General features: G+C 38.2%; 8 protein-coding genes, 1 long non-coding RNA gene and 3 pseudogenes across 14 annotated transcripts; 6 read left to right on the top strand and 6 right to left on the bottom strand.

Annotated features, from left to right (window-relative positions):
• The first annotated feature begins 5,330 nt into the window (after positions 1 to 5,330).
• LOC131769805 (uncharacterized) lies at positions 5,331 to 6,684 on the top strand (annotated as a pseudogene).
• Positions 6,685 to 14,962: 8,278 nt separating this feature from the next.
• LOC131788815 (uncharacterized) lies at positions 14,963 to 16,404 on the bottom strand. The gene has a single exon (XM_059105910.2). It carries the CDS (start codon positions 16,328 to 16,330, stop codon positions 14,963 to 14,965), a length of 1,368 nt encoding a protein of 455 aa, XP_058961893.2. The 5' UTR covers positions 16,331 to 16,404.
• Positions 16,405 to 20,168: 3,764 nt separating this feature from the next.
• LOC131783766 (uncharacterized) lies at positions 20,169 to 21,508 on the bottom strand (annotated as a pseudogene).
• Positions 21,509 to 33,226: 11,718 nt separating this feature from the next.
• LOC136277385 (uncharacterized) lies at positions 33,227 to 35,648 on the bottom strand. Its single transcript, XM_066159427.1, has 2 exons — positions 35,593 to 35,648; positions 33,227 to 33,893 (listed from the first exon to the last, which is right to left on the bottom strand). The coding sequence occupies exons 1-2, from the start codon at positions 35,646 to 35,648 to the stop codon at positions 33,227 to 33,229; spliced, it is 723 nt and encodes a 240-aa protein (XP_066015524.1).
• Positions 35,649 to 37,656: 2,008 nt separating this feature from the next.
• On the bottom strand, positions 37,657 to 39,012 carry LOC131783767 (uncharacterized; annotated as a pseudogene).
• A 5,319-nt stretch (positions 39,013 to 44,331) lies between these two features.
• LOC131788810 (uncharacterized) lies at positions 44,332 to 45,817 on the bottom strand. Its single transcript, XM_059105907.2, has one exon. The coding sequence runs from the start codon at positions 45,815 to 45,817 to the stop codon at positions 44,333 to 44,335; it is 1,485 nt and encodes a 494-aa protein (XP_058961890.2). The 3' UTR covers position 44,332.
• A 5,202-nt stretch (positions 45,818 to 51,019) lies between these two features.
• LOC131788721 (melatonin receptor type 1C-like) lies at positions 51,020 to 60,454 on the top strand. 3 transcript variants are annotated; one of them, XR_009340544.2, is made up of 3 exons: positions 51,020 to 51,113; positions 51,312 to 51,369; positions 54,778 to 54,879. XR_009340544.2 is itself a non-coding variant. In XM_066173101.1 (3 exons), exon 3 carries the CDS (start codon positions 59,362 to 59,364, stop codon positions 60,385 to 60,387), a length of 1,026 nt encoding a protein of 341 aa, XP_066029198.1. In that variant the 5' UTR covers positions 51,020 to 51,113; positions 51,312 to 51,369; positions 59,321 to 59,361; the 3' UTR covers positions 60,388 to 60,454. The 3 variants fall into 3 exon arrangements, 2 of the variants coding, with proteins under 2 accessions (XP_066029198.1, XP_058961889.1); XM_066173101.1 differs by lacking the exon at positions 54,778 to 54,879 and adding an exon at positions 59,321 to 60,454; XM_059105906.2 differs by lacking the exons at positions 51,020 to 51,113; positions 51,312 to 51,369; positions 54,778 to 54,879 and adding exons at positions 54,982 to 55,008; positions 59,321 to 60,454.
• A 1,812-nt stretch (positions 60,455 to 62,266) lies between these two features.
• LOC131788739 (vesicular glutamate transporter 2) lies at positions 62,267 to 68,977 on the top strand. The gene is made up of 11 exons (XM_059105824.2): positions 62,267 to 62,539; positions 63,674 to 63,899; positions 64,013 to 64,046; positions 64,364 to 64,563; positions 64,997 to 65,084; positions 65,639 to 65,734; positions 66,038 to 66,168; positions 66,466 to 66,615; positions 66,811 to 66,940; positions 67,073 to 67,311; positions 67,727 to 68,977. The coding sequence occupies exons 2-11, from the start codon at positions 63,684 to 63,686 to the stop codon at positions 68,000 to 68,002; spliced, it is 1,560 nt and encodes a 519-aa protein (XP_058961807.1). The 5' UTR covers positions 62,267 to 62,539; positions 63,674 to 63,683; the 3' UTR covers positions 68,003 to 68,977.
• Positions 68,978 to 70,686: 1,709 nt separating this feature from the next.
• Positions 70,687 to 76,610, top strand: LOC131788784 (vesicular glutamate transporter 1). Of its 3 annotated transcripts, none has more exons than XM_066170417.1 (10): positions 70,687 to 71,138; positions 71,906 to 71,939; positions 72,257 to 72,456; positions 72,885 to 72,972; positions 73,220 to 73,315; positions 73,735 to 73,856; positions 74,412 to 74,564; positions 74,816 to 74,945; positions 75,403 to 75,641; positions 76,335 to 76,610. In XM_066170417.1, exons 1-10 carry the CDS (start codon positions 70,779 to 70,781, stop codon positions 76,401 to 76,403), a joined length of 1,491 nt encoding a protein of 496 aa, XP_066026514.1. In that variant the 5' UTR covers positions 70,687 to 70,778; the 3' UTR covers positions 76,404 to 76,610. The 3 variants fall into 3 exon arrangements, with proteins under 3 accessions (XP_066026514.1, XP_058961861.1, XP_058961862.1); XM_059105878.2 differs by having other exon boundaries at positions 76,050 to 76,610; XM_059105879.2 differs by lacking the exon at positions 76,335 to 76,610 and adding an exon at positions 76,054 to 76,217.
• A 1,734-nt stretch (positions 76,611 to 78,344) lies between these two features.
• LOC131788808 (thrombospondin-2-like) lies at positions 78,345 to 81,064 on the bottom strand. Its single transcript, XM_059105905.2, has 3 exons — positions 80,972 to 81,064; positions 80,206 to 80,358; positions 78,345 to 78,598 (listed from the first exon to the last, which is right to left on the bottom strand). The coding sequence occupies exons 1-3, from the start codon at positions 81,045 to 81,047 to the stop codon at positions 78,345 to 78,347; spliced, it is 483 nt and encodes a 160-aa protein (XP_058961888.2). The 5' UTR covers positions 81,048 to 81,064.
• A 4,656-nt stretch (positions 81,065 to 85,720) lies between these two features.
• LOC131788869 (uncharacterized) lies at positions 85,721 to 90,378 on the top strand. 2 transcript variants are annotated; one of them, XM_066173460.1, is made up of 4 exons: positions 85,721 to 85,971; positions 88,089 to 88,256; positions 88,623 to 88,871; positions 89,587 to 90,378. In XM_066173460.1, the coding sequence occupies exons 1-4, from the start codon at positions 85,869 to 85,871 to the stop codon at positions 90,111 to 90,113; spliced, it is 1,047 nt and encodes a 348-aa protein (XP_066029557.1). In that variant the 5' UTR covers positions 85,721 to 85,868; the 3' UTR covers positions 90,114 to 90,378. The 2 variants fall into 2 exon arrangements, with proteins under 2 accessions (XP_066029557.1, XP_066029561.1); XM_066173464.1 differs by lacking the exon at positions 88,089 to 88,256.
• Positions 90,379 to 91,639: 1,261 nt separating this feature from the next.
• Positions 91,640 to 97,076, top strand: LOC131788710 (uncharacterized). The gene is made up of 3 exons (XR_009340541.2): positions 91,640 to 91,833; positions 95,770 to 95,963; positions 96,210 to 97,076. It is a non-coding gene; the product is annotated as an uncharacterized lncRNA (long non-coding RNA).
• The last annotated feature ends 7,484 nt before the right edge of the window (positions 97,077 to 104,560 follow it).

The raw sequence follows: 104,560 nt of genomic DNA, 5'->3' as shown, positions 1-104,560 counted from the left end.
TAGTTCTTAGTGCACCTGATAAGATTATTTTTATTCCAAGCATCGTCAATCAATGTCAGCCTAGACAAGTATAGATATTACATGCTCGTAAGTTAGTATATCAAAGCCTTTTTGTTTCTGCAAACCCAACTGTGCAAACAACACATCAGTATTGCGTAGACATTGACACGCGGTGCTTTTTATTAATTCGATTTCTTATGTGGAAAAGCGTTTTGGTGACCACTGATCCGGCCTATGTGTAGCCGTAACCTCCCCTTTCCCCTTCCCCCCCCCCCCCCAAAGTGAAACGGAGGCGTGATAAAGTCTAAGCAAACTTGACACTAATCGTGTTCTGTGATGTCACTCTTGCAAGAAAATGTATAATGACTTTTCATTGGTTAATCTCTCTTTGCATATTTTTTCGTCAATTCTGATTTGTTAGAGTAGGTAATTTATTTTCAAAGTAACGAACCGGACGGTGAACAGAAGTCTTTGAGGGTCAACTTTTCAGACAACAGCGATGTACGACTAGGTTTTAAGGCAAGTTTGCACGACTTTTGGGATAGAGACATCTCAAGAAGAACAGCAGAAAGTCATAAATATGTTTTTGGAAGGTAACGATGTCTCCATTTCGTTTGTCCACCTTTAACCTTCGGTCTCTTTGCGAACGGTGTTGCGAAGCTATTAAGAACGTGTCAGGCTGCCGGACGTTGAGTCACTTAATTAATTTAAAGATAGTTGTTTCTTGCAGCGATTCTTTCGACTGAGAAAAAAAAAACTCTTTATTCACGCTTGTAGTGTGACTTTCTCTTATAGAAATCCTAAAAAACCTTGAGACTGCGGCAAATGATCCAACTTTTTTCGTCGACCGTGGCACTGTTTACAAATGCAAGCAGAAACCGCGTGGATTTCATAAGTGCGATGCTAATCGAACATCGTCCTCTTCTTACTCTATACCAAAAATCGCTCATAATCTTTCCCTATATCCTTAAAGCAAAATATTTATTTGAAATCGGACGCTGAATTGCAAATTTACCTGAAAAGTGGAAAATGAATTCACTTCAGTGTTGTTGTTTATCTCGATAACCTGCACGCTAACACGTGCCACTTCGCAAAAATGGCATTATTTTGCATAAGTTGGAATGAAGTCACTGAACACGAAAAGTGTCAGGTTTGCGTAAACGTTCCGTCGCCTCCGTTTCACCTGGGAGGTGGGGGAGGGTGGGGCTACACGTAGGCTACTGATAAAACTTCTTCTGGACACATCCAAGAGACTGGACAAAGAGTCATAAAAACTTCCTTGGGCTCCGTCTGAACGGCCGAATTTTCAACTTTTCATGGGTAGTACACTGTATGTTGCTTTAAACACGATTAATTGGTTTATTTTAATACTGCCAATATTTAACCAGACTGACCCAGTTTAGGAGCAAAACTGGTTCAAATATGGGCCTTGCGCAAACAAAGTTTAGCCGAAGGGGTCATTGGGCCAAATAAGAAGATACTATTTCATTTTTTCGGCCGATTCTCGATGTTTCAAATCAATGCTCATAGGTGCTAAATTCTTGCTGGATAAACTTTTTTCAATTCATTGTAATGAGATTTTTAAAGATAAAAGTTAAGCTCCACTCAGGTCGTCACGATGCCACCCCCGATAGGGAGGAAGATCCGCCTCGGGATGTTTGGCAGGGATTATCCACTCAGACCCTATTTCAGATATAAGAAGTGCTATTTCTATATTTAGTTTTGTACCTGGCCTCTAATATCTACACCAGACAAATTTTGTTTGGTTTGAGAATCCTTTACGCTATGTTGTAGAAGAATTTGAAAAGGCTTGTATCAGTGCCGAAGTTAAGAAGTTACAAAAATCACCCAAAAATATATTTTTCATACTTGTGTTTCACTTTGATTCATGTTGAAAACTGATAAGTTACGTTTATACACTTGTGTGGTTTTCTTGAAAACTATACCTAATTTTAAACCAAAATGGTAAAAATGTACACCGACCTGTCTTTGTACCAGAACGGCTTAAAAACCACATATCTGGGGGCACCATATACCTCTATAACTTATTTATTACCAGTACTCCTTCTCACCTATCACGCAGATTAAGTGTTAACGTCGTAAACTCAAACCATCGTTGATAATGACAAATAATTTTTTCCACAAGTTGGCAAAATTCCGAAACGGTCACAATTAGCTTCCAACAATTAGCCTACATTAACTAGTAATTTAGTGTTATCAGCTGACTTGATAGCGCAAATTGGCCTCTGTAGAGAGTTTGAACGCTTTTGAACTGAACTCTTTAAGGTGGTTAATTGACGTTATCAACTGAATTGATAACACTAAATCACCCTGTCATACTCTCCCACCGACGCAGCACCACAGTTTCTTTAGAAACTTACCACCTTTATGCATTAACTTAGGATACAGTAAATCGATTAATAAACAAGTTAACTGCATCTAATGTCCACAAGTATAGAATGCGACCATCTTATCAACTACTTTGTTTCACTATTTCCAAAACATTTAAATCTAACATCCAAATAACTTTTGTTCAAAGGTCCATAAGGCTAATGTCACGAAAATCAATCGAGAGGGACATGTCGGTTATAAAGCCTTAAAACTGAGAGACAACAACGCTTTTAAACTGACATAAGAAAGAAGGGTCGGGAAACGTTGTACGCACGCAAAGCACATAATAATTTAACTTGTGGCGCGTAAATGGTAGCTACACCTTCACCCTTTTCTCCCCCCCCCAATGGTGGCAGTATGTTTCTTTAAGTTCCCAGGACATTCTAAAGCACATTCAAGGCATGCAGCTCGTGGATATTGCAACAAACTAATTCCCTGTGACTTTCACTGATTTAGGTCAATGTAATCTTGTAAGGCTAAATTTTCTTAATTTTGTTTGACCCTTTACCTCCCATGAGTAGCCAATAGAAAAATGTTTCCTTACAATAACAAATAGCCTGCGTTGCCGGCGGTCTGCGGTTTTTTTCTCCGCCCACAAGACCGCAAACCACCAGCAACGCAGGCTAAATAACAAGACCATATCAGGCCTAGAAGTGATGGGAAAAAACAAAAATATCAATTAGGGGATTATTAGTTGTTCCATTACCACATTCTCCAAATAGACATCATAAAAATTGTAAAGCAGAAAGTAAGGAGAATAACTAATGAGATCTTGGAGTTCAAGGGTTACAGATTTTCAGTTGAAGAATTCTGCAACCAAGCTACAGCCATCCGTCCGTTCTGCCGTCCTTAAGCCAGTCTATCCCTTCGCCTCTCCATCAGTCCATCCGTCTTTATTTCGCGTGTCTGTCTGTCTGTTTGTCTGTCTGTCTCTCTGATTGATCTCTCCTTCCCTTCAGTAGCTTGAGATCTTCCGTGGGCTGGCTGACCGATTTGTTTTTTGGTGGTCACTAACCGACTACCTCATTCTCCCTAAAGGCGTAGAAAACCTTATCCTCATGTAAACCTATAGTTTCCTTCGAAACAAATATTGGTGATTGTTAATCACGTTCGGGTACGTTCAGCTTAGTTTTCTAATCTTGTCGAATGCGCAAGAAAGACAAGGAATGGGCTGAGCAACGAAAATACCCACCAAATAAGAAGGAGTTCAGGAGTTCAAAAACTGGCACCTCTTTTAGGATTACAGCTAATTGTTTGAATACACTCTTGCAGTGCTATATTTCTACATATCAGAAATCAACAAAGTGGTAATGTGCACACCGAGGATTAATGCATTGAGAATGAATGCCTTTAAAATCCTAATTACTCTTGGCCTAGTATTCAAACGGTTGGATTAGCACACAATTGACAATTGTGTTACTAAAAGTGGACCAAATAGTTTCGCTCGAGGCTAGAATTTGTTCTCTCGGTGAGTTGTTGTGTTGTGTGGAATGTGATTTTTTAAATAAGAAAAGTTGAAAGCAAAAAATGTAAGCCCCTAACATTCTTGCAGTGCTTTATTTCTACATATCAGAAACCAACTAAGTGGTAATGTGCACATCGAGGATAAGGTTTACTACTATTGCACTTTCGGTAAAGCATGATAATATCTTGCACTCCATATGTGAGTTCAGAAACTTTTGGTGAGTAATTATTATTAAAAATCCCATCACAAATGCTAAAATAAGCTAAAATAAGTGATTAAATGCTTCGGTTTGAAAATACACCATCAATTATTAGACATGCTCGTGGCACGAAAAGATGTGCTGGAACCACTTCCAAACTTCGATGGCTAAAACCTCGAACAAAATTTCCCGTTGAGGACTCTAAGCAAGGACAAGCCCAAACACGACTAGCGACGACAATTATCGTACAACAAGCCTATTACATCGGTCGAGGACCAACTACTAAAAAGATAAAAATAAATGTGTAGTCTTGCAGCACATAACAAACCAAGGCTCACGAGACTCGCATAAGGATTCCAAAATAATCTAACAGGCCTAAACAATTCACAAACACTAAGCTAGAACATTTCTAATTTTACTAGTTGCCAAATACTTCTAAATTTTCGGTATGCAGACCTGGCGTTTGACCTCTCGTATCGAACTCAATATTAACTCTAGGGCGAAATATCAGTAGATGGGTGGAACCACCATAGTGAAACATGCCGAGCTGGTCACCTTTCTTCACTTTATCCTTTTCTTCAATCGTGATCGTGATCTTCTTTGGAGGACACCTCTGACATACCGAGCGATACGAAGCACATCAAGCCAATGTCGGGATTATCAGTTTGAATGTAGATAATTCCTCTGGCAGCTACTTGGGCTAGGTATCCTTGTGACATGCATATGTTAGGCGATGCGGGTTTATCCTGAATGTGGTATGTTGCAGAATAATAAGAACCATCCACGAGTTCTATCTTGTAAATGGTGCCCGACACAGGACTGTGCCATCGGTGATAACTGGTGGCACTTTTTTTAATTAGGTACGCTTGGTAGACGGTTCCACCATGAAATTGAGGGTGTGAATGGGGTTAACCGACTAGCGACAAAATAAATTCTAACCGACAACCGACATAATCAGACGTGATAGGGATGTTTGTATTCATAAAGAACAGCATTTTGATGATTTCTAGCTCAGAAAATCCTTCTTCACCCGACGTAACCACATTAATTCCAAATTTAGCCGAATTATAGAATTTCTTGTCTTCAAATTACTTTAAATCCACGGGATCCTTCTTTTCGGTGAGCAGCGTGGGCTCATTTCTAGAACAGCGGCTCGTAATCGGGCTGACAAGACGCCCTGCTGTCTCATTTCAAGAACAGCGGATCATAATCGAGCCGACGAGACGCCCTGCTGTTGTCTTTTTATTGCTCGTTGTTTGTTCATGCGGTCGGGTCATGACTGGGATTGCTGAAGTCATCGTGAGTTTTTTTCGAAAAGGTGAAGAAGTCGCCATCGAACGTCATCGAAGCAGGGTCCCAGTAGACAAAGAAGCTCATAGAGGAGTATCTGAACTAAAAAAACATCTTACGGAGTTTTTAGGACTAAAGGAGCAGGCACATCAATATGGAATTGGCGGATTTTCGTTAAAGTTATTTCGCCTGGCGAAATCGCCTGCGGGCAAATGCGAAAATTTTGCAATTGTGACGGATGGGCAATGGCAGCTTGAACTTCCAAATTTAATATCGGATGAAAGTAGCAGTGAGCTCAACGGTAAGTGTGGAACGCGTGCAGCGGAGTTTGATGAATCACTTTAGTTCTGTAGTTAAATATTAAGCTCAAATATTAACGTGGTTAAACTCTGGTTCCACCGTTTTTTTTGTTGTTGTTTTGTGGAGCGGAATGTTTTTTTTTTCTTTTTCACCGTCCATTTGAATGCGAAAATTGAGAAGAAAAATCTCTACAAAGAAGTAGCGAGTAAATCAGTTTATAAGCTTCTTTCTGATTAATTGGTGAATGAACAACAGTGTAGCTTAACATATTAAAGACCCCGTTTATTTATACACGCCCTTAAATTTATTCGTTTCTGAAAACCAGACGTTCAAATAATATTCAATTCTCTCCTCGAGGGAAGCTACGCACGAGAGATTTCGCTCGATGTGCACGTTTTATACATCTTGACGAGCATTTGCTGATAATAACTGTGTAAGTTTCTCAAAAGCCTACTAAAGAGAAAACTTAAAACACACGGTATTTAATATTTTAGTACACATTATCGAAGAGGTCACAAACTGACCGGAAAGCCAGTAGTGTTGCTGAAGGCGCCGGCTACACCTGATAAAAGCAAGCAGAAGTCAATGAACGACACTGAGAAGAAAGGTGACGAGTCAAAAGTGAGAAGGAAACGGAATTCACGAGAAGAAGCAAAAGAAGATGAAAATCTGGCAAAGAGGATCATGACTGAAGGAGGTGACATCGAGAGAAACGAAAGGCAACAAGGAGACCTTCAAAAGTTTCAGGATGGTAGGGCTGAATTAGCACTTGTAGTTCGTTTACCTGATTTTCAAAAGTCATAAATTTCGCTACTTTGGAAATTCTGCGGTATTCCTTGTTTATAAACACTGCCTTGTTTATACAACGAAAAACGCTCACTTGGTGCGTTCGCTATGTAAAGATAGTTTCTTTTAAATTCCGGCTAAAAACTGTATTATTATCACTTTGATGGGCATTGTGGCGCATTTTGCGTGCTAAAATAAAGAATTTGCCGGGCTAAAATGTATTTTTAAAAATAAACCAAGACAACCAATGTTCGCGCCGTCTTCTTGTAGCGTTGGTAAAAGAAACCGTGGCCAAAGCCCAAATCATGGCTGAAAACACAGAAAACAACAAAAAATTTGTAAATTCTGAATCTTCTCAGGTAGGGAAGAAGATCTTAAAAAGTTAGATGCTGATTCCATGGCTGATAGCGAAGTGCATGTAAGTTTTGCGGATTCAAGAAAAACGAACTCTGTTTAACCAAAACTAGTGACGAACCTCTCAGAAACTGTATCTTTTCTGGGGATTCTTGGCTCCCTTTACGATACCTTTGGAATTCATTCTAAGGGTATGAAACCAGACGGAGTGTCCTTGAAACAAGCAAAAGAGAACGTGACAAAGATTGACAGCTATGTAAAAGACACTGTGAGTAAGGTGAAAGAACGCTACCAGTTGAGCGAGACGTCTGCAACCAATGGTCCACAGGGAACTGTATCACAGAAGACGCAAGTATCTGTGTCTTTACTTAAAAAGGGCATAGAAAGGCTATACAAGAACGTGATGGACATTAGCCCCCAATTTGTAGATGATCTGCTGCTCGAAACGTTGCTCACAACAGTAGTGGAAAATTTGCGCGCTGTTTCGCACCTTAAACGCGAGACATTTACGGTACTTACATATGCCCAGGATTTTGGAACAATTTGCAAGGAATCTCTGAAGCGCACATCTAGATGGGCAGCAAAGTACTACACGCATGACAAATCCTACTATCCGGTAACTCAATCCGCCAGGCCCCTTTCTGCTATAGCTACGATGACACCTTTGCCAAGTGAGGACATAACACCAGGGATGGAAGGACAGATAAAAGAGCGGCTAGAGAGTTACAGACCAGTACGCCAACGGACGGTTAGGAGTGAGACCACAAAAGATAAGGCTGGGGCCTTGCCGCCAGCTGTCTACGCCGTTCACCACACCGACGAGTCTGAAGAGAGGCTTCGATATCCTGAAGAAAACACTGTATCGTCAGCAAATGCACAACGCGTTGTCAGCATACAATTTGTGGACGAAGGGGATGTTACTGAGGTGTTTGAGGATCACAGAGAAGTACAAATCGATGAGTATGAGACAGATTCGGATGACGAGGAATCAGATTTTGAAGAACATCCAGAGGTTGTCAACAGAGCGTGTGTTACCCGATCCGGCAGGGCTGTTCGTGCATTTGTGCGTCTCGACATGTAAGAGGTACTAACAGTTAAAAAACCCATTTAACGGTGCAGATTGATACGTATGACAACCAAATTTTTGGCCAAAAAAAAGAGAAAAAAAAGAAACCTCGCAGAAAAGCCACGAGAGCCGTTGAATAATAAGTGTAGTGAGTTTTTGTGGACGTCTCGGAAAAAAGACTTCCGTAGCTTACAAATTAAAATTAGGTATCCCAGGGGCTAGAGTGGGTGTTTCATTCTTTGTAGAATTTACCTCTCTTGATTTACTTCGATGCCCCGTAGTCGACAGGAAAAAAATTCACATCTTTAATAAAAGCTTTGGTGAATTTTATCGGTATACTAGATTTGCAAACAAAAGTGGGGTAGATGAGCACGTTGCTAAATTAAAAAACAGCGTTAACGAGGTTTAAGTGAAAACAAATAATGAATTATTACAAGTATTACACTTCGTCTAGAGTTTAAAGTCTTAAAACTGGGCAAATTGCATAATAAATGTGAATAATTAACGTGTATTTTTAATTATTAACTGAGATTTACCGACAACCGACAAAGGTCAAAAAATCTTAACCGACAACCGACAAAGTAATGAAATTTTAACCGACAACCGACATTTTGACCCTCCCATTCAGACCCTCTGACTGCGCTTTCTAAGAAAGGTACTGAGGTGCTCATCATAGCTTTTAGAAGTTAAAAAGGGCGGGTTTAGTACCTCTTGGGCTGTTCAGCCTCAAAAGGTTTTAAGGCAAGTTTACGCGACTTTTGGGATAAAGACATCTCAAAAAGAACAGCAGAAAGCCATAGATATGTTTTTGGAAGGTACCGATGTCTCCATTTCGTTATCAACTGGCTATGGAAAATCTTTAATATATCAAGTAGCGCCAGTGATCGATCGCCTCTCTTCTCTCTAAGAAACCGGTCACTATATCTATTGTACCGCTCGTTAAAGCTCTCGCTGAAGACCAGGTGCACTATCTTAATGTACTTGGGCCAAGAGGACTGCCCACCTTCAACCTTCGGTCTTTTTGGGAACGGTGCTGCGAATTTATTAAGACCGTGTCTAGCTGTTACAAAAGTTACTCCCCCAATTCAAACTAATCGATTTTAACTCTTCGCAAACATATTCCAGATTATACTGAATTAGTCAATCTAAGAAATTGTAACAGGGTTCAGGGTACGAAACACTTTTAGTGCGTTAGTTCCACTAGAGTATTCATAACTTGCAACGCTTTCGTGGTCAGTTGTGTATTGTTTTCTCGTCTTTGTCTCTTAATCGTCAAAGGTTAAGTTACCGGCCTATAACATGTTTTGAGCGCAGCTAAGCGTCTTTGAAATTCGCGCTCAGTTGACACCATTGTTTTCTTGTTGTCATGCTAATGGAGTAAATGGTTATAGAGACGCGTGCACTCGACAACGATCATTTCGCTATTATCACTTGACAACAATCATTTCGCTCGTGTCATCAAAAGAGATCGTCGAAAATGTTTTCCAAGTTTAAGATAGAGAAGGCGCCAAGCGCCCTCTACAGACGCGAACCGAGCCATTTTGAGGTAGAGCAGTCTGCCATCTCTTTGCCACTCCTTGAGGCGTACGACCAGCGTAATTACCATCTGCGCGCTGAGAATGAGCAGCTACGAGCTGAAAAAGTGGAACATGTTAAGATCATTAATGGCCAGGCGACGGAATTGGCAGAGAGAAGAGCTGAAGTTTTCCAGCTTCGCCAGGAACTTCAGCTTCTAAGACACGAAGTTTCCCAAAAAAAGAACACCGTCAAATTTAACGTCAGCCGCAAAAGCTATTGGGACGTGAACAGGGCTGCGCGGTCTTTGAAGAGGAAAAAAAACGGAGACTACCTCCGAAATGCTGCAAAGATTTTACCAGCAGAATTTAAACTAATCGAGGTAAGTATCATTGCAAAATTTCCTTGATAATTACTCAGTATTATATTCACCTGTCGCTGTTTATTCCTTTCAAGCTATCAGCAAAGAATCTTTAAGAGAGCGTCTGAAATAAAATTTTTATGCAGGCGATATAAGGTGAAGACAAAACAGTTTGGTTACTATTATTTTGCCAGAGTTTAGTGCAATTATCGACTTCTGATTTAAAAAAAAAACACTGTCAATTTAAACCTCAAATAAATTTTTCTTTGCTTTCGATTCGCTTTGCCGCTAATAGTTTTCATGAAGAAGCTGATATGTGCCATCGCTGTACAAGCTGAAAGGGTGACGTATGAAGTGTGCCCACGGTATATCGATAACTTTCAGCGGGCTTTCAGATGAAACAGTAGAGAAAAATGGCTGAAAATGGGAAAACATTGCACGTAGTCGCAGTTGTGCTGTTTTGCACATGTTACTAACATTTAAACCCCATCGCCGCATCTCTTTTCTTTTGGCCGACCTCAGAGAATCATTTATTTTGCGATTCTTTTGTTGATTAACGTAGTTTACCTGATTTTACTCGTGCAGATGTCTCTTATTTTCTAGCGTAATTATTTAGATGCTCTTTGTTTCTTTTTTTCACACAGGTTAAATTTGATGTAAGCGGCCGTGAATTAGCGATCCCACTATCTGACTACCAATATGACGGCGATGACGATTAGGGCTACGCTCACGAGGTCGTACAAAGGATGTTGGCAGCTAAGGATGAAGGACTTGTCAGTGACAAAGCATACCACGAACTGAGGATGGCGCTCCTTGAGAAAGTTGGAAGTCACGTCCCGCCACTTTCCGCTATCAAGCAGGAAAGGAGTTCCCAAAATAAGGAAATCAAAGTAATTCAAATCCCGGAGGTAAATTAAGTTTTAGAGAACACGACTATTCATATCCCATCTATTGGCATTTGCTTAGCAAACCTTATCACCAAAAGTTGAGGTGAGGGTGGGGATGGTGATGAAAAGCATCCAAAAGCTTAGCAGTGTTTTTGACAGTTTCCCACCCACGCTTGTTGGCAAAATCATGGCCACATATTCCACCTAGGATGATTTCCGGGTATCATAAGTGACACTGTGCACCAGTACTATTTAAATTTATTTTGATTTGTAGTGTTCAATTTGTAATGTGACTGTGGCAAGCATAATAATTTACAGAATAATTAATTTTTTTGGGTTTTAAATAAATGCAGGCCAAACAAGCTGATGGTGCCCGGAGGAGCGTTCTTGGTGTTTTACAGTATTTAATCGCAATACCAGAAGTTAAGGATGCCATAAAAAAAGATGGATCAAAAATTAAGCTTAGATTTGCAGCTGATGGGAGGAGGACAAGTAAAAGGATTGGCACAGTAATGGCTGTTTTCAACATTCTGTGTGAGAATAAGGCGACATACGAATACCAGTATACTCTGGCATTGTACAATGGTAAGTGCAGAGATTCTAATATCTTAACATCTAAATTCCTGTCAAATAAGAGCAACGATACTAATGATAAACTGTTAGATGCCAAGCTAAGAGACATTTTATTAATTAAAAATAAATCTTATTAATTTTGTATTGGTGCTCAAAATATGTTACAGTCAGTGGATCATGTCTAATATCATTCCATAGATAAAGAAGACTATGAAGAATTGAAAGCTTGCCTTGGACACACCTTGAAGAAATTGATGAGTTAAAAGCAGAAGGAGTATCAATTGATGGGGAACACTTTGATGTTGAGTGGTAAACAAAATTCTCAGATGCTAACAACTAATGACCTTAAAGGTGTTTACTAGTTAATTCATGTTTAATAATTTGTTTATTAACAAAAATCGTGTATAATCTTTACTGATATCCTTACAGCAAACTATATACTTGAAATCGGACGCTGAATCGCAAATTTACCCGAAAAATGGAAAACGAATTCACTTCAGTGTTGTTGTTTATCTCGATAACCCTTACGCTAACACGTGCCACTTCGCAAAAATGGCATTATTTTGCAAAAATTAGAATGAAGTCACTGAACACGAAAAGTGTCAGGTTTGCGTAAACGTTCCGTCGCCTCCGTTTCACCTTGGGGGTTGGGGGAGGGTACGGCTACACGTAGGCTACTGATCAAACTTCTTCTGGACACATCCAAGAGACTGGATGAAGAGTCATAAATACTTCCTTGGACTCCGTCTGAAAAGCCGAATTTTCAATTTTTTATGGGTAAGCTGTATGTTGCTTTACCCACGATGTCCAGAACTTTGTGGGTTTAATTAATTAATTAGTTTATTTTAATTCTGCCAATATTTAAACAGGCTGGCCCAGTTCAGGAACAAAAGGGTTCAAATATGGGCCTTGTCCAAACAAAGTTACCAGAAGGGGTCGCTTTTCTATAACAAATCGATCAATAAACAAGTTAACTGCATCCAATATCCACAAGTATAGAATGCGACCATCTTATCAACAGCGCGGTTGCCTCACTATCTCCAGATATTTAAATCTAACGTCCAAATAACTTTTGTTCAAAGTTCCACAAGGCTTATGTGACGAAAACCAATCGAAAGCGACAGAATTCAAATGTCGGTTATAAAGCCTTAAAACTGAGAGACAACAACGCTTTTAAACTCATATGAGAGAGAAGGGGCGGGAAAAGTAATACGCTCGCAAAGCACATAATAATTCAACTTGTGGTGCGTAAATGGTGGCTACACTTTCACCCTCCCCTCCGCCCCTAGATGGGGATAGTATGTTTCTTAAGCCTGTCTATCCCTTTGCTTCTCTATCAGTCCATCTGTCTATATTTCGCGTGTCTGTCTGTCTTTCCGGTTGATCTTTCCTTCCCTTCAGATTTGACTGATTTGATTTTTGGTGGTGACTTAGCGACTACTTCAGTCTCCTCACAGGCGTAGAAAAACCTTATCCTCATGCAAGGTTATAGGTTCCTTCGAAACAAATATGTCGGAGCAAATATTGATGCACTATTGTTAATCACGTTTATGTACGTTCAGTTTACTTTTCTCATCATGTCGAATGCATAGGAAAGACAAGGATTGGGCTAAGCAACGACAATACTGGAAACTGGCACCTCTTTTAGATGTACAGCTGACTGTAATGCAAGCTCTTTTAAATACAGTTCTGTAGGTTCCTTATTGAGGTAGACATATAACGGTGAACGAGGGTTTTTGTGCCATGCCGAGGAAAACGAGGAAATAGCAAGTAAGGCTTCCGTCCGGTGCCGGCTTGGAAGCAGAAAGTTCAGGCTTGACCTTCCAAGTATCAGCAAAGAAATATTTACAGCCATGGCTATACATATTGGCTAAAGTAAGAAACACAATAGCTCTAGCGAGAAACGTGGTGCCCTGAGCTGGGATATTTATCAGATTCAATGATAACCACGTTAGGTCACAACATGGCGACTATCGAGGAAATCGAAGATTTTCGTACCCAACTCGAAATGTTCGCTGTTTATTCGTTGTTACTTGTCGTATGTTCTAATAGGTCTATTAGAAATCAGTGAATAGATATTGATCTTCGCGTTTACTCAAGATGGTTCATTTAAATTCACTACAAACTCAATCCTTCCCTTGCATCCGACGCCAAGCCGCAGTTTGCTTCAAAAATTTCCAGTTCATAGGTTTCTAACAGCCCACGTACATGTCAACCTTGACACACGACCGTTAAAAATCAGCTTGGTAACCCTGCCTCCTTTTCAAACTGAGCCCCACCGGGGACCACACCGTAACTTGGCACCCGTGGTGCTACGACAATTTCTTCATACCAAGAAACTGTGGCTTAGCGTCCGATGCGCGGGGAAGATTGAGTTTGTATCGAATTGAAATGAAACTAAAGTATATGTGCTTGGATTCTGCGTTGTATTTGTGGCCGCCCGGTCATTTTGCGTTGGGATTTTTCGCTTCTCGGATCGGGCGTTCGAAAGTGGAGTGTTCAGCCTTTGGCTTTTCTTATGTACGTTGAAAACCTCGAAATGGACAACTCGCTAAAATGGATTCTTTTCATCAAAGAAAGCTGTCAGATCACAAGTGATACGCTGTGGAAGTAAGGTGAGGTATTTTTATTGAGAATTTGACGGATTGTTGTATTCCATAGAGCGGTCGTAAATATTCTCATACAAGCTCATATAATTCCGCCATGACTGTTATTGTGCAAGATGATCATCTCACAGCTGGAGCTTCGGCTGCCTGTGGTTAGGCTTGACTTACTACAGCGCAATGTTTAGGCCATCTTGAAAATCTAAAACTAAAGCTTAAATTCCTGGCTTTGGCCCATAGAAGGTTTCTATGTAATGTAGAAATATATATGTATATATCAGAGATAACCTTTAAAATCGTACAGCACTTATTCGAGCAAATCTCATTAATTTTGGCCTAATGTTTAAACGGTTGGGTTAGCACACAATTGACAATTGTGTTACTAAAAATGGACCAAACAGGTTCGCTCGAGGTTAAAATTTGTTCTCCAGCTGAGGTGTTGTGTGGAATGTGATGGTTTTGATAAGAACAATTTAAAGCAAAAGAAAGCCCTTAATTAACACTCTTGCATTACTTTATTTCTACATATCGGAAATCAACGAAGTCGTAATGTGCACATCGAGAATTAAGTTTACTATTATCGCACTTTCGGTAAACCATGGGAATATCTTTCACTCCAAATGTGAGTTAAGAAACGTCTAGTAGTTATTACTAAAACTCCTATCGCAAATGCTAAAATAAATAATTAAAGACTTCGGTTTGAAACTACACCATCAATTCTTAGACATGCTCGTGGCACAAAAAGATTGCTTGAAAAACTTCCAAACTTGAACAAAATTTCCCGTTGAGGACTCTAGGCAAGGACTAGCAAAAACACCGCTAGCGATGACAATTATCGTTTAACAGGCTTTGACAACGGTCGAGGACCAACTACTAAAAAGGTAAAAATAAATGTGTGGTCTTGCAGCACATAACAAACCAAGGCTCACGAGACTCGCATAAGGGTTCCAAAATAATCTTACAGGCCTAAATAATTCACAAACTTTAAGCCAGAACATTTCTACATTTAGTTGTTGCCAAACACTTCAAAATTTAGTTGTTCATAACAATTGACGATGTGAAAATAAAAAAAAACTAAATTTCCCTATTGTTAAAAGACATCTAAGAGGAAAGAAAGAAAATTATCACGTTCACACCGAAAACTGACAAAATCACGATGTTTATCAAAATCCTTACTTAAATTTCCTAGATTGCGGATGTACGGTCGCAATTTTTGATTTCACCGGGATGTTATCGGTATGCAGACCTGGCGTTTGACCTCTCGTATCGAACTCGATTTTAACTTCAGGGCGAAATATCAGTAGATGGGTGGACCCACCATAGTGAAACATGCCGAGCTGGTCACCTTTCTTCACTTTATCCTTTTCTTTAACGGTGATTTCGTTGGAGGACACATCTGCCATACCGATTGACACAAAGCACATCAAGCCAATGTCGGGATTATCAGCTTGAATGTAGATAATACCTCTGGCAGCTACTTGGGCTAGGTATCCTTGTGATATGCATGGGCTCATCAATGCAAGGTCATCCTGGTTGTTATGGGCTACAGAAAAATAAGAACCATCCACGAGTTCTGTCTTGTAAATGGTGCCCGACACAGGACTGTGCCATCGGTGGTAACTGGTGAGACTTAGGAACCCTTGGTAGACGGTTCCACCATAAAATTGCTTTGCAAGGTCACTCATGTTCAGGATGAAGTCCAATGAGTACCGTTGGTGCTTTATCCAGAAGAAGTCCCTGTTTTTCACGGCTGTAGAGATCTGATATGGCGCCGACTCACAGGCATTTGCAACAATGGATTCGTCGCCCGGAGATTCTACTGGACGAATGCCATCACGAAACTCTCTGGTGAAGAAATCATCCCATGATGTAAAACCATGATGTTTTTCTCTGGGCTTGCATTTGAACTCTAGGTCGAAGTTTGGCATTGCTTTCATTGCGTCTTTACCAAACCAACCATGGTGGGGATCTTCATTCAACACGTAACAAGAAGCAGAACTGGAAAGAAACTTTCCCCAATAATTGAGAATATTTTTGAACAACGTGTTGACTTTGTCGTTGAGAAAAGCAGCAAATCCAGAAGTGGTAATCATCGGCCAGTTTAGTATAACAGCGATGGGGGCGCCAACCAAAAAACCTTCCTTGTACTCTGGAGCTGTAGTCATGATGTGATCAATTAAAATAATCATCAGTTGCCAGCGAGGGATCCTTGTCCCTCTCGAACTATCTGGATTCTCGAACTGTTGCCAGAACATCTGATGGAAAAAGATGTTGATCTCGGGGTCGGAGATGATAGCTTTCAATAATTCTTGAACGGGTGGATGGAGACCGAGGTCTTCCTCTGTACCGTGAGCAACTACCGGCGGAGTTTCACCACTAGCTGTTTCTTCGTCTTCAGCTGGTGGATGAAGAGCCATCAATAACGCTAACTTATCTTTGTATTTAGTTTGGACTTCTATGATCAAGTTGGCTAACCATTTGTCGGGAAATTTGAGGTCAGACGGAATCCATTGACCAACACGGTGAGGTTTGGAGCTCATGATTATGTTGCATGTAGTTCGCGACTCGTTTTGCTCGTAAATGATATACTTCTGTTGAATGTGTCTGCTTTTAACAAGCAAGGGCAATTGACGCTGGAATGCATGTGCGTGCAACCATGCTTGAGAAGCCTTTGTCTGGAAATTTTTCCTGCCTGATACAGGATAAAAGCTTTTTGTCTAGATGACAGGAATTAATCGTATCTTCCTGACTGATAAAGGATAATAGCGCATTGTACAGGAGACAGGCCTCTTTCAAACTGTGAACATCAACAGGTTATTGAGGCTTGGTCTATGTCGGCAATATCCTGGAGTGTGAAAGACATATTCTATGTTCCATGTGAACTAAACAAAGTAAAACATTTTGGAGACGTCTACATGCAGGTCATCTTATCGGAGTATACAAGAATAAGGAAATAAGCGCCTTTCACTCACTTTCTGAGGGGTCATTTTTTTCTTGAACGTTAGTACAATTAACTGAAGTGGTTCACCGAAATAGACACTCTTTGTTGTCTGTTTGAATATCAGAGATGTGTGTCTTTGTTTGAATCATTGTGGGATTGGCCTAAGTAAAATTATTCCGAGCAAGAACATTTTGGCTTTCAATAGTCTTCCAGTACGTAGTCCGTGGATCATAACATAAATGTCAACCTGATTTTGAGATCACATTCAAAATATGTTGAGAGAGTAAGATACAATTAATTCGTAGCCAAACGCAATTTTAATGAGAGTTCTATCAAATCTTTTAATGAGTAGACTTATTCCAATTCTTTAAACTGTAACGTTTATGACGCTTGTTAAACTGACTCCTGTTTTACCACATTAACTTTGATTGAGAGTCAGAGCGGTGAAATATCGAAATATTCTTTTCATACATTCCTGCTAACAACATCACGATCAAAACAACACTTTCACACGAAAAAAAAGCTTAGTTCTTAGTGTACCCGTTCAAACAACACGTCAATATTGCGTAGACATTGACAGGCAGTGCTATTTTTAAATTCGATTGCCTATTTGGAAAAGCGCTTTGGTGACCACTGACCTAGCCTACTTGGGATTCTTTCGACTGAGAAAAAAAATCACTCTTTCTTCACGCTTGCAGTGTGACTTTCTCTTAAAGAAATCTGTAAAATCCTTGAGACTGCAGCAAGTGGTCCAACTTTTTTCGTCGACCGTGGCACTGTTTACAAATGCAAGCAGAAACCGCCTGGATTTCATTAGCGCGATGCTGATCGAACATCGTCCTTTTCTTACTCTATACCAAACATCGCTCATAATCTTTTCCTATATCCTTAAAGCAAAATATTTATTTGAAATCGGACACTGAATTACAAGTTTACCTGAAAAATGGAAAATGAATTCACTTCAGTGTTGTTGTTTACCTCGATAACCTTCACGCTAACACGTGCCACTTCGCCAAAAATTTTGCATAAATTATATCAAAGTCTCCAAACCAACATTGTGAGAATCGTTCAGCAGAAATTAAGGATAATTACCAATGAGATTTTGGGGTTTAAAGGGTTAAACTCACATGAGAAAGAAGGGGCGGGAAAAGTAATACGCACGCAAAGCACATAATAATTCAAATTGTGGCGCGTAAATGGTAGCTACACCTTCACCCTCCCCTCCCCCCCTGGATGGTGATAGTAAGTTTCTTTAAGTTCCAAGCTCATTTTAAAACACATTAAAGTCATGCGTTATCTTCAGCTCGTGGATATTGCAACAAACTAATCTCCTGTGAATTTCATTGATTTAGGTCAATGTAATCTTGTAAGGCTGATTTTCCTTAATTTTGTTTGACCCTTTACCTCCCATGAGTGACCAATAGAAATATTTTTCCCTCACGATATTTAGACAATATCAAGCCTAGAAGCGATTGGAAAAACGAAAAATATTAATTAGGGGACTGTTAGTTGTTCCATTACCAAATTTTCCAAATTGACGTCATAAAAATTGTATGGCAGAAAGTAAGGGGAATAACCAATGAAGAGTTCTGTGACCGAGCTACAGCCAGCTAAGTACTCAATTTTAATACTATATTTTAGGGTTTGTTTACCTGCAAAAAAGTCCATGTATCGCCAATCGCAATTTTCTGCTTTCGACGACGCTTTTAATCTTTTTTAAATTATGTAAAGTCTCTCGAAATATATCTTATTTCAGTTGGTTACACATATTTGGATTGAGCGCCGTCTTGTCTAAGAATGCCATCCCTTCAAAAATGAGGCAAATTTTCTCTGTACGTAGAGCTGAAATTTCTTCTTCATTGAAGGCTGCATATTGCTTAAGTCAGTCTTAAAATATTTGTTAAATATCGTATCCCCAAAGGACTATGCTTGATGCAAAATCAGATTACTAAAACTGGTCGAATTGAATGCGGTTCTCTTTAAAGATACTAAGCCTATGATGATAACTCATTAATTTAATTCGGCAGAATTTTTGTTTGCAATGTTTAGGTCATCTTGAAAATCTCTTAGAAAACTAAAGCTTAAATTCCCGGCTCGGGCCTAAAAAAGGTTTCTATGTAATATAGAAATATATATATATATATATATATATATATATATATATATATATATATATATGTATGTATGTATGTATTTCCAAAGGGTCTTGATATTAGCAGGCAAGTCAAGAATTTAAAGAAAGCGACAAAACTTTTAAGTCTGTAATACATGTTTCGACAGAAACTTCTGTCATCTTCAGTTAATTAATGTACAAAGCGTTGGAAGCGTTGTCGCGCGACAATGTGCCTTGTGTTCAGCAGATAACTTCCATGTTTTGGATCACGCAGGCCTCAACCGGTTTCCAACTCAAGATAAATGAGGCTATTCATATTCAAAAAGAACAACCATCCTTGAATCAACAATTACACCATGTAAATCTAAAACTATCCTTTATATTCTCACACTTTCATGCTTTACCTATTTTCTTGTTGTCACCATTTATCATAATTAGCATTGTTCTACTTACTATATAAATTCAACTTCCAATTTTAGTAACACAATTGACAATTGTGTTACTAAAAATAGACCAAACAGGTTCGCTCGAGGCTAGAATTTTTCTGCAGGTGAGGTGTTGTGTGTAATGTCATGTTTTTGACAACAACCCTGAGCAAAACATCAAAGCACTAAACACTCTTGCAGTGCTTTATTTCTACATATCAGAAATCAACCAAGTGGTGATGTGCACATCGAGGATTAAGTTTACTATCATCGCACTTTCGGTAAACCATGGGAATATCTTTCACTCCAAATGTGAGTTAAGAAACGTTTGGTCAGTAATCATCATTAAAAATCCCTCACAAATGCTAAAATAAGTGATTAAATGCTTCGGTTTAAAAATAAACCATCAATTATTAGTCATGCTCGTGGCACGAAAAGATGTGCTTGAAAAACTTCCAAACCTCCATGGCTAATTTCTTGAACAAAATTTCCCGTTGAGGACTCTAAGCAAGGATTAGCAAAAACACGGCCAGCGATGACAATTATCGTACAACAAGCCTATTACATCGATGGAGGACCAACTACTCAAAAGGTAAAAATAAACGTGTGGTCTTGCAGCACACAACAAACCAAGGCTCACAAGACTCGCATAAGGATTGCAAAATAATCTAACAGGCCTAAACAAATCACAGACACTAAGCCAGAACATTCCTAATTTTAGTAGTTGCCAAATACTTCTAAATTTAGTGGTTCATAACAATTGACGAAATGAAAATGAAAAAAACTCAATTTCCTTATTGTCAAAAGACACCTTCTAAGAGGAAAGAAAGAAAATTATCATGTCGACACTGAATACAAGCAAAATCAAGCTGTTTTTTAACAGCCTTGTTTATATTTGCTTAAATTGATGGATGTACGGTCGCAATTTTCGACTTAACTAGAATATTTTTGGTATCCAGACCTGGCGTTTGACCTCTCGTATCGAACTTGATATTTACTCCAGGGCGAAATATCAGTAAATGCGTGGACCCACCATAGTGAAACATGTCGAACTGGTCACCTTTCTTCACTTTATCCTTTTCTTCAACGGTGATTTCGTTAGAGGACACCTCTGACATGCCAATTGATGCGAAGCACATCAAGCCAAAGCGGGGATTGTCAGTTTGAATGTAGATAATACCTCTGGCAGCTACTTGGGCTAGGTATCCTTGTGATATGTTGGGCAATGCAGGATCATCCTGGATGTCGTGGGTTGCAGAATAATAAGAACCATCCACGAGTTCTGTCTTGTAAATAGTGCCCGACACAGGAATGTGCCAACGGTGATAACTGGTGGCACTTACGAACGCTTGGTAGACGGTTCCACCATGAAATTGCTTGGCAAGGTCACTCATGTTCAGGATGAAGTCCAGTGAGTACCGTTGGTGCTTTAACCCGAAGAAGTCCCTCTTCTTAACGGCGGTAGAGATATAATGTGGCGCCGACTCACAAGCATTCGTAACTATGGAATCGTCGTCCGAAGATTCTACTGGACGAATGCCATCACGAAACTCTCTAGTGAAGAAATCATCCCATGATGTAAAACAGTGATGTTTTTCTCTGGGCTTGCATTTGAACTCATAGTCGAAGTTTGGCATTGCTTGCATTGCGTCCTTACCAAACCAACCATGACGTGGATCATCATTCAACACGTAATAAGAAGCAGAACTGGAAAGAAACTTTCTTCAGTGGTTGGGAATACTTTTGAGCAACGTGATGACTTTGTCTTTGAGAAAAGCAGCAAATCCAGCAGTCGTAGCCATCGGCCAGTTCAGGATTACATTAATGGGGAAGCCAACCAAACTGGTTTCGTACTCTGGAGCTTTTGTCGTGTTGTAGTCGATTAAAATAATCATCAGTTGCCAGCAAGGGATCCTTGTTCCTATCGAACTATCTCGAATCTTGTACAGAACATCTGATGGAAGAACATGTCGATTACGGGGTCGGAGATGATAGTTTTCAATAATTCTTGAACGAGTGGATGGAGACGGAAGTCTTCCTCTGTACCATGAGCAACTATCGGCGGAGTTTCACCACTAGCTGTTTCTTCATCTTCAGTTGGTGGATGAAGAGCCATCAATAACGCTTACTTATCTTTGCATTTAGTTTGGACTTCTATGATCAAGTTGGCTAACCATTTGTCTGGAAATTTGTGGTCAGAGGGAATCCATTGACCAACACGGTGAGGTTTGGAGCTCATGATTATGTTGCATGTAGTTCGCGGCTTGTTTTGCTCGTAAATGATATACTCCTTTTGAATGGTCTGCTTTTAACAGGAATATCGATTTCATCGCGCAAGCGCAAATGACGCTAAAATGCATGTGCCTGGTAAAGGATAAAAGCGTTTTTTCAGGATGACAGAGGTTAACTGTATCTTCCTGCTTGATAAAAGTGCTTTGTCCAGATGACTCGTAAACTTCTTTCTCACCAGCGGTTTTGGAGTTTTAGAAATGATTTAGCAAAACTTAATGAGATGGTTAAAAACAAAACTTGGAATGGGTATGTGTGGAACTGCGCTTGAGAAGCCTTTGTCTGGAAATTTTTCCTGCCTCATAAAGGATAAAAGCGCTTTGTCCAGATGACAGGCCTCTTTCAAACTATCGGCATCAATAAGTTGATTAGGATTGGCCTTCCTTGGCAATATGCTGGAGTGTGAAAGGCATTATCCTATGTCCAGCGTGAACTAAACAAAGTAAAACATTTTGGAGATGTCTACATGCAGATTATCTTATCGGAGTACACAGGAATAAGGGAGTAACCACGTTTTACTTACTTTCCAAACGAGGGGTCATTTCATCTCGAGCTTTAGATTACAATGAACTGAAATGGTTCACTGAAATAGACGCTCTTTGTTGTCTGTTTGAATATCATTGTGGGATTTGGCTTAAGACAAATTATCCCGAGGAAGAACATTTTGGCTTTCAATAGTCCTCCAGTAGTCCGTGGATCATAACATAAATGTCAACCTGATTTAAATATCACATTCGAAATATGTTGAGGTACTAAGATACAATTAATTCGTATCCAAACGCAGTTTAAATGAGATTTCTATCAAAATAATAGAATGAGTAAACTTATTCCAATTCTTTAAACTGTAACGTTTATAACCCTTGTTTAACTGACTCCTGTTTTACCACATTAGCTTGGACTGAGAATCAGAGCGGTGAAATATCGAAATATTCTTTTCAAACATTCCTGCTAACAAAATCACATTCCAAACAACCCTTCACACGAAGAAAAAAAGTTTAGTTCTCAGTACACCTGATAAGGTTATTTTCATTCCAAGCATCGTCAATCAATATCAGTTTAAGCAAGTAGAAGATATTGCATGCGCGTACGTTAGTATACCAAAGCCTTTTTGTTCCTGCAAACCCAACAGTTCAAATAACACGTATATATTGCATAAAAATCGACATGCAGCGCTTTTTCTTAATAAGATTGCTTATGTGAAAAAGCGTTTTGGTGGCCACTGATCTAGCCTACGCGTGTAGCTGTACACTCCCCTCCCCTTCCCCCCCGCCAAGGTGAAACGGAGGCGAGGTAACGCCTACCCAAACCTGACACTAATTGTGTTCCGTGACGTCACTCTTTTGCAAGAAAATGTATAATGACTCTTTATTGGTTAACCCCTTCTGTCGAATTTCGTCAATCCTGATTGGCTAGAGTTGGTAATTTATTTTCAAACTAACAAACCAGACGGTGAACAAAAGTCTTTCATGGTCAATTTTTTAGACAACAGCGATCAACGACAAGGTTTTAAGGCAAGTTTGCGCGACTTTTGGGATAGAGACATCTCAAGAAGACCGCAGAAAGCCATAGATATGTTTTTGGAAGGTACCGATGTCTGCATCTCGTTACCATCTGGCTATGGAAAATCTTTAATATATCAAGCAGCGCCAGTAAAGGATCGCCTCTCTTTTCTAGAAGAAACCGGTCACTATATCTATTGTATCGCCCGTTAAAGCTCTCGCAGAAGACCAGGTGCACCATCTTAATGTACTTAGGCGAAGAGGACTGTCCGCCTTCAACCTTCGGTCTTTCTGTTAACGGTGCTTCGAATTTATTAAGGCCGTGTCCGGCTGCCGGACGTTTAGTCACTTAAATTAACCCTAAGCAAGGAGCGATCCTTTCGACTGAGAAAAGAGTCGCTCTTTCCTCACACTTGCAGCATAACTATCTATTAAAGAAATCTGTAAGAACCTTGAGACTGCGGCAAATGATCCAACTTTTTTCGTCGACCGTGGCACTGTTTACAAATGCAAGCAGAAACCGCGCGGATTTCGTAGGTGCGATGCTAATCCTCTTCTTACTCTATATCAAAAATCGCCCATAATCTTTTCCTATATCCTTAAAGCAAAATATTTATTTGAAATCGGACGCTGAATTGCAAATTCACCCGAAAAATGGAAAATGAATTCACTTCAGTGTTGTTGTTTATCTCGATAACCTTCACGCTAACACGTGCCACTTCGCAAAAAAAATATTATCAAATGGCATTATTTTGCATAAATTAGAATGAAGTCACGGAAGACGATAAGTGTCAGGTTTGCGTAGACATTCCCCCGCCTCCGTTTCACCTTGGGGGTGGGGGAGGGTACGGCCACACGTAGGCTACTGATCAAACTTCTTCAGGAAACATCCAAGAGACTGGACAAAGAATCATCAAAACTTCCCAGGGCTCCGTCTGAATGGCCGAATTTTCAACTTTTTATGGATGTGACACTGTATGTTGCTTTAAATACGATGTCCAGAACTTTGTGGGATTCATTAATTAATTAGTTTATTTTTATACTGCCAATATTTAACCAAGCTGGCCCAGTTTAGGAGCAAAAGGGTTCAAATATGAGCCCTGTGCTAACAAAGTTTACCAGAAGGGGTCGCTTTTCTACAACAAATCAATCAACAAACAAGTTAACAAGTTAATTAGTTTATTTTAATACTGCCAATATTTAACCAGGCTGGCCCAGTTCAGGAAGAAAATATGGGCCTTGTGCAAACAAAGTTTACCAGAAGGGGTCATTGGGCCAAATGAGAAGATACCCGTTATTTCATTTTTTCATTTTTAAATTCTTGCTGGATAAACTTTTTTCAATTCGTCGTAATGAGATTTTTAAAGATAAAAGTTAAGCTCCACTCAGGTTGTCACGATGCCACCCCGGATAGGGAGGGGGGATCCGCCTCGGGATGTTTGGCAGAGATTATCCACCCAGACCCTATTTTCAGATAAAAAAAAGTGCTATTTCTATATTTAGTTTGGTACCTGGCCTCTAATATCCACACCAGACAAATTTGTTTGGTTTGAGAATCCTTTACGCTATGTTGTAGAAGAATTTGAAAAGGCTTGTATCAGTGCCGAAGTTAAGAAGTTACAAAAATCACCCAAAAAGAAAAACAGTAGAAAAACATGTTTTTCATACTTGTCCTTCACTTTGATTCATGTTGAAGAATCAGTTACGTTTAGACCCTTGCGTGGTTTTCTTGAAAAACATACCTAATTCTAAACCAAAATGGTAAAAATGTACACCGACCTGCCTTTGCACCAGAACGGCTTAAAAACCTCATATTTGGGGGCACCATATACCTCTATAACTTATTTATTACCAGCACTCCTTCTTAACTATTACGCAGATCAAGCGTTAACGTCGTAAACTCAAACCATCGTTGATAATGACAAATCATTTTTTCCACAAGTTGGCAAAATTCCGAAACGGTCACAATTAGCTTCCATTAGCTTGCATTATCGCACATGTATGTTTTTTTAATTCCCTCAGTGCATTCCCTCAGATTTGCAAGTTGGCTACGAAAAGTCAATATTGACCATAACTGAAACCTTTTCTATCACTATTTGTTTCAAAGAACTCCTATTATTTATAACTGTATTTCTTAAGACAATGTGTTTTTATTTGCTATTTATTTCCATTAGAACATGAAACTAGGTCCTGATAAGTTTTTTTGTTTCGTGACCCCCAAAAACTGTGTTTGCAACAACATCAATTGAGAAATGAAAAGCAATTACGCCCGAGAAATTCGCTTTTAGCCTTCTACGCGCAGAAGGCAAATCCATGCAATGATGCTTTCTAAGACCTCTGTAAACTAGAGACATTACGTGATGTTGAGGGGTCAAATATTTACCCTAAATCTGTGACCCTCAAACGGATCACGTACTCGTGCATGTAACGTCCGAAAATGTCACGCATACATAACACCGTAGGCGCACCTGGCGAATTCTATCCACTGGCTTCAATAGAAAAAGAGGCAATTTATTTACTAGTTGTATATGAGCAAGCTTATTTACCCTACTTGTAAAACTGCTCGATGAAGTCTACTATTGTCAGACGAAACGAGTGGGAGATAAATACAAGTTTTTACTTTCTCAGTTCGTGCAGTGATGCTCAATAGTTTGTTTCGTCAAAAACGCTTTTAATGTGAAATCACGTCGACCTCGACAGCAAAATTAAGCTCACTGTCATAATCAATGGTTTGATACCGTAAGCACCAATTTAGGTACATCATTGGGCTTTGATCACAATAATGAAAAAAAATGTGCGTTTCCTCACGCTCGCCACATTTATTCTTTGGAAAATTATTTTGCTGGAGGGTGATGTCGCTTAGCTTGGCGCGTCTTGACTCTGGCCGACAAAAATTATCGAGGTAAAGCCCATGAAATTCTTGTCAAATGTTTTAAAAACTTTGTCTACCCTTGATTTGCACGAAAAAAAAGGCAAATTCCGAACGGTATTTCAAAATATTTTATTCATTGGTCAATTTATGAACTGTTTAATAACAGCCCGAGGAAAAAGCAAAATTGAAACAGCGGGCGTATCGGTCAAATGAATTCCTTTTTTTTTCAACAAGGAGTTTGTGGGTTCATTTTTCCCATTAAATTTAAGAGGGAGTCAATTTTTTGTGACAGCCGAAGATAAACATCTCTGAAACGTCTCTGAAACTCTTAAAGAATTTACACTTCCGGTAACATTTTCCTCTTTCTTGTTCATTTGCAACTAATTGTCGAATAAAATGTTATTTTTCTCGCGCTGGCCAGGGACGGCAACAGTTCATACCTCTAAATTCGTGGGTTTACAGCATAAAAAAAACATTTGAGAGACGTCAATGTCTCCCAAACATGCGTTTCGTTCGTGAATAAGCTTATTCTAGCGCGTTTTGGCTTATTTGGAGATTACGAAGGCCGCGATTTCAAGATATGCCTCAAATATCGTGCACAACTTGGTGTGAGATTCAGACCTTCGGTTCGTAAATGCCAGTATCCTCCATATAAAAATCGGAGACGTAAAGTTGAGAGAGAGGTGAATCTGAAGATGGCAGAAGAAATCAAAGCTGGTGGCGAGTCTTCCTAGTGGCAAGGTGACCGTAAACCTAATAGAACACGTACTGTAACTGCTATCTTAGAGTCGGCAATGAATAAGGAAGAAGGGCAAGAAGAGCGCTTATCTGAACATCAGTTTTCCTAACTGGTGATATGTGACTGTGATGAACTTTATATCATATGATTGCTAGGGATACGCAGGTACTGTAGAGGCGCTCACATAACTAGAGGTAGGCAATCCTCCCTCTGACTTTAGAACTGCGACAAGTTTATAGTGCACACCAACTAGCACAGTTTGGAGCACCTCACGGTCTCACTAGGCTCATCACATTAAAAACCTTCAGCAAACTAATCGTAGACGCGGGTGGTTATCTGCAACGTGCACAGATCTCTGAACGCGGGTCATCGCGAGAACTATACCCAGTCCGTCACAGACAGAACAAGAAAGCGAGATACTCTTGCTAAGAGGAAGGATGTATCATTGACTGCCATCCAAAAGCACCCTAACAAAGGCAAACACAAAAAACAGCCACCTTTTCTCAGAAAGCAAAGAATTATCACCTAGACGTGAGCTGGACAGGGGAGGAAACTAGTAAAGCAACCGCCTTAATATCGAGTTTAAGAGACGACACTTCCCTGTTGTCTGAGACTGACTGGTTGATAGAGCAGTAAATCGCTCGATACTTCAGCCGGTTATCTACCGTAACAAAAATTGGTTTATTGACGAGGTCCCCCTCTGTAGATATGAATGAGGACGAAGAGGCCGATCCGATGCCGATGATCTAGCTTCAGTCGAAACTGACCGAACAAGGCAGAAGATAGGAAGGGACCTTGCAAAATTTAGACGAAGACTGCAGGAGAGGAAGCCTACTGGTCTAAATACTACTGGCTCGTTCTTAATAAATTTTATAAGTCACGCAATCGAACGCCGGCAACACTCGATCTAGAGAGATGTAGATTTATATGTAGTAATAGAATGCTTGAAAAAAAATGCAGATATTTTACGATCGAAGCAAGCAAATAATCATAGAGATCTGCAGATTATTCTGAAATTGTTATCTAGCAGACAGCATGAATAACGGGCTTGAATAATTCCTACGGACAGTCTTCGGGTCACGCAACAGATGTTAGCTTAGCAGAGTTCTGCTTGGAAATGTTCGATGGCGGTAAGTGACAACGACAACCCTATTTTGATTTTATTTTCGGGATAGAAGCACAGTTTTTAGTTTGATAGAACTATTGATATTTACTTTCAAGCGAGAGCGCAGAATTTCTCGTCTGTAAAAGCCGAAGTTGTAGCACACTGGAACTTGTAATAATGTCAACCAACACGCAGCGTGTGACTGTAAAATCTCCTAAAATGAGCAATGATGATGATTAACAGTCAAATGATAGACTAATGAATGTTTTTTCCGTACAAAAGCCATATTTGCTAATTTTAGCAAATCTCCAAAGTAATAAAAAACAGAAGAAAGAAACACTACGATTTTCTCATCGATTTTTCGCCTACATGCAACTCTCTAAACGTGAAATTTTTCATTCCCAAAAAAAGTCTCGAAAGTTTTTCCGATTTTTTACCTTTCTTGATCAATCATCTTGTAGAAAGAGCTAAAAAAATGTAGGTTCATTTGGTGAAGTGACTGTCTAGAGCAAGAATTGCGTGACAGGTGTAGTTGAGAGAAAGTTATCACAGTCGCAGATTTTGAAAGGCATCCAAGACAAAAATACGGTAGCGCCCAAATACTTTTTTGATGATTTTCAGAGATGAAATGATGGGTTATAAAGGGAAATCAAGATTAGTGTTGTAGCTTTCTGGCAAGGGGAGATATTTGACCTCAAAGTTGTCAAATATTTGGATGAATCGAAAAGTCTAAAAACACAGTCGTTTATTTGCCTCTGTTGATTGATAAAGGATAAAAACGCTTTGTCTAGATGATAGGAATTAATTGTACCTTCCTGCCTGATAAAGGACAAAGGTGCTTTGTACAGGAGACAGGCCTCTTTCAAACTGTCGACATCAACAGGTTATTGAGACTTGGCCTCTGTCGGCAATATTCTGGAGTGTGAAAGACATATCCCATGTTCCGCGTGAACTAAACAAAGTGAAACATTTTGAAGACGTCTACATGCAGATTATCTAAACGGAGTATACAGGAATAAGGGAATTACCGCGTTTCACTCACTTTCTGAGGGGTCATTTTTTCTTGAACTTTAGAATACAATGGAATGAAGTGGTTCACCGAAATAGACGCTCTACGTCGTTAGACAAACAGGAACTTGATGACTCATCAATTCTCGTAAACTTCTTTCTCACAAGTCGTAACAAGGTTAGTTGGAAGAAGATTTGAAACGGATAAGAAGCGTTTTTTTTAGTTTTAGACATGATTTAGCAAAACTTATTGAGATGGTTAAAAACAAAACTTGGAATGCGTGTGTGTGGAACTGCGCTTGAGAAGCCTTTGTTTCGAAATTTTTCCTGCCTGATAAAGGATAAAATCCCTTTGTATAGATGACAGGCCTCTTTAATACCGTGACCATCGACAGGTTGTTGAGGGTTGGCCTCCGTTGGTAATATCCCGGAGTGTGCCACTGATCCGGCCTATGTGTAGCCGTAACCTCCCCTTTCCCCTTCCCCCCCCCCCCCCAAGTGAAACGGAGGCGTGATAAAGTCTAAGCAAACTTGACACTAATCGTGTTCTGTGATGTCACTCTTGCAAGAAAATGTATAATGACTTTTCATTGGTTAATCTCTCTTTGCATATTTTTTCGTCAATTCTGATTTGTTAGAGTAGGTAATTTATTTTCAAAGTAACGAACCGGACGGTGAACAGAAGTCTTTGAGGGTCAACTTTTCAGACAACAGCGATGTACGACTAGGTTTTAAGGCAAGTTTGCACGACTTTTGGGATAGAGACATCTCAAGAAGAACAGCAGAAAGTCATAAATATGTTTTTGGAAGGTAACGATGTCTCCATTTCGTTACCAATTGGCTATGAAAAATCTTTAATATATCAAGCAGCGCCAGTGATCGATCACCTCTCTTCTTTAGAAGAAACCGGTCACTATGTCTATTGTGCCGCCCGTTTATATTTATTTGAAATCGGACGCTGAATTGCAAATTTACCTGAAAAATGGAAAATGAATTCACTTCAGTGTTGTTGTTTATCTCGATAACCTTCACGCTAACACGTGCCACTTCGCAAAAATGGCATCATTTTGCATAAATTGGAATGAAGTCACTGAACACGAAAAGTGTCAGGTTTGCGTAAACGTTCCGTCGCCTCCGTTTCACCTGGGAGGTGGGGGAGGGTGGGGCTACACGTAGGCTACTGATAAAACTTCTTCTGGACACATCCAAGAGACTGGACAAAGAGTCATAAAAACTTCCTTGGGCTCCGTCTGAACGGCCGAATTTTCAACTTTTCATGGGTAGTACACTGTATGTTGCTTTAAACACGATTAATTGGTTTATTTTAATACTGCCAATATTTAACCAGACTGACCCAGTTTAGGAGCAAAATGGTTCAAATATGGGCCTTGCGCAAACAAAGTTTAGCCGAAGGGGTCATTGGGCCAAATGAGAAGATACTATTTCATTTTTTCGGCCGATTCTCGATGTTTCAAATCAATGCTCATAGGTGCTAAATTCTTGCTGGATAAACTTTTTTCAATTCATTGTAATGAGATTTTTAAAGATAAAAGTTAAGCTCCACTCAGGTCGTCACGATGCCACCCCCGATAGGGAGGAAGATCCGCCTCGGGATGTTTGGCAGGGATTATCCACCCAGACCCTATTTCAGATATAAGAAGTACTATTTCTATATTTAGTTTTGTACCTGGCCTCTAATATCTACATCAGACAAATTTTGTTTGGTTTGAGAATCCTTTACGCTATGTTGTAGAAGAATTTGAAAAGGCTTGTATCAGTGCCGAAGTTAAGAAGTTACAAAAATCACCCAAAAATATATTTTTCATACTTGTGTTTCACTTTGATTCATGTTGAAAACTGATAAGTTTATACACTTGTGTGGTTTTCTTGAAAACTATACCTAATTTTAAACCAAAATGGTAAAAATGTACACCGACCTGTCTTTGTACCAGAACGGCTTAAAAACCACATATCTGGGGGCACCATATACCTCTATAACTTATTTATTACCAGTACTCCTTCTCACCTATCACGCAGATTAAGTGTTAACGTCGTAAACTCAAACCATCGTTGATAATGACAAATAATTTTTTCCACAAGTTGGCAAAATTCAGAAACGGTCACAATTAGCTTCCAACAATTAGCCTACATTAACTAGTAATTTAGTGTTATCAGCTGACCTGATAGCGCAAATTGGCCACTGTAGAGAGTTTGAACGCTTTTGAACTGAACTCTTTAAGGTGGTTAATTGACGTTATCAACTGAATTGATAACACTAAATCACCCTGTCATACTCTCCCACCGACGCAGCACCACAGTTTCTTTAGAAACTTACCTCCTTTATGCATTAACTTAGGATACAGTAAATCGATTAATAAACAAGTTAACTGCATCTAATGTCCACAAGTATAGAATGCGACCATCTTATCAACTACTTTGTTTCACTATTTCCAAAACATTTACATCTAACATCCAAATAACTTTTGTTCAAAGGTCCTTAAGGCTAATGTCACGAAAATCAATCGAGAGGGACATGTCGGTTATAAAGCCTTAAAATTGAGAGACAACAACGCTTTTAAACTGACATAAGAAAGAAGGGTCGGGAAACGTTGTACGCACGCAAAGCACATCATAATTTAACTTGTGGCGCGTAAATGGTAGCTACACCTTCACCCTTTTCACTGATTTAGGTCAATGTAATCTTGTAAGGCTAAATTTTCTTAATTTTGTTTGACCCTTTACCTCCCGATAGAAAAATTTTTCCTCACAATAACAAATAGCCTGCGTTGCCGGCGGTCTGCGGTTTTTTTCTCCGCCCACAAGACCGCAAACCACCTGCAACGCAGGCTAAATAACAAGACCATATCAGGCCTAGAAGTGATGGGAAAAAACAAAAATATCAATTAGGGGATTATTAGTTGTTCCATTACCACATTCTCCAAATAGACATCATAAAAATTGTAAAGCAGAAAGTAAGGAGAATAACTAATGAGATCTTGGAGTTCAAGGGTTACAGATTTTCAGTTGAAGAATTCTGCAACCAAGCTACAGCCATCCGTCCGTTCTGCCGTCCTTAAGCCAGTCTATCCCTTCGCCTCTCCATCAGTCCATCCGTCTTTATTTCGCGTGTCTGTCTGTCTGTTTGTCTGTCTGTCTCTCTGATTGATCTCTCCTTCCCTTCAGTAGCTTGAGATCTTCCGTGGGCTGGCTGACCGATTTGTTTTTTGGTGGTCACTAACCGACTACCTCATTCTCCCTAAAGGCGTAGAAAACCTTATCCTCATGTAAACCTATAGTTTCCTTCGAAACATTATTTCAGAGCAAATATTGGTGATTGTTAATCACGTTCGGGTACGTTCAGCTTAGTTTTCTAATCTTGTCGAATGCGCAAGAAAGACAAGGAATGGGCTGAGCAACGAAAATACCCACCAAATAAGAAGGAGTTCAGGAATTCAAAAACTGGCACCTCTTTTAGGATTGCAGCTGATTGTTTGAATACACTCTTGCAGTGCTTTATTTCTACATATCAGAAATCAACAAAGTGGTAATGTGCACACCGAGGATTAATGCATTGAGAATGAATGCCTTTAAAATCCTAATTACTCTTGGCCTAGTATTCAAACGGTTGGATTAGCACACAATTGACAATTGTGTTACTAAAAGTGGACCAAATAGTTTCGCTCGAGGCTAGAATTTGTTCTCTCGGTGAATTGTTGTGTTGTGTGGAATGTGATTTTTTAAATAAGAAAAGTTGAAAGCAAAACATCTAAGCCCCTAACATTCTTGCAGTGCTTTATTTCTACATATCAGAAACCAACTAAGTGGTAATGTGTACATCGAGGATAAGGTTTACTACTATTGCACTTTCGGTAAAGCATGATAATATCTATTATTAAAAATCCCATCACAAATGCTAACATAAGCTAAAATAAGTGATTAAATGCTTTGGTTTGAAAATACACCATCAATTATTAGACATGCTCGTGGCACGAAAAGATGTGCTAGAACCACTTCCAAACTTCGATGGCTAAAACCTCCAACAAAATTTCCCGTTGAGGACTCTAAGCAAGGACAAGCCCAAACACGACTAGCGACGACAATTATCGTACAACAAGCCTATTACATCGGTCAAGGACCAACTACTAAAAAGATAAAAATAAATGTGTAGTCTTGCAGCACATAACAAACCAAGGCTCACGAGACTCGCATAAGGATTCCAAAATAATCTAACAGGCCTAAACAATTCACAAACACTAAGCTGGAACATTTCTAATTTTACTAGTTGCCAAATACTTCTAAATTTTCGTAGTTCATAATAATTGACGAAGTGAAAATGGAAAAAACTCAATTTCCTTATTGTCAAAAGACATCTAAGAGGAAAGAAAGAAAATTATCATGTTCACGCCGAACTCTGTCAAAATCAAGCTGTTTATCAAAATCCATATTTATATTTGCCTAGGTTGATGAATTTTCGATTTAACAGGAATATTTTCGGTATGCAGACCTGGCGTTTGACCTCTCGTATCGAACTCAATATTAACTCCAGGGCGAAATATCAGTAGATGGGTGGACCCACCATAGTGAAACATGCCGAGCTGGTCACATTTCTTCACTTTATCCTTTTCTTCAATCGTGATTTCTTTGGAGGACACCTCTGACATACCGAGCGATACGAAGCACATCAAGCCAATGTCGGGATTATCAGCTTGAATGTAGATAATTCCTCTGGCAGCTACTTGGGCTAGGTAGCCTTGTGACATGCATATGTTAGGCGATGCGGGGTTATCCTGAATGTGGTATGTTGCAGAATAATAAGAACGATCCACGAGTTCTATCTTGTAAATGGTGCCCGACACAGGACTGTGCCATCGGTGATAACTGGTGGCACTTAGGTACGCTTGGTAGACGGTTCCACCATGAAATTGCTTGGCAAGGTCACTCATGTTCAGGATGAAGCCCAATGAGTACCGTTGGTGCTTTGCCCAGAAGAAGTCCTTCTTTTTCACGGCTGTAGAGATCTGGTATGGCGCCGACTCACAGGCATTCGCAACAATGGAATCGTCGTCCGGAGATGCTACTGGACGAATGCCATCACAATTCCAATTCTTGAACCTGTAACGTTTATGACGCTTGTTTAACTGACTCCTGTTTTACCACATTAACTTTGATTGAGAATCAGAGCGGTGAAATATCGAAATATTCTTTTTAAGCATTCCTGCTAACAACATCATATTCCAAACAACGCCTTCACACGAAGAAAAAAAGCTTAGTTCTTAGCGCACTTGATAAAGTTGTTTTCATTCCAAGCATCGTCAATCAATGTCAGTTTAGACAAGCATAAGGTATAACATGCGCGTACGTTAGTATATCAAAGCCTATTTGTTTCTGCAATCCCAGTGGTTCAAATAATACGTCAATATTGCGTAGACATTGACATGCAGCGCTTTTTCTTGATAAGATTGCTTATGTGGAAAAGCGTTTTGGTGACAACTGATCTAGCCTTCGTAAAGCTGTACCCTCCCCTCCTCCCCCCAAGGTAAAACGGAGGCGAGGTAACGTCTACCCAAACCTGACATTAATCGTGTTCCGTGACGTCACTCTTTTTCAAGAAAATGTATAATGACTTTTTATTGGCTAACCTCTCTTGCCAATTCTTTCGTCAATTTTGGTTGGCTAGAGTTGGTAATTTAACTAACGAAGCAGAGGTTGAACAAAACTCTTTCATGGTCAACTTTTCAGACGACAGCGATGTACGACAAGGTTTTAAGGCAAGTTTGCGCGACTTTTGGGATAGAGACATTTCAAGAAGAACAGCAGAAAGCCATAGATATGTTTTTGGAAGGTAACGATGTCTCCATTTCGTTACAAACTGGCTATGGAAAATCTTTAATATATTAAGGAGCGCCAGTGATCAATCACCTCTCTTCTCTTGAAGGAACCGGTCACTATATCTACCGTGCCGCCCGTTAAAGCTCTCACAGAAGACCAGGTGCACTATCTTAATGTACTTGAACCAAGTGGATTGTCCGCTTTCAACCTTCGGTCTTTTTGCGAATGGTGCTGTGAATTTATTAAGACCGTGTCCAGCTGCCGGACGTTCAGTCACTTAATTTAAAGCTAGTTGTTTCTTGCAGCGATTCTTTCGACTGAAAAAAGAGTAGCCCTTTCTTCACACTTGCAGCGTCGATTTCAAATAAATACTTTGCTTTAAGGATATAGGAAAAGATTGTGAGCCATTTTTGGAATAGATTAAGAAGAGGACGATGTTCAATTGGCATCGTACTTATGAAATCCACGCGGTTTCTGCTTGCAGTTGTAAACAGTGCCACGGTCGACGAAAAAAGTATAATTTGCCGCAGTCTCAAGTTCACTGATTTAGGTCAATGTAATCTTGTAAGGCTCAATTTTCTTAATTTTGTTTGACCCTTTACCTCCCATGAGTGACCAATAGAAAAATTTTCCTCACAATATTTAGACAATATCAAGCCTAGAAGCGATTGGAATAACGAAAAATATCAATTAGGGGATTTTTAGTTGTTCCATTACCAAATTCTCCAATTGACATCATAAAAATTGTATGGCAGAAAGTAAGGGGGAAAAACTAATGAGATCTTGGAGTTGAAGGGTTATAGACTTTCATTTGAAGATTCTGCGACCAAGCTACAGCCAGCTAAGTGCTCAATTGCAGTACTATATTTTAGGGTTCGTTTACCTGCCCAAAAGTCCATGTATTGCCAACCGCCATTTTGTGCTTTCGACGACGCTTTTAATCTTTTTTATATTATGTAAAGTCTCTCGAAATATATCTTACTTCAGTTGGTTGCACATATTTGGATTGAGCGCCTTCTTGTCTAAGAATAATGCCATCCCTTCAAAAATGAGTCAAATTAACTCTGTATAAAGAATTGAAGTTTCTTCTTCATCGAAGGCTGCATAGCACTAAAGTCAGTCTTAAAATATTTGTTTAATATCGAATCCCCTAGGGATTATGCTCGATGCAAAATCAGATTATTAAAACTTTTCAAATTGAATGCGGTTCTCTTTAAAGATACTAAGCCTATGATGATGACTTATTTAATTCGTCAGAATTTGTTCGGCTTGACTAACAACAGCGCAATGTTTAGGTCATCTTGAAAATCTCTTAGAAAACTAAAGCTTAAACTCCCGGCTTGGGCCTAAAGAAGGATTCTATTTAATATATAAATATATTTATATAGATATAAAGGGTCTTGATATTAGCAGGCAAGTCAAGAATTTAAAGAAAGCGACAAAACTTTTAAGTCTGTAATACATGTTTTGACAAAAGCGTTGTCGCGCGACAATGTGCCTTGTGTTCAGCAGATAGCTTCCATGTTTTCGATCACGCCTCTACCGGTTTCCAACTCAAGATAAATGAAGCTAATCATATTCAAAAAGAACAAGCATCCTTGAATCAACAATTACACCATGTAAATCTACATCTGTAAAACTAAACTTTCTATTCTCACATTTTCATGCTTTACTTATTTTCTTGATGTCACCATTTATCATAATTAGCATTATGTTACTTACTCTATAAATTGAACTTCCAACGCTTTGCACATTAATTAATTGAAGATGACGGAAGTTTCGGTCGAAACATGTATTACATGTATTGTAAGTTTTGTCGCTTTCTTTAAAATACATATATATATATATATATATGTATATATATATATATGTATATATATATATATATATATATCAAAGAATGCCTTTAAAATCCTAATTACTTTTGGCCTAGTATTCAAACGGTTGGGTTAGCACACAATGGACAATTCTGTTACTAAAAATGGACCAAACAGATTCGCTCGAGGCTAGAATTTGTTCTCCTGGTGAGGTGTTGTGTGGAATGTAATGTTTTTAACAAGAACAATTGAAAGCAAAACAAATCCCTTAATGAAGATTTTAGATATATGAGAATTCACATATTTGCACTGCGGTGGAAGATGAAATTAGAAGATCCTCGCAGCTAAGAACACTACTGAAACTAGTAGTTGTAAGTAGGACCTGAAAAAAATTTTTTTTTTTTTCTTTTTTTTTTTTTTCTTTTTTTCCCGTACGGGCCTGAAAAATTTTTTTCAGGTCCTACTTACAACTACTAGTTTCAGTAGTGTTCTTAGCTGCGAGGATCTTCCAAATCCCTTAATATTCTTGCAGTGCTTTATTTCTACATATCAAAAATCAACTAAGAGGTGATGTGCACATCAAGGATTAAGTTTACTATTATCGCACTTTCGGTAAACTATGGGAATATCTTTCACTCCAAATGTGAGTTAAGAAACTCTTGGTTAGTAATTATTATTACAAATCCCATCGCAAATGCTAGAATAAGTGATTAAATGCTTCGGTTTGAAAATACACCATTAATTATTTGACATGCTCCTGGCACAAATAGATATGCCTGAAAAACTTGCAAACTTCGATGGCTAAAACCTTGAACAAAATCTCCCGTCGAGGGCTCTAAGCAAGGACAAGCACAAACACGGCCAGCGATGACAATTATCGTACAACAAGCCTATTACAACGGTCGAGGACCAACTACTCAAAAGGTAAAAATTAATGTGTGGTCTTGCAGCACATAACAAACCAAGGCTCACATGAGACTCGCATAAGGATTGCAAAATTATCTAACAGGCCTAAACAATTCACAAACACTAAGCCAGAACATTCCTAATTTTAGTAGTTGCCGAACACTTCTAAATTTAGTAGTTCATACGATTGACAAGGTAAAAATGAAAAAAACTAAATTTCCCTATCATCAAAAGACATCTAAGAGGAAAGAAAGAAAATTATCATGTTCACGCCGAACTCTGTCAAAATCAAGCTGTTTATCACAATCCATATTTATATTTGCTTAGGTTGATGGATGTACGGTCGCAATTTTCGATTTAACAGGAATATTTTCGGTATGCAGACCTGGCGTTTGACCTCTCGTATCGAACTCAATATTAACTCCAGGGCGAAATATCAGTAGATGGGTGGACCCACCATAGTGAAACATGCCGAGCTGGTCACCTTTCTTCACTTTATCCTTTTCTTTAATCTTGATTTCGTTGGAGGACACCTCTGACATACCGAGCGATACGAAGCACATCAAGCCAATGTCGGGATTATCAGCTTGAATGTAGATAATACCTCTGGCAGCTACTTGGGCTAGGTATCCTTGTGACATGCATATGTTGGGCGACGAAGGGTTCTCCTGAAAGTCGTGGGTTGCAGAATAATAAGAACCATCCACGAGTTCTATCTTGTAAATGGTGCCCGACACAGGACTGTGCCATCGGTGATAATTGGTGGCACTTAGGAACGCTTGGTAGACGGTTCCACCATGAAATTGCTTGGCAAGGTCACTCATGTTCAGGATGAAGTCCAATGAGTACCGTTGGTGCTTTGCCCAGAAGAAGTCCCTCTTTTTCACGGCCGTTGAGATCTGGTATGGCGCCGACTCACAGGCATTCGCAACAATGGAATCGTCGTCCGGAGATGCTACTGGACGAATGCCATCACGAAACTCTCTGGTGAAGAAGTCATCCCATGAGGTAAAACCATAATGTTTTTCATTAGGCTTGCATTTGAATTCATGGACGAAGTTTGGCATTGCTTGCATTGCGTCTTCACCAAACCAACCATGACGAGGATCATCAGTCAACACGTGACAAGAAGCAGAACTGGAAAGAAACTTTCCCCAATAGTTGAGAATACTTTTGAACAACGTGTTGACTTTGTCGTTGAGGAAAGCAGAAAATCCAGCAGTCGTAACCATCGGCCAGTTCAGGATTACATTGATAGGGAGACCAAAAAAACTGGTTTTGTTGTACTCTGGAGCTGTTGTCATGATGTAGTCGATTAAAATAATCATAAGTTGCCAGCAAGGGATCCTTGTTCTTTTCGAACTTTCTGTATTCTTGTACTGTTGCCAGAACATCTGATGGAAGAACATGTTGATCTCGGGATCGGAGATGATAGCTTTCAATAATTCTTGAACGGGTGGGTGAAGACCGAGGTCTTCCTCTGTACCGTAAGCAACTACCGGTCGAGTTTCACCACAATCTGTCTCTCCATTTACAGCTGGTGGATGAAGAACCATCAATAACTCTAACTTATCTTTTTATTTAGTTTGGACTTCTGTGGTTAAGTTGGCTAACCATTTGTCAATAACTTTCTGGTCAGAAGGAATCCATTGACCAACACGGTAAGGTTTGGAGCTCATGATTATGTTGCATGTAGTTCGCGGCTCGTTTTGCTCTTAAATGATATACTACTGTTGAAAGTGTCTGCTTTTAACTGCAGGCGGACCTGACGCTGGAATGCGTGTGGGCGGAAATTTGCTTGAGAAACCTTTATCTGGAAATGTTTCCTGCCTGATAAAGGATAAAAGCGCTTTGTTCAGATGACAGGCCCCTTCCATACCATGACCATCAAGAGGTTGTTAAGGGTTGGTCTCATTGCGAACAATATGCCGGAGTGTGAAAGGCATAAGCTATGTTCCGAGTGAATTAAATAAAGTAAAACATTTTGGAGACGTCTACATGCAAATGTTCTTATCGGAGTATACAAGAATAAGGGAATAACCGCGTTTCACTCACTTTCTGAGGGGTCATGCTTTCTTGAACTTTAGGTTACAGGGAACTGAAGTGGTTCACCGAAATAGACGCTCTTTGTTGTCTGTTTGAATATCAGAGATGCGCGTCTTTGTTTGGATCATTGTGAGATTTGGCCTAAGACAAATTATCCCGAGCAAGAACATTTTAGCTTTCAATAGTCCTCAGTAGTCCATGGATCATAACATGAATGTCAACCTAATTTAAAGATCACATTCAAAATATGTTGAGAGAGTAAGATACCATTAATTCGTAGCCAAATGCAGTTTAAATGAGAGTATTATCAAATATTAGAATGAGTAGACTTATTCCAATTCTTGAAACTGTAACGTTTATGACGCTTGTTTAACTGACTCCTGTTTTACCACATTAGCTTTGATTGAGAATCAGAGTGGTGAAATATCGAGATATTCTTTTCAAAAATTTCTGCTAACAGCATCACATTCCAAACAATGCCTTCACATGAAGAAAAGTTTATTTTTATTCCAAACATCGTCAATCAATGTCAGTTTAGACAAGTACATGATATTACACGCGCGTACGTTAGTATATCAACGCCTTTTTATTTCTGCAGACCCATCAGTTCAAACAACATGTCAATTTTGCGTTGACTGGACGAACTGATTGAAATTTGGAGGTATCCTCCGAGCAATTAATTAGTCAAAAATATTTCTGAGCCCAAGTTAGGAATCAAACCTACCGCACAATCGGCATCGAGACCTGCACGTATTTAGATGAGAGTAACAAAAAGGGTAGAAGTATAATAGATGACGGTTCGAGACCATTATGTAAAAATGTTCTCAAACACCCTATCTACTATACTACTAACCACAAAATGGTTATTACTTGATGATAGATACATATTAAAACAATACTTGGATATCCACGACAAAAGAACTCTCGGAAACACTTTCCACGGATTTACGTCATTAGACAAACAGGAACTTGGAGACTCATCGATTCTCGTAAACTTCTGTCTCACACGCGTTTTTTGAGTTTAGAAATGATTTAGCAAAACTTAAGGAGATGATTAAAAACAAAACTTGGAATGCGTGTGCGTGGAACTGCGCTTGAGAAGCCTTTGTTTTTTCCTTTTCTCCAATGTTGTAATAGGACAGTTGAAATGAAACGGTGTTTTTTAACTCTGCCCACAGGGTAGTATTGTTTTATCGTTTAATCAGTCGCCAACCGCCATTTTGTACTTTCAACGACGCTTGAAATTTTTTTTTTAAATTATGTAAAGTCTCTCGAAAAATATCTTATTTCAGTTGGTTGCACATATCAGGATTGAGCGCCGTGTTAAAAATTGGCATCTAGCGAGAATTTTCATTATAGGTGTTTTTTGGCTTATCTTGACGTTGAAAATGAATAATATATTATAATAAGCCATTCAGTAAAAATTCTGATAAGACAGTCGATCATTTCTTATTCCTTTTGGCGGTCTTATTTTAACACGTTCGACATCTCTTTTTCTTAGATGTGACTTAAGGTGTAAAGATGTAGTACTTTTCATCCTCCCCACTGAGTTTATAATCAGGAAACTTATACGAATAGCACGTAGCTCTCTTGGAGGCGGTACCTAGGGTACGCCCTTTCTCCTCCGAATTTTCTGTTTATTCTGTCGTTATGTAACAGTCTTCGAGGACTATTTTCTCTTAGGATATCTCCTCGACTATGATTTTGATTCTGTTAGTAAGAAATTTTTGGGCACAGAATTAGCACAGTTGAAATAGGACGGTTGGAATGAAACGGTGTTTTTCAACTCTGCCCTCAGGGTAGTCTTGTTTTATCGTTTAATCAGTCGCCAACCGTCATTTTGTGCTTCCGACGACCCTTTTAATTTTGTTTTGAATTATGTGAAGTCTCTCGGAAAATAACTTATTTCAGTTGGTTGCACATATCAGGATTGAGCGCCGTGTTAATAGACAAAATTGGCATCTAGCAAGAATTTTCATTACAGGTGTTTTTTGGCTTATCTAGACGTTGAAAATGAATAATATATTACCATAAGCCATTCAGTAAAAATTCTGATAAGCCAGTCGATCATTTCTTATTCCTTTTGGCGGTCTTATTTTAACACGTTCGACATCTCTTTTTCTTAGATGTGACTTAAGGTGTAAATATGTAGTACTTTTCATCCTCCCCACTGAGTTTATAATCAGGAAACTTATACGAATAGCACGTAGCTCTCTTGGAGGCGGTACCTAGGATACGCCCTTTCTCCTCCAAATTTTCTGTTTATTCGGTCTTTATATAACAGTCTTCGAGGACTATTTTCTCTTAGGATTTCTTCTCAACTATGATTTTGGTTCTGTTAGTAAGTTTATTGTAATTTTTATATTGTCAATCTTGTTTTTGTTTTGCCCGAACTTGACCGTAAGACTAAAAAAAATTTAAGTTAGAAAATCCTTTTGTAAAGCGTAAACATCTCGAAGGTGCCTACTTAGTATGCAAACTCTGCTCTGCGTGGCTTAACGTGATTCGCTAGTCAAGTGTAAAAGGATAACGAAGGTTGGAGATTGACAGCTCCGTAAGCGTCAGCTTTATAGTCGGTGACCCACACTTTCCATGAAAGATTTGAGCTAGTCCCGAAGTAATAAGTTGAATAAAAGAAAGAGAAGAATAAAGAAACCTTCAACTGTATAAAGCTGGAAACCACAGGATAAGCTGGAAACCACTCTGCTTCGCGTCGTGGTTTCCTACGCTTATCTCGTGTTCTCCCAACCTCCCGCGTGTTTACATCAGGCTATGTAAACACGGAAACCATTTTACATTTCTTCAATGTAATATAGAAATATATATATGTATATATCTAAGATAACCTTTAAAATCCTACAGCACTTATTCAAGCCAATCTCATTCATTTTGGCCTAGTGGTTAGACGGTTGGGTTAGCGCACAATTGACAATTGTGTTACTAAAAATGGACCAAATAGGTTCGCTCGACTTATCAATTTCATTCGGTAGAATTTGTTAGGCTTGATGACAGCGCAATGTTTAGATCATCCAGAAAATCAAAATTCCCGGCTTGGGCCCAGAGAAGCTAGAGTAGGTTTCTATGTGATCGATGTTCTATCTCATATACAAATATATATGGTAAATGTAAATGAATGTGGGTAGAGTCTACCTTGGCGTAAAGTGCTCAATGCTGTGGTAGCAGAGCTAAGTATACATAAGTTAAAGAATTTAAGAGAACGCATCGATTCTCTGTGACTCTGAGTTTTGCGCTTAAGCGCTCGTCAGACAGAACTTTATTCAATGAAAAACATACCTCCTTATATACAAATTAGATAAGTAGCTAATTTATTCACTGGTGTGATGATCTAATCTACGTGTGGAATAAAGATTCTATAGAGCCATAGAGGGCAGTGGTTTTTTTTCCTGCAGTTACAGTTGCTTTCCGTGGAGGGTGTCTCGCTTGTCTCGAGGATTTTTCTGATGTGTTTCTTAATTATGGTTTGTAGGTTTTCTGTATAGCTACAACAAACTTTTATTTTGTTCCTGTTGAAAATCTTGTTGTGCCGGTGATTTTTCGGAAAATGTTTACTGAGGAAGTTAAGAAACTCTCTGCCGATGATGCCGTTTGATTAAACCAAATTATGTTCCTTTGCATGTTTAGCTACTTAGCTAATTTGTACATAAGGAGGTATGTTTTTCATTGAATAAAGTTCTGTCTGACGAGTGCTTAGGTGCGAAACTCAGAGTCACAGAGAATCGATGCGTCCTCTTTAATTCTTTAACTTATGTATATATAGTACATATATATATATAAAATCCTACAGCAATTATTCAATCCAATCTCATCAATTTTGGCCTAGTGTTTAAAGTGTCTTTAAACGGTTGGGTTAGCGGCAAAAAACGTGCTGATGCAGTAACTTCAGTGGCTCTAACGTTACGGTATTTTATGGGTTGTTATAATTGACAGAGATTAACGATGCCAAAATTGACAATTGTGTTACTAAAAATGGACCAAGCAGGTTCCCTTGAGGCTAGAATGTGTCCTCCAGGTGGTGTGTTGTGTGGAATATGATGTTTTTAATAAGAACAGTTGAAAGCAAAACACCTAAGCCCTTCACACACTTTCAGTGCTTTATTTCTACATATCAGAAAATCAACGAAGTGGTAATGTACACATCGAGGATTAAGTTCTCTATAATCACACTTTCGGTAAACCATGGTATGGAATACCTTTCGCTCCAAATGTGAGTTAAGAAACCTTTGGTTCGTAATTATTATTAAAAATGCCATCGCAAATGCTTGATTAAGTGATTAAATGCTTCGGTTTGAAAATACACTATCAATTATTAGATATGCTTGTGGCACAAAAAGATTTGCATAAAAAAGGTTTTTTCCACATATTATTGGACTGTTTTCAAATACAAGAATAATTTCACGAAACATTCGAAAAAACAACTGGTGTTTGAAAAACTTCCAAACCTCGAGAACTAAAACCTTGAACAAAACTTCCCGCTGAGGACGCTTAGCAAGGACAAACCCAAACACGACTATCGATGACGATTATCGTACAAAAATTAAGGCCTATCACAACGGTTGAGGACCAATCACTCAAATGGTGAATATAAATGTGTGGTCTTGCTGCAGCACATGACAAACCAAGGCTCACAAAACTCCATAAGGATTCCAGGATAATCTTGCATGCCTAAATTATTCACAAAATCTAAGCCCGCAGAACATTCCTAATTTAAATAATTGCTAAACACTTCTAAATTTAGCTAAAATGATAACCTTTGATAAAAAAAAAAAAATGATAACCTTTGATAAAAAAAAATGATAACCTTTGATAAAAAAAAAAAAAAAATCAATTTCATTATTACAAAAAGACTTTTCCTAAGAGGAAAGAAAGAGAATTGTTATGTTCATACTGAACATTGATAAAATCAAGCTGTTCATCAAAATCCTTACTAGTTGCTTAGATTGCTGGATGCACGGTTGCAATTTTCGATTTAACCGGAATGTTTTCGGTATCTAGACCTGGCATTTGACCTCTCGTATCGAACTTGATATTTACTTCAGGGCGAAATATCAGTAGATACGTGGACCCACCAAAGTGAAACATACCGAGCTGGTCACCTTTCTTCACTTTATCCTTTTCTTCAACGGTGATTTCGTTGGAAGACACCTCTGACATACCGATTGATACGAAGCACATTAAGCCAATATCAGGATTGTCAGCTTGAATGTAGATAATACCTCTGGCAGCTACTTGGGCTATGTATCCTCGTGACATGTTGGGCGATGCAGGGTCATCCTGAATGTCGTGGGTTGCAGAATAATAAGAACCATCCACGAGTTCTGTCTTGTAAATGGTACCGGACACAGGACTGTGAAATCGGTGATAACTGGTGGCCCTTAGGAACGCTTGGTAGACGGTTCCACCATGAAATTGCTTGGCAAGGTCACTCATGTTCAGGATGAAGTCCAATGAGTACCGTTGGTGCTTTATCCAGAAGAAGTCCCTGTGTTTTACGGCTGTAGAGATCTGATATGGCGCCGACTCACAAGCATTCGCAACAATGGAATCGTCGTCCGGAGATTCTACTGGACGAATGCCATCACGAAACTCTCTGGTGAAGAAATCATCCCATGATGTAAAACCATAATGTTTTTCATTAGGTTTACATTTAAACTCTTGGTCGAAGTTTGGCATTGCTTGCATTGCATCTTCACCAAACCAACCATGACGAGGATTTTCATTCAACACGTAACAAGAAGCAGAACTGGAAAGAAACTTTCCCCAATAGTTGAGAATACTTTTGAACAACGTGTTGACTTTGTCGTCGAGGAAAGCAGCAAATCCAGCAGTCGTAGCCATCGGCCAGTTCAGGATTGCGTTGATGGGGAAACTAACCAAACCAGCTTTGCTGTACTCTGGAGCTGTTGTCATGATGTAGTCAATTAATATAATCATCAATTGCCAGCTAGAAATCTTTGTCCTTTCCGAAATATGTGGGAGCTCAGTGTACTGTTGCTGGAACATCTGATGGAAGAACATGTAGATTTTGGGGTCGGATATGATAGCTTTCAATAATTCTTGAACCGGTGGATGGAGACCGAGGTCTTCTTCTTTACCGTTAGCAGCTACCGGCTGAGTTTCAGCTCTAGCTGTCTCTTCATCTTCAGCTGGTGGATGAAGAACCAGCAATAACTCTAACTTATCTTTGGATTTAATTTTGACTTCTGTTATCAAGTTGGCTAACCATTTGTCAAGAACTTTCTGGTCAGAAGGAATCCATTGACCAACACCATAAGTATTGGTGGTTCGCTGCCCGGAAAGAGTCCGTTGAACATGGCCATAAAGTTTGCTGCCCATGATTGTGTTGCAAGTAGTTTGTGGGTCGTTGTTATGTTGATTAGCTTTAAACCTCACAGGAGTTACGTAACCCAGAACTGTCATGTTCGTTCAAAACCGCATTTTTGTAATTTTCTTGTCAGAGGGGGGCATTGGGGCCTATTAGAAACCACAAAACCGTGGAAAAAATTATCCAAAACTGAAAAACCGATAAAAAATTCGATAAAAACGGAAAAATGCATGCAAAACTGTCAAAACCGATACATTTTCACATCCCAGTAATTAAAACCCTGATCGATCCGAAACAGTGGTGACAAGTGGAACATACAGAGTAAACTACACTAATTTAATTATAGGATTTATGAATGCCATGGACTTGGCATTCGTATCTTCTAATAACTGCTTAAATTAACAGCTTCTCTCTCGAGGACCTCGGGCGTTGTCTCTGCGGACTCAGTAGCTGGTAATGGAGCCCAGTTAGATTAAGGAAATTCGCACAAAAGTCCTTTATAGGATTGCAATTTTGCAGTCGCAAATAGCTATAGCTGTGGAAAGTTTCATCGAAAATCCCTAATCTAACATTTCCGTTTGCGAACTAAGACCTGAAAGTTTGGAGATTCTATTGGAATGTTGAATCAATCAGTCACGTGTGGCCTGTAACTTGGTCATCAACCTCGATGTGGCATTGATAAAGAAACCCTGGCAATGTTCCGCGCTTAGCCGTACCCTTCCCCCCTGGGGATCCCTGCGATATTTAAATTTAATAACATTTGCGTTTAGCTGCTATTCAAGATCAGTGGAGGAGCGTAATTGTCGCTCAGATCGTAGAGAAACCGGAACCCAAATAGGTCAAATAGGAAAAACCGAAAACCGCATCGGATATCAAGTCCGAAAACCCGTTAATATTTTTCGCGAAAACCGACAACCGGATACTAAAAAAACGAAAAATCCGCAAACCGCAATGAACACCAAAACCTAGAAACTGAAGTTTTTTTTGGCACAAAAACCGATCTAAAAAATAGCCAAAACCGCAAAACCGTAAATTCCAATGCCCCTCTCTTGTCAGTTACAGTTTAGTCGTTGTGAATTGGCGATCAGATCTTGGGAGTTAAAGTGTTAATAACTGCTGGGTCCTTCAGTGACATATTTACCTGTTGTGATGTTAGAGGAAAATATTCTATGGAGACATCAACATTTCAGTTAAAGTTTCATGGTGCTTCAGAACAGTTGCTGGCCATGCTGGGTAACCATTTGAGAATCCAAGTTCTGCATCGCTAGCTTGGGATGTATTCATAGAGGGGATGATATCGAAGATTTAAAAAACCTACAAAAATTTGATTTCAAAGTGAATCAGAGGACTGGATCTCAGCTTAATGACATTTCGCCAAATAATGTTGTGGCTATCTGATTTTGGCAGTCTTTGAGGGAGACGCTCAGTGAGCCCTAAAAAAAAGCTTTTCCATACTTAAGATACCACTGGAGAGTTTTACGATAATAAGTCCACTTGGTGTCAATAAATGTCTGAGAAAGGGGTGGCTCCTTACTTAGAATACCTAGAGAAACATATATAACTTTGTATTGGCTTGGATATTTTATGGAACAATTGTAAAACTTAGGGGTTGTTCACGTCACCCTTGGCCCCACACCCAGCCTAGCATATCCATCCCAGCATAATGTTTAGTACATGTGGGTAGCATCCTACAAAATCATCTCCTTTCCAAAATTTCTGGTGTTGTTAGCTGGTGTTTTGGGTCGAGGCATTGTCCCCAACTAACCCTGAAACATTGGTAATATCATGTTCATTTTTTTATAACATGGTTATCTATATCAGACTGGTACTTCCAGAACCGCTCGCTGTTAGGCTTTTTGCAATGACGTAAGCCCTTGGCTTGCTCTCTGTTGGCACCAGGTGTAAATGCCCCCATTTGCCTCTCTTCGCAACCTATGTGGGAGAGTCATCGCTCCGGAGATGAAAATCATACTTGTAGTTTGAAAAGTGCTTGCGTGAAATCAGTTTATCGGCTTCACCTGAGAGAACATTCCAGTCAGAAAGTGTAGTTAGTGAGACAGCCAAGTTTGTTGGAGGGCTACAATCAAGCAAAATATTGAAAATCAGATGTAATGCGACAAGTGTCTTTTGATTAGATAACAAACACGCAACCTATGTGGGAGAGTCATCGCTCCAGAGATGAAAATCATACTTGTAGTTTGAAAAGTGCTTGCGTGAAATCAGTTTATCGGCTTCACCTGAGAGAACATTCCAGTCAGAAAGTGTAGTTAGTGAGACAGCCAAGTTTGTTGGAGGGCTACAATCAAGCAAAATATTGAAAATAAGATGTAATGCGACAGGTGTCCTTTGATTAAATAACAAACATGCATGTTGCATTTATCTAAAACAAGCCATAAAAATTAAGGTTCTTTGATTGTGTTCATTGCGACTATATGCAAAAGTCTCCCCTTGTCGACAATTTCACTGTTCCCTTGCAATTTCTGTTTCGGTTTTGTGGAAGCAGATCTTGTCTCCCTTAGATTGTTGCTGACTTCTTTTTCCTTTTTTTCAATAGATGTCAGAATTTTTGGACACTTTTATAATGACGAGTTTGAAGCCTCAACGTGTCCTTTTTCAATTGGATGTTCCTTTTACAAATACTGAAATTATGAAAAGGTGACATTATTTAAACTAGTTAAATACAACTGATTTCACATGATAGAGTACTGAAAAAAAAGAAACAACAAAGTAAAGATGTCCTACTAATATATTTTAGGTATATCCAGCATGTGGAATTACAATTTGGCGTAAAATTGTTATCACATCTGTAAGGGATTTGTCAGAGGTTCTGAACGGGGTTGACTGACAACTCACAAACACCAGAAATGTTAACAGACAACTGACATTTGAAGTTAGATTTACTGATAACTGACAAAAGGCTTTTGCTATTGTTATCCGTTTGAATTTCACTGAAAATAACTTTTTTGGTTGAAATATTATTACTTTCATCTTTAAGTTTAATATTCACGTTTTTTAGAATTGATTTCAGGCCAAATAAATCGCACTTAGTTTTCCATCATGTGTGTTAGTATTAATCATTAACTATTTTACCTCAATACTATCTGTACCATGATTCTGGGTTTGTAAGGTACATTGGAAGTTTTCATAAACGAGTGAATTGAAATTTTGGCATTAATTTTCATGTAAGAAATTGAAATCGTCATCAGCGCAGTTGATAATACCAAATTACCTTGGATCTACCATAATTGTTGTCCAGAGACGGAAAGAGCGGGCGAAATGGTGAGAAGTGTTTCAAAATCTTTTTCCCTTTGCATTACGTTATTGGATCATATGTATTGATCTATAGTGTGATTATAACTTCCATCGCTGTTTTATTTCTAATATTTACTTATTTTTTAAGCGAAGAAATGCGAAACAGGCGCTTGCGTTCGTGTTCGACCAATCCCCTGATTTCGTTCACCTTCTGGACAAGGACTAGGCAAAGCTCTGCCGATGCTGAAAAAGATGTTTTTTTCGTCTTTTCACGATCTTGAGTCATAGAAAAAAATTTGAATCCCTATGAGGAATCGAACCTTAGACCTTCGGAGTCTGCGTTCTGACACCATATCACTGTGCTACAGAGTCTTTACAGAAAGCTAACTCACTACTGGGTTCATAAATAACGAGCGTCCCGCGATACTGGTAATGTCGTTTACACCTACAATATCGGGAACCAAGGTGTTGCTTGAAGCTATTGATTAATTATTGTTAAAGGTCTTGGCCGGAATTCCACTTCAATACACTTTTTCAGAAAAACCTGAATAGGTCTGAATATGAAGATTTTAGATATATGAAAATTCACATATTTGCACTGCGGTGGAAAGATGAAATTAAGAGATCCTCGCAGCTAAGAAACACTACTGAAACGAGTAGTTGTTAATAGGACCTGAAAAAAAAAATTTTCAGGCCCGTACGGGATTTGAACCCATGACCTCTGCGATACCGGTGCAGCGCTCTACCAATTGAGCTAACAAGCCAACTGGGAGCTGGTCAATGAATTGGGTCCAAATAAACATCCAAGTGAATGAAGATTTTAGATATATGAAAATTCACATATTTGCACTGCGGTGGAAAGATGAAATTAAGAGATCCTCGCAGCTAAGAAACACTACTGAAACGAAAAAAAAGAAAAAAACGTGTATCTTCAGAACCATCCTCTATTGAGGACCTTTTCCATCGGTTTACCGGATTTAAAACCCGCGCAGAATGCTGGGAGATTACGAGAAGAGTTTGTAAATAGCAAGCCAGAGGTGTTTTCCCAATATTACGCCGGTAAACCAATAGCAAGTTCGCTTACAAGGTTGCTTTATACGGTTTACCGCTGCATAAAACGATAGGTTTTTCACCGATTAGGGCGCTCGTATTATCTCAGATATTGTATAAGTAGCGGTGGTCGGTCTGGTTAGAACTCCGCCAGTCAAATTTTTAACGTTCTGTTTTATTCCATCCTTCACGTTCCCATCAATTTTGTATTAATTTTTACATGTAGTTTAAAAATCGACCCAAATATTTTCAAATGTTGTACTATGTGAAAAACAATTGTACATTACAATTTTGACTGGTCTGGTTTTTAATCTTGTTAAATCTTTTTTCTCAAACAGGTGAAATGGTAGATAATTAAATTGGCGTAAAAAAAAGTTTACTTACACTTAATTGAAAAAAATGGTATAAGCTGAATGGGGATTGATTACATTGCGGTCTTCTACCCGATTTTTATGCGAAGCCACTCTTCTGTAATTACCTCTGTAACGTTAATTTTTTTTTATGTTTTTATAATTCGCTTTCTCACTTTAACTCCTTATCACGTACATAGTTTGTTTCGCAAATCGTAATATAGGCCGTTTAGTTTTCTCCACTTAAGTTTCGTCTCCACGTTGTGACGGTAGGCTTAAGGTCTTCTGACTTAAGACGCATTCTGGAAGGCTGAAAAGACAACAATATCTCAATTTGTAGTACAGCGATGATAATGTGTGACGTTCGGCATTAAAAGAACCAACCTTGCTTCTTTCAGTGTCAGTCTTTCAGCGTCGCGTTTAATCTCCTTTCCATTAAACTTTCCTTTATTTTCACATTATTAGGAAAATACGAAAGAAGCCGGAACCTTTTCTAAGCTTGAAAAGCTAAAAGCACAGTGATGGTAGACACAATTTCATTAATTACACGTACGTCAATAATAAGAAAGAAAGCGTGTGCTGTCCATCTAATTCTGTATGAAATAAAACATTAGCTTTCGAGGCAGCCAAGTCACATTTTAGTCTCGCCACTGATCATCGAAGCGAAAGGATTGTCGAGCCATTTGGAAAATAGCGACAGATCAGTCTTCAAACGTCTTCAAGCTTATTTTGGAACGAGGTGGTTGACTAGTTACTACAACCCGGCTTACCGGTTATTCACGCGGCTCTTTGCCAGACAGCTTACCTTTAAAGGCCTTTTTGACATACTGTTTTTTTCCGTTTCTTTTCTCTTAGCTGAACAGACTTCCTGTTCTTTTTTTTTTCCTTTTTATGCGGTTTCATAAAGAACCACTGAAGTTTATGCTTTATTTAACAGATTGCAGCGGCTTGACAGTGCCGAAAAATCCAGCCTAAGTGTTCCGATCCTGTCATTTGTAAGTCTTGTTAATTTTGTTGTCCTCGACCGTCGTTGCTTTTTTGTTTTTCTCTTTTTTTTTTCCTTTTTTTTTTCATTTTTGTCCTCTAAGGAGCTAAAGGTTACTTTGATATCGAGATTTCTCTCCTTTGAAATAATGTGCTTTTAACTGCATGGTGATATCCAAGCGGATATCTTAGTGTTCATTCAGCGGTAATGCTCTAAGGATTTAGGGGTCAAAAGGATTGTTAGGCACAACAATCTTTAGTCGGTGTTCAGTAGCGTCAGGGGTAATTGACTTGAAAAAGAAGGAAACATGTAAGTATAGTTTGCTAGAGTAGAAAAAGACACAACAGAGCTAAAAACGAATCAAAAAGTGATGAAAGTATTTAGGGATTTAGAGGATTAACTTGGATTCAAAATGACAACATTGACAACAAATTTTTTCCCTATTTTTAGCAACGTTCTTAACAACATACAGATTTCTATTTTTTTGCTTCGTTAATGGATTTGTGTAACGTCTTTGCTATCTTTTGTTAATTTATCGATCAGGGAAGAGGTTGCCAAAAAATATATTCGAAAAGACCCTTATTTTGAACGAGTTCGTGCTACATCAAACAACAACCAGCAGGCAAAGAACTAACTCAATATTTCGAAGATTTAAGGTGGCTCTGAACTTAATCTACATTTTTTGTCAAGATCATGCAAAAAGAGGAAAGTTGTCTTAAATCCTCCAGGCATGGGTAACATTTTTAAAAATATACCTGTAAAGGGGCAAAAATACAACTTAGCATGAATTGAATTCGATTTATTAGAAGAAAAATGTATCGATTAATTCGCACATATGTCAGTGATAATCCTTGATTAAATTCAGATTCGTCTGTTTTGCAAGTCGATGTGAACCTATCACAAGATCTCCTTCTGTAGACTCACCTACCTACTGGAAGAGGCAACTTCAGATTGGAACTTAAGAAAATACGTCAGGACATAAGAAGCCAAAAGTGGTAAAACAATCTTATTTGTAGCGCTGTTTGTAATTATATTTTCAAAAGCAAACTTTTCCTCATGATTAAGGAACTAAAACAAAAAGCAAAATATATGCTCGGTCCTAGAATATTCCTTGAGACTGAAGACTTTTGTTATCGCTCGCTATTTAATTATGACGCCAGAGCGCCAGTATAATCACTTTTTCATCAAATAACTTTTTATATTTTTTAGTTGAACTACTTTCGAAGCCATTAAAAGACTGTTTTGCGTGCGAATCTGATATAAAGGAGAGGATAATGACGTGATCTGTTCTCTGTGACGCTGAAATATTTCAAAATGATTATGAACACTAATGCACACTGTTCTTGATGTTTTTTATGCCACAAGAAAGATGACTTCCGGAGAATTATTTTTTTTGTTTGGCTTCTTAAATTTTCATCCGTTTAATGGTCAACGGAAATTATCTTCGCCTACTTCATAAAAAGTTGAACCAAATGATTAAAAAAAACAAAATAAAAAAACCACACCACTTGGCTTTCTGAAACGTTTTTCACAAATATCTTCTTAATTTATGTCTGGCCTCGGGGTAAGAAATTAACTTTCCTACGCAGGCGCCAAGTGGCAACCAGACATTGTTTTTGCCGTCTTCAGAAGAAATATTCCAGTTCGTTAAATTTTTGCAATTTTGCTTGTAACATATTCCTACTCGTGGGTATTGATGAACGATCTTCACTTGGGTGGAAAGAAGCGCACCGAAAAAAGACGAAGAGAGAGAAAAAAGATTTGCCTTCCGTTCCTTGAGCGCTGGTTCACATGAAGAATAAGCTGCGTTAAAAATTTAAATTCTGGTCGCCCACATCCAGTAATTTTTATTCGCGCATTAGCGACTTAGTGGTCGCAAATTCAGACCAACAAGTTTCATTCACTATTTGCAAACGCAGACATTGAATTTCAACACTTCTCTCCTTTCGTTCCTTGAGCGCTGGCTCACCCGAAGAATAAGTTGCATTAAAATTTAAATTCTGGTCGCCCACATGCAGTAACTTTTAGTCGCGCGTTAGCGACTTAGTGGTCGCAAATTCAGACCATCAAGTTTTATTCACTATTTGCAAACAAAAATATGGAAGTTCAACACTTCTCTTCTTTCACCAGCTATATTTTCCTTCTCATTTTTAATTTGCGATGTCCAGAGACTGTGGAAGTGAGTTCTCACAAACGTATGACTCACTGAGGAAAAAGGAAATTAAAGTTTTCGCAAAAATTCATTTTAATATCAAGGTAAATAAGTTGAAATAGAGTTTTAAGTCGCTGAGGAACGACGTCAGGAAAAAATATATTTTGGAAAAAAAATTTCATTGTACGTTATTGTCCAATTTTTAACTTTTTTTAAAATTTCAGTCTATATTCTGCACTGAGGACTGAAACGGTACAAAATATTAATCCACTAATTGTTGGAACACACAAATTTCAGAGAGAATGAAATTTATCAGCCCAGCTGGTTGCCTGAACACATGCATTCAGGCTATTTAAGATGTAGATTTCGTGTGAATGGTGGGATGGTCAAACACAAATTTTAATGCTTTTCTAGAAGGAGACCTTCCTCTGTTTTTCAAAATAACCATTCAGTTTCCTGCAGGGTATTATTGAATAGGCTGTGTCTGTTAATGTATTTGCCAGAAGGCTTTTATGATGAGCACACATAGTTATGGGGTTTCGCCGCCTAACAGGACACGCTACCTCGATCTGTAATAAGACTTGTTCTTACATGAATCTTATGGAACGAGCCCTTACTGAGATTAAAAACTAGATGTTTTCTATCTAAAATTTGAAGAGAGGTTTAATTACTTGCATCCAGTTTGGTTTTAGGTAATCATTACGGACAGATCTACAAAGCGAATGATTTTTTTTATTCCACCACATGGACGATCCATTTGTTTGGATATGAAATGAAACATTACCTTCGTCTGAACGCTGCCAAGTCACACTGCCCCCGCTCGGAACTTACAATTGTATCTGTTAGCGACTGACAGTCACTACCTGCGATGGACTGGTTCTGTTTTACTGATATCATACCTTAAACTTCCTTGTTGTGATTTATGATTTTAAATGTAAACTCTGCGTTCGATTGTAAATCGCAATGAAATATAAAGAAACAACGTATTGGCTTCTCATTCGCAGGAATTGAATATACCTGTAGCTATTTTATTTTCGCGCAATAGCGTTAATCTAATCACTTTTTGAACAATTTAAACTGAGGAATATTCAGAGGCAAACGGATAACTCGCTATCAAGCCACACAAAAAATGTATTGTACTATCCACGGGGTAGAGATTTATCCAGTGGATAGCAATAGCCACCGTTCAAATAACCCGGTCAGGCTTTTAAAAGTTATTTATTTTTTCGAGTGACTATAGGATGTAATTGTGTTCTCGATCCATAGTTCTTTCCTTTACGTGGCAAACAACTCAGTAACCTGGCCGCACAAGTCCCAATAGCGAGAATGACATGTCAAAGGCTCTCAGACAGCCGTTGCCCTGTTTATCGCCAAAACACATGAGACCGAAATTGAGGAGGGGTTAGACTCCATTACGTCGACGATAGGCAGACAGGATGCGAGGAAAGTTTCAACAGAGGGGTGTCCATAGTCTTATTCGAGGACAATTTTCGAAAGGTTAAGTTACTCTTTGTTATTCTCAATAGTGGACAGTGCCATTAATTTTATGTATATTTTTTTTAGTGGCAGGGATAAAAATCACAAGTTTTATAGAGAATTCCTCTCATTCAGAGGATGTTTTTCGTGTCAAATTCAGAAATTTGCGTGTTTTGCGATCCAGAGTTCTTCCACCCCCTTTGTTGGAAATTTTAGTTAGATATCCACATTTCATAATAGATTTCACGCAAATTTTGACGGTAATTGGAATGTTGTTTATCAATTTCCTATATGAAGAACAGTTTCAGAAACATCAGGGGGGAATAATTGTGCCGTTAAAATCTTCAATTTGTCATTGTTTTAATTGTAAATTGTACACGCTCACTTCATTAGGAGAAAGATCGGAAGAACAATTCAAATTTCAAGACTTTTCTAAAAGTTGTTCGTGAACATTTCATCAAGCAACTTTGCCAGTGTTCAATTTGCAGAAGCAAATATAGATGCAGTTTTAAGTGCAGCATTTTTTTCCTCCACTGAGTGTATTTTCGTTCTCTTTCTGTGCAAATTAAGGTATTAATGTAGTAATGAAAAACTTGTAAAAATGAAACCTATTTTCACGAATCTCGTCTTGCATGCGTCGAAAATAATTGGTTTGGCAAACAAATCCATATTCAATGATCAATTTGATCAGGGTATTAATGTAGTAATGAAAAACTTGTAAAAATGAAACTTATTTTCACGAATCTCATCTTGCACGCGTCGAAAATAATTGGTTTGGCAAACAAATCCATATTCAATGATCAATTTGATCAGGGTATTAATGTAGTAATGAAAAACTTGTAAAAATGAAACTTATTTTCACGAATCTCATCTTGCACGCGTCGAAAATAATTGGTTTGGCAAACAAATCCATATTTAATGATCGATTTGATCAGGGTATTAATGAAGTAATGAAAAACATGTAGAAATGAAACCTATTTTCACGAATCTCGTCTTGCATGCGTCGAAAATAATTGGTTTGGCAAACAAATCCATATTTAATGATCGATTTGAATTTAAGTTTATGGATTAGGATTAATAACAACGGATGATCGAATCAGAAACGATTTTTGGGGGAAGTTTTCTTGGATTTCGTAGATATGTTGAATTTTAAATGCACCGATATGTCTGATTTTATGACCTTTTGACCGAAGACTTTAACTTACACGAGTTCGGTTCACTTATTGTCATAATAATGAAAAAAAAAAGTTTCACTTATTGTCATAATAATGAAGACAAAGGTGGATTTCACACATGTGAAGATCATGTTCCATGTAGCTGACTATGTCACTGTCAATAATTTAGATGAAAAATTCATGGGAATGAAAGGGGTTTGCCATTAAAATTTTCAGTAAAATTAACCGAAATCTGAAATAATGGAAGATAAAGAAAATTTCTTTAATTGGATGTTTCATTCAGAATAAACAGATAACCGGTCTGAGTTTTAAATCCGCAGGCTGATTTCCAATCTATTGCTTTCCCTTCGATATCTGAAATCATAAATACAAGTGATAATTTAATTACTTTCATTTTTTGCCGATGATCAGGATGCTTTATTTTCCAGCACTTCAACAGATTTTTACGTTAAAAGGGAAAGGATGGAACTAGGAGAAGCTTGTTTTTAAAAAAGCTGAACTCATAACATAAGAAACAGCTTTTTCCAAGGCCAGTTTTGCCACATATCCTATTTGTCATTAGCTCGTTAGTTTGCCGCTTGAAATTAAGATCGGAAGAAATGATCTGGGGAAGTTTATGAATGCAACACAAATTACCCCTGAGGGAAAGTGACCAAAACTAAACTCAAGCAACGATTCCGCACACACAAGAAAAAGTTCAAGTGGCTAAGTGAAACGTGCATTTTCCACGATTGAAACTGGCCAAAGACGAAGAAATCATTGATAATCAAAATCTGGAAAGGGCTGGCAGATATAATATGTGCATGAATCCAATGTAGCTACCGTAAGCTTTTGATTCAAACTAATGAAAGTTTGTAAAAATAAGCTGTCATTTTTTGAAATTGCTCGTCGAAAATCTGTTATCGAGATAAAGATTGTTTACTGTTTTGACTAATCAGTGTGTAGTTCTCGGAATCTGATTGGTCATTGACTGTGTTGTCACACGCTCAATGGTTGACAGACTACATTAATTTATATTTTTCTTTCCGTTATGAAATTAAGATTTATCGCAACTCTCGGTAAATTGAGAAACACCGTAAGAAGAGCAGTCATCAAAATGGACTTCTTGGTCTCTATGTCGCTGCTACTATTCTTTTTGTGTCACTGAGTGTATTTTTTCTTGTTTGCCCAAATCACTTAGGTAAGTTAGTTTGATTCTCGTATTTCCCAAACCATACCCCAGCTGTCGCTCTCCTATCATCTCCCTCGATGGAGCCGAAATAAAACGGCGCTAAAAGTGATTTAAATCAGAAAACATTAGCTAGAGTGAATGTTATTCAGAGTTTGTAGGCGTGTGTGTCCCTCTAGGGTATGGTTTTGATCCCCTTAAATGATAAGGTTTTGTACTCTTTCTGAATTGGGTATACATATAGGTTTAAAAAGAGACATAATCTTTTGTTGCTATTCGTCTCCCAACGAGTAGCCCGATTCTTACTGAAAATTTGACGCCTTTCTTCTGGTCTGAGTGTGCGGGTGTCTCAAAATCTATAAGTTACGTACAATAAAACAAAACATACAGTAAAGTAGATACCATTTAAAAAGAAAATTGCCACTTTGAAGACTACAATAGACAAATCAATGCTAGGTGCTACTGATTAAAAATTTTAAAAACATGAGAACATTGATTAAAAGTAGGTAAATTTATTTGTCCTATTGAGACGTTGGTGATGGAAAAATTTCTGGAACAAAATATTTTGAAATAAGACATTTCCATTTGTCATTAAAGAGCTTGGCAGTTTGTCTTTTTACTATGATTTGATCATGGAGTAGCGAGATCACTCGAAGTTTTCCTTCTCAGATCCGTTGATTTAGGGTCAGGGGCAGGTGCATTCAGCACATTTTGTCTGCATGTAACCTTCCTTCGGATATTTTACTCAAATAACTAGGACTGTATTCTTATCAGCATCTCCTTGTGGTCAGCTTTAGTTTTCTTTTCAAGGAGAATTAAGTTTAAAGAGCACTTGATCTTAAAAATATTACTGATCGACTGAAAATATATCAAAAATGCTTATGGAACGGACTGACTGGGTTTGTTTTTCTTGGTACCAATGGACCAATGGGATGTAAAAAAGCAGCATTGTTTACTTCCGGTCTAACAAATTGAAACCTAGGATTTCAAAGAGAATCAAGTCTGCAGATGTGTATGGCGCGCAGATTATTTAAAAACTAAATTTATAGATTGATATGAATCTTTTCCTTTTTTTCCGTCAAGAGAAATCTTTTGCCCTCACTCTTAATTATACATTTGTGGACATAACGCACTCATTTGTCTATCAATTATAAACACCACCCTGTCAGTTCCTTTCAAATGTAAACATCAGTCCACAAGTTGTGCGCACCCACTTGGTCAATAGTAAATGTCATTTAGTTCGTTGTACAGATGTTTCAGTATGTTGTGAAATCTCTCTGTGTACATTTAGTACTCGCTCAGTTTTAAACGCCACATGTTTAGTTGTTTGTACGTCTTCGATCGGCTCTAATTGCGATACTTCGTTAGTTGTACGAACTAATTCGTTTAGTTTCAAAATTACTTTCTCCGTTGTACGCACTTATTCGGTCGATTACGCGACCAAGCTCTAGAAGTATGTTTGATGTTGTATTATTATATTTATTCTGCCTGCTGCAACCAATTAGGCGGCCAATGGATCTTAGATAAACGCCTGTGCCTCTTTTCTTATTAGAAGTGAACGTAGCTTCATGAGGTATTCCTAATTAGGTCAGACCAAGACAAGCAAGGGTAGTGCTTTTCCTGTTGTTACTTCATCAGAGGCCTTCTTTCACTATGTTCAGTTGGCGTGTGTGTCTGTACATTTTTTTCATTAACGAGGTCAGAATTTACCGCTTTTCGTTTTCTGTTTACTCATACGTGGGTTTGGACATCGTTGATCTTGGCAGTATGCAGGACTCGTGTCATGTGTGAACCTGGTGATGGTGTAGCTCTCCACATAGTTCTCTGTAGCTCAGTGGTAAAGCATTAAAGCGCAGAATCTGAAGGGTCGAGTAGTTCGGTTTCTTATGGGAACTCAGAGGTTTTTTTTTTGTCCCTCTCTAATTGAAAGAACAAAAACATTTATATTCTTATTTCATTTTTATTTCCTTAATGTTGTTTTTGTTTACAGTTTAGAGTTAGAGAGCTAATAGTGAAAAGGCATTTGCAACGATGGTGGCCTCGTTGGACGAATATCCACAGTTAGTGGTAGACTTAGCGCAACGCAGCATCCCACTTAAGGTCCTGGAATTAACCGCCCTCATTGTTCTCATTGCATTAGCGTTCTTTGGCAACGTTATGATCTGTGTGGCTGTTCTCCGGACCCCTGCCCTCCGAACTGTGTCAAACATGTTTGTTACAAACTTGGCGGTGAGCGATATTTTAATGGCGGTTGTTTGTATGCCACTAACACTGTGCGTGCTTATCTCAGGGGATTGGCCGTTCAGCGCAGTGGTATGCGATCTTCAAGGGTTTTTCATGTTTTCGTTTGGAATTGTTTCGCAAATTAATATGTCGGTGATCGCTTTAAATCGCTACTTCGCCATTTGCCGACCGTTTGATTGCAAAGCCATCTTTACCAAGGGAAACGTGATTTGCATGATTGCCTTTCTGTGGATTTTACCAAGTATTGCAAGTGTTCCTCCTTTAACGGGCTGGGGATATTACGCTTTTAATGGAGGCAAAGCTTTCTGTATATATCCCTTCAACGTCAACTTGATTTACACCACGATCGTCCAGCTTCTGTTCATTGCGTTTCCACTAGGACTTATCGGATTCAGCTACACGAAATGCATCATGGCGATAAGGGCAAACAACCGACAAGTCGCGCAAATGGAAGACAATTCTGGTCAAGCCAATCGACAGTCGAGAAAGGCGCGCGAAATTCGTGCCACCCGGACGATGATGTTCGCCACCTTGGGATTCAGCTTGTGTTGGTTTCCAGTCTCCATCATAGATTTTGCAGACACGTTCACAGGAGGCGGGAATTTACCACGTGGAGTTTTCATGCTCAACGGGTTTCTGATCTTCACGTCAAGTTCCATCAATCCTCTCATCTACTGGCTATCAAACCGCGATTTCCAAAAGGCTTACCGGAAATTATTGCCATGCACTGAAAATAATATTATCATAGTGAACGAGGTTTCGCACCCCACACAAATAACTGGTTCTCAGCATCCTGTGAATGAACAACTGTAATATTTATTTCAATCGTTCATCTGAAGTGCATTTACCCTTTGCTATCATCAGAACGACATTGACTTGATCAAATTGGAAATATGTTATGAGCCAGATTGATATCATGTTAAATTGTGCGCATGCATTATTATCTCTCCAACTCGGCTTCATGAAAACATAACTGATTAAAAATAAATATATCAAGCAGACCATAGCAAGAAATGTTTAAATGGATGGGGTGGGGGTTAAACTGTGCTACACCCATGGGATACCTATACCAGCCAGATTGTCGTATCGATATCCACACCGTGTTTTACTAAAAATTACATTTTTTTGCACGAGCAGTGTGTGAACAGGGGATGTTTCACGAAAATCTTTTACAGTGCTTGATACTTATTCGTACATTGGAAAGTTTCCCGTGTATAGATGAGTATCAATTACTGGAAAATATTTACGCTCTGCTGATTCTTCTGGCGGAGTAGCACGTTTTCTCCACCCAAATGATAGGGTTTGTAAATAGTTGACTTAAAGAAATTCTCAGAAGGAGAAGTTCACGGCACCCAATCGCTTCGCTTGTCTAGCCACGCCTCTGCCAAGGAACACCACTGCATACAGTCGTGCACAAACACACTCTTGTCAGTGATCTTCAGTAAAGCCGTTTACACGGCGGGAGGAAGATTTCAGGAGGAGAATCATCCTAGTGTTGAATATAGTGTTAACCAATATGAAAGAAAAGCATTGCATATTTCACTGTTATACACCTTGCGGGTTTTTCCCACTGGACTTGACTCAAAGGAGATAACATTCCTTTTGTGTTAAAGATGTGTTCGCCAATCGTTGTTTAAGAAAACCGAATTTTCTTGTGAAACAAATTGAAATCAATTTTTCCTTCAAGGGTTTCCCATTACTATGGGTTTTTTCATACGCGTAAAACAGCCTCTAAGAGGATGCGTTTTCAGAGAGTGATTCATTAAGAAAACCTCTTTCGTGCTCGTGCAACAAGCGAAAAATTGTTACCCTCTAAAGGTTCCGAGTGGTAGGTTCTTCTTCATTCCATGTGAATAGCTTCTAATTATTATCTCGATTGAAAAATGCTTTTCTTAAGACTACGTTAACTTTGATAAATTTTGATAACCTAGGTAGTTTGCTGCCCAGCACTGAAATGCCAAATTGCTAAAAACAGCATGTTAAGATCATAACATGGCTTATTGGAAAGTACTGGAAATGACATGTACTGTCTTAGGATTATTTTGGAGACGCGTTTCCCTGACAACGCTCAGTCTTCCAAGAGTTAATAACTAGCTAGGCAATACGGATTCGAAATAATATTTTACTTCCTAACCAAAGAAGTTTTCGATGACAACATTAACTTATGAGGACGTTAATGCTTTCTTAGCACAAGGTGCTTAAAATACAAATTGGCATTTGATTACTAGCAATCATGTTATTTCCAGTGAGACTCTCTCGCCATAATAACAATAGCAGAGGAAAAACAGCCACTTTTATTGTCAAGCTACTTACTCAACATAGTGATGATCGTCCTAAGACTATATTCAATATCTTTAACCCTGAAAGATTTTATTCGACAATATCCCGGCGAAATTTCTAATACCCTCTGGATTCCGACTTACAATTTAACCGAGTTTATGTTACCGTGGAATGGGGAATTACATTTTGCTCACCGTTTAAGTTGTAATTTCCACTCAAACATATCTTTAATAAAGTATTGGACTAATTCTTTGCAATTTGTAATCTTTCTCGGTCCGATTTCGACTGAACGTGAATTTTTTGGTGGGTAAATTTTCTTACTGGATACTTTCGTTTCGGTTGATACGCTTCATTAACGCCGTCAGTGTTTTTAATGAAATATTAATAATATTGGCAATAGTGACAAGGAAACCCGAGAAGAGGCGGGCTATTTACTCAAAGCAGGTTTCTTCCTGAGTTTTTGATCCGTTTAAAAGACTTTTAATAGTGAAAAGAGCCAACTGGCGAAGGACTCAACGCACGTCAAAGGAAAATTCAATATTTTCCTGATACCGAGAGAAGACTTGTCTAGTGATAAATTTTTGAAATTCAGATCTGGACCGAGAAGAGGGCGAATGTCTTGCAGCTGAGATGTACCTGTTACTGTGAATAAAACAATAACTGCTTCACAGGGATATCTTCAAAGGTAATTATACTCATTCTTTCTTAGCCAAAAGTGACAAAACTTCATAGTGTTTCTTCTTGACGTTTCCTCAATTTTTCAGTGGCTTGTATGACCTTTGAGAACTCTTCCTTTAGCATCAGAACCATACAACCACTGGTTATAATTGATCTTTGACTGGTATAGTTACTTACGAATCAGGGTATCTCCAAAGAACGCTACTGTGAAGAAATATCTTTTTGATTTCTTAATTTTTATTGAAGGGATTGAAGAATTGAATTTTGTTGAACTTAGCCGTGAATCAGACGTTTAAAGCAACCACGAAAACAAGAAATGATATAAGGAACGAAGGATTAGGTGGCTGTTAAATAATTTAGCTTGTTTCAAACGGGCGGTGAAAATGTAAAACTTCTATTTTAAGTTATGTTCAATTCTAGCGCATATCTAAGAGATATTTAGATTAGCTTTCTCTAGCAGTATCTAAAACCATCTAGGTGGTTTAAAGTTATCTTAGTAAAACCTTAGTCTTCATCGCGTTTTGATTGTCGAGGTCTCATGGTACCAGTTCAAACAAAGTTAAACTTGATGTGCCTTGATCTTTTGATCTAAAACGAGAAAAAAGATACGACTAGGTAAAACTACATTAAAAGTAAGAATGATAAAATTAACAAAGGTGAATACAATTTTGTTACGTTTAATTAACGAGAGAAACATATTAGAGATGTTTGGGAGCCTTGAAGCCTAGTAGCGGCACTGAAATAATTGTAAATGACTTTATTGACAAATCAGTTTCCCACCTTTTGTAGAATGTATCAGGGAGGGTTTAGTACAAGAAAAGCAATCAGGTTATCTAATTGCTGTTTTACAGGTTAAGTTAAGAGCTAGTAATTTGGTACGGATCAGTACTTCTCAATGAATGAAGGTCCCAATGACTAGATGGTAGAGTCACGGTCAGTGCGTGAGGTGTGAGAAAGAGGGTAAATCGTGCAAAAAGGCCTACAACGATGGTAAAGTCGACTGAACCGGTCAAACAGACGGTCTGTTGACCTGCTACAGTTAGCAGACCAGCTAATTATGCACTTGCTTGGTATCAGTCGATCGGTCTGTCGGCAAAGAGGGTTTTAATAAATATAACTCGTATTCATCTCCTTTAAATAGCGAATTGATAATGGCGGACACCGAAGAACCTCGACCAGATCCCGTCGAGGGGGTAGACGAGAAGGATTCCACGAAAAAATCCAGTTTTCCCAAAAGATATGTAGTGGCCATCATGATCTTTCTTGGTATCTGTGTGCAATACGCTCTCCGAGTGAACCTTAGTGTAGCAATAGGAGCCATGTGCAATAACCACACTGTGGAGCAGAATGGATTTACCATACAGAAGGTTTGTTTCCTTCTTGTATTTCCAGAACATACATTGTAGCGTCCATCGAATACATGTTTAAACAATTACACGTTGTCTCGAAAGTAACATGTTTTTTTTTCTCTCGATTAAAGAAAGCTGAATTTGAATGGAGTTCAAAGCTTCAAGGTAACATATCTCAGAATTAAAAAAAAAAAACTATTTTTGTCAAGTAGAATTTATTATAAACACAGAGGAACTGTTTAAACGGCTCCTAAACATTTAGGTTACTAAACAATCAAATCAAATCAGTTCCAGGCAGCTTTGAATTTAGAGTAAACCGGGGGCCAGTCAATAAAGATATCTAGTAAATAAAGTTCCAAATGTCGAATCCCCATGATTGATATCATAAATGATAAAGGTTTATGAGTGCCTAACACCTGAAATGAAATAAATTGAGAAGGACACGAGACCAATATGAATCCTTTTCTTTCTTTTCCCAAAAGGCACAATACTTGGAGCGTTTTACTATGGCTACACTGCTATGCAGATCCCAGGCGGTTGGTTAGGTCAGCGGTTTGGAGGAACCCGCGTGTTCGGGATCTGTCTCGGGATCGCCTCAATACTCACCATGCTCACACCAATTGCAGCGCGCACCAGTGTCGCAGCTCTAATTACTCTCAGGGTGATAGAAGGGTTGGCTTTGGTAAGTGAACAAATTACAGGGTGTTTTCTACAAGCAAACAAGCATCGAGACAATCTCCAGTATCGATGAATCATATTCTTGCGACGTTCAATGCAACTCATGGTTCTAGTCTTCTCAATTATTGCATATTATGCGGGTTTTACGTAGTTTTTACCAATCAAAAGTGGCTTTGCTAAGATCTTCTCTCACTCAATGACAACCCACAAGCCGTCAGTAGGTAACCCTCCAGAGATATGAACAAGAGCCTGACTTTCGAGGTGAAATTTTTCATGTTCTAATATTTCTGTTTAGTAAGAGTAACGCATATCGTTTTTCACCCCTAGTCACTCGACCATATGGCATGTACGAGAGAGGCTCAAAGATTTAAGTCACGAGTGGCTAAAAATCTCGTCCATATTCTCATTAAACTTCTGTCTTATTTTGATTTTCAAAGGGTGCTCTTTTCCCGTGTAACCACGCAATTTGGAGCAAATGGGCACCACCATCTGAAAGAACTCGACTTTTTACCATAACCGTTGCAGGTGATTAAATGTGCAGTCTGGAAGAAGTGACAAATTATAAAAAACTAGATTGACTTACCCTCTACAGCCGGGCACCCTTTTACGTTCTGCCTGACGTAATTTTCACTTAAAACTTGCTTCTCAATCAATTAATCGATCACTCAATCAATCAGTCAATCAGTCGATCGGTCAGTCGGTCAATTAGCCAGTCAGTCAATCAGTTAATCAATCAATCAATTAATCAATCAATCAATCAATTAATCAATCAATCAATCAATCAATCAATCAATCAATCAATTAATTAATCAATCAATCAATCAATCAATCAATCAATTAATCAATCAATCAATCAATCAATCAATTAATCAATCAATCAATCAATCAATCAATTAATCAATCAATCAATCAATCCTCACCCTGGGAATACATCATTTGATGTGAAAGTTGGCGTGGCGAAGTGTTCAAGAATTTGAAGACTAGTTCTGAAAAACGCCCAAACCTTTTAAAATCATATTTTCCTCCGAGCATTTTTGCTGCCAGCAATTCATAACTCTCTTTTTTGTATCACGTGATAGGTTGTCCAGTGGGTACTATCCTATCTATGCCACTGAGTGGCATTATGTCTAAATATGGATTTGATGGGGGATGGGCCTCCGTGTTCTACTGCTTTGGTAAGAAGTACAGAACATAAAATTGAATGATACCTTATCTTTCACTATTGTAGCTCTACCTTGCTTTTCCTTTAAACTCGTAACTCAAACGTTAGAATTTGCGATTTTACGTTTTACTTTAGCCATTATGCCCTTCCGCAAGCTGTTTTTTCGCACTATATCAACACGTAATCGAACCATCATTTTAAACTGTTCCTTTCAGTTCTCAGTGGTGTGATGCCTTACATCCTACCCTGTCTTGCAGAGGTCTTGTGGAAATTCATTTTAAATACATCACCTCTTATGTTTTTGTTAATGATCTAGGAGCAATTGGTCTTCTTTGGTTCTTTATATGGCAACTAGCGATCCATGGCTCTCCATCAGAGCATCCTACTATCACTCCTGAAGAAAGAGACTATATAGAGGAGAGTATAGCGAAGCTACCCCAGGCTAAGGTAAAGGGGTCGTTAGTACCTGAAAATGACCACGTGATATATATCTTACTAGCTGAGCGGTATGTACTAGTTAAGTGCCACCTCCGCGTTTTTCGTTGAGTTTCCCTGAAAAGTTTTTGTTACTCATTCTAAATAAAAAACACAACACAACGACCACCTACGGCTCCAAGCTGGACCTCTTGATTTGGTGAAGTCAGGTGCTTTAGCTACTGGACTTTGAGGCTCTAAAAAACAAAAAATAAATCAATATACCGGGACAAAGTTAGTAAAACTGAAGTCTGCCATCTGCTATTTTAGAAAGGCCAGGTTCCTTGGAAATCGATTTTGACATCACTTCCCGTGTGGGCCATCGTCACAGCTAATTTCACTGCAGACTGGGGCATGTATACCATCCTGATCTGTCTCCCTAAATATTTCATTGAGGTTTTGCACTTCGACCTTGCTAAGGTATGTATGTATCAGTAACGAGAGTTAGGAGTCAATGAAAAATTGAAATACTTTGTCACCACACACACTTAGAAACACGATCACCGGGGATGGGAAATTTTGCCATTCCATTTGCCAATATGTATGCGAAAGACGTTTAAACTTTTTTTTTGCCCAATCATGAAAGGAGGAAAATTCTTCGTGTTGTTTACACAGACTGGGTTTCTGGCGGCGTTGCCATATGTTGTCAAAGCTTTTGTTGGACCTGCCGGAGGTATTCTGGTGGATTGGCTCATTAAAAACAAGATGTCCGTTAGAAACACGAGAAGATGCGTTTTTACCTTTGGTAAGACAAAGTTTCTTTCCCAGTTACCTGCACCTGATACTCCTTTCTCATTGCTACTTGCTGTTTAGCAATCTGATGCATGTTGCGCTTCAGTTTCTACGACAGTTAAATTCATATTGTTTTCGTCTACAGGTTGTACCACAGCTTCGATCTTCATCTTGATAACAGGATATGCTACGACTCCGGCTCTTGCCGTTGCTTTTCTTACCATTGGTGTGGGTATCACGGGTCTGAATGCTTCAGGTTATGCCGTCAACATCCTTGATATTGCGCCTCAGTACGCAGGCGTCATAATGGGTGTGACTAATGTTTTTGGTGCGTCACCGGGCTTCATTAGCCCACAGATTGTTGGAATTGTCACTCCTAACAAGGTAAACAATCACCTCTTATGAGGTAAAGTGCATCTGAAAGCAAAGAAATATTTTGTCAATAAATGAGAAGTTTCCTTGGTTGACGGCTTTCATCTGCGAGGTCTTCTACTGCTTAAGGTCAATTTAATTAAAGAAATCTACGCTTTCAGCGGGTGGGGGACAAGTAAATTTCTACTTCCAGGCGAAAAATGGACTCTTAAACGTAAAAGTTTTTCCCTGAGGGAGACATTAAGCCATTCTCTATGACAATTTCAGAGTTCCAAACTTGAATATCCTAGCGTGGAAGTCACCGAGTCTCCATTTGCTAATAATCATTACCAGATTTTCAGAAATATCAGATTTGTGAACTCCCCAGGGCAAAATAAGAGAACGTGCATGACTTCGCGCTGCTTAATAATATCGCTGTCGTTTGCAGACCGCTGGCGAGTGGCGCATTGTATTTTGGATCACAGCGATCGTGTACATCATTGGTATTGTGATCTTTGGTCTGCTGGTCTCAGGTGATCTGCAACCCTGGGCCCAACATGAAGACAAGAAGGAGGAAGAAGATGGAAAAAAGGAAGAAGATGAAGAAAAAGCAGCTGAAAAACAAGAAAAATCGGATGAAGATAAGAAAGAGGATGAAAAACCACAGGAAAGTCAAGAAGAGGCGAATAAAGAAGAACAAGCTGAAGACAAACCTGCAGAGTAATCGTAACAGTCGGATAATATTACAATCTTGTTTTGCTGAAAGACCTTCATAGATGTTAAATTAAATTAAAGCTTGTTATTCTTCATGACAACGTGTTAGCAAAATACCTATTAACTGTGAAAATTGAGGGTATAGTCTATGATGCTTAACCGGAATATTCGCTATTCTTTGTCGAGTCCTCAACATTTTAATTCACGTTTAATTTAAACGTGGTTGTCTAAACAGTTCTGTTATTATTTTGATTTTAACTGCTATATTTTAAAAATGCTTTTCCCTATCAATAGCATGATAAACCAGTAAAAAACCTTACGAGCAAAACAATCATATAATACGCGTCTGCTGCAGGTCTCATTTTTATCTTACACTTTAATAACTGTAACGGTAAGGTTTTCGAAACTATCTTTGCCGAATGTATCCTTGGATTCCTGTGCTCAAAGTTCCACGTCCATTCACAAGGCGTGAATGTCCTCGAAGCTACAAGCTAGACGTCAACATGAAAAAATGTTTCAACTCGCAATCGTTGTTTTTAATTTGCATTTTCTGCGAGAACGACAACTGGTGATTGAATGATTGCATGGAAGCGACGGATGCATGCAACGCATTTTCTTTCAATTCTCTTATTGTTTATTTCCCATGTTTTCGAAGCGAGGAAAATTACAACCAACGGGCTGGATTTAATCATCAAGAATCATAATTCTTTTCGTAAATAGAGTGTAAAACCATTTCAAAAATCTTAAGTTTGTAATACACAAATTTATTAAGTGTTTTTTCCTTTGACGCTCTGAGAATAATCTCAGGTTAGATAAACAAAATCTGTTTATTGTTCATTTCTCACTTAAAATTTGTTTCATTTCGTTTAACACTTTCTTTGCTCGTATCGACCGTTATCTGAGTTTCCTGAGTACTATGTTGTCATGTCCAATAAAAGTAAGATAGTCTGTCAAGCCAGCTATCAAGCCAAGCTGAAATAAAGAATTTCCGTCATATAAAATGGCTTATTTTTTCGTCGATGTGCGAACCTTAATCCAGCCGTATGTTACCTTACCACACCTTTGTGAGCAACGGACTATTTTTCAACCTGTCATTATTGGATGTTTCAATAACTTTTTCCATGAGCGGCTGCCAATGATGCAACAGGCGGCTGTGCCCGGAAGGGGGTCAGTAAGGCAGCATCCAAACATTTTGAAACCCCTGCCCCATTTGGCTGCCAAGATGAACTCTGACTACTGTTACAAACTGCTGTCATATATCACTCAACTTACACGACTCTCTTTTCAGTCAGAGCTCTGCGCCTTAGGTCTATAATCAGCAAACCAGGCCTGGATTAACTCAGCGGAATAATCAGTGTAGGCCGCCAATAGCTTAAGTTTGGCAAACTTAAGCTATTGAATCTTATAGAAGTATATTCTTCCTAAGTCTATCGAAAGAAGTCCAATGTTATGAGACCTAGGCGAACTACGGTATAGTCTACACTACACCACATAAAAAATAGCCCGTATTTAATAATAACGCCCCAGAACGCGAACAAGTCATTCACAGGCCAAAAAAATCGTTTCGGAACGCAGGCCAAGGACGCTTCCCAAAGCTTTTCTGAGGGCGTCTACTACAAGTCTTACTGCAGGCATGAGGATCTGTGATAGGAAAAGAAAAGAACGGAGTAAGAGGAAAATAAACCTATTTGGTTTTTGAGATAATGGAAATCTGTAGATGTACCCAGTGTATTGGTAACGCTGCCGTGAATTTAAAGCTATAAGTTCCAATCCTTACTTCTGAATGATAGTATCAATTTTTCTCCTCACCCCTACTTATTTTCCTCTAGTCTGGTTGGAATACCTGTTTAAACAGCACAGGAACCTATCCGATAGATGAAGATTCATTGTGTAGATAAATGCAGTGCAGCCCCTCTTCGTAACATAAGCAGCGCCGAAATTAGTGGTCCAGGTGTGAGTTAAAACTTTACTTGTGGTTTATATGGTTTCTGCGCAGACACGAAAGCAACTCGTTATAATGTAAACTTAGGTTTAAATTAAGGTCGTTGACAGTATAGTAACTAGCTCAGTTTAGAGTGAATTTTCACACCTGCATCTGCAAACAATCCCTGGTTGCTTCGAGAAAATTTCCAGTCATCATCAAATAATTTTATACGTTATCCCCGACTGAAGATGTTGCCATGCTTATTACATAACCTCTCTGTACGAACATTCTTTACCCTTTGACCCCGAAGAGTGACTAGTAGCTAATTTCTCCTTACAATATCACCACTGAATCACACATTAATGTCATGAGACTAAAGGATATGATCACCAACTAAAGAAACTCTTGATTGCTAAAGAAATTCTCCTTGTTAGCTTCTTAGGAACTGTATGGACTACAGTATGGAGGATATGCATACTAATGTTAGTGTGTAAAGGGTTAAGTGAAACTGAACGTGCTTCTATATCAAATATGAACTTTGAGTTAAACAATGATTTTTAATCATTTTATCAAAATTTGATTTTTTCAAGGCAATTCTCGATTTTTTTCTTAAGTTTTTCAACATGTCTTGAGAACTAAATTTCTCGAAATACCTGTTTCACTTGAAGAGGTTTTGTTTACAAAAGGTGTGTTACTTGGCAACATTCTTCAACTCTACAGGTTGAACTAAAAAATCACCTGCAAGTAACAAATAAAATAGCCACCTTCAACAAGCGGTCATGGCCGTTCTTATATGATGAAAACTTTTGCCTGAGTGAAATAAGGATATAAGGGGGATAAATCATGTCGTAGAGCACCTTTAATGGCTCAGTCTACGGGAGACTTGGAGTCGGGTTTAACCCGCTTTTTAAACACTTTATATGCTTGCTTTCGCTTTATGTCAAGATTTCTTGTTTTATGCCAGTTCTGTGAATGTCCGACGCGAGGAAAGAAGTGTAAAAAAAATGTGAGTGGAGATGAAGATATTCCATCGGAGAAGACAAATCGTCAGGGGAATAGAATTTCCCTGGCTGTGTATAGTTTTCCAAAGCGTTATATATTGGCCATAATGACTTTTCTCGGATTTATGAACATGTATGCGTTGCGTGTTAATTTGAATGTCGCTATTGGTGCAATGGTCAACAACCACACTGTTCACCAGAGAGGATACACTGTTACCACGGTAAACTTTTATTATAAATACCTTTTCTTATATGCTTCTCATTAGATCGATATCTACTTCATCAACAGGAAAAAAGCCGAGGTTTATTTTACCTTTTCACTTAATTTTTAGGTTAATGAAAGATTAATATGTTGTCTTCTCTTTTCGGTCGAGAACAGGTCTTGAATCAAAAGTAAATAGTCACTTCACTATTTATAATTACAAAATACAACATCACATGCCTTAAAGCCGTTCTAGAATATTTCTAAATTGCTAGTTATGTCCTTGATATGAGTTAGTTATCAAAATTGTACCATGCATTTTTCGGATTTCCCTTCTAAAAATGCTAATTTCCAAGTTGTTTTTAATTTTTGTTACCTTTCTTTTACCTGTCAAGGAGGAGAAGATCTTTTTATGACTGCACGTAGGTGTGAAATTAATTTTGCGACATTACGTCGTCTGCAAGGATATATTACTCACTAAAAGAATTGTGTCCCAAAGGGGGTGTTCTCACTGCTAGATCTCGTAACTGACTCGAAGCCTCAGTTAAATCAAATTTTCTCACGATAGATTATTTAGTCTCTTAGCTCAGTTCATGAGCTAAACAACATAACAGTCTTTATTTTAAGCTGCCCATCCACTGAAATTAGCTTACCTACAATCCGAAAGTTTGAAGTCAAAGTATTGAAGCTTTCCAAATTTCTGACGATCCTCTTACATTGTTTTCAAAAACTGTGCTGTGGATAAATTATGACTGACACATCGTCATCTTAATCATAAATTTTCAGGAAGCGGAGTTTGATTGGGATTCAAAGCTTCAAGGTAAGAGAAAATTTCAAAATTCGGTCAAACTTCCATCAGTTTTTTAAAGCTGTTTCTTACAGGCTTGATCGAAATTCTTGCACAGTCATCTAGTTAGCTGAGAGAGACTTTTCATCGCCTTTTATCTTTTCCCATATTTTGTTAGAAAATAATTTCTAGAATCTGTGTCGTTAGACAATCTGCATGGTAGACCTGCCGAAAGGCATGGAATATAGTAGTTTCTCTGACTTTACTGTGGCCTTGAACTCTCCTTTTAATTATATTTTTTTATCTTTTCCATTTAACGAATGACTTCTACCCTCACCAATTCCCCTTAGGTATTGTTCTGGGCTCATTCTACTATGGATATGCCTTTTTGCAACTTCCTGGTGGTTGCCTCGCTCTCAAGTTAGGCGGTACGAGAATATTCGGTTACGCCATCTTTTTAGCCTCCATGTTAACACTCCTGACACCAGTGGCCACGCGCTACAGCGTGTACGGTCTGATTGCTGTCAGAGCTGGAGAAGGACTTATGCTGGTGGGTTATGAAAACCGTCAGTTATCCATTCACATAACTTTTTGCGAACTTTCTTGATTCAAGATTTACTTTTAACCAAGACAACATGAACAGCCCAAGGTCTTTTGTCTGAGCCTTTTTTTTTGAAGCAACGTTTGCGGTTTATTCATATGCTCCATCCTTCACGCAGGGACAACTACTGAACTGACCCTAGATTTTGCGTCTCCCTATCCTAGGAAACACAACTCAACTATAATTATGATATTCTTAATTTGAGGCAACTCCTGGTGTCAAATAACTGTTGATAGGAAAAACGAACACTGCTTGTCAGAATTTTGATGATTCTTTGTTGCCTCTTAGCGTATTGTAGCTCACCCTTCGACCATCGAGCCAAGTGTTCTGTTCGTGAGAAAGTTTCATCATTAACGAGTTTGACTTCCATTTTATAGGGCGCTGTGTTTCCTTGTAATCACGCTATTTGGAGTAAATGGGCTCCGCCACTGGAGAGAACAACTCTTGTTACCATGGCAATTTCTGGTCAGTAAACGATAAACATTTGGGAAATCTATGGACGCTTTTAGAGAGCTAGCTAATAAGTATATGATGCTTATCAAGTAAACGTTTGGACTGTACTTTTTCACACTCGATGGAGCTGTCTGTCTTTGTGGAGGGTTTTACAATAATGTTTGATGTGTCTGTCTCTTCTGTGCGGCATCTTCCTCCCAGGTTCGATAGTTTTATATCTAAATGAATCATTTTGAAAATATTCTACTTTTCTGACAAGGTTGTCACGTGGGAACCATCATAACCATGCCTTTATCAGGACTTTTAACAAAATACGGCTTCGACGGAGGCTGGGCCTCGGTGTTTTATTGTTTCGGTGAGTACATAGCCTTACTCTTTTAAACTAATCTTGCATCGAATGGTCACATTGCAACCATGAAGATAGATTTAAACCGGTCTCTCCCTCTCTTGTTTCAAACTATTCGATTAAAACCTGGCTCTGGTGTAACTCTTAAGGGGTTCCGCGAGTACTCTGTTGAGAGACAGGGAACAAGAAGCACGAAGCTCAAGGAACCATGCGTGGTTTTTATTTCAAAAACTGCTAATTCAATTTTGATAAGAATCACTTATGTACCACGGTAGGGTATCCGCACTGATGATGTAAATTTGGAAGACGAATTCAAAAATACATGCCTTCATGGATTAATATTACCTATCTCATTTAATTAAAACATTGAGTATCAAATGATATAAATCATTTTCCAGCCATTTCCAAGTTCGCTTCTTACATTTTAGGTGCTGCTGGTATTCTGTGGTTTGTTGCCTGGCAATTGATTGTTCACGAATCACCATCTGATCATCCCACAATATCAGAGGATGAAAAAAATTACATTGAGAGCAGCTTTGATAGAGTACATGTAGGGTCTATTTTTATTAATGTTAATGTAAAAAAGGGATTAGCAAAGATTAACTGATTTGGTACATGAGTTAGTTCCTGGTTACTTGGTTGGCAAAAAATGAACCAACAGGATGAAATGTACAGTAAGTGATTTGAACCCAGGAGTAACAGTTCTTTGTATGGTCTGGTCATCCAGATGTGAGTAGTCCTGAGACTTTTGCGGTCGGTAGTAGTGACTGACGTTTGCACGACCTTAGCGGAAGTCAGAGTCGGATTCATGTTTCGATCGATAATTTCTTCTCCTTATCAGCTGAAACAAATCAGATCATATCCCCCGCATAGATATTAGGACAATAAACAGTACGTAAACACTCTGTAAACAAAGTGTGACACGTATTTTTAGCTGCGAGTCGTGGGCTGCTATTCATAGCCAAACACATTACGAGAGTTGATTTGGATTAATCGTGGTCACTCTGCTTAAATCAGGCTCTTGATGTAATGCGGACTCTTATAGTAGGAAAGAGAAGATGTTATACTTTTTCACCCAATCATAGATTCTTTATCATCTCTTTAGGGCGATGCGTCAATACCATGGAAGTCAATTCTGACCTCAGTACCCGTGTGGGGAATTATGTTTGGTAACCTGGCGTCAGACTGGGGATTGTACACAATTCTCATTTGTCTGCCAATGTTCCTTCTTGACATTTTACACTTTGATATACAAACGGTATGAAGACATTTTGCAGCCCTTTGTGCATATAGCATAGAACTGGTCAAATTTCTTAGACTGCATGATTTATTGCTGGGGAATCGAATATGAACAATTTCTCCTTCGTAAATGAAAATCGATTTATATAAAAATGCTGCTTCAAGAGGTTTCGTCTTCGAGGCAATAGAAAAAATAACAATCATGTTTTTTTAATTTTTTTCTCATGGAAACTCGATTTGTAACTAATCATATCATATTCATCACACTAGATGGGATTCTTGGCAGCCACTCCTTTTTTGGTCAAGTCTCTCTCAGGCCCTTTCGGTGGCATCACAGCCGATCTGTTACGAAGGAGAGGACTAAGTACTAAATCAGTCAGAAGAGTATACTTCGCTGTTGGTTAGAAAAATATTTTTTGTGATTTTTTAAATTATCATCGTTTCAAAGATTCATCTCAATTACATTTAGGTAGAAATGTGGGTAACAATCATGACCCATTTGTCGAATATTTGTTCGCCAGAGGCGTGGTTTACGCCCATAAATGTCTATTCAGTGATTTGAATGTTGTTTCAAATTTATTGGTTTTCTTTTGATGAGAAATTGCAAGTTCCATTTAGAAAATAAAGACTCTAAAAGTCACAATGTGCATGTAGCAATGCATATTCTGAATTTAGGTCGCTACAAAATGAAAGAATCTGAGAGAACTTAAACTGTTATCTCGCAGAATAGAATTTTGGATAACTGATCATAAGTGCGCATGCTCAGTCAGATGTCGAAGGCCTAATTTGACCATCAAATGATACTTACTTTCCTCACTTCCCTTTTGTTACACATGACCTTTTATTTCCTTTACCAGGAGCTATGGGGGCCGGCACCTTTATCCTGGCCGCAGGATACGCTAGCACAGCCACTGTTGCGGTCACGTGCATGTGCATAGGGGTTGCAGCCTCTGGACTAATGCATTCTGGTTACAATGTGAACATGCTGGATATAGCTCCTCGGTACGCATGCGTGATTATGGGCCTAACAAACACTGTGGGAACGATCACAGGATTTCTAAGTCCAATGATGGTTGGCTATATCACAGTTAATAAGGTGGGTTAATAATTTGCATGCGCGATAGACAAACATCCGCGTTTGGCGGATTTAGTGCGGTCCCTATGTCCAATCTCTTTTCGTAAAGAGGAGCACGATGGTTATTCAGCTTTCCAGAAGAAGTTGAATTGGGCTCCTTTCCAATCTATTTGGATGCTCTCCTTGTAAAGAGGAATGACGAAGGGCTAACGCTTTGAAACTCTTTACGGTGGCCAATTTACGTTATTAGCTCAGTTGATAATATTAAATTACCTAATTGTAGTTTTATTAGGATTCAACATGAATCTGTCAATTTTTTTTTTTTGCTATTATAATCCAGCTCTACTGTCATTCTTTAATCTGATCATTTCCATTGGCGTCCTTTTAAGTACACGAGACACGAATGTTTTTGTTTGTTCCTCACACAAGGAAGCTGAAGAGTGGCGCACAGTATTTTGGGTAACCTTTGTTATATATGTGGTGGGAATGCTGCTCTTTTGCTTACTGATGTCAGCTGACCAACAGCCCTGGGCCAACGGCCATGAAGGGAAGAAGAATGGGGAGAGAGAAGAAATCAAAATGGAAGAAGAAAGTTGACACATGAGGCTGTTTTCGTTAGAAAATCAGGGTCTGATACAAACAGGCGTTGATGTGCTTCGAGTCGAACTCGGAAACTTCTGAAAGTTTCTGAGGCATATTGTTTTTTTCTTTTAGATGCAGTGTAAAGAAGAAAAACAATTCAAAATACTAAATGCCAAAACAAAAGACTTGGGCCTTGAGTAGAGGGAAGGAAGACCCGCTCCCTTCGCTCAGGGCCCGCTCTGAAACTTTGACCCGTGATTCGTCATTCATGGACTAAAGCCCCATTTTATTTGTTCCCATTTTGTTTCCACTCAGATTATGCATCATTTTCTCGTGATAAAAGCCGAGTAGATGTGTCAGTACGTTTTCACACATCGTAAGTTGTAATAAATCCGAGTCTTGAAGCAAGTTGAGATTCCATTTAAGTTGTTTCGAGTTTAGTTAAAACGTCAATAAATCTGTTTTTGGATGGAAAAGGTTCTTGCAGTTTTCGTTCTTGCTGTGATGCCACGAATCATGTCAAAAAAGACTTTACACAGCCTTATGTGCGCACGAGCGAGGCTGGGAGACTGCTTCAAAACAGTTTTTCAAACGTGAAACACAAATGAGGATTTAAGTAACTTCTTAGAAATCGCCCGCCTCCCCTAGCCCTCTCGAGTGTTCAAATGAGGCCACACAAACACAACAGAGTTACTCAATAACATTTGTTATGTATTCCCTAAAAGATAGCCGTGGATCTGATTGTTTAGGTGTTAGTAATAACCAACTTTCTTCGCCTTGATTGGTTACCTTTTGTCCAGTAAGTTTTGGATATTTGTTCCCAGTCTTTTTTCTTTTGGATAAATCCAACATGGCGCACGCCCTAATAGCGCACGAGGAAACAGCATTTAACAAATAAATCACTTTACGGAGGAAACCTTGCGAATTCATGGAATTATTTGTCATAAGAAACAAACTTCGTAGAAACACAAGGCAGAGAAACTGATATGTTGCTTTTCAAAGCCTACAAACACCGTTAAAAGGTAGGAAATTAGTGTTCGTTTCTTAAAAATTAAATGTACTTAAAGGAGGAGGATACTTCAGAAACCACCTAGATTTTATCTCCGCCATTCCAAAACATACATGAAATTTTGACTATGGCTGCGTTTTGAGGTTCCAAAGAGTAACTTAACTTTTCAGGTGAATCAAGAATTTGACAATGGATGCTGCCATTTTGATTATTGCATAGCAACCTGGCTACCATCTGTGACGTAACCCATTGCGTCTTGCAACATGGCTGGCCGGGGCATACGTATGAGCCACATTTGGCCCAGACAGGAGCAACAAGCTTAATGAAAGTGGAGAGGCCTATGCTGAACACAACAGCTGTTTGTGAACTGTGCATTTTGGTTCTCGCCATTTCAGTTGAATGCTGGTAGTTGTTATTTATGTGCAATGAGGTTGCAAGGAGTTATTCAAATTGGTGGCATAGGTGGTCAATTTTTAGCGCATTTTAAGAAAACTGTCAAGAGGAATCTAGATATGAGGTAAGAAGTGAATTAGGACATTTATGTGCTTTTGACTGAGGTAAAAATTTTATGGTTTCGTTGGCAATTACTTCTCCATTTCAGCTTGTTGAAAATGAAGGCCAAATAAAGAACATGAAATAGAGAAAGGGGGTCTAAAATTCCCCAAGGAATAAGGGTATATAATTTTTTTCCTTTCTCCTCCACCTGGGCTGCAGTTTGATTTGTATAGGTGAATTTATTTTCATCATCTGAGGTTAAATTATCTACCTAATGGTTGACCTATTTCTTCTTTTTGAGATGGAGTTCCATATGAAAGGTAAAACTACATCTGTCAAGATTTAATGTTTTATCATAAATTTGAAAGACAGGTCTTTGAATTAGATTTTCATCAACTTCCAATTAACTGAAGGACTAGCAATTATGAAACTACAACTTGTTTTTCAGTGAGAAAATGCTCTGAAAAGTTTAGTGTAAACAGAGGCAGCTGTGTGTGATATTAAATTTAAGGTGATATTTATTGGCAAACAGACCTTTGCTTTGGTCTATAGAAAACCTTTTGAACTATGGTAGCAAAAAAAATTACAATTTTGATATCAGCATGTTGTATTGAAGAGTTAAAAGCAAGAAATATACTTCATTTTAAAACACTGTGATATGAACAATTAAATTTTGAAAGAACATCTTCTCCATATTCATCATAAGTAGCGTTATTTAACTCGCAGAGGAGTTCACTTTTCCCAGAACAAGTGTTAAAGGACTTGCAGTTTGAGTCTTGTAAACACATCAATCCACATTCTGCTATGCTATACACAACTGCAGACTTGATCATATGGCCTTGCATAGCAGCATTGAAGTATCCTGACAAAAGAAGGGACCCACTTGTGGTGCCTGTGAAAATAATAGAAGATAAAATTCTTCAAATTATACCTAATACCTACAATGGAAAGGTATAAAGTGAGAGGCAGGTAGCTCCTTAACCCTCTAACTCCCATGAGTGACCAAGACAGAATTTCTCCTTACAATATCTATACGAAGTTATGCAGACAAGTGATGCGAATAAGGAAAAATATCAATTATAAGATTACTAAATGATCCAAATTCTCCAAACTGACATAATGAGAATTGTTTGGCAGATAGTAAGAAGAATTTTTGAAGAGATCTTGAGAGTTAAAGCGTTTAATTTTTTTTTTCCACAGTAAAATATGTTTTTTCAATTTATGAATGCTTTACTATACAAAAATATAGGTTAAGCAGTAGCAAGTGTTCTACTTAATTTATTTTCACCTCCACTTTAAAGGCGTGGGGTTTGTTTGATTGCTGTAATTTCGCTAGAGGCCCTTTTCACTTTACTATTATATGGATGTTGAGGGGATTTATAATTTAGTTCAATTACTAACTCTGTTTACTGTTTGGATAATCTCCCTGCAAAGTTTAGATAAAGTTCAGGGCCACTTTATATTTTTGGTTATTTAAGGCAGCATTGAATTGAATGTCAGAAAAATGATTGTAACATGAAAAGAAATTAAATAAGCAATTTTTTGCCATCATTTATAAGGAAACATGCAAAAAAAAAATGATCCACTAGAGAATTGGTGTTTTAAAATAATGAAATCATCCAGAGCCACCTCAAATGAGTTGCAGGAGAAGAATTGCTGCAACATTTCATGCTGAGACACTTATTATCCAATTTGCTACCATGGGATTTCTTGATACTTAGAAAGGGACAAAGGGGAGGAAAGTGTAGATGCTCTGTTAACAATCAGGTTAAAATCATTAAAATAGCTTTTGTTTTCCATGTTATTATATACACTGTAAATGGCATTTAGGGTTTCTTTTTAAAGCCCTGCTCTCTTTACCAAACAATGAAAAAAAAAAAAAAACTTTTACAATGGGCCATCCCTTTCCCTCAGGGGTTGCCAGGGTGACAAAACACTGGTTATTGAATATACAATATGGTTAATACTAATTGATAATTATTAGCCTTAGTGTTTCTAATAGGCTGTAGTTTTGCTGTGGTAAAAGTGTCAAAACCTCCCAAGAAATACTCGAAAACAAGAAGTGCAGAAGCCATGATGTATCAAAGAGTGGGTGAAGAACCGCCTCAAGGGCAGTGCACTTTATACAATTTTTGTACGCCCCTTTTTTTGTCGATTATAACCAAGGTATCCTCATCTAATAATTAAAGCAATCTCCAATTGAGTGTCGAAATTAATCCAGTATCGCTCTGATTTTGCTTAACCTTGCCTTCTGATTGCTCCAGAAAACTCCTCCAACTTTCTCGACCAATCGGATTCAAATCTAAGACCAACCTTGTTTTTCCGTGCTTCAGGCATTTTTGTTTGTCACACTTTGAGTTCTCATCGCGTCTTTGTGGAATATTCCATTTTGTCTGGTTTGCCCTGGTGAATACTTTGCTTTTGGATTTATTACACTCAATCGAAATTAACACTATTAGTTTGTGAGACCGAGCAGTATGTATATGACATCCGTGATACCTTGCGGGCAAGAAGGCTTAACTGTACAACTTTCTTCTACTTTAGTTTGCTTTTCTCCCGGTAGTGGATTACCAGAATCACACTCGGTCGTGCGATATCTCACTCCGATGCCACATGTTACAGAGCATGCGCTCCAGGGACCCCAGTCTGAGACTATGAAAAAAAAAAAAAAAAAAAAAGACTATTCAAATGAGGGATAACTATAACCATTTTTCGAATTGAGCTAGGTTGTTGTTTAAAAAATGGAAGGCTGGAGAAAGGACAACATTAGATTAAAAAAATGGATTATTTTGATCACGCTGTGTAAAAAACAAAGCAAAGATAAAAAAACATAGTATTCCCTCAACAAATGAATGTTTCCTGCTGTGCTTTCTGCAATTGATGAAGTTTTCTTGAAGATTTATGCAATATATTTCCTCTAATATCGTTCTAATACGGTGCAGGAATAGTATCATGGGAATTATGAGAGAAATAGTTTTAAATACGTAGCCTTTTTAGCTTTCGTGTAGTCTTGACTACGCAGATTGTTCGCGCAGTAATTACAAGTGGTGTTGAAAATGCGAAGGGATTGACCGGAAAATGTCAACTGCCTCTACAGCTTGAAAACATTTCATAAATGTTTTCATGGTGTTTGGTCTCGAGAAAAAGTCTCTGTTGTGATGTCGTAAACATTAGCTAATTAATCTCCTTTAAATATTTCCTCTTGTTCTTAGCCAAAGGGAACGAAACTAAGCAAAGTATGAGACATAATGAACTTCTAACTTACGAAAACAAGGGGAAATATTCGCTAACACATCCTGCACCATGAAAAAGTGAAGAACCCCGACATGAAGGACAAACATTATGACGAGGGCCTCTACTGGTCTGAACGGGGAGTTATCTGAGATGAGCTTTGTTTGTTCATCATGAGGTTCAAGTAAATCATCGCTCAATTTTCTGTTGGTTGGCTAGTTATTTTATCTCGAGATTTAGGTAATTGCTTCCTGGTATCAGTTGGAAAATCTCTTCATCTAATCTTGGGCTTTGTGTTCATGATTGATAATAGGAAAATAACATGCGAGAACCAGGTTATGATAATTAACTAATTGGATTTAACTTCCAATGAAGCAAAAGTAGTTATTATCTTTTGGTCGATCGGTGTGCATCTTGTTGCCGGGTAACATTACTATTGGGTAACGAAGTAACGAGAATTTAGAATAAGATGAGGTCCGCAATGATCCAAAGCTATTTTTAAACTGTGTTTGCAAATGAAACGTGGCCAAAACAAGAAAAACAACGACAAGCTTTTGACTTCCTGTTGAGTTTTTCATAGTCAGGGTGAAAACTTGTTCTTTTTTTTGTAAAACTGCTATCATTGCAAACCACTTTTTGCGTCCTGAAGAAAAATTAAATTGATTGCTGAGATTGAAATAACACCGTGATACACTAGTTATCGATTAGCTGTTAATCGTATTGTGTTGGGGAGTTGTAAATATAATGTAGGGTGTTATCGAATCCTTTTTCTTTGTCATTTGAGGGTTGCAAAATCTGCATGAAAAAAGTTGAAGTTAAAAAGGAAAGAAGAATCACAGAAATATCCGAGAAAAAACCCCGGATCTAGAAGTGCTAAAATTTTACTACATGCACAATGAAAGAACTATTGTGAGAGGTGGATCTTTCTTAATATGTGTTGTCGCCGAAAATATTCTGGGAACTGATTTCATCTTTCTTGGTTTACTATTGTGACTTCTGTTGTATTACATGAGCAAATGGGAGAGTTATCATTTCAAATGCTTTGAAGAAGACGGATTCGCTTTACGATTGATAAAGTTGAACTGCTACTCCTTATGCTCAGTGCATCAAAATTTAATAGCTTCTCTTCAGGATAAGTATATCTTCTCTTAAAGGTTCTGTCAGAGCTTAGTAAAGGCAATTGCAACAACCATTGTCAGACTCTATATGCCGGTGTCTTTATTCAGCGGTGAAAGTAAATGTGCTTACTCTTTTGCTGAGACAAGTTTTATATATGATACCATTAATATTTTACCTTGAGGTAATTCCCAAAAATGAAAATGGGGAAAGACACTTGGTGATAGGTTTGGCAATATGGAATGAACTAATTGACTGAATTGATGATTTTTTTAAATTAGCGCTTCTGAAAGCTGACCCTAGGAAAGCGGAAAATACATATGTACCTATGGAATACATTTATTGTTTGAAGTTTCATTAAGATAGATTCTGAAAAATTAGATTTTAATGCTTCAAGATAATCGGTTTGCTCGAAAATACTAGTCTTGACTTCCTTTTATTAAAGCAAAGTCTATGAGAAGTTATTTTGTTCTTACCAAAACCCGATGTGCGTCATGGATCGATCGAGAGTAAAGACTTTTTTCATAAACAAAAATAAATATCTAAAAGAGTCAGTGATGGACCAATACTTGCCACACTCCAGACGGAGGTCGGCCAAATCAGTCGAAACCTAAGTTATGGCTGGCAGAAAAGGCAAATTATTTTTAATCACCTCATCGAGAGAATTCAGAAAACTTCTGACGCTTAAGTAGCTTAGTGATACTTCAGCCAACTTGATATACATTTGGCAGATGGCCAGCGCTGTATGATTTGTACCGCTGGATATTGATTGCCCTGAGTCATCTAATTTTAATTATCTAGCTGAAAAATAAATGGATCCCTATCGTTTGTTTAGGCAATAGGTGATAAATCGTTCCCAGTGGGTAGATATGATAAAACCAAAAGTCAGATCGAGATTTTGAAATGATTTTTTTCCCTGGTAAAAGAAAATGAACTGAAGGGAGTTTTTCGATGAAATTCGTGTGCATAGTCTCGATATACTTTTTTTTCTTCGTTCTAGGTCTTGAAGCCAAGCAGGAGAAATATAAGAAGGGTGAGATTTCAGTATTTATTCGGCTTTTATATCTTTTCCATTTACATTTGTGATATTTGATTGTAAAGTATACCAATTGTTCTTGGAAGCCGGAAGAGTTGCGGTATTTAAAACATACACTAAACGTATGAAATTTTAGGTAAGAAATGAAGTGGTTATATTTCCTGCAGATAAGTCCAATATTTCCCGCCTACCTTTAGGACATATAATTATTAGTGACATGGGTATATCATGCAATTATCTTTTTGATGAAACATCAATTTTTTTTACTGCAATAAAGAATAGATCTTTACAATTCTCCTTACTCCAACACCTGACTAAGTAAGTGTTTGCGCTACCGAAGTTTTTGCCTCATTCTTGTATCTATATATCTTCACGTTTTATTTTACTTCACAACATCTTCATTTAATTTAAACCTTGTGCACACGTGTTTGTTCAAGGCGAAAGATAGCCCTTTTTTTTTTTTTAGAAACTCAAAGTGTTCCTCGGAAGTTTGACTTTTTCCTCACGGGAAACAGATTTTATTCCCATACGTAGATTGCAGCTCGATGTTCATCGAATCGAATGGAGTCTGTATTTACCTCGGTTGCCAAGGTTCGAGTACTGAATTAATTGAAGAACAAGACATTGAATAATTGCTTTACCTTTAAAAAATTCTAGGCCAGGGAACTTTTTTTTTCTACAGCTCTAGCCATATATCTTTCAAAGGAAAATGGCAAGGTTTGGTTGAGAGTGGTTTTCAGGTTAAGGTTTCATTTTGCTTTTAGTTTGTAAAATTATTTTGAATTGCTAAGCTGCAGTCAGTGAGCAGATGTTACACTCTGTCGCAATGCGCTGCATCTTTTATTTGTTATTCCATCAACGTTTCATCTAGCCAGGTACCGTTTCAGGCGAGAAATTGTAATTTTAACCTTGAGAAATTGAAAAGCATGTGTTCGACCAAGATTATATGCTATCGCCCGAATCACACAAAACATCTGTAATTGTAAACAATTTCAGACCATCACTTCTCTTGAGGTGTGTGCTAAACTGACATAGAATTCTCAATGGTTACTATTTGGACCGCTCTCTCTCTCTCTCTTGCTAAAGGGTTTTCTCTCCTTGACAAGTTTTTTGATTGGAGGAGTTTATGGAAAAGAGTCCATTCAGAGGTTAACTCAGTAACGAGAACAGCTCTCTACCGCGTAAGCCTTAAACTGTCTTCTGGATATTGTGAAATTAGATGTAAAAGGCGAACAAAGGTTGAGGGGAAGGAGTACAGGGGGACCTATAGTCCCCCCTAAACGAAAATGAAGAGAGAATAGTCTCGCCCCAGCGCGCACACACCCACCCACGCACACACACACGGTCCTAATTTTTCCTCAAATCGTTTCACCAAGATCGCGCTTTGCGAAATGATATTTCGTACATGTGGGACTTTTTTTAACATTGGCCTTCTTATGCATTATCAGAATTCGATCAAAGAGAACTTTTTTAAGATTGAAAAGAACCACGTAGAAGCTATTTTAGTACATTCAAGGCGGGGTATGCACCTATATAGTTTGGCTTGGTGTACAATGTACTCTGAGCCCCTCAGGCATGTAATTGTAAAAATAATTTTTCAAAGAGAGACTTTTTAATCGTTTTCCGGACGTAGTTCATACCTGTTTTCTTTAGCCAATGCTTTTTAAGCCTTTTATTGCTTCGCTTCTAATTGGTATCGCAAGGAATTATTTCCTTTTTCGCAGTCTTTTCTAGCGGTGTCCAAATGCCCGCAGGGCAGCCGAGCACGGTCTTAAATGGACCAAATGCCCGGCAGTCAGAAATCTCCACGCAATAGGCATTGAAAGGCTCTTTCAAACAGGTATTTGTTTAGAAATGCCAAACGATTCTACAAAAATTATTTTGGTTTTCTTAATGGACGAATTTTCAGAGCTTGTGCACACAGCCGCCAGTTGTACACATTTCTGATCTAGCGATTTTTTGGTATCCGCAAGCCTGGAAAATTAGTTCACTTACAACCCGAAATAGTTTTTAGAAGTGCTTCACATATCTTAGCAAGCATCAAACATTATTGAGAGGTTTGTATGAGGTATTCTGGGGTAATTCGGTGAATATTTCTGATGGCCGGGTATATTTAGTCTATTTGAGACCATGCCCGTCAGTCAGAAATATGAACTGAATTTTCACAGAATACCTCAGGCGAACCTGATTTTTGTTTACAAAAGTCAAGCGATTCCTAAATTACGATGATCTTTTAGCGAATGAACTTATCGAACTTGTGCCTACCATAAAACAGTAAGGTCAGATATGATATCGAAGTGTCGAAAGCTAGCGATTCTTACGGTACACATTGACAAGCTCTTAAAATTCGTAATTTTCGGCATCGCTCAACATTCCTAAACATACATCTAATGATCTTAAGAAGTGTGAAAGAACCTCTAAGGGAACATTGTATTAAAGTGGTTGACTGCTATGCATTTAGTCCATTTAGATCGTGCCCGTGCCGGGAATTTTGGCTTTGTTATTATTTTTTTTTAATCACCTTCTGATCACATTCATCGTAACCAGGTATACATCTGAGGACATTTCGTTAATTACAGTTCATTCAAACGTCAATTCGATCACACCGCTCGTGACAGTGGAGCTGTTGACCAATAGCGGTGCATATAAATGTCAAAGCACTGTTGGCAAACTTATTTGTATGACAGTTTAGCGGTGAGTTCTCGATGCAAGAGAAGGAAAAGCGATTGGAGATTGCCCATAGTTATTTTCAAATTTCGAATGTGGTAACTGGGTTTCTATGGCAGGTTCTCTTCGTATTTCACAGATTTATCGCTTAATACCAGTATTTCTCGCACTTTGGTTGTGGTGCGTTTTTGTCTCAGCGCCTGCAAGGACAAAAAGTAAGAGCCAAGAGTCTGTTTCGTAGTCATTTAATCCTAATGTGTATACTCTAAACCCAGGCCAGTACAGGGCGTTTTGCTTGTGAGGATCTTTCCGTCAGGAATTTCTTTTGTTATTTGAGGCGAATTCGCTCATTTTACGTCCAGGGACAAATTATTTCAAGGTCTCTATTTCTTCATTACTTTAAGCCGCTCATGAAGCTGAAAACAGGAAAAACAACTTAGGGTGCCTTATGTTACGTACTGGCGCGACCCTTGAGGTTATACCACCTCCAGTACTACCGAAATCTTTAAGATCTTCAAACTTTTCTTTTCTTTATTTTGGTTATAAAAATTTGTTGTTACAGACATTTACGATCCTGTGTGGAACCGGTTTTGGATTTGAAATGTTTCATCAGTTTTTGTGGAAAGGAAAGAGATAAAAAAAGAAAATTCATGCTTGTAAGGAAGGCTCTGTGTACGCGTTTGTTTTGCTGATTCGTATTTTTGATAGCTGCTTGTGTATGGGTAATGGCTGGTTTGGAAAAACAATATAGTTCATGGCCATGTAGGTTAGCACTGGTACTGTTTTCATCTTTACCATTTGTTTTCACTCTTCCAACCTAAATTCCCATCAATTTTAGTTTCTTGCTTGCAGCTATATGAAGCTTTATTTAAACGAATCTTTGGTTTCCGGAACCATGTCTCTATTAGAGAAGGGGATGATTAAAAATTTATTTTTCTTTGATTTTAGCGGAATAAAGCCACTCAGACAGAACATTTAAAAAAGTATTTAGTTTTATGAATGGTTTCTTTTAAATTGCGAGCCTTTTCTCTCATTTTCATGTAAAAATTAGTAAGTAAAGAATTGAATGTTTGTTGAATGCTTCAAATAATGAGAAAGATTGCGTTGGTCTTTGATCTACCTCTTTTCAAAGTGTAGAATTATATTGGCTGCGTGAAAAAGGGAAATTTTGAAAAAAAAAAAGGTTCTGAGGACGATTTTGTTTCAAACAAAGTGAATATTGAAAGATTCATCAAATTTTTAGGACAAATTATGCAAGTTGAAGGTAGAGAAAATAACTGTATTGTCCTTTTCTGACAGTTTTATGATTTAGATGACTCTCTCTCACCACTTTCATGTACACAAAACGTGAAACTATTGTATAGGATATCTTTGAGATCAGGTTCTTTAATATATCAGTTGTCGAACCGAATTTTGTATATTGATTCCCGTCAGAGGTAGAGGAAATATGTTGTCAGAATCAATGTGTGCATTTTATTCATGTTGCATCCACTATAAAATAACGCTTTAGAATTATCTCTTTGAGTGAAAGCTTAATGGTACTACTGATTTTTCAATTAGATTGATTTTGGTAGGGTTTGATCGGGAAATTGTATACTAACTTTGTGATATAACATTAATGGATATGACAATCACTTATTTTGTTTATTTTTTCAACCTAAGTTTTAGCCTTGATTTTTTAAGAATTTCCAGGATATTCATTTCATATTTATTGTTTTGTGTTTAAGGACTATTTGCAAGAGTGAATCGATGATATCATGAGCTTAATCTTATCATGGCTCTCAGAGATACGTATTCAAACACTGATTACTCTTGCCGTCGGTTTCCACTAGTGATGAACAAGAGCAACAAAGACAAATTGTCCATTGAAACAAATTATTTTCCTTTTCTACGTTACAACTTGTCGAGTAAGCGTTGACTCTCTAAATATTTCATTAGCATGCATAGAAGCGTATTTTTTGGCGTTCGAGTGCACTATACTCCGAGATGAGTTTGTAGCCGCCATATTGAAATTGTTCAGATCGAGAAAAGCCTGGAGCGAGTGAAAAAGTGTACCAAGTAGGTAGTAGTGAGAATTTCAAACCAGTGAGGTGAGAGTGGTCGAGCAGAAATCATGACTAGGTAATATTTCTTCCCAACCTTCTCCCCCTCATTGTTTTCTTCGCTTCAGATTTCACTTATGTTGCCAATCCAATATGGAGGCATATAGACTCAATCTTACTTAACCTGCTTACAACTTCGCTCGCCATAAAATTCGGTTACCATGCTGACTAACATCTTTAGTCGGAAGTTGTAGTTGGTTTGAAATGAGTTTAAGCTGAATTATTTTCAGAAGAGAGGGGAGAGTGGGGAACTTGTTCACCCACGTGCGGAATTGGTCAGAGATCACGTGGAAGGTGTCAAAAGAAAACGACAAAAAAATGTCCACCGCATAAAAAGACAACACAGACTAAACAATGCGGCTCAGTTTCGTGTGCCTTGACCTCTGTCAGTGTACAAGGTAATTAATCAGTCGATATTTAAAATAGCGTAAAATCAAATGAATTATGTATAAGGTAGTTATACTGTTCAGTCACTTTTAAGTATGATTTAAGATTAAGATTTATTTCGTCGCCGTGTAAAAGACGTCTACTGTTATAACATTGTAAACAACCACTTCATAATCTTCATCAGTAGTGTTAATCTCGTCTCCGGACAAATTTTCACTCTTTTAAAAAGCTTTTCCTAGTGCATTTTACTTAACTGTTAAACTAAGGTGGATCTGCCTTGTAATGCGTCGAAAAATATTTCTTGAGGAATTTTTTTTAAGTGATTGCTTCAACTTTAAATTTATTTTTAACATGTCAGTTAATCTTTTATGTTTTAGTGTGGTCTTCACGCGAGAATAAGAGACCACTTTCCCTTGGAACAACTTCATCGAAAGTTGTTATGACGTCACGCTATGATTTGATGACGCCAGATAGAGCAATGACCTCCAGACATCTTGCTATCACGTCCTCAGTGCTTATGATGACGTCAGCCTCTGTGCCTGGAGTTACCATGTTGTCAACCCAAATTAATAAGGTTTTGTGGACATCTTCCCCTTTTCTGATGCTTCCAAGAACCAGTGTTACAAGTAAATTTCATACTTTTAGAATGATTTTTGTAGATGCCTTAATTGAACTTAAAAGGTTTCGTCGAAACCATTTCTGCGTTGTAAAATACATGAGCGAGTAAAGTTTTATCATCATCATTGTTATTGTTATTGTTATTTTTATTTTTATTAAGAAATATTTCTATTGTTATTATATGATTACAATATGATGCATTCTTCTAATCGACGAAGAAGTCAAAACGGGGAGACTGGAATGCTGGGATCTAATGTTATTAATAATGGTAATAGGACTGAGTGGAGTCCAACTCTGTCTGTAATCATACGAGTGATTGACAAAATTGGACGACCGGGAAGCGGGAGTCCGATTTGTTAATCACGAGTATGATTACAGACAGAATTGGACACGAAGCCCTGTTACCAATTAATCAAAACTATAACAATTTTTGAGAAAGAAACTAGACATCGGTTCTACGTTTTCATTAAAAAAAACAACTGTTAACTCGGGGAAATGCGAGACAACGGTGCGCGCATATGACGCGTTCTGTCCTCTTTAACTGTCCTATTACACTGTCCAATTACAAGCATGGCGCATACAATGTCCAATTAGTTCTCAAATCTGGCTGGTGATACACAATCACGTTCGAGAATTGTGTTATAGTTTTGATTACATTAAAAACAAAACAATGAAAGGATAAACTCAAATTGTTTATCGTTCACTTATGCATTTTATTACCAGAAACTACTCCCGGGAATGAAGTTCTAAGTAAAACCGAACCCTCACCAACCTCCTCATTGCATTTACCTGAAATTTCTACATCAATGGCTGTGATGTTATCGTCATCTAGTATGACGTCACCGTTATTGGTGTCATCCTCAACTATACTTGAATCACCTGCATTAGTAATAGCGTCAAGTCCTGTATCAAAGACTTCAGACCGTAAGTCTCCAAAGAAGACTAACCAAGGCCCAATGGAATCTCCATCTAGTCTTCACGCCTACTTCAAAACTGTAAGGAAAGACTGGATCTTACTCAATCATCAGATTAAGAGACTGTGGACGTCAAGCGAGATCTCGTGCGCCATGGTGTGCATGAGACATCAGAACTGTCAATCATTCAATTTTAAGTGCTCGGAAAAGTATTCTGACCAGCTAAAGGATGTGGATACTAAACAGGGTCATAACTGCCAGCTAAACTCAGCAAAACACTCCACCAGTCCGGGAGACTTCGTTTCAAAGAAAGGATATTGTTACTTCTACCTGTGAAAGTGATGAGGATGCCTGTGCGCTGCTGTTGCCATCCCGCGTCATGATGTCATGATGCTGCCACGCAAAACATACCCGTTATGTTAAACTTTAATGCTCCATAAATTGACATACTAGCACGTGTTCCAATTCGACTTATTGTGTGGACACTTCATCTTGTTATTCCCCTTTATTTTTGATGATTTACCTCTATTGTGTTCCCCCGCAAGAGAATAAAGCGTCGGCAAAAGTTTAAAAGTCTTTTTTTTATTATTATTACTTAGAATGATCAAAAGTAGTAGAAGATAAAAGTTAGGTATTAAAAAATGGCTTTTAGAAAGTAGTGTGGATTGTTTGCTGGAATTTCTGGTGTCGTACAAGAAATCGTCTATGTTTTTAATTTAACGTAGAGCTTTATTTGTGCGGAAGCTCTCGCAAATGGGCTACAGAAAATAATAATAATAAAAGATTTTGTGCACTTGTGTTAAATGTTTAGCTCTCGTTAAATGGAGCATTCTTTATAGAACAATTTTCCCTTCTGACATAGATATAAAAGAGGAGGTGATTGGCAGCCTGCAGAGCATGTGTAATTTCGGCATTTAACTAGTATTTTTAAAATTTCCGATTACAGTAAGTAAAATTGGAATAAGGCCCATAGCGTACATGAAATTAAGAGCGAAGTTTTTCAGAAGTACTTCAGATAGCTCTAGGAAAGTAATTTTGAAAGTACCCCGTGACGTTATCGCCCATCACCTTGACAATGCGCGCTTGTAGATGCATTTTTAAGTTCGAACATTCCGTTTTCTGTTCCATAGTTTGTTCTTTACGCGTGCGTAGCGAAAGGAAGGAATGCTCTATGACAAGTTGAACTGATGCGCAACTCAGTGGGAGAAATTGAACGTGACAAAATTACTCCAAAACCTGCCACTCGGCGAAAGAAGATCACGTTGGTCAGACCCGTGTAGTAAATTTTTATTAAAGATTATTTTCTTGCGCATTGTTGGATTTTTTTACTTCCCAATAAACCTGACGGACCCGTTTAAGATAGCTCATAATGGTTGTAAAAATCTGTAGATATGGTTCAGAGCCACTTTAAGTGACCAGAAAGATTAGATAGCTCTGAACTGTTTATGAAAATTTTTCAAAATCTGGTAGATCTGCCAATTGCAGTTTATTGGTAAATATGGAGGTCATCGACTTTGTTTTTGAGTTACAGACACAAAAAAGCAATCAAGAAAGGAATCGTCAAAGAGGTCGAAGTCAGGGTTTCTATGGTGACCTTAATTGAAAGAAAAATATTACAATTTTCTGAGAAATAATTGGGCAATTATATCCTGAGTAAGTCTTCATGTATTAAAAGATGTAAGAAAAATAATGGAAATTCTTCGCTTCATGACAGGAGCCCCTTCCTCGAAGGTCCGAAAAACCTTACGTGTTTCCGCGCAGTATTCCCGCATTTTCGCGTTTTGTTGTTCGCTAAACGTGCGCGTTCCTTCGCCAGGGAGGAGAGCTGGGACAAAGACTGCTTCACTCCAATATGGCGGAACATGGCGGTAGATTTTGTGAGAACTGCAAGGAAATGACAGCTTGCTTTGGCACAAGGCCCGGAACTAAAGAGCCCCTCGGCTTCTCAGCAAATTTCCTTTGCTTAGTGATATTAAGATATAGGATGGAAGGAAGACAATTCGTAAAACAGAGAGATTTCTCTAGTGCATGCCAGATGTCAACTTGGTAGAAAGCGGTAGGTAAAGAAATCTTAAACGAACAACAATTTTTTGAAATTTATAATATCTGTGTTACATTTAAATATCATTGGCTTAGCAGGCATAAAATGGGTGAATAATTCTGATATTTTGTGAATGAGTATTGCTGCAAATTTGAATATTTTAATCTGGATACCTTTGGACACGTGGTGTTGTTGTTATTATAGGAGCTCTTTCAGGCGTAAAAGTCAGTGTAGTATTTTTTTGCATGGGGCAGAAACTCATTCGGTAGATCCTTCAGTGGATCCTTCAGGTTTTTGTCGTGCAATGTCTCCTCCCTTGGTAATCCCTTTTATCTCTTCAATTTTTATACCTTCTAATGTCCTGGTACAAGATCAAATCAGCACATCTTACAAACAAGTAAAATATTGGTTTACATCCAACTTCACACTTCTGTCTTAACTTACTGAAAAAGTGGTAGCTTTACAATTGATTGAACATAAATATAATAACTTGTTTTGGTGAGATTTTCCATCAGGAGTATAATTATGCAATTTTAGATATTGATAGGTATAAGACAGTTATTGTAAACGCTGGCAGACAAGCTGCACTCAAAGATGAGGGCACCCAAAGTTTGGGCAATTCAAATTTAGGAAAAGAAGCTTTTGAAAGAAATCAAAAGAAATTACAAGTGCAGTCTTGAGAAATTTGCTGTATATTGGTTGCTTTATCAAAATTACACCCACATAACCTCACTAAAACTGAAAATGGATACTTTTAATCCTTAGCTGTAATTTTAGCTGTAATAGTATGGACATCTTATCCACTGATTCGACTTAATTTTGGTCTTACTCTGGTATTGTTCAAAGACTTACTTGTCATTTAAACAATTTTTACTTGCTACTCATTGCTTTGCTTCAGTGCATTAGAAAAAACTGCACTGTGTGCCTTGCTACTAAATAGTTTAAGGCTCTGCACACTAGTCTAATTTTTAAGCACTTACACTGGCTCCCTGTAGAGCTGCAAATTTAATTATCAAAGTTTCTTTCTTACCCACAAGGGATTGAATTATCTTGCACTTGCTCATATTAGTCATCTATTGGTCCCTCCCATGCCTTCTAGAAGTATCTTCTAAAATTTCAGAAGACAAACTTGAAAACCAAGGGTAACAGGGTGTTCTCAGTTGCTGCAACTAGACTATGGAATAATTTACCTTAAGATATTTTCAATAGTCCATCCGTCAGTGCATTCAAATCATTTTTTACAGTGTTGTGTGTGGAAATACTCATCTCTTGTTTTAGCACCACATTTATGGGTGGAAAGTGTTACATTATCAGTTATTTTATAAAAAGGGATACAGATACAAGTACATGAAATTGATTACATGATTGGTGATTAATTATATGATTAATTAGTCATGTTAAATTATTATGATTATGATTGGCTGATTTTCTGTTAAACCCATTTTTTTGCGAGTTGTCTTAGCTGTAGTGGCTTTGCATTCCATACAATCAGGTTCATTTGGTGCAGAGGATGTTTATTGCTGAGAGGATTGTATTATAGGAATGAGAGTGGTAGATGTGTGTTAAAAAGTTTTGAATACCATTACTAGTGTTGATTTTCTGGCTGACTGACTGACTGTTTGACTGACTGACTGACCAACTGATAAGTGACTGACTAACTGGCTGAGTGGCTAGCTAGCTGATCATACTGATTGACTGAATGACTTGCTGACTGACTGACTTAGAAATTGTCTATCTGACTGGCTGACTGACTGGCTGGCTGACTGACAGACTGACTGACTGACTGATCACCTGACTGACTGACTGGCTGACAGACTGGCTGGCTGATTGACTGCTGGCTGGCTGACAGCCTAATTGACTGACTTACAAATTGTGTGTCTGCCTGACACTGAAAAAAAAGAGAGTTTTATGTCATACAGTTGAGACAACGCTTTACCATTGAAGACTTACAGCAGGTTATTTAATCAACGTTTAGCCGTTCTTTAACAAAACCGCGTTTTAAACTATCTTGACGGGCGACTTGACCGTAAAACCTTGAATTTAGCTCAATCTTTTATCTGAAAATTTATTTTTGTAATTCCTCAATTTACGACAATTACGAGAGTGATATGAAAAATAAATAAATAAGCAATAGAAACGAATAAACACAAAAGACACGATACTATTTAAACTACGGGTAAATTATGCGGATTTCAAGTTCGCGTTATGTCATCAATAGAGTTATTTGCACGGAGTATTTTAATTGCACGGAATATTTCAATTACAGTATACAACAGTGTGTTCGTAGTAAGCGACATTAATTTAAAAACTTTCGGTATCACGAAATAAATTTGTGTGTATATTGGGTTACAACTTTTAAGGTGGGGCTGGGATTTGAATAGATGGATTATTGATAGGATTGGATAATTAAGCGAGGCACCGAGATAGAAGGCAAGTAAGCTGCCTTACGGGGAAATTAAGTCTTTTGAAGACAATCGTTTGCCATCTTGACGCATAGATTTCGTATACTTGAATTTTTACCATACGAATCGTACAGTTGAGCAGTTTTGTGTTCCTATTCGCTCTTTAGAGTAGAACGTGTTTTAAAGGCCTGTAGAAGTGTAGCAACTAATAACATTTAAGGCTTTCCTTTACTTGCTTGGCTATTTGAAAATTTTATCTCGACTTGGTGACACAATGCCTAGACAATTTTGTAGTGTTCGTGTTATATTATTACTCTTTTTTGGACCAGAATAATCAGCTAGAATTTTCGGACGGAATCGAATTCTCTCTTCTTTAGAGGAATGTTGGGGAAATTGGACACGGTAGTGACATGGAGGTTACTTTTGCGGTGAAATGGAGTTTACTTTGCCTCAACTTTTATCTTCTCGTTTAAGTTTTTCTCTTTAGATGTGTAGTACTTAGTAATTTACATACAGCAATTACATGCAGCAATCTGGCAGACGTTTACAACCGCAAATAGGTTTTGCTCAAAATGTCTTTTCAGTGTAGACAATGGTTTACTTGAAAAATAGCCAATGATGTCGACCAGGATTGACGATTACAAGATGATATGTTGATATACTGATTACAGGTTAGAAATCTCTACATCTCATGGGTCCATGGTTATATTTTACAGAAACCAATTTAGACGTTGAGTTTGACAATGAGATGCTATCCCCTTAGTTTTGATCGTTCATCATTCTCACTTCTGGAAACTACTTGTATAAGCAGTCTTTCGGTCAGATCTTTGCAATAAGAAAATCACATAAGGACATTAGAAAGTTGATCCTATCGTTGAGGGCAAACTAAAATTGAACTGCATAAAAATCCAAAATAATTGCAAGGTTTGGCTTTAGTGAACTTCTTGAAATCTTAGCATTCGCGGTTTTCGCTTCTATCAAACCAAAATTATAGAGCACATGCTATTTTCTGCTATTGTTGTTATTTCCTCAACATGTAATTCAAGCAATTACAAAGTCAACCACTGTCTCTTTTAGCGTTAAAAAAGGAATGAAATGAAATCGAATCAATCATACACGTACACACATACAACTCTGCAGGTGGTTCACCACGGCCGAAAAATTCGCTAAAATTGTTTTTCGTGTTATCAATAATTACTTAAAAATTTGCTTTACAGCATTTGGAATCGCGGAGCATATTTCAGAAAGTCACGAAAACGCAAGTTTTAATATGCAAATTCCATCTTAAAAGCAGAATTCACGCTACCCGAGGGATTTGACAACTCTTCGCGTACAGTTTCGCCCTGCTCTGTTTTCTTTGATCGCTGTTTACTTTATTCAGAAAAGAGATGCGTCCTTCATTCTGATAGATTTTGTACTTTGTGATTTTTCAAACTGAAAGACGTAAACAGTACACGGAACCTGGTGACGTATTTAAAAATATTATGTTTATTTTCTGCCCATTCACATAAAAGTACAATTTACATATGTAACATTAATCTTTCTGCAGATTACTGGAGGAAGCAAGTAATAAAGATTGGGCCTAAGAGAGCATCAATTAGGAAAGGCAGGAGAAATTTGCTGTTCGTCAGGGGAAGGAAAGCTACTACAGTAATTACACCAAGAAAAAGCTCATCCTACACTATGGAGTAAAGTTTGCTTGATGAAAAGGCATTTTGAAGACTGGCGTCTCGTGTTCCTCAGGTGATTAAATATATTTGTTATTGCGTTTACTTCAGATTGCCAGAGAAGAAAAAAAAGACTGGAAAAAGTATTTTCAATCTCTCTTGGAAAACTTGATCTTTATCTCTGATAGCTTCGACGTTATTAACGTTCTTCAGTTTACTTTCAATACAAGAAGACCATTGAAAGGAAGGAAGGCAAAAAATTTGGGGTCAACGTTTTTATGGCTCAAATTCTTGGTCTTAATTTCATTTCCCTGTTTTGCAGGTTTGTTCGACCACCCAAAACTGGATACCAAGGTCACGATCACCTTAAATATAAGACCAGAGACAAGTATCAATCTTGGAACGAAGGCAAAATTGGATCGACCCCAATTCAGAGAATAAAGCGAAAAATTGGGGTTTGATCCATCCGCCATCCCCCACCACACCCGCCTCCATTAGGCAGTACTTAAAAGTTATCAACCTTAGGTTTCCTGTCCACCATCTACCACCACACCCGCCGCTTGTAGACAATTTTTTTTACTCGTGATAAGAATCACTTGCCTTGTAATTCAAACATCTTTTAATACAGTTAATTAATATTACAGTTAATTAATATTACAGTACAGTATTACATTACAATCTTTTAATACATATTACAATCCTTATCTTACAATGTTATAATATAGTAATATTACAATAATTTTATAGTTGTTTTTCTCCATCCAACCTCCCCCGCCGCACCCACCTCCCGCGTACAATTTTCCTAAGCCTTTTTTAAAGTAGTCTACCTTGTGGTAGTAAGATTTATTTTCAAACGCATGCGTTTTGTACAACCAAATTTCTATCTTAATACACATGCGTATTACACGAGGTTATTACCACAAGGTAGCCAGGGGACAGCTTTTTAAATAATCGAAAAAACGCCTGTGAGTTGTAAGTAACATGGAAGAGAATCAACTATCCATGACCGCGTTCTCTCTGAGATTTACAAACTTAGTTTGGCTTCTCGAGAGGGTTATTCTTCATGAAATCTCTGAAAGGAAGAAGGAAGAACAGTGACTGAATCACAATGTAACAATATGTAGCACAATATGTTCTTATTATGTACAAAAACAATTTTGTGGTATTGGACATTCGTTTCGTTCAACTGTACCACGCTGCACAACAAAAAAAAAAGAACAATGAATGTGTTTGCAATGAACAATAAAGTAAACTCACCTCAATAACAAGTTTCCGTTTAACTGTAATTAAGCTTAACAAGCGTCTCCCATGACCTCTCTAAACTTGTAACCTTCGCGGTACCTGTAAAAGGAAAAGAAAGCGCAAAGCGTGGTGACTGAATTAATTAACTCCTAAAGTTATCTTTCCGGCATCTAACAGCATCTAACAGACAAAAAACACCAAATGGTGGCAATTTAAGACCTCTAGTTCTAGTTGATTATTTTTTTACGCCTTAACGACACAAAAGAAGCTGATTGCAGGACCACCGCTAGAAATTAAACACTCATTTATCTTTATCTCAGCAACAAAACAGAGCAAAATATTTTAGCCTCACGTACATGTCTGGGAGAAAATGTTCAGGAGGAAGAAATGAATGAAGCGATGTAATGATTCAATCAAAAGACTTCGAAAAACCTTCTCATGAAAGATTCTTTAAACAAGTTATGTTTGAACTGTAATTTCACTTACCACTCGCCTCTCGTTACATTCTTTCTATTACTTGAAAAACTTCTATTAAACTTGTTACCTTCCCGGTACCTGAAAGACGAAAATTACGGGTAACTTTATAGTAAAACAATACTGAACGAAACTCTCCTTGGGTATTGTTGTCCTAATTAGTTTGTAGCTCTTCAAATCAGCATGTTTGGCGTCTATCTCGGTTTTTTCATTTAAATTCTGTAGTTTCGTACGAATCAAATGCCATTTTGTGCCGCTAATACACGATTCAAAACACGATGGCAATGCTCCTTGAGTGATATTTGAACAGATGCAACTGTTAAGGAATTATTTGAAAAATAGAACCCAAGAGGGAGGTCCCTAGTAGTAATTTGTAGGAGGATTATAATCGAGTTTTATGTTAGAACAATGAGGTGGCCTATCATTCCTACAAACTTAAATGTCAAAATGTTTTTTCCTAGCTCTCACCGACTGTGAAAAATAAAAGCATAATTCGGGAAAAAACTGATCTATCATTCAAGGATACCAACGCGAGCCAGGGTTGCCACAGCCACAGGTTTCAGAAATACCCAAAGTTTCCCTGACTTGTTCTACTAAATGTATCGAACAAATTACACAAGAAACATCACAACACATTTTCCATTTTGAAAGGGCCAAGACAAGAGGAATGAGATCATAATAAGTAGATTTCACTCCTTGACTTCTTTAAACGACCTTTATCTTCCTACAAGCAAACTTAAAATTCCCTGACTTTTCCCTAACTTGAAATTTCTTTTTCCGTGAACTTTCCCCGACCTGTCGTAGTAAATCAACTGGACTCCTTTGTAGATTTAAAAAAGAAAGGATCTTTCAAGAAAACGTTACTGCTTTAAAAATTAATTTTTGAGTTTTAGAAGAAATTTCGATCCTATGTAGAATACCTTGAAGACAGTTAGAAGGTCGAACGTGCTGAGAGAACCTGCAGTTTATGCTTCCGATGAGTTTTCTGGCGCAGATTTGTAAGTGATACTTTGCCCTTTAACTATTTTTTAATAGAGGATTGCCACTGAGTCAAATCATCGTCGAGAGATAAGAAGTACAGTAATATCTCATATCTCTTGGTTAATATGTGCGCTATGATTGGTCAATTTCCCCCTCTAATTGAACCAAGAGATGTACAAAATATCCTACCAATCACGTTTTCTCAGTACGTCTCTAAGCTAGGGAACCTCTTTTTTCTGTTGGGATTCATGGCGCGCGGGAAATAAATCTGAACGGGTAAAACAATAGGTTCTTAACTTAAGGTACTGAACTCGAACTCGGTAAGTAAGTGTATTTATATTGTAAACGATGAGTCAATTCCGCTAAAATGAATCCTTGCAGCAAATGTTCATACAAGGTTGCAGTCTATTAATTGTGCTGCAAGGTTTCTTTTTTCCTAAGAAAAACTCTTTCATTTATCTGACAAAAGTCTTTTTCACATCTCGTATTAATTAGATTTTGTGTTTGAATAACAATTCTCACACTGTAATCATGTTCATTGGTAAGGGCTGTATTATTTTGCGTCGATGGTTCATTTTTCTTTTTTCTCTCTCTCTCTTTCTCTTTATTCTGAGCTTTAACTCTTCTGTCAGCCAGGTGGGTAAAATCAGCCTACATTCTTCTAAGAAAGTGACCTCAAGTTATCTTCCATTATGGCGAAATATTTTGTGCATGCCCATTTCTCTAACATTTTGAATTTCATTAGTCGGCTGTAGGTAAGGTGTTTTGCTCTGCTGTATGCCAGTTGCGGATTGACGCATCTATTGTGAGCTTTTGTTGAAGAGCTACGCGTGAGCCGTAAACTTAACTCGCAACGCAAGCACAGCACTTTAAGAAAATGCAATTTTTTTTACATTCCACCCTAACTAGAAGATAAATTCTAAGTGATCTAATTGAACTGCGACTTTACATACTTAAAATGATGCTTCTATGTTATGTGCTTCTGCCTCACTTGATAACGTGCAGCTTCTTAATGATAACAAACCACTTGCCTTGGACACCTCATGGAGGCGACACAATCTAATGAAGTCCAAGATGTAAATATATATTAAATTTCCCACTCTTCCTTGATTTCTGTGTCAAATAAAAAAAATACAAAAATCATCTAAATTTTTTTCCTTCTTTTTATTTTCAAGTTTTAATGCAAGAAATAATATCGGAAATGATTTATCTCTTAAGTATCTTTTCTTAGATTTTTTGAGCGATACCGATTCCAGCTTAGTGGGTCAACCCTAAATCACCCCGGCTCCGGTACAAAGTCAAACACCCGATCAGCGCATAAAGACAGTCTAGTGTCCGAAAAAGTTTAACCTTCTTTTTTAGGGACCAAGTCTTTGCATCACAGATCAAGACTAAGGAAGAGATTATTTGGGTGTCACCAACCCCTTAAAGGGCCAGCTTCGTGTCTCCCATCTCTTATATAAAGTCAAACACCAGATCAGCGCATAAAGACAGTCCAGTGTGCGAAACAGTTTTACCTTCTTTTTTGGGGACTAAGTCTTTGCATCACAGATCAAGACTAAGGAAGAGATTGTTTGGGTGACAGCAACCCCTTAAAGGGCAAGCTTCAAGTCTCCCATCTCTTGTACAAAGTCAAACACCCGATCAGCGCATAAAGACAGTCCAGTTTCCGAAACAGTTTTACCTTCTTTTTTGGGGACCAAGTCTTTGCATCACAGATCAAGACTAAGGAAGAGATTGTTTGGGTGATACTGATCTCTGAAAGGGCCAGCTTTAAGTCTCCCATCTCTTGTACAAAGTCAAACACCCGATCAGCGCATAAAGACAGTCTAGTGTCCGAAAAAGTTTAACCTTCTTTTTTAGGGACCAAGTCTTTACATCACAGATCAAGACTAAGGAAGAGATTATTTGGGTGACACCAACCCCTTAAAGGGCCAGCTTCAAGTCTCCCGTCTCTTATACAAAGTCAAGCACCTGATCAGCGCATAAAGACAGTCCAGTGTCCGAAACAGTTTTACCTTCTTTTTTAGGGACCAAGTCTTTGCATCACAGATCAAGACTAAGGAAGAGATTATTTGGGTGACACCAACCCCTTAAAGGGCCAGCTTCAAGTCTCCCATCTCTTATACAAAGTCAAGCACCCGATCAGCGCATAAAGACAGTCCAGTGTCCGAAACAGTTTTACCTTCTTTTTTGGGGACCAAGTCTTTACATCACAAATCAAGACTAAGGAAGAGATTGTTTGGGTGACACTGATCTCTTAAAGGGCCAGCTTTAAGTCTCCCATCTCTTGTACAAAGTCAAACACCCGATCAGCGCATAAAGACAGTCTAGTGTCCGAAAAAGTTTAACCCTCTTTTTTAGGGACTAAGTCTTTGCATCACAGATCAAGACTAAGGAAGAGATTATTTGGGTGACACCAACCCCTTAAAGGGCAAGCTTCAAGTCTCCCATCTCTTGTACAAAGTCAAACACCCGATCAGCGCATAAAGACAGTCCAGTTTCCGAAACAGTTTTACCTTCTTTTTTGGGGACCAAGTCTTTACATCACAGATCAAGACTAAGGAAGAGATTGTTTGGGTGACACTGATCTCTTAAAGGGCCAGCTTTAAGTCTCCCATCTCTTGTACAAAGTCAAACACCCGATCAGCGCATAAAGACAGTCTAGTGTCCGAAAAAGTTTAACCTTCTTTTTTAGGGACCAAGTCTTTACATCACAGATCAAGACTAAGGAAGAGATTGTTTGGGTGACACTGATCTCTTAAAGGGCCAGCTTTAAGTCTCCCATCTCTTGTACAAAGTCAAACACCCGATCAGCGCATAAAGACAGTCTAGTGTCCGAAAAAGTTTAACCTTCTTTTTTAGGGACCAAGTCTTTGCATCACAGATCAAGACTAAGGAAGAGATTATTTGGGTGACACCAACCCCCTTAAAGGGCCAGCTTCAAGTCTCCCGTCTCTTATACAAAGTCAAGCACCTGATCAGCGCATAAAGACAGTCCAGTGTCCGAAACAGTTTTACCTTCTTTTTTGGGGACCGAGTCTTTGCATCACAGATCAAGACTATGGAAGAGATTGTTTGGGTGACACCAACCCCTTAAAGGGCCAGCTTCGTGTCTCCCATCTCTTATACAAAGTCAAACACCCGACCAGCGCATAAAGACAGTCCAGTGTCCGAAATGGTTTTACCTTCTTTTTTGGGGACCAAGTCTTTGCATCACAGATCAAGACTAAGGAAGAGATTGTTTGGGTGACAGCAACCCCTTAAAGGGCAAGCTTCAAGTCTCCTATCTCTTGTACAAAGTCAAACACCCGATCAGCGCATAAAGACAGTCCAGTTTCCGAAACAGTTTTACCTTCTTTTTTGGTGACCAAGTCTTTGCATCACAGATCAAGACTAAGGAAGAGATTGTTTGGGTGACACCAACCCCTTAAAGGGCCAGCTTTAAGTCTCCCATCTCTTGTACAAAGTCAAACACCCGATCAGCGCATAAAGACAGTCCAGTGTCCGAAATAATATCATTTTTTTCAAGGGACCAAGTCTTTGCAACGTATCAAGAAATGGGCCATTGTTGTGGGTTAAATTCGACTTCACAAGTTCAAACAAAAGCCTTTTGTTGTTTGTTGCGCTGAGGAAATTGTGCCGAGACTCGACGAAGATGAATTTCAAATCGTCGCAAAATTAATGCAGAAAAAAATCGGAACCTTAATATGTCAGAACTCATAAGCTTACCGTATCAGGGATCTAAAACAAAATTCTATGAATCAGGTCACGAAACAGAAATTTTTGCATCATATTTAACTGTGTTTAGCCTCAAGGGTAGACGGCCCATTTGATAGAAATTTTTCATCAAATTAAATGAACGCTTTTTCTATAACATCTCAGGGCAATCATCTTGGCAGGCCAGATAGATAGTTATAAGCTGCAAAATAGTGAACCGACGAATTTATTTAACATCAGTGTTTCACAAAAACAGATGAAACGTATTCGTGCATATGGTGGTACATTTATCAATCGAGAAGTGCTGTATACAACCGAAAGCCACCTTGATCAGAGACAGATCCAAGAAATCAGACAGCGAGAAAACTGAATATGTCTTATACTAGCAGTCTTTCTTAAGTTAACTCTATACGGTCGCTACACTGACGACTGCATCAGCGCTACCTCAGCGCTACCTCATCTACCAAAGAGGAGCTCACTCACTTTATAACCACCGTCAGTTCCTTTCACCCGGCCCTGAAATATACCCGGGAAATTTCCGAAACTTCTTTGCTTTTCTCGACGTCAAAATTTCAAACAAAATTTCAAGTATAACTTTTAAACTCAGTTGATAGCTGTGAACCACTCCAAGATGGAAGAGATCACGAATGAAAAAAAAAACCTTATTTATATTTGATATGAAATTCTTTTAATTTAAACCCAATTATGTATTTAATTCATAAAATTAGAGGAGTCATTCTTGTTACAAATCTAAAAAACCAACCTTATCAGATAATATTATTTGTTCCTCCTTCCTTTTCACTTCTTGTTCTCCAACCTCTTTCATCTTGTGCTTGATGCTATCTTATACGAGAAAATAGAGGAAGACAATGTCACTTCATGCATATTTCTCTTTCTCTTAACAAGTTTCTCGTGTTTATTGTTTATTGATAACCATCAATGTTCCTATAGGCAGGGGCGTTGCCAGCTCTCCGACTGTTTTTAGGTCTGTACCCTAAAAAAGTTCGAGTTATTCATAATTTGAACGAATCATGTGATAAAAGTTAAGCGGGCGAAAAAAAGTTGTTGGCCTAGGCCTAAGGAGCTTGAAACTGGCTACGCCCCTGCTTCAAGTACCATTTCTTTAAAACTTGTGTTGCACTACTAACAATTTAAAATACAGAGCAGAAATAATGGTTAACCCGAGCAACAGTGCTATAAACCCCTGCAAGCCATGCACCTCTATCTGGCGGAGATCGAAGAGATCAGAGATTGGAGAAAAGATAAATTTGATTAATTTTTAACTTTGGTTAGTTTGCATCATTGGCCAGATTTACAAGTTGAGATGAGTTGAGTTTTTTATAGAACTAAATAACCAGCCTTATTAGATATTCCTTTTTTGTTCTCTTGCAATTTTAATTTGACATCCAAATTTCTGTTATCGTATGCTTGACGCTGTCCTGGTGAGAGATAAAAAGAGAAATTTGGTTTCTCTGACAATAAATACAACAAGAAGTACTGCCATCGGCAGTTTCTTCATCAAGGATTGGATCTAATATTCTGATATTTAGAAAAAAGGATTCTAATGAAGAGATTGTAATCTCCTATTTTACTTTAAACTTTTGGACAATTACCCTCCATTCCCATGCCGGATTTTCTTTTTTTTTTGGGGGGGGGGGTAGGGGGAAATAAAAACTGTGATAAAAACCAGTTTTTTAATTTTGAAACACTGTAGACATTTATGGCTATGCGCATTATCAAAATTAAGTACAGAAATCAAAAGAGAAATAAGGAAATCAGTGATAGGTACTCGAACATTAAAGTGCAAGTTTCCCACGTTGCCCTGAAAGTCACGCTGTTCAAGAAGAACATGGCGGCTGCTATTGAGGATTTGTCTTATTCCAAGCTACGTGTATCTTGCTCTCCCTTCTTACATAAAACTCTTAAATAAATTTTACAAGGGCAACAACGGAAAACACGAACATTGTATTTCTATATAAAATACATCAAAACTTAGGTTATTTACCTGAAGAAAAGTATTGACAAAATGATCGACATCAAACTTGAACAATCCTCGGCGTCTGTCTCCACTGGATTCAGCAGACGAAACGACACACCGACCCTGACAGAACTGATAATATCCTAAGGTAACTTGGTCAAAATAACGTGTTTCTTGACTACATAGAAACTGTAAAAGACGCTGAAATTTCTTATAGTTCGTCAGCTTTGTTCACGTGCAGGACCGAGCATAGATATGAATATTAATTTTTGAAAATT

Source organism: Pocillopora verrucosa, chromosome 1, assembly GCF_036669915.1.
Source record: "Pocillopora verrucosa isolate sample1 chromosome 1, ASM3666991v2, whole genome shotgun sequence".
Taxonomy (NCBI): domain Eukaryota; kingdom Metazoa; phylum Cnidaria; class Anthozoa; order Scleractinia; family Pocilloporidae; genus Pocillopora; species Pocillopora verrucosa.
Note: the sequence above shows the minus strand (reverse complement) of the source record. Positions and strands in the feature narration are given on the sequence as shown.

Excerpts from the sequence above, each read along its gene's own strand:
- LOC131788721 (XM_066173101.1), top strand. The coding sequence starts at position 59,362 with ATGGTGGCCTCGTTGGACGAATATCCACAGTTAGTGGTAGACTTAGCG.
- LOC136277385 (XM_066159427.1), bottom strand. The coding sequence starts at position 35,648 with ATGGCATTATTCTTAGACAAGAAGGCGCTCAATCCAAATATGTGCAAC. Across the intron at positions 33,894-35,592 it reads AATATGTGCAACCAACTGAA|GTTCAAGAATTGGAATTGTG; the intron begins GTAAGATATATT and ends TAAACGTTACAG.
- LOC131788815 (XM_059105910.2), bottom strand. The coding sequence starts at position 16,330 with ATGAGCTCCAAACCTCACCGTGTTGGTCAATGGATTCCGTCTGACCTC.
- LOC131788784 (XM_059105878.2), top strand. The coding sequence starts at position 70,779 with ATGGCTCAGTCTACGGGAGACTTGGAGTCGGGTTTAACCCGCTTTTTA. Across the intron at positions 71,139-71,905 it reads GAGGATACACTGTTACCACG|GAAGCGGAGTTTGATTGGGA; the intron begins GTAAACTTTTAT and ends ATAAATTTTCAG. Across the intron at positions 72,973-73,219 it reads TGTTACCATGGCAATTTCTG|GTTGTCACGTGGGAACCATC; the intron begins GTCAGTAAACGA and ends TTTTCTGACAAG.
- LOC131788869 (XM_066173460.1), top strand. The coding sequence starts at position 85,869 with ATGGCAGGTTCTCTTCGTATTTCACAGATTTATCGCTTAATACCAGTA. Across the intron at positions 88,257-88,622 it reads GACCTCTGTCAGTGTACAAG|TGTGGTCTTCACGCGAGAAT; the intron begins GTAATTAATCAG and ends TTTATGTTTTAG. Across the intron at positions 88,872-89,586 it reads TCCAAGAACCAGTGTTACAA|AAACTACTCCCGGGAATGAA; the intron begins GTAAATTTCATA and ends TTTTATTACCAG.
- LOC131788810 (XM_059105907.2), bottom strand. The coding sequence starts at position 45,817 with ATGACAGTTCTGGGTTACGTAACTCCTGTGAGGTTTAAAGCTAATCAA.
- LOC131788739 (XM_059105824.2), top strand. The coding sequence starts at position 63,684 with ATGGCGGACACCGAAGAACCTCGACCAGATCCCGTCGAGGGGGTAGAC. Across the intron at positions 66,169-66,465 it reads CGAAGCTACCCCAGGCTAAG|AAAGGCCAGGTTCCTTGGAA; the intron begins GTAAAGGGGTCG and ends CTGCTATTTTAG. Across the intron at positions 66,941-67,072 it reads AAGATGCGTTTTTACCTTTG|GTTGTACCACAGCTTCGATC; the intron begins GTAAGACAAAGT and ends TTTCGTCTACAG.
- LOC131788808 (XM_059105905.2), bottom strand. The coding sequence starts at position 81,047 with ATGTTTGTCCTTCATGTCGGGGTTCTTCACTTTTTCATGGTGCAGGAT. Across the intron at positions 80,359-80,971 it reads GAATATTTCCCCTTGTTTTC|TCTCAGACTGGGGTCCCTGG; the intron begins GTAAGTTAGAAG and ends TTTTTTTCATAG. Across the intron at positions 78,599-80,205 it reads TAAGCCTTCTTGCCCGCAAG|GCACCACAAGTGGGTCCCTT; the intron begins GTATCACGGATG and ends TTATTTTCACAG.